At 39.8% G+C, this 144,179-nt stretch overlaps 2 protein-coding genes across 2 annotated transcripts in view; one reads left to right on the top strand and one right to left on the bottom strand.

The window, feature by feature from the left end:
• The first annotated feature begins 3,424 nt into the window (after positions 1 to 3,424).
• LOC132021758 (RING finger protein 24) lies at positions 3,425 to 108,053 on the top strand. Its single transcript, XM_059406605.1, has 6 exons — positions 3,425 to 3,640; positions 67,431 to 67,580; positions 85,477 to 85,519; positions 87,877 to 87,918; positions 101,157 to 101,236; positions 101,963 to 108,053. Exons 2-6 carry the CDS (start codon positions 67,438 to 67,440, stop codon positions 102,099 to 102,101), a joined length of 447 nt encoding a protein of 148 aa, XP_059262588.1. The 5' UTR covers positions 3,425 to 3,640; positions 67,431 to 67,437; the 3' UTR covers positions 102,102 to 108,053.
• A 3,086-nt stretch (positions 108,054 to 111,139) lies between these two features.
• Positions 111,140 to 144,179, bottom strand: part of PANK2 (pantothenate kinase 2) — a 38,040-nt gene continuing 5,000 nt past the window's right edge. Inside the window, exons 2-7 of the mRNA XM_059406604.1 lie at positions 124,787 to 125,139; positions 120,522 to 120,775; positions 119,137 to 119,313; positions 117,152 to 117,275; positions 115,450 to 115,575; positions 111,140 to 111,707 (exon numbers count right to left, since the gene is read on the bottom strand). Of these exons, the coding sequence (XP_059262587.1) occupies positions 111,657 to 111,707; positions 115,450 to 115,575; positions 117,152 to 117,275; positions 119,137 to 119,313; positions 120,522 to 120,775; positions 124,787 to 125,139 (1,085 nt within the window). The 3' untranslated portion in view covers positions 111,140 to 111,656. The remainder of the gene's footprint in view (positions 111,708 to 115,449; positions 115,576 to 117,151; positions 117,276 to 119,136; positions 119,314 to 120,521; positions 120,776 to 124,786; positions 125,140 to 144,179) is intronic.

Raw genomic sequence — 144,179 nt, forward strand, 5'->3', positions numbered from 1 at the left:
CACTGCAATTGTCTGAGTGGGCTGTACCACCCCTGGAAAATTGTGCCCCCCCCTCCATCTGCAGTTGGTCTCAGCTAATTCTCACATGGGATCCTGAGCACATTTATATTTTCGGGGCTCTGAGTTCTGTTTGGGTCATTTGGCTTGTGGGTGCCAGAAAGGCAGCATGGATTGTTGGTGGCTGAGGACAGAATCCCTGATTTCTGTGTCTGAGGGTGGACACAGTCTTGCCCAAAGCTACCATGCACATAGAAGCCTACACTTCCTCCCACACTTGCACTGTTTCATAGTTGTGTACACACATCCTGCATCAAGGAGCTATTGAGGCCTCTTTGAGCAGGGTCACACCCTATCTAGAGGTCCACGTGTGCTATCAGGACACTTCTTGTAGGAGGAGGCCCAGCAGGAGATTAGGATTATCAAATGAAGGAGTTCAGGGAACACAGGAACACACCTCTGGCTCTCACCGAAATGGTGAGACTCCTCTGCTGACCAGTCCAAAGAATCAAAGCACTGACTGGTCAACACTTGAAAGGGTCATCCAGAGATCTAGATAACCAAGCAGCCAAATCATTGGCCAATATGAGGATGTTTTTCTGGGATAAAGACCACCACTTAACAGATGGATAGTTCTCACTAGGAGGAGAGGATGGACAGAGGGGTTTGGCCAAGGACAACCTTTGAGTTCTAGCTTCTCTTTGAAACACTGATTTTTGCCTTTATTTGTTCACACAGTCATTCAATCAACTTGTATTGAACACCAGACCTAAGATGACAAAAAGCAACCCTTGCTCCCACTACAGTTACCATCCAGAAAGTTGCTGTTCCAAAATTGGTCACTAACATTTGATTTAAAATTACATGTCATTTATTTTCCAGAAGGTAGAAGAGTCTTGAAAGACTTCTGAACATGGAGGTAAGGATGGTTTTCTGAGTAATGGGTTGGAGTGAGGAAAATGCTTTAAAAGAAGTATAATGTAGGAAGAGGATAGAGAGGGCTAAGGGGAGAGGAAATGGAAAGAGGGATATCCTCTGAAGACTTAAGCAGTGAAGCTTTTCCCACTCCTCCATCACAAGCAACAAGAGCCCATATTAGCTGAGAAAGCCACTACTTGGGGCACCTGGGTGGCTCCATTGGTTGAGCAAATGCATTCAGCTCAGGTCATGATCCTGGAGTTCCAGGATCGAGTCTGGCATTGATCTCCCTGCTTAGCAGGGGTCTGCTTCTCCCTCTGACCTCTCCCCTCTCATGCTCTCTCTCCCTCTCAAATAAATATATAAAATTAGAAAGAAAGAAAGAAAGAAAGCCACTACTTCAAGCCCTGGATGCCTGCTGTTTGGGGTACTCACCTAAGCTGCCTAGATCTCTCTGAATACATCCACATTCTACCCCCACATGTATTTTGCCTAAGTGGGAGCAGTTGGGTACAGTGAGAGGGAAGTAGAACCTTCTGTATCACTAGAAAGATAGGATTGTGGATCTGCTTATGAAATCCAGCTGGAGATACCAGGAGACCAAAAAATCTGACTTCTCTCCCAAGAAGAACAAGGAACAGTCTACTACTCTCTCTCTCCTGAGTTTCACAAGGACAAAGGACATGGAAACTAAAGCCACTATACCCTCTACCCTACAACCAGCTTGGACTAGAGAATTTCTAACCAAGCTTTTTAAACAAACAAATAAAACAGGCTTCCTAACACACAGAGGGTAAAGGAAGCCACAAGAAGGGAGGAGAAAGAGAAGTGAGTTCAGCTTTTCTCACCCCTGTGGAACCTCCCTCGCCCACCAGGGAATATCACCTCTCCCATCAACCATTGCTTCCTAATCATTTTCCCAATCACCTGCTAGGTCTTGAGGAGACATTGCTCCCATTGTTGAAGGGCTCACATTCTGGTAATGCAGGAAAATACTAGCAAATGGATATGAATCCCAAGTACATCTGGAGCTGAGAGGGACTTGGGTACAGGACCCAGGAGGATTCCAAAAGAAAGTCTGTCAACAAGGTGGGGAAAGATAGGACAGCTTCATAAAACGGAGACTCTTGAGTGTTTCTAGATAGGTTTTGCTTTCCTAGTAAAGGGAACAACAAGAACATAGGCACTGAGGGTGAAACATTGTGGTGCTATGCTGGAAATGACTGGAAAAAAAAGGGTCAAGTGGGCCACTTTAGAAAAAGACTATGACATAGGCAGATCTGCATATCCTGAGAATCTATTCACATGGGAATCAACAGGCCAGGAGTCCTAGGTACCAGCAAATCAGAGTTGGGAAGGTCCTTCTGGTAACAACTCCCATTGAGAGCTAGCAGTGAGAGAAGAAAAGGTCCCCTGAGGCTCTTGGCCTGAAGGGCAAGGGGGTAGGTGTTGATAGGCAGCATTAGAGGAAGAATGGGTCTCCCCCATCCTTTTGTCACACTCTATAGAGCACATGCTTCCAACCATCTCTTACGGTGAGGGACTAGAACTACTAGGTGACTTCTTGAGATGTTCAATGATGTTTTTGCCTTTCCTTCCTCTTCCCTTGGAAGCTTATTTTTTGCAAAGCAGAAAGCATTTGTCTATAGGCACTTTCCATGATGGCTTTTGCTTCCTAAAGTTAAACCACTGAGTTGCTTGTGGTTTATGTGAGGGAAGCCTGGAAGATAGGAAAAGGAAGGAGAACCTCAGAAGGGAACCTGGGGACTGAGCTGTATTCACACACTCAGCCAAGGGACCTTAGAGGGGAAGGCTGTGAGGCCTCCTGCAGGCTCCCAGCATCCCCAAAGATTTCTGTGGCCCAGGAGTGGCAGAGCCAAGGGGCTAAGAACAGGAGGGTGTCTCCAAAGAATACACTGCCTACCAAAGAAGAGAGGCCTCCATAGATCCTTGGATCCTTGGAGCTACGACACCCTAAGCCTTGATTTTACAGAAAGGTCTGGGCCTTTTTCAAAACCATTATCAATTTCTTGCCTACTCTGTGCAAAGACATGTAGGGACTGAGGGGACCAGGTCAATGCAAATAAACAATGTAATGCACTCTTTCCTGCACATGCTTTCCACTACCTCGGCCGATTCTAGGTCTCATCTACCACTGTGGTCCCAGCATTCAGTGGAGAGGACCTGCTGGAGAGACAAATGGAGGAAAGGAGATGCGTACTGTCTTCCCATCAAACTAATGGGCATTCCTGTGCCCTCCGAGATTGGGAGGCTGGGTGCTAGGAAAGAGGTAGTGTCCCAAGCTTTCACCTAAAAAAATGTTTACAGAACATGCAAAAATACTAAACAGATGAGGGAATTGGTCTACCCGCTGCAGCAGCCCGTGTAATTGTACCACCACCCCAGGGGGCAGGGCGGAACGGGGCCAGCGCACCAAGTTCCGCGCCTGCGCACTGCAGACTCTGAAGCCAAGGCGCCCTCAGCGAGGTGGGCGGGAGCTGCCCGGGCATCCGGGTCCCTCACCCCGCCCCCGCTGCATGAATGAGAGGCGCGGCGACCGCCCCTCCCCCGCCGGGCCCGCCCCTTGTCGGGGGCCTCCGCGCGCAGTTGGCCGTCGCCACCTCAGCCGCGCTGGGTCCGGACAGACGCTCGCCGCCCTCAGCCTTCCTCCTGCCTCCCGGCGCTGACGGTCCCACACACCCGCCGCCGCAGCCGGCGCGCCCGAGTAAGTGAGGGACCGAGGGCAGGGCGCCGGAGGCTGGGGGCTGTCGCCCCGGGGCTGGGGTTTATGGGACCTGGCGGCTCCGGGCTCGGGATGCTGAAGAGACCGCGGGCCCGCGCCAGCCTCCCCTATTCACACTCCAGGGCGTTTCGGCGGGGACGGGGAGAGGTGGGACAGCGGCCCAGGCCGGGAGGGACGCGGGGCAGGCCGGGGGGGGGGGGCACCGGGGCCGGAGGCTGAGTCCCGCACAAAGGGCGGCGCGAGGCTGTCACCGGGAGGTCATAGAGGGAAGGTTCGCGGCGCCCCGCACGCCCCGCTAGCCGGTGCCGGGCCGTAGGTCCCCGGGCTGGGGAGGCGGCTTGGATGAGCGCGGGGGCGAGGACGAGGATGGCGAGGACCGCTGCCTCCGCGCTGGCGATGGGAACGCGCCTTGGGGGGCGCGGCGTGGCGGTGTTTTCCTGGTCCCCACCTGCCCCTCCCCTTTCTTTGTGGCGTTTGTCTCGTGCCCGTTTGTCACTGTGGGCATGACTGTGGGCTGGGGTGAGACCTATCGCCTCAGCGTACTCATTAATTAAAGTCAGGTGGTGGCCCTTATCTTTGGGTGGGGGGCGGGTGTTCTTCCACAGGCCGGAGAATTAAGGACCCTTCTTTGTTTCCCGAGACAAAATTTTGTGTGTGCCTGAGTGTGTGTGTGCGTGTGTGTGTGTGTCTCCCCGTCCTCGGTGTCCCCTACGAAATGGGTGTCCCCTACGAAATGAGAATCAGAGATTAAAAAGGGTATGAAGAAAAAGAGATTATTACTTCATCAGACCTTCAGGCAATTCTGTCTCTGGTATTCTTTCAAACAATATTGTATGTTTCTTACTGTAAAACCAGTGCGTTTTGTTCATTGAAAATGTTTTTACAATATTCGTTGAAAAATAAGATTCTCATATATCTATATACCTGGAACACTTTGCTTTTTGGGTTTAGGTAATGGATATATATATATACACATACATAAATACATAGGTACATATACATACTCCAGAACATATAGGACACTGCCTTCTGGGTTTAGTTCATTGGTAATCTTATTTACTCATATACATATCTACAGAAATACTCCAATATATCCAGGACACTGTCTTCTCAGCTCCTCAGTAGAAGCAGATTTTGTTTCTCCCTGTCTCCCTGTGTTAAGAAGGTGGTCCAGCAGGTTCTCTCCTCCTTGCTTTTTTCTTTTGAGTGCTTTGGCAAAGGATTTTATTGCATATTACCCTGGCATGCGTCCTTGCTTTGATCTGAATTTTCCTGTGCTCTGTTGTCTGGTTGTGTGGCCCAGCTCAATGGCTCCTCTTACAGGACTACTGGAAAACAGAACACCTTTTATCCTTGTCCTCATCCCCAGAGAGAGAAGGAAGTTCTGCAGGTTCCCACAGACTTTGGTTCCATGGGTTGGATTGCCTGACTTTGTTTTGGTAAAGTTACGAAGAGTTACAGTTGATGTAGACCATTAAAAGGAGGCATTTGTAGTAGTACCAGTTATTCTTTGGTCTTTCATTTGGACCTTTTTCTTTTTATACCAGATTTTGTAAGTTTTAAAATATTGTTGGTTGCATTTTCAGTTTCTTTTTTCCCTTATAATTTTGCAGAGTGATAGGAAATTAGCTAAACTTGTATGTAAGAAACACATTTCCAAAATAGAATTTTTTTTTTGAAGATTTTATTTATTTATTTGAGAGAGAGCATGGGAGGGAAGAAGGTCGGGGAAGAAGCAGACTCCCCTTGGAGCTGGGAGCTGGATGTGGGACTCTATCCCACGGCTCCGGGATCATGCCCTGAGCTGAAGGCAGTTGCTTAACTAACTGAGCCACCCAGGTGCCCCCAAAATGGATTTTTATTATGATCTTTTGGTTGAAATAGTGGTGATAAAAAAAATTAAGAGGATCTTATTGGGTGATCTGAATAATTGAATTGGTTAAGTTTTAAGATTCTCTTTAAGATTATTCTTTTTTTTTTAAAGATTTTATTTATTTATTTGACAGAGAGAGATCACAAGTAGGCAGAGAGGCAGGCAGAGAGAGAGAAAGAGAGGAGGAAGCAGGCTCCCTGCTGAGCAGAGAGCCCGATGCGGGACTCGATCCCAGGACCCTGAGATCATGACCTGAGCCGAAGGCAGCGGCTTAAACACTGAGCCACCCAGGCTCCCTAAGATTATTCTTTAATCATGTGTATTTTAATGCCTGGTAGTTTTTAGTGCAAAATGAAATCCAAGCTAAGCAGTCTTCCACAGCATCTGTTTATGAATATTCCCGCTATTAAAAACATTTGCTCTTAATTTGAAGGGGAAATTTGCCATTGGTTGGATAGGAATGTATTATTCTTGGTAAAAGTCTTAACTTATGTTAGCATGATCAAATTCTTCTTTTGTAGAAGTTAAAATTAGTAAAGGTTGGTTTTTCAATTTGGAGAACTTTTGGTTTTATGATGAAGAATTTAAATAAAATTTTAATGTCAGTGAACTTAACTCAAAATAAGTTAACTTAAAAACAAGGGCTTCATAAACTAGTGTGTGTGTGTGTAATACTGAAGCAACCCCAATAATTTATAACTGCCTGCGTGAGATTTTTTTTTTTTTGGGGGGGGGAATTCCCTTAAACCATAAGGGGAAGTCTTAGATAAACAGAGTAGTATAACCGGAATTATCACTGAAACAGGCTTGCGTAGTACCACAGTATTGTGGAACTTCATTTTGCAAGAGTGACTTAACTATTGTTTGTATCAAGAAAGGAACTTAAAAACATCCTGACCTTTTTTTTCAGCATTCTGTTAATAAAATTCTTCACCAACCCATACTTCAGCATTTCTGTAGTATGACGTTTGAAGAAAAAATCTGAAGTAATTTCTCTATCATGAAAATAGATTAAAGTATGCTAAGTGCTGTTTTAGTAGTAAATATATTCTTTATATTAGCAATACTAACTAATACTGTTACGTCAGTGATGGTGATAGCATGTATGGTAACTCTTTGTTACCCCAAACTGCAATATTTTATTCCCCCAACAATATCTGATAACAAAAAGTAGAGCTCTTTTTCCTTGGAGCGTTTTCTATCAATAATGGTTTTTTGTTCAAATAACAGCTTATTCTAAAATCAATTAATAGGGCACCTGGGTGGCTCAGTCGGTTGAGCATCTGCCTTTGGCCCAGGTCATGATCCCAGGGCTTTGGAAGTCGAGTCCCTTATTGAGGTCCCTGCTCAGCGGGGTGTCTCTGCTCTCCCACTGCTCCTCTCCCCTGCTTGTGCTGGCTTGCTCGCTCTGTCAGTGTGCATGCATGCAAAAATAAATAAAGTCTTTTTAAAAATAAAATGAAGTCAGTAATAAAGTAAAGTTATAATATATTAACTTATATGAAATTGCCATTTTTTAGATTGGGGAGTAGTGAAAAATCAGCAGTTTTAGAATGTTGAACTGCTTTCAACTCTCAACAGTTCCTTCTAGTATTTTCCTTTATATTTACTTCGTTCCTTTATATTTACTTCGTTTCCTTTATATTTACTTTACTTATTTATTGATTTTCCATCTTTGGACATCATCTGTGGACTTCTATTTTGGAAGTTGAGGACTTGGTTGTCCTTCATAACTACAGTTCCCAGTCAAGTCAGTACTCAGTATTTATATGACTATAATTGTGTACCTGTTATTCACAGATGAGCCATGTAGTGTACTAGTATTACATTTTCTATATTGTACTTTTGTTTCTCTAAATTAAATAATTTCCTCTCTTGTTTTTCACTTGATTTGTTTTCTCTGTCACTGACTCATCCTCAAATTCTGACAAAACTGATAATCTTTCAATATTTTCAGGTAATATGTTTCATTTATTTTTCATATCTGTCATCCAGGACTTCCCTTCGTCATCATCTTGGGAATTCTTTTTGCCTTCCTCCTGTGTTGGATTCTTTATTTCCTGAATCCTATGGCTTCCTTATTCTGTTGTACCTTCCAGAGAAAAGGAACATACAAACTGAAATTTTTCCTGAATTCATAAGTTGCATATCTGGAAATGTCTTCATTTAACCCTCACTTGAATAGTGGTTTAGCTGAATATTGAATTCTAGACTGAAAATTAGTGTCCCTCTTTTGAAGTCATTGTTCCATTAGCTTCTGGTGTTGCTGTTAAGAAGTCCAATCCAAGTCTAATCCCTATTCTTTTTTTCTCCCATTCTGGAAGATTTTAGGATCTTCTGTTTTAGGATCTTAGTTACCACATAGAAAGTTTCTTTAAGCAATGAAATGCAGTCACCTCAGATGTACAAGAAGAATATCAGGTTCATTTAAAAACATCTCCCTTAGGAAGTAGCAGAAACATTCATGACCAAATAGAAATAATCTTTAGGCTTCATGATTAAATATGTCATGACTAAATATGGCAAATACATTATTTACAAGAATTTCTGTTGTGAGGTGGAGACAAATGGAACTGTGTAGACCACAGCTTAATTGGACATCATTAGTGACTGTGGCATGGATACATATGCTCTTGGATACATTTTTTTTTTTTAATTTTTTAGCCAGGATTTTTTTTTTTTCTATTTATAGCTGTTTTATCTCTCATCTGGTTTTTCCGTGAGTGCACATAAGTGGTTGACTATTAGAGGACTTCAGATTCATGACCAGAAATCTGAAGTGGACTCTCAGCACTGCCCAGGAAAGCAATCAGACTCCTAATATTTTTGCCTATAACTATTTAATAATTTCTTCCCACTCTTTAAACTCATGAGCAGCCCACCCTTCCCCATTCAGATAAGTAAGTGGGCTTCATATTTCGTTGAGGTTTAGAAGTTAGAGAGATACCACTCAACTTCCACTCACCAAATCTAGAAATCCACCTTCCTTAGGGCCCATGTTTTATGTTCTCCTCCTATGAGAGGCCAGCTTCCCTCCCTTCTATATTCCCCCTCATACCTAATCAAGGACTTACTCCTGAATTTATGACTCATTTACATCATCACCAAGTCTCCAAGCACTATCCATGTGCTCTGATGTTGTCCATCTTTAAAAATAATTTTAAAATTATAACAAAATTAAAAACAACTTCCTCCTGGGAGTGCCTGAGTGGCTCAGTGGTTTAAGCCTCTGTCATCTGCTCAGGTCATAGTCTCAGGGTCCTAGGATCAAGCCCTGCATCGGGCTCTCTGCCCCGCGGGGAGCCTGCTCCCTTCCCCCTTCTCTCTGCCAAAAAAAATATTAAATAATCTTTAAAAAAAGTAAAAAAAAACTTCCCCCGACCTCCCATCCATCCTTTTCATTTACCTTCATAGTTAAATGTTTCAAAAGAGAAATATAGGGGCACCTGTGTGGCACAGTGTATTAAGCCTCTGCCTTCAGCTTAGGTCATGATCTCAGGGTCTTGGGATTGAGCCCCACATCAGGCTCTCTGCTCAGCGGGGTGCCTGCTTCCCCCTTGTTCTCTCCCTGCCTCTCTGCCTACTTGTGATCTTTCTCTCTGTGTTAAATAAATAAAATCTTTAAAAAAAAGGAACTATACATTTCCTTCCTACTGCCTTTAAAATGTATCACTCTGAAATTCTGTTGTTAACTGATTTTTTTTTAATTTAGCTCTTTTTAAAAATTTCTGATAAGAAAATCAGTGTTTGTTAATTTTCTTTGAATTACCACTTTTTAAAAAAGATTTCTTTATTTTAGAGAGAGAACATGAGCAAGCATGAATGGGGGAGGGGCAGTGGGAAAGAATATCAGGCTGACTCCCTGCTGAGCATGGAACCTGAGGTGCTTAATCCTAGGACCCTGAACTCATGACTTGAGCCAGAATCAAGAGGTAGACATTTAACTGACTGAGCCAACCAGGTGCCCTTAATTACCACCTTTGCTGTACTTAGTGTTGAAAAAATTACAAAGACTGTATTAATGATTGAATTTTTTTCCTACATTTCCTTCTTTTATAAGTATAACTTAATGTTGGCAGTTGTGCACCCAGATTCTTGGAGTAAGACAACTTGGAGTTGAATTCCAGCTCTTGCAGTTTAGCCATGTGACATTGGACAGGTTTCCTGATGACTCTGTTTCTCCATCTGCAAGATGGAAATAATAGTACCCACCTCATATGTTTGTTGTGTATATCAAATAATACGTAAAATGCTAAAGTCAGTACTTGGTATGGGGGTAGACACAATGAAAACTATAATTACAGTTATTATTTGTATAGCCTTCTCCATTTTCTAATATTTGATCTAATATTTTTGCTCAGAGTATTTCTATGTCATAAGGTTTACTGGCTATAAAAGCAACTCAGTTGTTGTTGTTGTTGTTGTTTTATTGTTTTAATTGCTTGTCTTTCTATTCCCATATTCATAATAGATTAGTGATAGATTAGTAAAATGATCTACAATGGCCAGATGAGCTCCCCCCTCCTTTTTTTAAGAGAGGGAAGGGGGGGAGGCAGAGGGAGAGGAAGTAAGAGAATCCCAAGCATGCTCCATGCCCAACGCAGGGCTCTATCTCCCAACCCTGAGATGACCTGAGCCAGAATCAAGAGTCCAACGCTTAACCAACTGAGTTACCCAGAGTTCTGACAGATGAGCACTCTATAGCACTTCCCAATAATTTGGTCACTTGATAAGTCCTTTTGACCACTTAATAAAATATTTTTATGTCAAGCCAAGTCCTGTTCTTTATTTGGCTTGCCTTGGAGGAGAGGTCCTTTCTTCATGTTACTCCAGATTAAGTTTACTTATTTCTAGAAATGGAACCTTTAAAACACCCAATATTATCACTAACAGATTTTTTTTTTTTTTAATTAGCTATAAGGGAAAAAAAGCAGCTGGAAGACACTGCTGTTTTCACTTACTAGTTGTCTGGGAAGATAAGTATATGTAGCAATAAAAAGTCTACTTTTAGGGCCACATGAACGATACAGACAGGCTCTGTAGAAGTTCAGAGTAGTGAGGGTCATGTTCAACAAGCCCTACAACTTTTCTATGTGTTAAATTGTCTGTGTAGCCTGTTTCCTTCTTATTTGGCCTGATGTTTATTTTGGAAGTTTGCTTAATAATCATGGGAATAGTTTAGATTTTAAGATAGATAATATACAAACTAAAATTGAGAGCAACTTTTAACTTTAGAAATTATTTCTTGAAGTAATTGACTTAACAGTTATTCTGCCTTTTTCTTTTCTTATCTAGGTAGGCAGTGGGGATCCCTCCAATTATCTGAGCATTTCAGACATTAGAGTGTAGTGCTGGGTAAAATGAGGGTTCAAAAAGAATGCCAGATGGTTTGAAAGGAATTGTGAGCACTCCAACTAGTGCAGCCCATCGAAAGCCAGCTGGCTGAGTTTCCTCTGCTTTGGAGGTAGGAACCAGACACGTTGTTCCATGCCAGCTGGCCCAGGAATAGCTGGCCATTGGCCTTACTTTGGGTTGGCCATTCCTGGGAAAACCAGCCTGGGCTCTCCATCTGCCCTGAGAACAGTCTGACACCAGAGAGTTGCTCTGTGCCTCCATGGTACTCCAGAGAGTTGGAGCAAGCCTGAGTGGCAAGGAAAGAAAGCCACTTTTTAGATACCATTACAGGTGACCTCACCTTAAGTTGTAAATTTGCTCTGAAAAAGTGAAATGCAACTTGAATTTTTATGCATTCAGTGCTGCTAGGTATACTAGAGTGCTTACTCTCAAAGTAACTGTAGTGAATGTTTTTATATTGTAAATAATTTCCAGTTTACCTGCTTATCAAGTTCCTTTTTTTTGTTGACTTTTCTTAAAGTGAGATTTGCCTGTTCTTTTCATTGTCATCTTCTAATGTTTTGGACATTCAAGTTAGTAAATTTTCATCTTGTCATAAAGCTTGCTTCTGTATAAATCATAGACTTCTATGGAAGTTTAATTATGTATGTTGCCTTAAATCTGTGTCTCATTTTGTTTGTTGTTTATGTTTTCCCAACTAAGCTAGTGTTCATATCAGATTTAGTTCTTCTATTAGCAAACTTAATGTCAGAATAATTTAACTGAGAAGGAAAGAAGTGCAGATATGGCACTACAAGTGTAAACATTCAATTCATTTGATGACAGTGCTTATTTAAGAATTCTAAAAATAATTTTGCCACAGTCTGTCAGTATGTTTTATGTTACCTTCAAAAAAATTTTTTTGAGTTTAGAGATTGAAAGGTGCTGCAGTATCTATGTTTGTTAGGTTCATCTAGATAAATAAAAAAATTATGATCTTCTTGTATCTCTTTATTGTTCTCTCCCAACTCTGGGCATGAAAAATTATACTCAGTCATATAAACTTCAGATAGAACCTAGGTGTTCTATCCAAATAGGCTCCTCATCTTGAACTGAAAGAAAAAGTTTGGCAGACAGTGAAACATCAAAGTATGAGCTAATGTAGTTTATAGGAAATGGGTGGGAAGGGAAATCAAAGGTGTGGGCTTTCATTTTTTTCCTTTATTGCGAAAGAAATTGCAAAGCTTCTTCAGAAATATGCTAGAAATCTCAGGGTTGGCTATACTTAAAGTTTTTACTTAAACTTATTTTTCCTGAAAACAGGCCAGAATGAATTTTTGTGGGAGTGAGAATGGTTTTTTTAAATCATAGAACAGCATATCAAAAGCCAGGGACAATATTATACCTGGAAAATCATCATTCATGTTAGCTGACCTTTACTAACGACCTTTTATGACAGTAGTTTTACGTGCATTGCTTATTTACTTCTTACAGCAACCCTCAAATAATTGTTTATGGATGATAAAAGGTCAAAGAAGTAACCTGTTCCAGTTTACAAAGTCAGGAGCCAGATTTAAAACCCAGGCTTTCATCCTCCACCTCACCACGTTACAGTTGGTGATATCAGCTTTCACAGGAATATAACTCTTTCCTATTCAAATGCTATCCTGTACTGGCACTTTCAGAAGACTATTGATAAAGGATATTCAGAGACTGTTGCAGAAAATAGCAGGATAATAAGGAGGGATTTGGGGAGCCTCTACATCTTTTTAATCTCTTCTGCTCTTGAAATAATTAACCATTGCAGAACTGCAATAAACAAAAAAATGAAGTAAGTAAAAATAACTAGGAGGGTCTCTATAGTTTCCTAGTATTGTCATAACAAATTACAACAAAATTTATGGCTACAACAGAAATTTATCCTCACAATTCTGGAAGCCAGTAGTCTGAAATCAAAGTGTCAGCAAAGCTGCTGCATCCTCTCCAAAGACTCTAGGAGACAATGTTTCCTTGCTTCTTCCAGCTTTTGGTGGTTCCACACATTCTTTGATTTGGTTACATAATTCTAATCTCTGTTTCTGTTTTCATATGGCCTTCTCTTCTTTCTCTCTTAAAGACACTATCATTAGAGTTTGGGTCCACCTGGAAAATCAAAATGATCCCATCTCCAGATTCTTGATTACATCTGCAAAGACCCTTTTTCCAAATATGATCATATACACAGGTTCCTCAGGTAAAAATGTGGACATATCTTTTGGGGGGCCACCATTCAGCCCACTACAGGGAGTAAGAACTTCTTTGGTAATACTTTAAATTTCCACTGTTAATATCATGCAGAATACCAGATTAGAGAAGCATTTGGTGTAGACCATGATACAAAATGGGGAAAGGTGGGCGCCTGGGTGGCTCAGTGGGTTAAACGTCTGCCTTCGGCTCAGGTCATGATCTCAGGGTCCTGGCATCGAGCCCCACATTGGGCTCTCTGCTCGGCAGGGAGCCTGCATCTCCCTCTCTGCCTGCCTCTCTGCCTACTTGTGATCTCTCTCTCTGTGAAATAAATAAATAAAATCTTTTTTAAAAAATGGGGAAAGGTATTGGAAGTATAGGATAGAAGACAAATTCAGAGGAAAGTTTAGGGAATCAAAGAAGATTTCATGGGAGTTGTATTGCTTATGACAGATCATGAAGAACAGATAGATGGTTGGTTGGGATAGCCTGGAATGTGCAGATAGTGGAAATACTCAGAACAAAGATAGCGAGTCATATTCAGGGAACCATAACTAATGCATTTGAGTAAAGTGTGGTGCTTAGAGAAATAGTGGCCAACAGGGTTGAAAAGTCTGAGCTAAATTATGGGAGGCAGTTAGTATTGAGTTGATGAATTTGTACTTTGTTAAGAGCTGCTTATCCATGAGAACACTGTATTACAAAGGTTTCTAACAGGGGCCTTCTGAGCTATGATAAAACCTTTGAAAAAAATCTACATTTTTCTTTCTATAAAAAGATTTTCAGAGGGATTCATAACTCTAAAAAGAGGTTAAGAACCTCTGCTCTGTTAGAAATGAAATGTTTTATGTTTTGAAGATGTTTCTGGAAGATTATTGATTTTCCATTTGGTTTACTTTGAACGACTTGGAAGATAAGAAAATGGAGTTCCAAAGAGCTTTAGTCAGCACTCTTATGTGGAATACCTTATGAATGTTGTATACTAAAAGTTAAAATACTGGGTCAGGAGGGATGTAAACTAGGTCCAGGGTTCTTAGGAAAGTGATCAAATGATTACACAAAAAGAAAAATTCATAATATTCAGTTCAAAATGCAGCTGTGACTTCTGTTTTCTGTATCTCAATTGTCTGTATTTCAATTCTCTACCATTTAGAATTCCAGAATTATATAAAAGCATGACACAGTTCTGAGGAGAGGAAACCGACAGCTGCGTTCTTAAGGGTTTTTTTGGTTTTGTTTTGTTTTTAATGTATTCTGTGAAACTGCTTGTTCTCTGCTGTGAGTTTTCTGTGGAATAATCTATTTCAGGAATAAAACAGTATATTACATAGCTGTTTGAATATCTTTGTCCATTCAGTTTGCTATAACAAAATACCCTAGCCTGAATGTCTTAGAAACAACAGAAATTTCTCACAGTCTTGAATACTGGAAATTCAACATCAAGGCACCAGCAGATTCAGTGTCTAGTAAGAATACACTTCCTCATGCATAAATTGTACTTTTTCATTGTCTTTTTGCTGTGGCATCAAGTGGTGGATAAGGTCTAGGGAGCTATCTGGGCTTCTTTTGTAATGGCACTAATTCCATTCATGAGGGCTTCATCCTCATAAGGTAATCACCTCCAGATACCATCACACTGGGGATGAGATTTCAATATATGAATTAGGGGTTAGGAGATACAAACATTCAGTGTATAGCACTGACCATATTATATAAGGAGAAAATCAGTGCTTTACCATATAACTCAATTTCTAAATAATCAATCAACTGCCATTGATTTTTGTTTTTATTAATCCATTTATTTTCTCTCTGAGATTAGTATTACTTAATAGGTTTACCTGTACTGTTGTTCGGGCTTCTCTGCTAATGAGGTTCTTCTTTTTCTTTTTTTTTTTATTATACAAATTGTAAATACACTCAGAAGTAGACAAATAGTACAACATACTTCCATATGCCCATCACTCAGATGTTCAACTGTTACCAAGGTTTTGCCACATCTGTTTCATTTATCCTTTTTTCTTTCACTTTCATTTGCTGAAGTATTAAGCAAATCTCCAGCATTTCAGTATATGTATCCTGACATATTTCTAAATGCATCTCTAAAAAAAAGTAAAGATGTTTTTATTATAGAACCAAAATGCCTTTTTCACATAAAATTAACATTTATTCCTGGTGTCATCTAATAGATGGACCCAGTTCACGTTTGCCTGATTGTCTCAAGAATACCTTTTTTAGCGATGTCTTGTTCATATCAGGATTCAAAGTCCCTGGACCATATTTGATTATTTTGTCTCTCATGTCTAATTTGATCTAGTGATGTTCCTATTCCCACCCTCTCTCCCTACCTTTTTTGGTGTATCATGGACTAGTTGTAGGAACTGGATCATTTGTCCTATGGAATTTCTCACATTTGGAATTTGTTTTATCATGGTGTCAATTTGTTGGTCTATTCCCTGTATTTTCTACAAATGGAAGTGACCTCTAGAGGCTTGACTAAAATCAGACCTCAGTGTTTTGGCAAGAATGTTTAGGAGGTCACTAATATTACATCACATCCAGAGGCCTGCTGTATCAGGCAACACCACTTGTAGTAATGCTACAATGCAAGACCCCACTGATGGTCATGTCAGTATTAGAGATTTCATCCATTGTGGTTGAATGGTGATTTTCTTATTCTTTTATCTCTTCCACATTTATTAACAGGAATTCTGTAAAGAAGACTACCTCATCAAGCAGGGTTATTTGGGGTTACCCTGATATATGCTTTGTATGAGAGACTGTCAGGTACTTTTATAATATCGTTTTCATGATAAAAGATAATGAGTTTGAATCAGAATAAAAAGAATTGCATTTATTTTCTGTTTTAATGAATTTACAATGAAATTCTAAGTACTATAGCAAAATGTGAATAAGTACTCTTACCAATTGAGAATGTGGACTCTAGTTGCTCTGAAAGTTAAAGGTGTATATGTGGAAGCCTGTTATAGACTAGACTTAAGCAGTGGAAAGAGTGTTAGATTAGGATTAAAAAATCAGGGGATTTCCAGAGTCTATTTGGCTCAGCCTCTGAATGTCAGATCATACATTCTTAGGCTGAGCATTTTGTGTATGTGTCCCTAAAATATTGTCAGTGTTTTCATGAAATTGGATATAGACTAAAGAAATCAAAGTTGTATATTATAGAATTAATGTGTAAGTAGCTTTAGAGACAGGGAGAATTCTTCATTGAATAGCTTTCTTTTTATTTAAATTGTGCTTTACAGGAGTCATTTGATCGCCGTTTCTCAGAATAACCTCTTGTTTAACTTCATGTCTTCATGTAAGAAGCAGCAAAACTACTGAATAAAGTCATGCTGAAAAGAGCCTTACTTATTTGTTCTGCTCTATTTTTCCTTAAGCCAAACGGTTTTTATTCAGCTTCTGAATCTGTTTGTTGTGGGGAAAGTAACCTTGATATCAAATAAAAATTAAAGAGATGCCTGGGTGGCTCAGTCAGTTAAGCATCTAACTTTGGCTCAGGTGATGATCTTAGGATCCTGGGATCCAGCCCAACGTTGAGCCCCACGTGGAGCCCTGCCTTGGGTTCCAGGGTCAGTGGGGAATCTGCTTCTCCCTCTTCCTCTGTCCCCTCCCCCGCCCCCACATTCATGCAATCTCGGTCTTTCTCAAATAAATAAAATCTTTTTTAAAAAATGAATAGTCTGGTGTTCTTAGCTCAGTGACCATCTCTAGAGAGCCTCTAAGGTTATTTGAGAAGGCCATTAAAAGTATGTGGTAGTATGATTTCTCCTAGGCAAACTCTGCTATGATTATGCTGTTTATTTTTAAGTAATAATACTGTGGGTTTTTTCTGAAAGATAAAGAATGCTATTACAAAAGGATACCTCAAAAGACCATAGATAAGATCAGTATACTTATTTTTAGTCAGTTGAGCTAAGCATCAAAGCTAATTTACTCCTCATCAGGTTTTTTAAATTGTTTTAGTACTGAAATTACATTTTCCCCAGGTTTCAGCACCAAAAAACAAAAACAAGAAAAACCCATTACATTTTCCTACCTGTAGAACAGATGCCTGTGGAATAACTATTCTCTCTAAGTCATTGCACTTGCTCTGTAGTACAGTTGATTTTACTGTTTGGATGAAGATAGTATTTTTTTTTTTTTTTTTTTAAAGAGCCCTCTAGGAAATTGTGTTTCAACAGTTGCCTCCTCACCCTCATTTAATGCAACCAGAAGCCTTGGGGCCTGGACCCAACCATGCATCCTTTGTCCTGTTCCCTTGTTTATTAAGTGCTACGTGGGCTGGAAAGTGGTGGACCACTGGGATTAGTGGGGTTAAAACTATGTTCTTTGGAGGCCACAAAACTTACACATTCTCCTTTCTATCCTCTGCTAGACACAAAGGTGGCTTTTGTCTTTTTCAGACTATTTCAATTATTTCATCCAGCATGCTGCTTGGATTTACCATCTTACCTTTATTCAGATCAATAAATGCTTATTGAGTATCTTTAAAGTACCAAATATTGTTCAGTCTGAATTTATAGAAATCTTACATCTTGTGGTAAGAGAAGCTCTTGTTGAATAATTCCAGTATAGTTAGTGAAGTTAAGGTATAGTTCTGAATTTATTAGATCTGAGGTTGTAATTCTAATATTCTTTTTCAGATTTTTAATATGATCTGACTGAAAAGTTCCCATAAAGCAAATGAAAACTGCCTCCTCATAAGGAATTTCAGTACTTTATGCAAGTTAAGATAACTTACCACAAGTGCAGTGAAATCAGTGGAACCTGCATTTAGTTTTTATTCAGACTAACTTTCCAACTCTTAAAAACCTAAGCATGTATTTTTTGCATACTTAGAAGTTTGTTCTCATAAAGGTAAAAAAGGCATGTGGTATTTAAGTTCTGGCCCTGCTATTTGTTAACTGTGTAGCTTTGGTGAATTGTACCTCTCTTAGCCCTGAAATTCTTCAGAGTTATTGAATTTATAATTGAGTTACTTCAGAGATATTGAGAATATAAGTCTGTCTTCTTTAATAAAGTTCTCTCCTAATAATTATTGTTGTTAGGCAAGGAACGGGACATGGAAAGAATGAACACAAGAACAGTCTTTGCTATATCTCAGTTCTCTCGTTTTCATATGGATGGAACCAGGTAATGCTGCATTTTAGCCTGCTACTGGGCTGTGGCTGGTTAGAGGTTCCACTCCAGTGGTGATTGGATGATATAAAAAAAAAAAAAATGTTATTTAACTGCCCTACATACTTTCTTAACTTTTTAGGAGATTCTGGGTACGTCATTTCTGTTGGTTGTCTAAAGTCCTCTTTCTGCCCCTCCTTTTTTTAAATAGCTTCTTTTGAGACATCATTTGTACCCCATATATTGAAAGTGTGTAATGCAGTGGCTTTGAGTATATTCAGAGTTAAGCATCCATTACCACAATCATTTTCAGAGTATTTTCATTATCCCAAAAAGAAACCCTGGATCCTAGCCATTACTCCTCAATCCCGCCACTGTCTCCTGCCCCCATTCTCCACCCTAACCAATCACTAATCTACTCTTTCTGTCTCTCTAGATTGGCCTATTCTGGGCTTTCATGTAAAAAGAATCAGACAATATGTGGTCCTTTGTGATTGGGTTCATTTTACCTGGCATGACATTTTCAAGGTCTGTGTTCTCTTTTATAACATAAAGCGATATTAAGTTTCCTAGAGGCACATTGACCTATCCTGTGGGAAGAAGAGATGAAATGATTTTTTTTAAGTACACAAATGATGAGAAAAGCCCTGTAAATAGTTACTGTAGCTGCAAACCAAAGAATGGCATTTTAACATTGAATGTGGAAAAGATTCATGTCTCAGCATTTTTTTTTTTAGCTCCATTTGTATATATGGGTAGTGTCATAATTATTGGTCCATCACTCAGTATGGATAATAAGATGTAACTCTGTGGGACTAATGTAACTAGAACTGTTACTATCCTTTTTATTTGTTATTTCCTTTTGTAACTAATTTTCCTGCTGCATATTCTGCATAACTCAAATATTATGATATAATCTGTGGTTACTTGCTACATGTTACATGCTAATATTTGTGGTTATATACTGCATTTTGAATTTTTATGTGAAGTTGATGAGCTAAAGCTTATATTTTATTTGGGGATAGCCAATGATTATATATATTGTATAAATTTTGGAAACAGGATGCACAGAAATAAAAATTTCAGAGCATATTCCACCCCCCCCCAAGTTTGTGGATGTAGTTTAAAAAGCTACAAAAGGGGAGGGGGGTGGACAGCCTTTTGACTTTAAAAAAACCAATTTCTCTGTGTCTCAGGTTCTTCCTCTATAGAAAGTGTGGAGCAATTGAACTATGATGGTCTTTAACTCTGTGGTTCTGTGAAGGTAATTGGTAAATATATTGTTGATGGTCCTAGACTACTTACTACATTACATGAAGGAAGTTAGCATTATAATGTCAGATTTCTTGTGTTCTAATTAGTTATCTAATGTGTTGTCATGACAGAAGGCTAATGATACATCTTAGCAAAATCATATTTTTCTGTAGAATTAGAAGCCATGGTCTGTTTTTCCAAATGGTCTGTTAATACAAAATAATTTAAACTAATACTTACCTAGGACGCCTATATATTAGATAAATGTATTCAGCTAAGAGTTGCAGAAAACCCAAAATAACAGCTGGCTTAAAACAACATTAAATTTTATTTCTCCCTCGTGTCCAAGTTGGCAAAAGTCTGGTATGGAACTTCATGGCATTGGGGATCTCTTACCAATTGTCCTTTTTTCTTTCTTGGCACTCTACAATCCCTCTTGGTTATAAACTGTATTCTTATTGAGCAAGATGGTGGCATCCATATTATAAGAAACAGGATGGAGAAAGGGATGAAGCAGAAAGTAGAATGTACCCTCTGTTTCCTGTTAAGCATAATTTCCAGATATTTCCACATGAATCCATGAGATATGTGGCCATGTTTAGCTGCAAGAAAGGCTGGGAAATACAGCCATGTACCCCAATAAAAATTCTACCTACAGTGGAAGAAAGGGAGAAAAGATATTAAGAGGTGGGGAATCTACTACAATCTGTTTAATGATAAACAAAAGGGAAAACTAAAGAGCTTTTGTCATTGTATCTTTTCCACCAGAGAAGGAGCATTTTATATTTCTCTAGATGATGGTGGTTCTCAAAATGGAAATGTCTTTTTACAGGTGAAGAGCTGAGAACGTAATGGGAACATCTCAAGAATATGTGATTTTCTTTTCTGTAATTGGGTTAGTGCACAGGATCTTCCAAGAGAGAATTGTTATACATTTCCTGGTTTGAATTCACGAGTTGATCTTATGATTAATGAGCTAGCCTATTGTGGGTTTAGTTAGTAGAATTTTTCCCCCTGAGCCCAGTGGCCTCCAAGAAAACTGATCAAACATAGAATAGACCCAACCCTAATATGTACAGTGACTTTACTGGGAACATATGCCCTGTAACGTTTCATCTGACCTTAGTCACCCATCTCTTACTCCTGATCTTGAAGGAGGAAAAAATTACACACTTGTAAATGGTCTTTACTATATCCATCTACAAAATCAAAATAATAGTGTTTCACATGATGAAGATTAGTAGTGGTCTTAAAAAGTATTTTTATAGGGGCGCCTGGGTGGCTCAGTGGGTTAAGCCGCTGCCTTCGGCTCAGGTCATGATCTCAGGGTTCTGGGATCGAGTCCCGCATCGGGCTCTCTGCTCAGCAGGGAGCCTGCTTCCTCCTTTCTCTCTGCCTGCCTCTCTGCCTACTTGTGATCTCTCTCTGTCAAATAAATAAATAAAATCTTAAAAAAAAATGTATTTTTATATAGGAAAGAGCTTCCAGGGCTAATGATATTGTAAGTCTTGACTCTTAAAAACCCGTTTAGAGAGAATTATTCACTGTTCTGGAATGATTGTGACCTTTTCAGAATTTAAAAAAAAAAAAAAAATCAGCAGAAACAGAAACACACTCACCCCCGGAATACTGAAATAACATGTTTCATCTGTGCCATTATCTCAGCTGTTCCATCGTCTGCCTGAAATCATCTTAAGGGTGAAGTCTCCCCATATCTTTCTTAAAAGAACAAAGTGATCCCAGTAGACAAAGAGACTTTGAGGCCATGCATAATATTGAGAAACTTAAGGTAATTATCACTAGTGTCACTAGTGTCAGAGTACCAAGCAGCCTGAATACTTTGCTGGTTTCATAACTATTTGAGGTTTGCTAAGTTAGTGGAGAGTATCTTAGATGCTGTTTTAGGGCTATAGAATTCTCCTACAAAATCAAGACCTAAAAACCGATAGGCTTTTGATTTATACAGATTAGCCATCTAGAAACTATTGTTGAAGAAGTGTAGCTAAACTAATTCCTGTTTCCCAGAATTTTCTACTCCAAGTCATTTCAGAATGCAGTTCACTCATGGCCCAGGCTCGAAGATTTGGATTAGAACAGAGTGGCCCAGGAAAATGTGGCCTAGGTTCAAATTATCCCTGACTCAAGAAAATTCAGACACCAACTCAATGCTAACCTCGCAGCAAAGAACCAGAAAAGACCTTGATATTGTTGATGAACACTTGCTGTATACAGATACATCCTCCAGAAATGGATGTAACTTACCACATGAGGAAATTGAGACTTGCCTGAAGGCCTAGTGAAGGGAGCAGCTAAGATTGAGTCTGCACTTAATGCTTCTGCTGTGGCATCTTCCAAAGAGCTCACGTATTGTGGTGGAGCCCTCTGATTTACCCTCATTTCCTGGCTGATGAATTTCTAAACCACAGATATATTGTTTTCTCTCATTTTTAAGGCTGTACAATAGCAGAATCTTCAATCACTAGAATCTTTTTCATTTGTTAGCTGGTTCTTGTTTTACCACTCTAGAAGTAACTTGTGGCTTACTTATCTTCCTTGTTTATGTTTTAATACATACAGTTTATGCCTCATCATCTTTCTTCTTCAGGGATTCTTAGCTCATTTAAGAATTCTGAAAAACCATTACCTTTTCTGGTAATTGAAAATTCACCAATAAAGTTCTGGAATTAATGTGCTCAACCCAGAACTTTTCAAGAATATGAGGTAACCTATAAAGGTTTATAGAGGACCTTCTTGCCATTTCTCCCAAAGTAACTTGGATAGGGTCTTGAGACTGTGCACTTTTCTTGTGGTTCAGGGTTTGAATTAGAGTCACCCACACCTCAGCTACTTTTAGGCTACAATTTACAAAAGGGGGTCCATATGAAAGGGAAATGTAGTGCCTTCTTTTTTTTTTTTTTTTTTTTAAGATTTTATTTATTTATTTGGCACAGAGAAAGAGATCACAAGTAGGTGGGGAAGCAGGCTCCCCACTGAGCAGAGAACCCAATGCAGGGCTCCATCCCATGACCTGAGCCAAAGGCAGAGGCTTATTAACCCACTGAGCCACCCAGGTGCCCCAATGTAGTGCCTTTTAATAATCTTTTGTATATTTGAATGTAATTATTAAGCTACCTATAGACTGAACAAACTCAAGTCCTTTAATTTAAAAACAAATTTATCTTTCGTGACTGCTCCATTGAACAGAGTTGTTTTGATTTCTGTCTGGTACTCTGTGTTTTTCCAGGGAGTTATAACTGATTGTTGATATGTTTTCTGTGGGCATGTCTTAAATACAACTGATTTCTCCATATTGTCACAGCCAACATTCCCCCTTTATTTAAGGAATGGCTCTTTTTCTGTCTTTAGAGCCACTCTGGCTCTTTATTTCAGGATGTTTTCTTGGCTATTGCATACACCCAGCAAGTCCCAAAACAGGTTTTCAGTATTCAGTGCTGTTTCCAGAAATGCCATGACACTTTCGGAATAAAATAAACTTTAATTTTAATTTAAAAGACACAGTTCTTTGTCACAGATTGAAGAAGACTAAAGAGACGTAAGTAAATGGGAGAAGACTAAAGAGACATAACTAAATGGGATCTTGGATTAGATCCTGGAAAAGAAAAAGAACATCAGTAGAAAAACTAGTGAAATTTGAATGAAGTCTGCACTTTAGTTAATAGTATTCTACCAGTGTTGATTTCCTGTCCTTATACAACATGGTTGTGTAAGATTTTAATATTAGGGGAAGCTAAGTGAAGGGTTTATGGTAACTTGTGCAACTTTTCTGTAAATCTAAAATAGTTTCAAAATTAGAAGTTTAAATATATTTAATAATTCCAAATTGTTTGGTATTATGGTGTTCACCTTTCTTGAGTCTCTCTCTAAGGCAGGGACAACAACCAAGGATCTATCAGCATGCTTACAGTCCACAGGAACTAGTCATAGAAATCATTTCATTTGTGTATCCATTCAGAGAGTAACAGTTGGATCTCTTCACATGAGATCATGGAAGAAAGCATGATCTCATGGGAAGAGTAAAAGATTTGGATTCAGATATGGGTTTCAGCCCCTCTTCTACCACTCATTGGTTTCAGTTGGGCAGCTAACTGGACCTTTCTCAGTTCCATCATCTGAATATAGAGTATGATACCCACCCCACAGTTATTTTAAGTATTAAATGAAATTTATATATGTGAATGCTAGTCATAAACTCTAAAACACTATAAAAATGTTCATTTTGGTTTGTATTCTAAAGGATTGTTTGAAGAAAAAAGATTATTCCGTTTCAGCAAGGTGAAATCAAGGTGATTTTTTCCTGGATTAATTATATTGCAGCACTGAGTACAATCAAAATCCATAGGTGATATATTTATAATTCTGCTTACAGTATTTTGAATCTTTTAACATTAACAATCAGTTTGAACCTGAATCTGTATGATCAGGAAACACAAAGCAGTAAGCAAAATGTTATATATATATATATATTCAACATAGAGATTTTAACTTGCACATTATTTTTACTTATTTAAGCCAATGTCTAGCCCTTTTACTTTAGAAGTCATAACACTAAGAAGAGAATTTTGGATACAAAAAGTCTAAATTTGCTTTCCTGAAATTTAAAGTGAAAGCCATCAGTAGAATCATTGGAGCTGTTTTCAAGACCCTACCAATTATATGGGACTTATTATGGTGTAGTTTGTGCAGTTTGTTTCCAAAAGTTATTCTATAACAAATTGGGGGGCGGGGAGGAGCTCAGTCAAAATATTATAGTAGTGCTGCCAACTGTCTGTGGTGAAATTTTATTTTTTAAAAATTTTACATTTGAGGGATGTAAAGTAGATTCAAAGTCTGTATTTCAGATGGATTATATGCTCTGATTCCTTGCCTGGTGCAGGGGGGCTGTGTGGCTTCAATCATATGTTAATTGTGTCTGTCCACTGATTTAGCTGCTTCACTAAAGCAGCCTCACAAAGATCAATCAGATTCTTTTTCAAAAGATCCCAATCTAAAGATTAAACAAATACAAGTTCTTCTAGTGAAGTCAGAGCTGCTCATCAGTAGTCCTCAAGTGCTTACCTTTGAATAAGAGGAATATTAAAAAGATTAATTGTTACCGAGTAGGTAAAATGAAATAGTATAATTCTCAAGGAATGCATTTTCCAATTCAATAAGAAGTAGTTTATTAGGAATAGATGGAGACTTCCTTAATATATATTTGTGTATATGTGTCTGTGTCTCATGGTATTCACATCCTATTTACTGATAAAACAATCTCATAAGATCATAAGTAAAACAAATCTTTACACACAGTACAAGGAACTTTTTCTATCCATTTGCAATTAAATTTCTGTTCTCTTTAATAAGTAGTATGTGCACATACTGTAAAATACAAAAGGTATTTTAAACAAGTACTCAATGAAAAGTCAGTCTTCTTCCAGCCCTGTCAGAGACAGTCATTGGTACCATTTTGTTGTTGTTTTTGTTTTTTTAAGGAATATCCTTCCAGAGACATGTTTGGCATATACAAAGCTAGCTTCTTTCTTAATATTTTTACATTTATGGTAATGTACCACATACATATTTTGTACCTTGTTTTTATTTTGTTTACTTAGTAATATTATCATGAAATTGTGACAGATCACCATAATCTACAACATTTTAATTTTTTTATCACCTGCTGCTTATCATGATAAGTACACTCTTTAATCCCCATCATTTATTTCACTCATGCCCCCACCCACCTCCCCACTGGTAGTCATCAGCTTGTTCTCTATAGTTCAGAGTCTGTTTCTTGGTTTGTCTCTTTTCCCCCCTTTGTTCTTTTGTTTCTTTAATTCCACATATGAATGAAATCATATGGTATTTGTTTTTCTCTGACTGATTTATTTTGCTTAGCATTATTCTTAGCTCCATACATGTTGTAAATGGCAAGATTTCATTCTTTTTATGACTAATATTCCATTATATATTTATACATCTTTATCCATTCATCAGTCATTGGACACTTGGGCTGCTTCCATATTTTGGCTATTGTAAATAATGCTGCAATAAACATAGGGGTGTATGTCTCCCTTTGAATTAGAGTTTTTATATTCTTTGGGTGAATATCAAGTAGTGTGATTGCTGGTTTGTAGGGTAGTTCTATTTTTAACTCTTGAGGAATCTCCAAATGGCTTTCCAGAGTGGCTGCCCCTGCTTGCATTCCCATCAGCAGTGCTATAGGGCTCCTTTTTCTCCACATCCTCCCCAACACCTTTTGTTTCCTGTGTTCTTGCTGTTAGCCATTCTGACAGGTGTGAGGTATATCTCATTGTAGTTTCGAATTGCATTTACCTAACAATAAGTGATGGTGAGCATCTTTTCATGTTGGCCATCTGTATGTCTTCTTTAGAGACATATCTGTTTGTGTCTTTTGCCCATTTTTTAATTGGGTTATTTGTTTTTTGAGTGTTAAGTTTTATAAGTTCTTTATATATTTTGGATACTAACCCTTTATTGGATATGTCATTTGCCAATACCTTCTCCCATTGTATTGGTTGCCTTTTAGTTTTGTTGATTGTTTCCTTCACTGTGCAGAAGCTTTTTATTTTGATGTAGTCCCAGTAGTTTACTTTTGCTTTTGTTTTCCTTGCCTCAGGAGACATATCTAGAAAAAAGTTGCTATGGCTGATATCAAAGAAGTTACTGTGTTCACTTCTAGGGTTTTTACAGTTTCCGGTCTCACATTTAGGTCTTTAATCCATTTTAATTTGATTTTTGTGCATGGTATAAGAAATTGATCCAGTTTTATTTTTCTACATGTTGCTGTCCAGTTTTCCCAACACCATTTGTTGAAGAGACTTTTCCCCATTGGATATTCTTTCCTGCTTTGCCGAAGATAAATTTTTTAAATTCCATTATTGGTTTTAATAGGTTTTTATAGAATCTTTTAGATTTTCTACAAACACAATAACATTGCCTGTGAATAATGACAACTTAATTTCTTAATTTTTTAAATTTTCTTTTTTTTCTCTCTCTTTTTTAAAGATTTTTTTTATTTTGACAGAGAAAGCAAGTAGGCAGAGAGGCAGGCGGAGAAAGATGGGGAAGCAGGATCCCCGCTGAGCAGAGAGCATGATGCGGGGCTTGATCCCAGGACCCTGAGACCACGACCCAAGCCAAAGGTAGAGGCCCCAACCCACTGAGCCACCTAGGTGCCCCATTTTTCAAACTTTTTTTTTTCATTAACGTCCCTCTCTTTTTTTAAAAAAATATTTTATTTATTTATTTGACAGAGATCACAAGTGGGCAGAGAGGCAAGCAGAGGGGGTAGGGGGAAGCAGGATCCCTGCTGAGCAGGGAGCACAATGCGGGTCTCGATCCCAGGACACTGAGATCATGACCTGAGTTGAAGGCAGAGGCTTAACCCACTGAGCTACCCAGGCACCCCTATTTTTAAATTTTCTTAATTTAATTCAATTAACATATAATGTATTATTGGTTTCAGAGGTAAAGGTCAGTGATTCATTAGTCTTACATAATACTTAGTGCATATTTTTTTTTATAATTTTTTTTTTTTAAGATTTTATTTATTTGACAGAGAGAAATCACAAGTAGATAGAGAGGCAGGCAGAGAGAGAGAGAGGGAAGCAGGCTCCCTGCTGAGCAGAGAGCCTGATGCGGGACTCGATCCCAGGACTCTGAGATCATGACCTGAGCCGAAGGCAGCAGCTTAACCCACTGAGCCACCCAGGCACCCAATACTTAGTGCATATTAAATCGTGTGCCCTCCTTAGTGTCTATCACCCGGTTACCCCATTCCCCAATTCCCTCCCCTTCAGAAATCCTCAGTTTGTTTCCTATGATTAAGAATCTCTTATGGTTTATCTTCTTCTCTGGTTTCATCTTGTTTTATTTTTTCCTCTCTTCCCCTATGATTCTCTGTTTTGTTTCTTAAATTCCAAATATCAGTGAGATCATATGATGATTGTCTTTCTCTGATTGGCTTATTTCACTTAGCATAATACCCTCTAGTTCCATCCATGTCATTGCAAATGGCAAGATTTCAGTTTTTTTGATGGCTGAGTAATATTTCATTGTGTGTGTACACACCACATTTTCTTTATCTATTCATCTGTCAGTACATATCTGGGCTTTTTCCATAGTTTGGCTATTGTGGACATTGCTGCTATAAATATTGGGGGATGAAGGTTTTATGTCACTACCTTTGTATTTTTTTTTTTTAAAGATTTTATTTATTTATTTGACAGAGAGAGATCACAAGTAGGCAGAGAGGCATGCAGAGAGAGAGGAAGGGAAACAGGCCCCCTGCTGAGCAGAGAGCCCGATGTGGGACTCGATCCCAGGACCCTGAGATCATGACCTGAGCCGAAGGCAGCGGCTTAACCCACTGAGCCACCCAGGTGCCCACTACCTTTGTATTTTTGAGGTAAATATCCAGTAGTGTAGTTGCTGGGTCATAAGGTGACTCTGTATTCAACTTTATGAGGAAGCTCCATACTCTTTTCTAAAGTGGCTACACCAGCTTGCATTCTTGCCAGTATTGTAAGGGGGTTCCCCTTTCTCTGCATCCTCACCAACATCTGTTGTTTCCTGACTTGTTAATTTTAGCCATTCTGACTTGTGTGAAGTGGTATCTCATTGTGCTTTTGATTTGTATTTCCCTGATGCTAAGTGATGTTGAGCATTTTTTCATAGGTCTGTTGGCCATTTTTATGTCTTCCTTGGAGAAATGTCTGCTCATGTCTTCTGCCCACTTATTGATTGGATTGTTTGTTCTTTGGGTGTCGAGTTTGATATGTTCTTTTATAGATTTTAGATACTAGCCCTTTCTTTGATATGTCATTTGCAAATATCTTCTCCCATTCTGTTGGTTGTCTTTTGGTTTTGTTGACTGTTTCCTTTGCTGTGCAAAAGCTTTTGATCTTGGTGAAGTCCTAATAGTTCATTTTTGCCTTGGTTTCCTTGCCTTTGGAGACATGTCTAGCAAGAAACTGCTGCAGTTGAGGTCAAAGAGGTTGCTACCTGTGTTCTCTAGGACTTTGGTGGGTTCCTATCTCATATTCAGGTCTTTCATACATTTTGAGTCTATTTTGTGTATTTTTGTGTATGGTGTAAATAGCCCAGTTTCAATTTTCTGTATGTAGCTGTCCAATTTTCCCAACACCATTTGTTGGAGAGACTGTCTTTTTTCCATTAGATATTCTTCCATGCTTTGTTAAAGATTAGTTGACCATAAAGTTGACAGTCCATTTCTAGGTTCTCTGTTCTGTTCCATTAATCTGTGTGTCTGTTTTGTGCCAGTACCATACTATCTTGATGATTATAGCTTTGTAGTAGAACTTGAAGTCTGGAATTGGGATGCCACCAGTTTTTGTTTTCCTTTTCAACTTTCCTTTGGCTATTTAGGATCTCTTCTGGTTCCAACAAATTTTACGATTGTTTGTTCCAACTGTGGAAAAAAGTTGATGGTATTTTGATAGGGATTGTATTAAATGTTTAGGTTGCTCTAGGTAGCATAGACATTTTAACAGTATTTGTTCTTCCAATCCATGAGCATGGGACATTTTTCCATTTCTTTGTGTCTTCCTCAATTTCTTTCATGAGTGTTCTATAGTTTTCTGAGTACAGATCCTTTGCCTCTTTGATTAGATTTATTCCTAGGGGTCTTATGGTTTGGGGGGCAATTGTAAATGGGATTGACTCCTTAATTTCTCTTTCTTCTGTCTCATTAGTTGTGAGTAGAAATGCAGCTGATTTCTATACATTGATTTTTATATCCCCCCACTTTGCTGAATTCCTGTGTGAGTTCTAGCAGTTTTGGGGTGGAGTCCTTTCTGTTTTCCATATAGAGTATCATGTTATTTGCAGAGAGTGAGAGTTCGACTTCTTTGCCAATTTGGATGCCTTTTATTTCTTTTTGTTGTCTGATTGCTGAGTCTGGAACTTCTGGTACTATGTTGAACAGCAGTGGTGATAGTGGACATCCCTGCAGTGTTCCTGACCTTAGGGGAAATACTTTCAATTTTTCCCCATTGAGAGTGATATTCACTGTGGGCTTTTCTTATATGGCCTTCATTATATTAAGGTATATTCCCTTTATCCCTATACTGTGAAGGGTTTTAATCAAGAAAGAATGTTGTACTTTGTCAAATGCTTTTTCTGTATCTGTGGAGACAATCATATGGTTCTTGTTTTTTCTTTTATTTATGTAGTGTATCACATTGATTTGCAGGTGTTGAACCACCCTTGCAGCCCAGGAATAAATCCTACTTGGTCATGGTGAATAATCCTTTTAATGTACTGTTGGATCCTATTGGCCAGTATTTTGGTGAGATTTTTGCATCCATGTTCATCAGGGATATTGGCCTATAATTCTCTGTTTTGGTGGGGCCTTTGCTTGATTTTTAGGATCAAGGTAATGCTGGCCTCATAGAGTTTGGAAGTTTTCCTGCCATTTCTGTCTTTTGAAACAGCTTCAGAAGAATAGATATTAATTTTCCATAAATGTTTGGTATGATTTCCCTGGGACGCCATCCAGCCCTGTGTTCTTGTTTGTTGGGAGATTTTTGATTATTGCTTCAATTTCCTCACCTATCGGTCTGTTCAGGTTTTCTCTTTTTTCCTGGTTCAGTTTTGCTAGTGTATACATCTCTAGGAATGCATCAATTTATTCTAGATTGCCTAATTTGCTGGTATATAGTTGTTCCTAATATGTTCTTACAGTTCGTTGTATTTCTTCAGTGTTGGTCATGATCTCTCCTCTTTCATTCATGACTTTTTTATTTGGTTCATTTTCTCTTTTTGATAAGTCTGGCCAGGGATTTATCAATTCTATTAATTCTTTTGAAGAATCAGCTCTAGTTTCATTGATCTGTTTTAGTGTTCTTTTGGTTTCTATTTCATTGATTTCTGCTATAATTTTTAGTATTTCTCTTTTGCTGGGTGTAGGCTTTATTTGCTGTTCTTTCTCCAGCTCCTTTAGGTGTAAGATTAGGTTGTATATTTGAGACCTTTCTTGTTACTTGAGAAGGGGTACTATTGCTTTATATTTCCCTCTTAGGACCACCTTTGCTGCATCCCAAAGGTTTTGAACAATTGTGTTTTCATTTTCGTTTGTTTCCATGAATTTTTTTAAATTCTTTAATTTCATTCTTTAGTAGGATGCTCTTTAGCCTCCATGTATTTGAGTTCTTTACTCATGTGATTGAGTTCCAGTTTCAAAGCATTGTGGTCCAAAAATATGCAGAGAAAGATCTCAGTCTTTTGATATCAGTTGAGACCTGATTTGTGATCCAGTGTATGATCTATTCTGGAGAAAGTTCCATGTGCACTTGAGAAAAATGTGTATTCTGTTGCTTTAGGAGGGAATGTTCTGAATATATCTATGAAGTCCAGCTGGTCTGGTGTGTCATTCAAAGCCCTTGTTTCCTTGTTGATCTTCTGCTTAGATGATCTGTCCATTGTAGTGAGTGGGGCGTTAAAGTCCCCTCGTATTATTGTACTATTATCAATGTGTTTCTTTAATTTTGTTATTAATTGGCTTATATAATTGGCTGCTCCCATGTTAAGGGCATGAATATTTACAATTGTTAGATCTTCTTGTTGGATAGATGCTCTAATTATGGTAGAGTGTCCTTCTTCATCTCTTATGACAGTCTTGGTAAAAATCTAATTTGTCTTTATTTTGTTTTGATGTCCCAACTTTGTTTTGATGTCCATTAGCATGATAAATGGTTTTCCATCCCCTCGCTTTAAATCTGGAAGTGTCTTTAGGTCTAAAATGAGTCTCTTGCAGACAGCATGTCATTGGGTCTTGCTTTTTTATCCAATTTTATACCCTGTGTCTTTTGATCAGGGCATTTAGCCCACTTACATGTGGGGTAACTTTTGAAAGATATGAATTTAGTGTATTACCTGTAAAGTCACTGTTTCTGTATATTGTCTCTGTTCTTTTCTGGTCTATGTTACTTTTGGACTCTCTCTTTGCTTAAAGGATCCCTTTTAATATTTTTTGTAGGGCTGGTTTGGTGATGATAAATTCTTTTAGTTTCTGTTTGTCCTGGAAGCTTTTTATTACTCCTATTTTGAATGACAGCCTTGCTGGATAAAGTATTCTTGGCTGCATATTTTTCCCATTTAGCACGTTGACTATATCATGCTAGTCCTTTCTGGCCTGCCAGGTCTCTGTGGATAGGCCTGCCAGTCTAATGCTTCTACTCTTGTAGGTTATGGACCTCTTCTCCTAAGCTACTTTTAGGATTTTTTCTTTGTCTCTGAGATTTGCAAGTTTCACAATTGTATTTTGTGGTGTTGTCCTAATTCTGTTGATTTTGAGGGGTGTTCCCTGTACCTTCTGGACTTTGATGCCTGCTTCCTTTCCTGATTAGAGTTCTCTGCTATAATTTGCTCCAATATACCTTCTGTCCTTCTCTCTCTTTCTTCTTCTGGGATCCCAATTATTCTAATATTGTTTCACTTTATGGTGTCACTTAATCTCTTGAATTCTCGCCCATGATCCATCTGTGTTTTTGAGTACATGTAAGCACATTTGAAAGTTAAATTACTAGGGTGCCTGGGTGGCTCAGTCATTAAGTGTCTGACTTCAGCTCAGGTCATGATCTTGGGGCCCTGGGAAGGACCCCTGTGTTGGGCTCCTCACTAAGTGGAGAGATTGCTTGTCTTTCTCCCTTTGCCCCTTCCCATCTTGTATGTGTGGGCGTATGTGCTCTTGCTGTTTCTCTCTCAAATAAATAAAATATTTATAAAAAAATAAAGTTAAATTACTAAATGTAGAATTATTGGATCAATGGGTAAATCCTTGTATAATTTTGCTAAGTCATTTTCATGGAGGCTGACATTTTCAGTAATTGATAGTTTCACTAATGTGTGAAAGTTCTTGCTAATGGGTAATATCAGCTACTCGGTAATATCAACTTTATAATATATTAGATTCCTATATAAATTTGGACTGCTCTTCAGCTTTCTTGTATCTACTAGGTTGGGCTAGATTATACCATAGTAACAAACAACCTCAAAATCTTAGTGGCTTATAACAAGAAATTTTCCTTTTGGTACATGGCCATCAAGGATTATGGAGGCTCTGTGCGATGACTTTCATTCAAAACCTTAGGCTAACAGGGTTGCTGTCATCTTGAACTTTGCTAGTTGTACACCATCAATACAGTCATACATGTGCCCAGAAGATGGAAAACTGAAGATATTTGGCACACAGCAGCTTTGATTAACTACCGTATCTCTATTCTGTTCCGTTAATCTATCACTTTATGTAATAGAAAGACAAGTTTTTCCTTTTTAGAATATGTCTGGCTGTTCTCTCATTTTCATTTTGTGTATTAAACTAGAATTAGCTTCTCTAACCACCTTTTGCCCTCCTGAAAAAGCTAAATTCTGTCAATATTTTTTGTCTGCATTAAATTTATAGATTTAAAGAAAATTGACATCTTCATTGTATTGAGTTTCCACAACCAAGAAGCAGATATATATTTTCAGTTATTTGTATCTTCTATATTTTCTTAATATAGATTATGTATATTTCTTAGTAAGTATTCTTTTTATCTTACTATCACCTGCAAATAATCATTTTAATTCCTTCTTTATAATTAGGCTGGTTTTCTTGAAGGAGTAGAAAAGATATAACCATTTCTGAAATAACATATTCATTACAAAATCAAAAATTTTTTCAAAGAAATTCATATGGAAGATTTTTCTTTTCAAGATCCATCTTTGTATTAACTCTAGTAAATAAGTAGATTACCATTATAAATACCCCAACAGTAACATATTTACTCTAGAAACTGGAAGCACTTGCCAGATTTTTAAGAATTATATTTGTTTTGTGCTCTGCAGGTGTCTTTTATGCCCACCTGTACAGTCCTGGAGGTGATGAGCCATTAATGTAGAGTAAGATCTGACTCTATAAAGAAAGAAGCTCACTAGCCCTTTCATCATACCTGAGAGATGTTGAAAATTAAACATCCCCAGGTACTTAGAGTGTGGTTTTGAGTGACATAGGCATTGCTCTCCTATTGCATTTTCAATTCTTTTGTTGTGAGAAAAAAACATGTTGTTTTCTTGGGGAAGAAAAAAAATCTGCTTATTTCTAAAAGTAAGCAGGTATTGTATTACACCTAGGGCTTGTTTTATGTTGAGAATGAGAACTTCTCATTGCATCTTATTTCTTTTCACTGCCTTTGTAATTAGGACGTGAAGTTCAACCTGAGAATATTTTCCTTCCTTACAACTTGTTTCTCCTTTCATACTCCTATCTCAGCATTACTCTGCTCTTTTTCTTTTTTATTTCATTTCTTTTCAGTGTTCCAGAATTCATTGTTTATGCACCACACCCAGTGCTCCATGCAATACATGCCCTCTATAATACTCACCACCAGGCTCACCCACCCCTCTACCTTACTCCCCTCCAGAACCCTCAGTCTGTTTCTGAGTCCACAGTCTCTTGTGGTTTGTCTCCCCCTCCATTTTCCCCCAACTCACTTCTCTCCATCTCCCAGTGTCTTCCGTGTTATTCCTTATACTCCACAAGTAAGTGAAATCATATAATAATTGACTCTCTCTGCTTGACTTATTTCACTCAGCATAATCTCTTCCCCAAGAAAACAACATGTTTTTTTCTCACAACAAAAGTTGGGTATTCATCTTTGTTCTCATGGAGGCATAATACTCCATTGTATATATGGACCATATCTTCTTTCTCCATTCGTGCATTAAAGGGCATGTTGGTTCTTTCCACAGTTTGGTGACTGTGGCCATTGCTGCTATGAACATTGGGGTACAGATGGCCCTTTTGCAGTGCAATTGCAGGGTCATAGGATAGGTCTGTTTTTAATTACTTAAGGTTATCTCCACACTGTTTTCCAAAGTGGCTGCACCAACTTGCATTCCCACCAACAGAGTAAGAGGGTTCCCCTTTCTCCACATCCTCTCCAACACATGTTGTTTACTGTCTTATTAATTTTGGCCATTCTAACTGGTGTGAGGTGGTATCTCAATGTGGTTTTAATTTGAATCTCCCTGATGGCTGGTGATGATAAACATTTTTTATGTGTCTGTTAGCCTTTTTTTTTTTTTAAAGATTTTATTTATTCATTTGACAGAGAGAGACAGCGAGAGAAGGGAACACAGGAAGGGGGAGTGGGAGAGGGAGAAGCAGACTTCCTGCTGAGCAAGGAACCCGATGTGGGGCTCAATCCTAGGACCCCGGGATCATGACCTGAGCTGAAGGCAGACGCTTAACAACTGAGCCACCCAGGCGCGCCTCTGTTAGCCATTTGTATGTCTTCTTTGGAGAATTGTCTGTTCATGTCTTCTGCCCATTTTTTGACATGATTATCTGTTTTGTGTGTGTTGAGTTTAAGGAGTTCTTTATAGATCTTGGATATCAGCCCTTTGTAGTGTCATTTGCGAATATCTTCTTCCATTCCATGGGTTGCCTCTTTGTTTTGTTGATTGTTTCCTTTGCTGTGCAGAAGCTTTTGATCTTGATGAAGTCCCAAAAGTTCATTTTCACTTTTGTTTCCTTTGCCTTTGGAGACATATCTTGAAAGAAGTTGCTGTGGCCAATGTCAATGTCCAATTTTCCCAGCACCATTTATAGAAGAGACTGTCTTTTTTCCCCTGTATATTTTTTTCTGCATTGTTGAAGATTATTTGCCCATAGAGTTAAGGGTCCATATCTGGGCTCTCTGCTCTGTTCCTCTGGTTTATGTTTCTGTTTTTGTGCCACTGCCATGCTGTCTTGGTGATCACTGCTTTGTAGTAAATCTTGAAATCAGGCAATGTGATGCCCCCTGTTTTGTTTTTCAACATTTCCTAAGTACAAATGATCCTAAAATTTGTATGGAACCAAAAGAGACCCTGAATTACTCTGCTCTTTTTCTAACAGTTCATCCTCTTAAGAGTTCCATTCTTAGTTAATCACAAGACTGTGAATTAAATAGAAGTGGTTATTAGGTGCTGGTAAGCAGATTTTTTGTGAAATTATAATGCATGTATGGTTGTGCTCAGGATAGAGGTCAGAGAGGAATACAGATCAAATTTGAATACCTCACCATCATCAAATGAAGTCTCATAAAAATCTGATGGAATGGTGTGCCTGGTTGGCTCAGTTGGTTAAGTGCCTGCCTTTGGCTCAGTTCATGATCTTGGAGTCCTGGAATTGAGCCCAGTGGTGGGCTCCCTACTCAATGGGGAGTCTGCTTTTCCCTCTCCCTCTGCCCTTGCCTCCACTTGCACACACATGCACTCTCTCTCAAATAAATAAAAACCATTTTTTAAAAATCTGATGGAGGGGCGCCTGGGTGGCTCAGTGGGTTAAAGCCTCTGCCTTCGGTTCAGGTCATGATCCCAGGATTCTGGGATCGAGCCCCGCATTGGGCTGTCTGCTCAGCAGGAATCCTGCTTCCTCCTCTCTCTCTGCCTGCCTCTCTGCCTACTTGTGATCTCCTTCTGTTAAATAAATAAAATCTCTTAAAAAATAAAATAAATAAATAAATAATCTGATGGAATGATTTAAACTGAAAATAGAGACTTTATCATTACACAAAAATGGAGGGAAAAGTCTTCATAAAGCTGATGCAGAATAAAGTACGGGGAATATGGCAGAGTAAAAAGAGACCCACCCAAAAAACAAACATCTGAAATATAAAGTGTTTAGAAGACAGAGTTGAGATGTGGTAGACAAAGATAGCACCACAGCCTTGATTTTAGAACTTGGGCAATACCAGGGTACCTGGGTGGCTCAGTCATTAAGTATCTGCCTTTGGCTCAGGTCATGATTCTGGGGTCCTGGAATTGAACCCCATATCAGGCTTCGTGCTCAGTAGGAAGCCTGCTTCTCCCTTTCTGCGTCCCCTCCTTGTGTTCCCCCTCTAGCTGTCTCTCTCTCTCTGTCAAATAAATGAATAAAATCTTAAAAAGCAAAACAAACAACAAAAAAACCAACTTGGGCAATACCAACAACAAAAAAAAAGTATGTACAAACCCAGAGGAAACAATGGTAATAGAAAAATGAAAACAACAACAACAACACTAAAATGCAGAAGGAATGGAATTGTCAATAATAGGGCTGAAAAGGATAAAGACTATTAAGAAGAACTAGTAAGAAATAAAAACCCACCCGGAAGCACAGTGATAAAAGTATGAAACAGTTTACATCCCTTGAGGGGAAAATGTCATCATAATAGTGGAGTAGTCAATAAAATTGAGGCTAAATGTAAAGATCCAGATTAAAATACAGCTGAAATAGACAAATAGGTTACAATAAATCCTGTATATCTAGTTTTTTGCTCCTGCGACTCTCCTCTAAATAATGGCAGAAGATGGAGAGTATTGCAAATAGGAAGAAACTGCAGTAAAGGAAAAATTGAAGTTACTGCATAGAAAAAGAGATCTTTGTCTACAGATTGAGAGTTCGATGTGTACTTATTTTCCAGATTTGACACTTACAGACAGTATACTCACATACCTACTTACCAGTTTTTTAACACTGGAAAGAACTGTCCTCTGGAGAATAAAAGTTGAGAATGACCTTGGACTTTGTAACTCAAATAACACAATATGCATTTCGAAAAATATTTATAGGATACCAACCAATTATCTTGCTTAGTTGCCTGCCTTTTAAAGATAAAGGGGTTTTGAGCCATGATATCTTAGACTCTCCAATAACTCTCCAGAAAATATTATAAAAGACTGGGAATGCAGAGGAAACTTCTAAAAGTGGTGGAGACTAGAGCACTTTGAAGGACGTGAGATGGTGGTACCATCCAGGAGTGGCAGCTTAGGTACTTGGCACAAAGCATCTTAGTGCAGGATCTCCACATGAGGTTCTGCATTCTGGGATCTGGGCCTCTGTACATGTGGAAATGCAACCTTACCTATACTCGGGGATAACCAGAGCCTAGGAAAATCTTGCTGACCAAAGTGCAGACTGCCGATTTACAGATTTATCATGAGAAATAGAATTTTCAGGTGAACTTGAATGTTAGGCCTGAGTAAAATTTTTGTACTCTTTCCTTTAAGTAAGTCACAGGAGAAAACAGAAGTAAAACCACTGTATAACTTCGGTGAATTAGAATAGATTTAGAAGAAAAGAGTGTAAGTGGTTTTAAGAAGTGTTTTTCTGCTAAACTTGAGGTATTCTTCCCTGATATAGGGATGCTTTCTGGGAGACCTAAATGTTGGACATTCACTGATAAGCTCTGAATATGGCAAGAAATGTATGCTTTTAATTGTATACATATAATCCGTGCTTCCATGGAGATGGACTTCTACTGACACTTTCTCCCTTTAAATCCTTTAATACCATTGGCTTTACCAGCTTTTATCTATAGAGATAGATAGGTAGATATTGGTCAAATACATCACTGATTTTTTTACTTTAAATTCAAAAGATGCAGAAGGTTTCTATATGTAAAGAAAAGACTGGATTCCTTAGATTCCTCATCCCCTCACCAAAAACAGCTCATATTATCAACTTCTTAGACCTCCTTCCAAAGATAGGCATATTCAAGCAAATTCCTATATTCTTTAGTAGTGAAATACACCAAATCCATCTCGTAATGAATGTGTTGTGGTTTTGTTGGCCTCTGACATGTTAGAGCTATGGATTGAGCTGCAGAGTTTCCACATCTGCCCCTGACTATTAATAAAGCCGTAGAACCTGCTATCTAATTCTCTCAGGCTCAGGTTATTGGAGTAGGGCCAGGTCCTTGGCTAGCCTAGTAAAGCCACAGTGTGGCTCATCAGCTGAATTCAGTCACAGGTCTGAGAGAATGATCTCTTCTGCTGTTGTTTCCTATCCTCTCGCTAAGTAAGACAGGGATGTATCTTGGTTTTCTTGTATTTATAATCCGTTCCTGAGACCATCTTTGGTTATGTTAGAAAACAAAATACTGCATCTTCTAAAACACAGACTAGGCACTGTTCCATTTGGGCAGGGTTTTGAGAGCCAACTTGTGAGTTTGCTATTTTGTTATCAAGAAGATGAGCTAGATATTGGACACATGAAAAAATGTTCATCATCATTAGCCCTCAGGGAGATTCAAATTAAAACCACATTGAGATATCACCTTACACCAGTTAGAATGGCCAAAATTAGCAAGACAGGAAACAACATGTGTTGGAGAGGATGTGGAGAAAGGGGAACCCTCTTACACTGTTGGTGGGAATGCAAGTTGGTGCAGCCTCTTTGGAGAACAGTGTGGAGATTCCTCAAGAAATTAAAAATAGAACTTCCCTATGACCCTGCAATTGCACTCCTGGGTATTTACCCCAAAGATACAGATGTTGTAAAAAGAAGGGCCACCTGTACCCCAATGTTTATAGCAGCAATGGCCACGGTCGCCAAACTATGGAAAGAACCAAGATGCCCTTCAACGGATGAATGGATAAGGAAGATGTGGTCCATATACACTATGGAGTATTATGCCTCCATCAGAAAGGATGAATACCCAACTTTTGTAGCAACATGGATGGGACTGGAAGAGATTATGCTGAGTGAAATAAGTCAAGCAGAGAGAGTCAATTATATGGTTTCACTTATTTGTGGAGCATAACAAATATCATGGAGGACAAGGGGTGTTAGGAGAAGGGAGTTGGGGTAAATTGGAAGGGGAGGTGAATCATGAGACTGTGGACTCTGAAAAACAATCTGAGGGGTTTGAAGTGGCGGGGGTGTGGGAGGTTGTGGTGCCAGGTGGTGGGTATTATAGAGGGCACGGATTGCATGGAACACTGGGTGCGGTGAAAAAATAATGAATACTGTTTTTCTGAAAATAAATAAATTGAAAAATAATAATAATAATAATAATAAATGAGCGGTAATGCCCACAGAGAACGCAGGGAAAAAAAAAAAAAAGAAGAAGAAGATGATCTAGAGATCAGCTAGTCCAAAACAAAGTTATATTTGGTGATACTATTTCTTTTTCTTTCTTTTTTTTTTTTTTAATTTCTTTTCAGCATAACAGAATTCATTGTTTTTGCACCATGTACCCAGTGCTCCATGCAATGCGTGCCCTCCATAATACCCACCACCTGGCTCCCCCAACCTCTCACCCCCCGTCCCTTCAAAACCCTCAGGTTGTTTTTCAGAGTCCATAGTCTCTCATGGTTCATCTCCCCCTCCATTACAATTATTTTAGGTGATATATGAGCAAAAAGCCCATTTGAAAGTCACTGTGTTCATTTGCTTTAGTGTATATTTTGCAACTAGTTGTTCTTGGAGTGCTCACTGCTCAGAGCTGTGAGTGCTTCATTAAGATTTATTTTTATGCAGGCAGTTAGTCACACCTACCCTAAAAAATGTTTCCATGTTAGGCTCTAAAATAAATATACAAAAAGCAGTAGCTTTTCTCTCTGCCAGGAATAACTAGTTTAGAAAATATAATGGAAGAAAAGATCCCATTCATAATGACAGCAAAAATACATATAATAACTGGGAATAAACTAAAGGAAAGTATAAAGCTTATATGAATAAAGCTATACAAATCTACTGAGAGCCATAAATTAAAACTAGAATAAATAAAAAGATCACTAAAATGAGCTATAAATATAATTTCAGTCAACTTCCTAACAGGATATATTTTTATTTATTTAAATTCAATTTAATAAACATACAGCATATGAATTTAATGATTCATCAGTTGTATTATATGCAACTGTGATTGCATATAATCAGTACTGCAAAGTGCTGACTTGCCCTCCTTAATGCCCATCACCCAGTTACATCATTCCCCTACCCATCTTCCCTCCAGCAACCCTCATTTTGTTTTGTATAGTTAAGAGTCACTTATGGTTCGTCTCCCAGCAATTAGACTGCTTATGTGAAAAAGATGTCATAAAAAAATAGCCTTGAAAATACTAAAAAAGAGTAATAATGGAAATATTATATGAATTGTTGGTATTCTAAAGCTATAATGTATGAATGAATTATTGGTGTTCATGTATGAATTGTTGGTATTCTAAAGCTATAAAACATAACATTGAGGGACGGGCGCCTGGGTGGTTCAGTGGATTAAGCCTCTGCCTTCGGCTCAGGTCATGATCTCAGGGTCCTGGGAACAAGCCCCACATCAGGTTCTCTGCTCTGCTTCCCCGTCTCTCTCACTGCCTGCCTCTCTGCCTGCTTGTGATCTATGTCTGTCAGATAAATAAATAAAATCTTAAAAAAACAAACAAAACATGGAGAGCTGATGCAGGCCATCATCACAGACAGAAAAAAGGGAAGGGACTACAAAATACAGGAACAGATTCAGACATAATGTAAAAAGTGACTTTGTGAGAAAGAATTTTAAGACCAAGGAGAAAGAACTTTATAAATGCCATTGGAGGGACGCCTGGGTGGCTCAGTTGGTTAAGCAGCTGCCTTCGGCTCAGGTCATGATCCCAGCGTCCTGGGATCGAGTCCCACATCGGGCTCCTTGCTGCGCAGGGAGCCTGCTTCTCCCTCTGACTCTGCCTTCCACTCTGTCTGCCTGTGCTCACTCTCACTCTCTCTCTCTTACAAATAAATAAATAAAATCTTTAAAAAAATAAAAAATAAAAAATAAATGCCATTAGAACAAATGACTAACCATTGGGAAAATCAATTTTAGGGTTTTTTTCCCCCATGTAATAGTTTCAAGATGGAATAAACATTTAAAATTAAGTTGCAGAACCACGTAGGTATTATAAAGAATATAGGTGAGAATGTCTAATCTGACATGGGGAAATCAAAGATAGAAACCATAAGGGAGGGGCACAGACTTGCAACAGGGCCATAAAGAAAATTGAATCATCCAAGTACACTTGTGTAGAAAACACAAAACCGTATAACCCTTGATTTCTTTTCTTTTATTTTTTTTGATAGAGGTAGAAATGTTTATCTTCTTTAGGAAGAATAACAGGATAAGTACAGTAAGTGACTACTGACATTTGTTTCAGAGTTAGGGAGTGGGAGGGTGTGGTGGAAATTGTAACAAATGAGAGCATACTGGGGCGCCTGGGTGGCTCAGTGGGTTAAAGCCTCTGCCTTCAGCTCAGGTCATGATCTCAGAGTCCTGAGATCGAGCCCCACATCAGGCTCTCTGCTCAGCGGGGAGCCTGCTTCCTCCTCTCTCTCTCTCTGCCTGCCTCTCTGCCTACTTGTTATCTCTGTCTGTCAAATAAATAAATAAAACCTTTAAAAAAAAAATGAGAGCATACTGACCTAGGCCCAAGGATGCATTCACCCTAGTATGTAAGACTGTCTCCTCCTCTCATCCCACTTGTACAACAACATGATAGCTTGGACATCCCAAGGACACTGAGTAGTTAGTGCCATACAAGATGAAGCCCAGAATCATCAGGTCTTCTGATCTTTTTCCATATAAAGCTAGGCTGCAAATTATATATTAAATCTCCCAAATTTAAACTGTTATCTTACAGTGCCTGGGTGGCTCAGTCCATTGAGTCCATTATGCATTAGCTCTGGTCATGATTCTGGGGTCCTGAGATTGAGTTCTACATCAGGCACAACAGGCTCCCTGATCAGGGAAGAGTCCGCTTGTCCCTCTCCCTCTGCTTGTGCTCTTTCTCACTGTTGGTTAACTCTGTCGCTGAAATAAATAAATAAAATATTTTAATAAATAAGTAAGTAAACTGTTATCTTAATTTTTAAAACTTTGTATAGGCCAAACAAACCATATTCACAAGGCCAGATTCATCATATAAGCCTCAAATTTGTGAACTCCACTGTATAGTTTTGGTTTTGGCTTCATAATTATGCTTACCTCTTTAAATGAGTTGGGATGCTCTCTATTTTTTTCTCTCTCTCTGTCTCTCTAAATCAGTTTATCTAGCAGAGGAATTATCTATACAAGTTTAGGTGGAGTTCCCTCTCCATTCTTATCTTAGCCCAGGCCTCTTTTGTGAAGACAGAGTTCTATATTTTCAGGATTTCTTCTTGAACCAGTTTTGGTTATTTATATCCCTATAAAATGGTACATTTAATCTAGGTTTAAATGAATTCTCTTGTGGATTTTTTAAAAAATGTCAGCATATCAGTAGTTTTTATCTCTTTCACATTCTTAATATTTTATTGGTTAGTTGGTTGATTTCAATTCCCCTATGAATTTTTTTGTTTTAATTCATCTATTTTTGTTTGACCTTTATTATTCCTTCATCTGGTTTATTTTGATTTGTTCTTTTTTAGCTTATAAAGTAAATTCTTATTTTTTGATTGATAATACAAGATTGAAGATTATTAATTTTTCTCTTAGTACAAAGGCTTTTTCCTCTGTGTGATTAATTTCTAAATGGTCTGTAACTTGTTTTGATTACCTCTTGGACCCAAGTCATTTCAAATATTATTTTTTGAATTTCCAAGTAGTTAGTTTTCTTTTGTTGAGTTAATTTTATTGCACTGTGAGCACAGTATGTGGTCTCTTTCTATCCTTTTAAATGTTCCTTATGGCATGATAAACAATCACCTATCTAAACATAGGTGTTCTGGAGTATTTGAAAAGAATGTGTTTTCTCTGTAAGAGAAAGTTCTAAATGTCTATTTATTATTTGTTAATGGTATTGTTTATATTCTGTCTTTTTAGGCCCTCGTGTTTTTAACCAAATCCTTGGTGTGCTTCTAATAACCTTTGCTTCTGTATTTTGATGCTATGTTAAGTAAAGGTTTGTGTCTGTTTGGTTTTTTTTTTTTTTAAAGATTTACTTACTAATTTGAGAGAGAGAGAGTGCACACGTGTGGGGAGGAACAGAGGGAGAGAAGACTCTTCAAGGAGACTCCCTGCTGAGGGCAGAGCCCAACTCAGGGCTTGATCTCACCACCCATGAGATCATAACCTGACAGAACCAATAGTTGGACACTCAACCAGATGAGCCACCCGGTGCCCCATGTCTTTTCTATCTTATTTGGTTATATATACCTCTAATTTTTTAATGACTATATAACATCACTATTCCATGTAACCTTTTTCTGTCTTCATTTCTACTTGTTTGAAATTGGCACTACAGTATTTACCCACAATATTTGTACTCATTTTCTTACTGTCATTTAGAAAATTCTTAGTATTGGTATAAATGTTTTCTTTTAAAGAAAACATCAGCATATAGCTGATGATTGCATTTATGTAGCCTTAGAGTCTTTTAATAAGGGAATTTAGACCATTTATTATCCTCATAATTAGCCTTAGATCTTATTCCTATCATTTTATTTTAATTTCTTTCATTTGCTTTCTTATGACTATCCCCTCCCCTTTTTGTTTGTTTTAGATTTTACTAAAGTAATCCAGCTTTCTTTGCTTCATTTTCCTCCCTCCTAGTCATGAATGTCATACATCCCATTCGTGGTTTACTACATTTTAACAAACTTATTTGTTGTATTGTTTGATTTTTGTTTTCTTTTTTAGATGCTTTTATCAAGTTGAGGAAGTTCTCTTCTGTTCCTTTATCTCTGGTAGTTTTTATATTGAGTGGATGTTGAATTTTGTCAAATGCTTTCTTTTGCATCAATTACTATGGTCGTGTGATTTTTTAATTCTTTTGCTATTTAATAGAGTCACCATTTAATATGGTGCTTACTTTGACTTTAAAAAAAAAAAAAAATATTAAGGCAACTGGGACACCTGGGTGGCTCAGTCAGTTAAGTGTCTGCCTTCAACTCAGGTTGTGATCCTAGGGTCCTAGAATCAAGCCTGTGTCAGGCCCCCTGCCCAGTGAGGAGACTGCTTCTCCATCTCCTTCTGCAGCTTCCCTTGCTTGTGCTCTATCTTGCTCTCTTTCTCTCAAATAAATAAGTAAAATTTTTAAAACATATATATAAAGACAGCTTTATCCATAGAATAACCTCCACTTAATTCTAGTGTAAAATTCTTTTTTTTATATTGCTGAATTCTACTTGCAAAATTTTGTTGAGAAGTTTTGTTTTATATTCATGAGACACTATCCTTATCTGCTTTGGCATCCAGAGTAATACTGGCTTTAAAAATTGAATGAGAGTGTTTCCTTTTACTTTCTGCACGAGATTGTCAATTGGTGTTAATTATTCTTTAAAAATTTGGTAGAATCCTCTGGTAAAATCATATGGGCCTAGAGCTTTCTTTTTTGTATATTTTTAAATGACACATTTGATTTCTTTCATAGTTACAAAACTGTTCAAATTATTTTATATTAGTTTGTGTTTTTTGAGGAATTGGTCTTTTTCGTCTAGGTTTTTAAATTTGTATGTGTACGCCCTAATCCTTTTGATGGCTGCAGGATCTGTAGTGATAGCTCCTGTTTAATTTTTGATATTGATAATTTGTGTCATCTCTTTTTTTCTAATTATTTTTGCTACGGGTTTGTCAATTTGATTTATTTTTTTTTAAGATTTTATTTATTTATCTGAGAGAGAGAATATGAGAGAGGGAGAGCATGAGGGGGGGAGGGTCAGAGGAAGAAGTAGACCCCCCTGCTGAGCAGGGAGCCCAGTATAGGACTCAGTCCTGGATCATGTCCTGAGCTGAAGGCAGTCATCTAACCAACTGAGCCACCCAGGTGCCCCCAGCTTTGTCAATTTAAAAAGAACAAGCTTAGCTTCCCTCCCCCCCATTTGTTTTCTCTATCATTTTCCTATTTTTCATTTCATTTATTTCTGATCATTATTATTTCCTCTTTTCCACTTAACTTGGGTTTATTTTGCTCATTTTCTAAAGTCTCGATGTGGAGCTTTGATTATTGACTTGAGATCCTCCTTTTCTAATGTGTGCATTTTTAGTGCTATGAATTTCCCTCTAGGTATTGCTTTACCTGTGTCCCACAAATGTTGATGTGTTGTATTTCCGTTTTCAATCAACTTACTATATTTTTTAAAATATAACCCTAGAGACCTCTTTTTGACCATTGGATTATTTAGAAGTGTGTTGTACCCATATGTTCATAGCAGCTTTTTTTGGTAGTGGCCCAAATTGGAAACAACCCTGATGTCCTTCAGCAGATGAATGGTTAAACTGTGGTACATACATAACCATTGAGTAAAAAGGAACAAACTACTGATACATGAAGCAACCTGGATGAATCTCCAGGGATTTATGCTGAGTGCAAAAAACCGCAAAAAGTTCCATACTTTGATTCCATTTATGTATCATTTTTCAAATGACAACATTTTAGACATGGAGAACATATTGGCCATTGCCAGAGATTAGGTACTAAAAGTGAAGGGCAAGAGTACCTTGTCATAAAAGGATCCTTCTGGTGTTGGAACTGTTCAGTATCTTCTCTGTGGTGGTAAATACACATACCTGCGTGCATACAGAAACAAGCGTAAGGAAAACTGGGGAAATTTGAATAGGATTGATTATATCAGTATCCCTCCCCTGTTTGTGATTTATAGTTAAAAAAATCACAACTATATATTAGTTATATTTATAAGATTTTATTTACTTACTTGAAAGGGAGTGTGAGCAAGGAGCATGGGTGGGTAGGGGGAGAGAGAAAAGCATACTGCCTGATAAGCAGGGAGCTCGACATGAGACTTGATCCCAGGACCCTGAGACCGTGACCTGAGCCAAAGGCAGACACTTAACCAACTCAGCCACTCAGGTACCCCAATATGGTTGTGATTTTATATGGTGAAATGTTAGCACTGTGGGAAACTTAGTAAAATATACAAAGGATCTATTATTTCTTAAACTGCCTATGACTCTACAATCATGTAAATAAAAGAGCAATTAGGGGAAAATGTTTTAAAATTCAAAAAAAGGGGGTGCCTGGGTGGCTTAGTGGGTTAAAGCCTCTGCCTTCAGCTCAGGTCATGATCCCAGGGTTCTGGGATTGAGCCCCACATCAGGCTCTCTGTTCAGCAGGGAGCCTGCTTCCTCCCTTCTCTCTCTCTGCCTCCCTCTCTGCCTACTTGTGATCTCTGTCTGTCAAATAAATAAATAAAATCTTAAAAAATAAAATAAAATTCAAAAAAGGGAGTGAGAGAACAAATCTGCAAGTCTACAAAAGTAAACCATGGAAAGTAGGAGCTGCAGAGAGTTGATTTGGGGGAGATAAGAATTGCAGGTGCTGTGGAGGGGAGGAGCCCTGCTTATGGAGACTACTGCAAGGTATTAGAAGCAGTGGAGTACAAAATCTGAAGTTTTAGAAGTCCACCACCACCGGGGTCATGTCTGGCTTAAATTTAAGGTGCTCCACTGGGGAAGGACGGTGGAGATACGAGACTGGACAGCATGGACAGAAGATCCCATGGGTTGCAAGAAGGAGTCGTGCCAATGTGCTGCACTGTTCCCAGGCATACGAGCAGGTGGCTGGCTGAGGGCAGTGATCCTGGGTGCTGGCTTTTTAGCTCTGCTTTTCCATAAACCCCAAACCAATGCACCTGGTGTGCGGGTGCTTTACCAGGACTGGCCAGCAAATGGCAAAAAACAACAACAACAAACAGCAAGACCCTCCTCCAGAAGATCAGCGTCCACATCTACAGGAGTCCCTAAAATTTTGAAATTGTGAAACCTAGCTGCACACCTGAGATAAAACACAGAAGCACGGTGCCATCTGGCAGGCAGACCACTACAACATAGGTTGAAGGCAAGGATCTGACAGAAACTGGGGACACAAGAAGGGTGATTGTTTGCTCTTCTTTGAAGGCTTCCTCAAGAGTGGCAGGCAGAAACTCTCAGCTCTGGAATGAGAGAGTGGGGTGACAACACCATTTTGCAGCCTGAACCCATCCATCAGCAAGGACTAACCTCACTGAGCTACACAGCAGCACCAAGTGGAGACCAGCACCACTTACACCAAGCCCCACCCCCACCCCGTACCCAATAGGTGTGTCTCCAATAGGGCAAGTCCACCTGAGAATTAGCACAAACCAAAATAATGGGGGATTACCCAAAGTAATCTATAGAGTCAGTGTAATCTCTATCAAAATTTCAATTTATTTTTTGCAAAAATGGAAAAGCCAGTTCTCAAATTCTTGTGGAATTATAAAGGGCCCCAAAAAGCCAAAACGGTTTTGAAAAAGAACAGAGTTGGAAGACCTACACTTCAAACCTACACAGTTCAAAACTTACTACAAAGCTATAGTAATCAAAACAATGTGGTATTGGCACAGACCATTGGAATAAATTTGAGAGTCCACAAATAACCCCAAGCATCTATGGCCAATTAGTTTTTGACAAGAGTGTGAAGATCATTCAATAAGTAAATAATAGTCTTACAAGTGATGCTAGGACAACTGGGTATTCACATGCAAAAGAATAAAGTTAGACCCCTTTCACATATCTTACACAAAAAATTAACTCAAAATGGACCAATGACCTAAAATTAAGAACTGAAACTAGAAAATCTTAGAAGGAAACATAGAGGTAAATCTACATGACCTTGGATTTAGCAATAGATTACAAGGTATGACACCAAAAGCATGAACCACCAAAAAAAAAAAAGCTTACAAGATAAATTTGACTTCATCAAAATTTAATTTTTTTTGTACTTTGAAGGACATTATCAAGAAAGTAAAAGGAAACTACACAGTGGGAGAAAATAATTGTAAATCATGTGTCTAATGAGGGTTTAGTATCTAGAATACAGAAAGAACTCTTAAAACTTAGCAAAGAAAGATAGCCCCATTTAAAAAATGGGCAAGGGACTTAAACAGACATTCTCCAAAGAAGATAGATAAATGAAATAACCACACAAAATGACATTCAACATCATTAGTCATTAGGGACATGCAAATCAAAACCTCAGTGAAATACCACTTTATAAACAAAAATTGCAGAAAATAAAAAATGTGGTATATACGTACAGTGGAATATTATTTAACCATAAAAAGAAATGAAGTACTGATACATGCTACAACATGGATAAAACCTCAAAAGCAGGCTGAGAAAGAAATCAGATACATTATAGAAGTAATATATCATGTGAATCTATGTATATGAAATATCCAGAACAGGTAATCCATAGAAGGAAAAAAATAGTTTGGTAGCTGCTAGGGCTAGGATGTGTAAGGAATGTTTCATAGATACAGAGTGTCTTTAAATTTAGAATGATGAAGTGTTTTAGACTTAGATAGAGGTGATAGTTGCACACCATTGTGAAGGCACTAAATACCAATGGAATTACTCACTTTAAAATGGTTAATTTTATGTTCGGTAAATTTCACCTCAAAATGCTTAAGCATATGCAGAGTATGTACTCTTAAGTTGTGACAAACTAAAATTTTGAAAGTTATATTCAAAGGAATCACTTTTGTAATAATCATTTGCTACTTGACTGATCTAGTAAAAAGAAAGATACAAATTTTAAAATCCAGAATAAAAGAGGACACACAATACCAATCTTACAAAAATTAAAAGAATTATAAAGGGATACTATGAGCAACTCTATGTCAATAAATTTTTAAATGTAGATGAAATGGACATATTCTTAGAAAGACCCAGATTACTGAACTGACTCAAGAAAAAAATCCTGAATAGGCCTGTAACAGGTAAACAAATTGAAAAACTTACCAAGCCTTCCCACAAAGGCCATATGGCCTTACTGAATTTTACTAAACATTTAAAGAAGGAATAATGCCAATTTTTCACAAATTCTTTCAGAAAACAGAGGAAGAGGGTCACTTCACAACTCATTCTATGAGACCAATATGTTTTCTAATGATAATACCCTGGTATCCTGGGTATTAGCCTGATACCAAAGCCAAACAAAACATCACAAGAAAAGAAAACACAAACCAGTATCTTTTATGACTATAGCTGTAAAAATCCTCCACAAAATATTACCAAACTTATTCCAGCAATATATAATAATGATTGTGACTGAGATTTACACCAGAAATGCAAGGTTAAACTCATTTGAACACGTACATATATCAATTAATAGACTGTTATGATTAAATACTCTCAACAAATTAGGAATAGCAGAAACTTACACAGAAAAATTGTACGTAAACTCCTGTAGCTACATCATAATTGTGAAAGACTAAATGTTTTTTTCCTCTAAGACTGGAAACAACGAAAGGATATCTGCATTCACTACTACTTTTCAACATTGTACTGGAGATTCTAGTCCATTCAGTCAGGAAAAAAAAATGAAATATAGTCAGATTAGAAAAAAGATGTAAAGCTGCTTTTATTCACAGACAAAGTGATGCTAGATATAGGGAATACTAAGGAATCTCAAAGTGAGGGGAACCCTAAAAAGTGAGATCAGTAAGGTCACAGGATATAAGATCATTATACAGAAAATTAGTATATTTCTATATATAAAGATTGGACAATCGGCAACAAATTTAAAAATTCCAATCACAATGGCATTAAAAAGAATAAATTACTTGGGAGTAAATTTAACAAAAGGAGTGCAAGATTTGTACACTGAAAACCACAAAATAAGGCTTAAAAAAATCAAAGACAATCTAAATAAATGGAGAGAAATTCCCATCTTCATGTATTTGAGGACATTATCATCATGGCAATTCTTTCCAAATTTATAAATTTAAAGCAATCTCCTTCAAAATCCCAGCTGGCTTTTTTGCAGAAATCCACAAGCTGATTGTAAATTTGAAATAATAGAGAATCAAATAGTCAAAACAATATTGAAAAAGAACAAAGTCAGAGGTGCCTGGGTGGCTCAGTCAGTTAAGCATCTTCCTTCAGCACAGATCATGATCCCAGGGTCCTGCGATCCATCCCCACGCTGAGCTCCCTGCTCAGTGGGGAGCGTGCTTCTTCCCCTCCGTCTGCCTGCTGCTCCCCCTACTAGGCTCTCTTTATCTCTCTCTGTCAAATAAAAAAAATCTTTAATTTAAAAAAAAAAAAAAGAAAAAGAACAGAGTTGGAGGACTTCACTTTTTGATTCTAAAACTTACATCAATCAAGACTGTGTAATGATACTGGAATAAAGGTAGACATACAGATCAATGAAATAATTCAGAGTCCAGAAGTAAATCCTTATATTTATGGTCAACTGATTTTCTATTAAGGTCCCAAGGCAATTCAATGGGACAAGGGTTGTCTTTTCAACAAATAGTGCTAGGACAATTAGATATCCAACTAGGACATGTAAAATGATTAATTTAGACCTTTGCCTTGTGCCATATATAAAATGAATTCAAAATAGATCATAGAGCTAAAAGATTATATAGCTAGAACTGTATACTTGTAAAAGAAAACGTAGAGATAAATCTTTATGACCCTGAGTCAAGCAAAGATTTCTTAGATAAAACACCAGAAGTGTAAGCAATAAAAGTCAAAATTGATAAAATAAACGTCAAAATTAAAACCGTTTATGCTTCAGAAGACACCATTTAAGGGAAAAGAAAAGCCCATAACTTGGAGACAAGTTTGACAGGCCATGTATCTGATAAAGCATTTGTATCCAAATATATAAAAAACTCATACAACTGAATAATAATAAAAACAGTATAAAATTGGGCAGAGGGTTTAAATAGGTAGTTCATAAAAGATGATATACAGTGGCCAAATGCACATGGAAAGATGGTCAGCATCACTAATCATTAAGGAAATGCAAATTAAAACCATTAGGAGATACCACTTCACATCCCCTAGGATGGCTAAAAGCACAAAGATAAGTTTGGAGAGGATGTGAAGAAATTTGAACCCTCATACATTACTACTAGGATTGTATAGCCTGGCAATTCCTTCAAAGATTAAACATAAAGCTATCATATTACCCAACATTCCACCCCAGGAATATACCCAAGAGAAGTGAAAACATGTCCACACAAAATTTTCACATTGATGTCCATAACAGCATTATTCATAATAGCTAGAAAGTAGAAACATTCCAAATGTCCATCAACTGGTAAGAGAATAAAGAAAATGTAGTTTATCCTTAAAATGAAAAACTACTTGTCAGTAAGAGTCTCATGCTCTACGACTGAGCTAGCCAGGCGCCTGCTATTTGTCAGTAAAAATCAGGAACAAAGTACTAATATACGCTATACCTGGAAGACATTAATAAAAGAAGCCAGCACAAATCATATGATTATACGGACATAAAATATTCAGAAAAGGGAAATGTTTAGAGACCGTATATTAGTAGTTCCCTCGGGGTGGGAAAAGGGAATGACAGCTAATGGGTACATTTTCTTTGGGGATGATAAAAATAATTTGAAATCAGGTTATCGTGTTCATTGAACAATTCTGTTTACTAAAAATTATTGTAAACTTAAAATCAGGTGCATTTAAATTGTATAGTACATAATTTTATCTCAAAGCTAATAAGGAGAAAAAGATTGGGAACTGAGTATTTTGAAAATTGAAACTTTTAGATTATTGCAAGAAGGCTTCTCGCATGCTGAAATGGCATTTGGTACGATATGAAAGACATTGAAATGTGTTTTCAAGAGTTTTCATTTGAACACGTACATATATCATTATTGTTATTTATTTATACCATTATTTAATCCTTTATTTAATAAGTATATCCTGGGCACATCCTAGATGCTAGGGATACCAAAATGATCAAAACACCAGATTCTGGTATCTGGGAGTTTCCAGTATAGTTGTGATGAAAAACATTAATAAAATCATGGCTAACTGTTTAATTACAACCTTTGGTAATAAAGGCTTTAATTTGATAAATCATTTTGTCTTCCTTTTTAATAGAGCTAATTAAGGGTAACTTTTTGAAACAAGTTGGACGTTAGAACGTCCCCAAATTTGTTAATGTGCCCCAGTTCCAACTATGTTTCCCAAGTTTACTTTTGGAAGCCCAAAATGTATCCCTCACTATTTAAAATGTTAGTTAAGTTCCTGGACCTAATAAAAAGCAGGCCCAAGAGCCTGCTTCTTATTCCATAGCTAGATTTTTTTTTTTTTTAAAGACTCCATTTGTTTATTTGACAGAGATCACAAGTAGGCAGAGAGGCAAGCAGAGAGACAGAGGAGGAAGCAGGCTCCCTGCCGAGCAGAGAGCCCATTGAGAGTTCCAATCCCAGGACCCTGGGATCAAGACCCAAGCCCAAGGCAGAGGCTTTAACCCACTAAGCCACCCAGGCACCCTCCATAGCTAGACTTTTTTAAAGGGCCATGCAGAAGATAGAAATGGAAATGGAAGAAAATAATTTTCTCTTGTTTTCTGGGAAAATTCCAAACTTAGGCAGAATTCTGAAGTGAACGACATTGTCATGTCAGATCTTTGAACACGTTTTTCTTACCTCCTTTCTTTACCACAGACCTGGCACTCAGTTCTTTGTTGAATTAGGCTAGAGTTTGGTGGTTTGGTCTTTTTTTTTTTTTTTTTTAATTCCAATTAGTCAACATATAGTGTAGTATTGGTTTCAGAAGAATTTAGTGATTCATCACATACTCATAGCACCCAGTGCTCACCCCAGCGAGTGTCCTCCTTAATGCCCATAATGCATTTAGTCCATCCCCCACCAACCTCCCCTCTAGCAACCCTCAGTCTGTTCTCTGTATTTGAGTCTCTTGGGGTGCCTGGGTGGTTCAACTTGTTGAGAATCCGACTCTTGATCTCAGGTCATGGTTTCAGGTCATGGGATTGAGCCCCATGTCAGGCTCCATGCTGGGTGGGGAGTTTACTAAAGAGTCTCTCTTTCCCTCTCCCTCTACCCCTTGCTGCCCCCTTTCTTTGATATAAATAAATAAATATTTTTTTAAAAGCCTCCCTCTTTTTAATCTTGTTTCCTTCCCTTCCTCATGCCCATCTGTTTTGTTTTTTAAATTCCACATATGAGTGAAATCATATATTTGTCTTTCTCTGACTTATTTCACTTAGTATAATACACTCAGTTCCATTCACATCATTGCAAATGACAAGATTTCATTCTTTCTGATTTCCAAGTAATATTCCACTTTGTATGTATACCACTCTTCTTTATCCATTCATCAGTCGATGGACATCTGGGCTCTAATCTGGTTATTGTTGATAATGCTGTTGTAAACATTGGGGTGCATCTACCCCTTCAATCTGTATTTTTGTATCCTTTGGATAAATGCCTTGTAGTGCAATTGCTAGGTCATAGGATAGTTCTATTTTTAACTTTCTGAGGAAGCTCCATACGGTTTTCCAGAGTGGCTGCCCCAGTAGTTGCCTTCCCACTAACAGTGCAAAAGGGCTCCCCTTTCTCTGCATCCTTGCCAATATCTGTTGTTTCCTATGTTGTTTATTTTAGCTGTTCTGACAGGTGTGAGGTGGTATCTCATCATGGTTTTGATTTGTATTTCCCTGATGGTGAGTGGTGTTCAGCATCTTTTCATGTGTCTGTTAGCCATCTGAATGTCTTCTCTGGAAAAGTGTCTATCCAAAAAAAAAAAAAGAGAGAATTGTCTAGTCATGTTTTCTGCCCATTTCTTAACTGGATTATTTGTGTCTTCGGTGTTGAGTTTGATGAGTTCTTTACAGGTTTTGGATACTAATCCTTTATCAGATATGTTATTTACAAATCTCTTCTGCCATTCTGTAGCCTGCCTTTAGTTCTATTGATTGTTTCCTTCACTATGCAGAAGCTTATCTTGATGAAGTCCCAATAGTTCATGTTTGCTTTCATTTCCCTTGCCTTGGGAGATGTGTCTAGTAGGAAGTTGCTGGGGCCAAGGTCAAGGAGGTTGCTTCCTGTTTTCTTCTCTAGGATTTTGATGGTTTCCTGTATTACATTCAAAATCCATTTTGAATTTATTTTTGTGTCTAGTGTAAGAAAGTGGTCCAGTTTCATTCTTCTGCATGTCACTGTCCAGTTTTCCCAACACCATTTGTTGAAGAGACTTTTTTCCATCATTTTTTTCTGCTTTGTCAAAGATTAGTTGACCATATAATTCTGGGTCCATTTCTGGGTTCTCTGTTCTGTTCCATTGATCTATGTGTCAGTTTTTGTGCTAGAACCAAACCATTTTGATGAGTACAGCTTTGTAATCAGCTTGAAATCAGGAATCATGATGCCTCCCTCTTTGATTTTCTTTTTCAGGATTGCCTTGGCTATTCAGTCTTTTATGGTTCCATACAAATTTTAGGATTGTTTGTTCTAGCTCTGTGAAAAATGCTGGTGGTATTTTAGTATATGTGCTGCCGAAGCGAGCACATTTCTGGTGGTATTTTGATAGGGATTGCATTGAATGTCTAGATTGCTTTGGGTAGTATAGACATTTTAATATTTGTTCTTCCAATCTATGAGCATGGCATGTTTTTCCATTTCTTTTTGTCCTCTTTCATTTCTTTCATAAATGTTCTATAGTTTTCAGAGTACAGATCTTTTATCACTTTGACTGGGTTTATTCCTAGGTATCTTATGGTTTTTGGTGCAATTGTAAATGTGGTTAATTCCTTGATTTCTTTTTTGCTACTTCATGATTGGTGTAAGAAATGCAACAGATGTCTGTATGTTGATTTTATATCCTGTGCCTTTGCTGAATTCATGAATTAGTTCTAGCAAATTTTTGGTGGAATCTTTCTGGCTGGCTTTCTTTCTTTCTTCCTTTCTGGTTTTATTTATTTGAGAGAGAGAGTATGAGCTGGGGGAAAGGCAGATGGAGAGGAAAAGGCAGATAGAAAGGGAGAGGCAGACTCCCCGCTGAGCAAGGAACCCAACAAGGGACTCAATTCCAGGACCCTGGGATCATGACCTGAGCCAAAGGCAGATGCTTAACCAACTGAGACACCCAGGCACCCCTTTTGGGTGTTCTACGTAAAGTATCATGTTGTCTAAAATAGTGAAAGTTAAACTTCTTCCTTGCCGGGCGCCTGGCTGGCTCAGTGGGTTAAGCCGCTGCCTTCGGCTCAGGTCATGATCTCAGGGTCCTGGGATCGAGTCCCGCATCGGGCTCTCTGCTCGGCAGGGAGCCTGCTTCCTTCTCTCTCTCTCTGCCTGCCTCTCCATCTACTTGTGATTTCTCTCTGTCAAATAAATAAATAAAATCTTTAAAAAAAAAAATAAAAAAATAAAAAAATAAAAAAAAAAACTTCTTCCTTGCCAATTTGGATGCTTTTTCTTTCTTTTTGTTGTCTGATTGCTAAGGCTAAGACTTTTGGTACTGTGTTAAGTAATAATGGTGAGAGTGGACATCCTTGTCTTGTTCCTGAGCATAGAGAAAAGCTCTCAGTTTTTCCCAATTGAGGATAGTATGAGCTGTGGGTCTTTCACATATGGCCATTAAGATGTTAAACTATGTTCCATCTATCCCTCCTTTCTTGAGGGTTTTTATCACACATGGGTGCTGTATTTGTCAAATGCTTTTTCTGCATCTATTGAGACAATCATATGGTTCTTATCCTTTCTTTTATTAATGTTGTATATCACATTGATTGATTTGGGACTATTGAACCAGCTCTGCAGCCCAGTGTTAAATCCCATTGGATCATAATGAATAATTCTTTTAATGTATTGTTGGATTTGATTTGCTAGAATCTTGTTGAGAATTTTTGCATCCATGTTCCTCAGGATATTGGCCTATAAATCTCCTTTTTGGTAGGGTCTTTGTCTGGTTTTGGAATCAAGGTAATGCTGGCCTCATAGAATGAGTATGGAACTTTTCCTTCCCTTTCTATTTTTTTGGGACAATTTGAGAAGGATAGGTATTAACTGTTCATTAAATAGCTGGTAGAATTCTCCTGGAAAACCACCAGACCGTGGACTTTTGTTACTTGGGAGATTTTTGATTACTGACTCAATTTCTTTGCTGATTACGTCTGTTCAAATTTTCTTTTTCTTTCTGTTTCAGTTTCGGTAGTTTGTATGTTTCTAGGAATTTCTCCATTTCATCCAGATTGCCCAATTTGTTGGCATATAATTGCTAATAATATTGTTATGATTATTTGTATTTCTGTGGTGTTGGTTGTGATCTCTCCTCTTTCATTCATGATTTTATTTACTTGGGCCCTTTTTTTTCTGTAAGTCTGGCTGGGGGGTTATCAGTTTTATTAATTCTTTCAGAGAGCCAGCTCCTAGTATCACTGATCTGTTCTACTGGGTTTTTTTGTTTGTTTGTTCCTATGTTGTTTATTTCTGCTCTAATCTCTATTATTTCCCTTCTTCTGCTGGCTGTAGGCTTTATTTGCTGTTCCTTACCTAGCTCCAGTCCATGTAAGGTTACGTTGTGTATTTGAGAATTTTCTTGCTTCATGATGAAGGCCTGTATTGGTATCTTTTCCTCTTATAATTGCCTCTTCTGCATCCCAAAGATCTTGAACTGTCGTGTTTTCATTTTCATTTGCTTCCATTTATTTTTTTATTTTTTCTTTAATTCCTGGTTAACCCATTCATTCTTTAGTAGGATGTTCTTTAACCTCTTTGTGTTTATGGTCTTTCTAAATTTTTTCTTGTGGATGACTTCAAGTTTCATTAGTGTTGTGGTCTGAAAATATGCTTGGTATATTCTCAATCTTTCTGTTCTTGTTGCAGGCTGATTTATGACCCAGTATGTGATCTGTTCTGGAGAGTGTTCCATGTTCACTCAAAGAGACTGTGCATTCTGCTGCTTTAGGATGAAATGTTCTGAATATATCTGTTAAATCTATCTGATCTAGTGTATCATTCAAAGCCATTATTTCTTAGTGATTTTCTGCTTAGATGATCTGTCCATTGCTGTAAGTGGAATGTTAAAAGACCCCTACTATTACTGTATTATTATCAATGAGTTTATGTTTGTTTTTAATTGATATAAATATTTATGCCCCTAATATGGGAGCAGCTAAATATATATAATTGTTAGATTTTCTTGTTGGATAGACCCCTTGATTATAGTACCCTTCTTCATTTCTTGTTACAGTTACTGTTTTACAGTCTAGTTTGCCTGATATATAAGTATGGTATTCTGGCTTTCTTTTGTCATTCATTAGCATGATAGATGGTTCTCCACCCCCCTCACTTCCAATGTGCAGATGTCTTTGGGTCTAAATTGAGTCCCTTGTGAGCAGCATATTGATGGGTCTTGTGTTCTTTTCCATTCTGTTACACTGTGTCTTTTGACTGGAGCACTGACTCCATTTACATTCAGAGCGATAATTGAAAGATAGGATTTTAGGGCCATAGTGTTACCTGTAAAGTTGGTGTTTCTGGTGATGTTCTCTGTTCCTTTGTAGTCTTTGTTGCTTTTGGTCTTTTTTTCCCCAAAGATTTCCCCATTAATACTTCTTGCAGGACTGGTTTAGTGGTCACAAACTCCTTTAGTTTTTGCTTGTCCTGGAAACTCTTTATCTCTCCTCCTATTCTGAATGACAGCCTTGCCAAATAAAGTATTCTTGACTGCATATTTTTCCCATTTAGCATTTAGCACATTGAATATATCATGTCACCGCTTTCTGTCCTGTCAAGTTTCTGTGGACATGTCTGCTGCCAACCTTATGTGTCTACCCTTGTAGGTTAAGGATATTTGTCTCTAGCTGCTATCAGAATTCTCTTTAACTTTGTATTTTGCAAGTTTCACTATGATATGTCTTGGAGTTGACCTGTTTTTATTGATTTCAAGAGTTCTCTGTGCCTCTTGGACTTGAATGCCTGTGTCCTTCCCTAGATTAGGGAGGTTCTCAGCTAATATTTGTTCAAATAAACCTGCCCCCTTTCCTGCTCTCTTTTCTGGGACTCCTGTAATACAGGTTTTATTATGCTTTGCAGAATTGTTGAGTTCACAGAGTCTACATTTGTGATCTCATAATTTTCTTTCCCTCTTTTCAGCTTTGTTATTTTCTATATAATTTTATCTTCTATATCACCTATTCAGTCCTCTCCTTCTTTCATCCTTGTTGTGATTACATTCAGTCGGTTTTGCATCTCAGTTATAGCATTTTTCATTTTGCCCTGAATACTTTTTAGGTCTTTTATCTCAGCAGTCTCCTTGCTTGCTGGGGGCAGGGTGGTGGGGTAGGGGTATTTGGACCTTTAACTAGATGTACTTTGATTTGTTTATTAATATAAGCCTGAAAAAGGAAAAAAGCCCTAATCCAAGCATAGGAAAAGGAGCAAAACAGCAAACAAACAATAAAGTATAAGCTTGATTCCAAAGAATAATAAAGAAGGAAAAAAGAAAAGAAGAAGAAGAAAAAAAAACCTGATCCAAAAAAAGGAAATAATCCAACAAATGAACAAAAACCTATAAGACTGATGCCAAAGAAAAAGAAGGGGGGGGGGACCCAAAGTAAAAATATTTTAAAAAATTTAAAAAGCTTGGTTCTATTTCCACCAGAACTGAGGCTGATGCTTTTGAGCACTCTATGATGGGTAGAACTGCTACATGCAAGGGGCGTGTGTTGGTCTGAGAGAGAGGTCCTCTGTGCTGGCTCACAATCAGACCCGTCCTTATAAAGATGCCCCTGTGGGCTGTAGGGAGCAGAGTTTGCTGTAAGCAACTCCAGCCTCCACTGGAGGCTCTGTTTCTCTCTAAAGTCTAACTGTGCTGGGCTGTGGGGAGTGGTGGAAGATGACATCATCACCCCCTCCCTCTCCTCCCAGAGAGTGAAGGGGAATTCCCACTCCCCACTATTCAGGAGGCCCTCACAGAAAAGCAGTCTCCTCTCCTGTGTCCCAGGCTTTTGTCAGATCCCTGCCCTTCCTCTTTGTATCTGGCCACCGGCCTACCCAGCACCACAGTTCTGTTTTATCTCTGGCCAGTGGCTGGGATTCAAAACTCCAAATCTGGAGCACCTGGGTGGCTCAGTCATTTAAGTGTCTGACTCTTAATCTTGGTTCAGATCTTGATTTCGGGGTCATGAGTTCAAGCCCCACCTTGGGCTGCAGGCTACATTAAAAAGAAGAAGAGGAAGATGAAAAAGAGGAAGAGGAGGAAGAAGAAAAGACAAGAAAGGGAGGGAGGAGGAAGGAAGGAAAAGAAGGAAAGGAAAGGAGGGAAGGAAAGAAAAGAAAGGAAGGAAGAACGAAAGAAGAAAAAAGAAAACCTCCAAATCCTAAAGGGCCCAGCAAAGCATGGATTCCATCTCTCCCCCCCCCCCCACCCCAGGAGGGCTTTGCTGTGTACCAGGCACTGTTGTGTCCCAGAAAAGCACTCGCAAGGCTGCACTTGGTGGCTGGAGTCTGTTTTGACACACAGAGGAAAAACTGCAAGCAGGTTGTCTGCCCTCTGCCTGCGCCTGTTTTATGCTGTTGAACAGTCACTCAGTGGCTCCCAGCAGTCCTTTTGTCCTTGGAGAGGCAAATACCCTCTTCCAAATGTACTCGAAGAAGGGGAGTAATCTCTCCCAGTATGACCCAAGGGATCCCCTCATCACAGTGTATTGTACGAACCCTATGCGCTGCTCTCTTTCCTGCTCTTTTTCCCTGACTTTTCTCTGCAAAAAGGACTCCCTCCATTTCATGGCACTGCAGCTTTTCTGTCCCCCAGTTCACAGCTCTGAATCTCACATCTGCCATACTCTCTCTCCAATTGTGCAGATTGTTTTCTTAATCCTCAGATTGATTTCCTAGTTGGAGAATGAGTTGATGAGAATTCTCAGAATGTATTTGAGAAGAAAATATACTTTTTAAATAGGGAATGAAATAAAACAGCAAAATAAATGAAAAAAAAAATTCTGTTTAAGCAGTCCCAGGTGTTGATCATGTTATGTGTTCATTAGTCGTACTCTTTCCCACCAACAGATGTATAGGTCTATAGATGCAAAGGTGGTTTGTTTTTTTTTTTAATGGTTCTATGGAAATAAAAGGTGAAAATAATCAAAGAACAACAGCAGTGAAATAAAGAATTCTACGCATGTCCACTTCCTTTGTATTCCCTCCTGGCTTAATGAAGGAGCCCACCTGGGCTGGATTCTGAGTAGGACTTCTTTTCTCCTAGCCCCTGGAGACTTTCCCGTATCAGCAGATGCCTCACCATAAAAGGGGCTTCACTGTTTCATTCCTGAGCACCTCAGAGTTCTTATTTTCTCATAGAATTTGATTAGGACAAAAACATGATAAATGGATCACATTTTATGTTTCTTCTGCTGAAGACTTAAAAAATAATAGGTGGAAGGAATGTGCTCCACTGAAGACTTAAAAAATGGAAAGGAACACCTGTATAAAGGATGTGATAAAAATTTCTTCCATGAAATCAATTACAACTTAAAGGGATAACCAGGAGTTCTATAGAAAGAAATATCAAGGGGTTAATCATAAAATTGATATATTCAAAGACAAAGTTCAGCTTTAAGACACTATAATTGTATGGGGTGCCTGGGTGGCTCAGTTGATTAAAGCCTCTGCCTTCGCCTTGGGTAATGATCCCAGGGTCCTAGGATCGAGACCTGCATTAGGCTCTCTGCTCAGCAGGATGCCTGCTTCCCTTCTTCTCTCTCTCTGCCTACCTGTGATCTCTGTCTGTCAAATAAATAAATAAAATCTTTTAAAAAAATTTTTAAAAAGAGACTATAATTGTAGATAATATAAGTAGAGCAAACTAGGAATATAATGTGAAGTATTTTTTGTAACTGTTTGTTACTAGTCTTTCAGGGGCACTTGGGTGGCTCAGTCTGTTGAACATCTGACTCTTGGTTTCAGCTCAAGTCGTGATCCCAGGGTTGTGAGGTTAGGCCCCATGTCAGGCTCCACGCTCGACATGGAGTCTGTTCAAGCTTCTCTCACTTCCTTTTCCCCTTCTCCAACTTGTGCTCATTCTCTCCAAAATAAATCTTTTTTTTAAAAAAAAAGAGTCTTTCAAGGACCTACTGAGTGACTAGAAGCTGAATATAAAGGAGTACATACTGTGTGATTCCATTTAACTATGAAATTCTAGAATAAGGAAAATTAATCTGTAATGATAGCAATCAGATCGGTAGTTGGGAGTGGTGGTTAACTGCACAAGGGTACAAGGGAACTTTCTGGGTAAATGGAAATGTTCTGTGTCTTGATTAGGGTTGTGGTAACATGGGTGTATTCATTTGTCCAACTCTTTGACCTGTACACACAATATGAGTGCATTTTTTAAAGTGAATTATGTCTCATTAAAAAAAAGATTTTAAAAGTCTAAAATAATTTTTAAGTTTTTCTTGGACTTCTGTGCTATAAGACAAAAAAAGTTTGTGGAGGTTTTTTTAATGGTTTGTGAACCATAAATTGTAAAATACAGCAGTCAAATTATTGGTGTCTCTTTTTCTGAGCATTTTTAAAAATTTAAATTCAATTAGCCTACATATAGTACATTATTAGTTTCATATGTAGTGTTCAGTAATTCATCAGTTGCATATAATACCCAATGCTCATCACATCACATGCCCTCCTTAATGCCCATCACCCAATTACCCCATCCCCCTACCTACCTCCCCTCCAACAACCCTAGTTTGTTTCCTATAGTTAAGAGTGTCTTGTGGTTCTTTTCCCTCTCTGATGACTTCCCATTCAGTTTCCCTCCCTTCCCCTATGATCCTCTGTGGTGTCTCTCATGTAACACATGAGTGAAACCATATGATAGTTGTCTTTCTCTGATTGGCTTATTTTGCTCAGCAAAACACCCTCCAGTTCTATCCACATTGGTGTAGATGGTAAGTATTCATCCTTTCTGATGGCTGAGTTATATTCCATTGTATATATGTATACACCATATCTTCTTTATCCATTCATCTGCTGATGGACATCTCAGCTCTTTCCACAGTTTGGCTATTATGGACATTTCTGCTATGAACATTGGGGTACTGGTGCTCCTTCAGAATCTTTGAGGTAAATACCTAGTAGTACAATTGCTGGGTCATAGGGTAGCTCTATTTTTAACTTCATGAGGAACCACCATCCCATTTTTTCTGAGCATTTTTAAAGCAAAAATAGAATACTAACTTCTGGGAAGGTGATGTGGTATTATCTAGGGAACAGGAACTGGCCTGGGAAGAATGTGGCTACCAAACACACTTGAAGAAACACTGTTGTTATAACCTTTCTGGCTGTGTGGTGCATTGTGTTAAGTTCAGGTCATCTATGCAGCCAAATCTTGTACTCTGTCCCTTTTGTATATTGGTGAGAAATCCCACTGTGTATAAAATACTCAGATCTTCCCGCCTCTTTCTTTTCTTTTTTTAATTTTTTTATTTATTTGACAGACCAAGATCACAAGTAGGCAGAGAGTTAGGCAGAGAGAGAGAGGGAGGAGGGAGCAGGCTCCCTGCTGAGCAAAGAGTGGGATGTGGGGCTCGATCCCAGGACCCTGGGATCATGACCTGAGCCGAAGGCAGAGGCTTAAGCACAGAGCCACCCAGGCGCCCCTTCTTTTCTTTTTTAATTTTTAATTTTTTAAAAAAGATTTTATTTGTTCGACAGAGAGGGAGTACATGCACTGGTAGGGGGAGCAGGACAGGGAGAAGCAGGCTCCCTGCTGAAAAGGAAACCCAATGCAGGGTTCAATCCCAGGACCCTGGGGTCATGACCTGAGCCAGAGGCCAATACTTAACCAAATGAGCCGCCCAGGTGCCCCTCTTTTCTCTTTTTAAATAACCTGATTAGATTATTTGAAATTGAGACCGAGACTAGAGATATCAGGAGCAATGAATTTCATAAGGAGGGAAAGGCTTTTATGCAAATGAAATCAGAAATGCCAAGATCCAGCAGTTCTGTTTCTCTTTAAAGATTTATTCATTTATTTTAGAGAGCACACAGGTGAGGCAGAGGGGCAGGGGGAGAGGGAGAGAATCTTAAGCAGACTCCCTGCTGCTTGCAGAGCCTTACATGGGACTTGATCTCCCCAACCCTAAGATCATGACCTGAGCCAAAATCAAGAGTCCGCTGCTTCACCAACTGAGTCACCCAGACTCAGATGTGTTTCTCTTTTTTAAAAAATGACCTTATTTTAAAAGATTAACGCTCATGCTGAAAAGATATTATGATGAAAATACTATAAAACTGAAGTGTCACTAGACTAGGATTAACATCTTGAAACAAGACACCATCTATTTAGACTATTGGGCCAAAATTTCAATTGTAGCTAAGCAATTAAATTATCAAAAGAATGGGAGAAAATTCCTAAAATGTATTCTGCATCAGCTATCCTCTACCAACCCCACCCCTCTGGTAATAGGTTGTAAGGCACTGCTAAGAAGGGAAAACTTAGACAAATCTCAGCAGCCAGGTCTCAGGAACACTGAGATAGACATCTGTTCCCTCTTCTAATGACAGTGCTACCTTTCATACTCTACATGTCTATGTACCTGTTCAGAATTCCTCAGGTTTGTTGGTGATGCCACCCAGTGCAAGGACTCCTGCAGAGCAACATTCTCACACCATTGACACACTCCCTGCTGGCCTATATTGATGGCTGCCTTTAGCCAGAGTAAGTTTCCAGTTCCTGCCTCTGGGGACCAGGCTGGCAGGCCACTTGACACAAAGCTTGGCAGCATGTGCAGAGGAGCTCCCTGAGAAAGGAGCTCTTGGTTTGGTGAAATCCTTCCCAGAGACTTGATCTTGGTCAAGGCTTCTTTTATGTTCTTTAATTTTTTTTTTAAGATTTTATTTATTTATTTGACAGAGATCACAAGTAGGCAGAGAGGCAGGGAGAGAGAGGGAGAGGCAGGCTCCCCACTGAGCAGAGAGCCTGATGCGAGGCTCGATCCCAGGACCCTGAGATCATGATCTGAGCCAAAGGCAGAGGCTTAACCCACTGAGCACCCACGTGCCCCACGTGCCCCTTATGTTCTTTTACTTAAAGTCACCCCTCCTTGTTATCCCTGCCAAAATGTGCTCTCACACACACAAATGCACTAAAACCTTAGTATTTTGTACTAACTCTTTCAGATACTTCAGTATCTGTGGTCTTATTTTATCCTTCCAGGAATCCCTTGAAGTTGATAGAATAGGCATTTTTCCACTTGAAAGATGAGAAAATGAAGATATAGATGGACCTAATACTGATATCTAGTTAGTAATATCCTGGGAACAACATCCAGAGTTGCTGACTGCAAACCTGTTCCTTTTTCTACAATACACACTTTCTGTTTCCCTGTTTCCTCTCTATTAAACCTTCCAGCATGGGTGTTTAATCTCTTATTTCCTAAGGTGAGAGTTCTTTTACCAAGCCTTGTTTGTCTGGTGAGGGATATTTCTAAGGGACTGAAGGACTGCCATCCAAGTCTTGACTATAACAAGGGTCATCAAGTGAGGCCTCTCAATGATGTGGAGATTAAGAGTTAAGTTTAGTGCAGCTATAATTTTCTTACAACACTCTAATGTATGTGCTAGATATATTCAATAAAATACTCCTTAACTCTTTCCTTCCCTTCCAAGATGATCTGAGTGTAGGAAAAGGAAAATTATGTATCTGAGTAAAAAAGCAACTTGCAAAAAATTGCTAAAAGTTCAAAATTAAATATTACCCATTATTTTTGCATGGACGTTCTCAGAGAAGAGTTTCCTTGGGATGAAGTTGTCCTTTGCAGCTGTTGACTTCCTGGTATAAGTTATTAGAAGCTGGAAATTAGTAAGTAATAAATAAAAGTAATAAGTTGTGGGGCACCTGGGTGGCTTAGTCTGTTGAGTGCCGACTCTTGACTTCAGCTCAGGTCATGGTCTCAGGGTCATGGGACCAAGCCTTGCCTTGAGCTCCATGCTCAGTGGGGAGTCTGCTCCCTCTCCTTCTGCCCCTCCCCACGCCTGTGTGCATATGCACTCTCTCAAAATAAATTTTTTTAAAGTAATAACTCATTAGATATTGCATATAGCCAGTTAGTATCTCAGTAGTATCTATAAGTATATTCTTCTAGGAACCAAAAAAGACATAAAAAATCTGTAAACACTTTTTAAATTTACATTATATAAAAGATAGCAGTGTTTGGTAGGTCTTTGTTTTGTTTCGATTTTGGCAGTAGTCACTGTTATAATTCAGTTATCAGTATGTAATCTTGATAATCAGGCCTGGCAGTTGCTCTTTCTTTTGTAATGAATCACAATGAGGAGAAAAGTTCTAGTGAAAAGGTGTGATGAGCCACTTTATCACTAAAACTCATCATCCAATGGAGAGGTCAGCCTCCACTCATGGAATTTGAACTGTGTGGTGATCCATTAAGTATTACCAAATTGACAGAAGTAGCCCCTTTTTAAATGTGTGGACAATATTTGCTGTTTTCTGATTATAAAATCAATACAAGAGAGACCATAGAGCATATAGGCTATGGGTTCACTGGCTTTGGAGTTGGAGAAGGCTTGGCTGCCATACATACTTGGTCACTCATGACTATGTGATCAAAACTCTCTAAGCTTTGGTGTCCTTATCTATAAAATGGGAGATACTACTTATCTGTAGGTATATATCTATAGAGGTATTATGTGAAGATAAAATAAAGCCAGTAAGATGCTTAGAACAGGGCCTAACCTAATAAAGGAAGTTAAAAAAAGAAGAAAATCAAAATGACTAGTAAACCACAAGCCACTGTTAACATGTTGACATGTTGGCTCTCAGGCTTTTTTCTGCTATACACACATATACACCAGTATGTACACATTTCTTTCAACCTTTTCCAAAATTGGGATTTTTGTTTTGTTTTGTTTATTTTATTTTATTTATTTATTTGACAGATTACAAGTAGGCAGAGAGGCAGGCAGAGAGAGGGGGGGAAGCAGGCTCCCTGCGGCAGAGAGCACGGATGTGGGGCTCGATCCTAGGACCCTGAGATCATGACCTGAGCCGAAGGCAGAGGTGAATTGGGATATTTTATATATAATCTATAACCTGCTTAAATTTTTCCCATGTATTTTTTTTTTCCAAGCTGTGTTTATTTGGGGCACCTGGTGGCTCAGTAGGTTAAAGCCTCTGCCTTTAGCTCAGGTCATGATCCCAGGGTCCTGGGATCGAGTCCTGAGTTGGGCTCTCTGCTCAGCAGGGAGCCTGCTTCCCTGCCTCTCTGCCTACTTGTGATCTGTCTGTCAAATAAATAAATAAATAAATAAATAAAATCTTAAAAGAAAAATATGTGTTTATTTAGGGATACCTGGGTGGCTCAGTTGGTTAAGCATCTGCGTTTAGCTCAGGTCATGATCCCAGGACCCTGGGATCAAGTTCCACATCAGGCTCCTTGCTCAGCAGGGAGCCTGCTTCCCCCTGCTTGTTCTCTCTCTCTCTCTGACAAATTAATAAATAAATCTTTTTTTTTTTTTAAGATTTATTTGGGAGAGAGTGCATATGTGAGCAGGGAGGGGTGGGGGAGAGAATCTCCAGCAGATTCCCCCCTCATCATCCCCCCGCTCCCGTAGAGCCCAATACAGGGCTCAATCCCATGACACTGGTATTACAACCTGAGCCACAATCAAAAGCCAGGCATTTAACCCATTGAGCCACCTGGGCTCCTCTCCCATATATCTTTATATTGCCCTTGACATTAAAATTTACTAAAACAGATTTTCATGATCTCATAATACTGTAACATGATTAAACATATTTAATCACTGCCTCCTTATGAGATTTGTTATTTCCAATATTTTACTATTATTAATGCTGCTATTTTTTTTAAGAGTTTATTTATTTATGTGAGAGAGAGCACAGAGGAAGAGTAAGATGGAGAAGCAGACTTCCAGCTGAGCTGAGAGCCTGAGCAGTTTGAGTTTGAACTTTTTCATATGTTTATTAATTCCTGGCATTACTTCAGCAAAATACTTTTTTTTTTCTTTGAGAAGTTGTTTATTTATTTGTCAGAGAGCACAAGAAGGGGGAGTGGCAGGCAGAGGTAGAAGCAGGCTCCTTGCTCAGCAGTGCCAGACTCAATCCCATGACCAGAGCCAAAGGCAAACACTTAACAGACTGAACCACTCAGGTGTCCCAGTGAAAATACCTTTTAATGAATGAATATAACCTGTAAAAGTTTTTTAGGTAGGATCTCAAGCTTATAGAATAGTGCCAGGTACATAATAAGTACTCAGAAAATATTTTTGGCATGAAAATTAGATGAATGGCAAGAATATTAACTATCATATTTGTTTCAGATGGTGTCAAGTCTTAATATCATTGCCTTGTATACATACAAAGATAATGCTATCTTGATTCTTAGTCTTATACCCTAATTTTTTTCCATTCTTTTCTACCCCTACAGTTCATCCATGAGCTCGGATTTCCCACATTACAACTTCAGGATGCCTAATATTGGATTCCAGAATCTGCCTCTCAACATATATATTGTGGTTTTTGGCACTGCTATATTTGTCTTCATCCTCAGTTTACTCTTCTGTTGCTACTTGATTAGGTAATCAATTTTCATTCTTTGTTACTTCAGACTATGTTAAACAATCAATTGTAAATCAGTTCTTTGCCCTTATGTTAAAAAATTATGTAAGTGTGATAATGAGCAAATTTTCTTTCTTTTTTTTTTTTTTTAAGTTTGCTTATTTAAGCAATCTCTACACCCAGTGTGGGGCTCAAACTCACGAACCCAAGATCAAGAGCTGCACACTCCTCTAACTGAGCCAGCCAAGCACCCCAATAATTAGCAAAGTTTCTAAAATTAAGGTTGCTTAATATTTTAACCTTCTGCGTGTTAGTTACTTATCAGTAAACACCTTTATAAAGTCTTCAATCCTTCCTGCTGATGAAATGTTTTACACTAGAGAAGAAAATTGTCATTTATTTTTCTAACGTATTAGTACCTGGTCTAGGTACACTTACGTCATTTTCTGTTCCCAAGATTTAATCTACATTCACAGATTTCAGGGCATTTTTTCAAGAAGGGTATTACATCATTGTCAGCTAAAGTTATTAGGGATCAGAAAACATTGTCCAAGACAAGATCTGAGCCTTTAAACAGGTTCTTGTGATCTCTTAAGATTTCAAGCTCCTTTGGTCAGGTGTTCAGGTGATTGATTATCTACATAAAACACTAAATATTCAGGGCACCTGGGTGTCTCAGTTGGTTGGGTCTGCCTTTGATTTGGGTCATGATCCCAGGGTCCTGGGATCCCATGGGTCCTGCGTTGGGCTCCCTGCTCAGCAGGGAGTCTACCTCTCCCTCTCCTGCCCCTCCCCCTACTGCTCATGCCTCTCCCTCTTTCTCACAAATAAATAAAAACTTTAAAAAAAAGCCACTAAATACTCCACAAGCTCTACAGCACATATACAGATAAGTGACACCTCACTTGAAAAGGAGTAATGGATTTGGCCAGTAAAGATTCACAGTTCACTTACTTATAATTATTTAATGAAGTATCTTCTTCTTATAAGTTTTTAGATAGGATCTAATTTTCAAACCCAAAACTCAGACTACAAAAATTCGTAAACTATATTGTTCAAAGAGTGTTATAAGAAAGAGTAGAAAAACTGGGTTTTACTAAACAACTATACTTCTAACAATTTTTAGTATTTGCATAATATGTGATTATGGTCAAGGTAAATACCATCAACAGATATCTTTCAGCAATAATTAATTGTTTCCACCAGTGGTCACTCACTGATGGTAAAATTCAAACACTTCTAGTGTGTATTTCCAGTATTCTGACAAGTGAATTTATATTCTTCATAAAAAGTGAATCTTTTCTGAAGCTCTCACAAAATATAGTCACCTCTTATCTCATAGATATGCTGGTTAGTTATGATTTTTAGGTCTTTATCAGAGTAATGAACACTTTAGCTCATGTAATTATAGCATTAGGAAAAGAGTTTTTAAAAAATCTATTTCCATAAATGCCTTCTTTCTAACATTTCTTTAATAATAGTTTGATAGGGGCCTCTGAGTGGCTCAGTCCCTTAGGCATCTGCCTTCCACTCAGGTCATGATCCCAGGGTAGTAGGATCAAGTCCCACATCAGGCTCCCTGCTCATCGGGAGTCTGCTTCTCCCTCTGCCCCTCATCCCATTCATATGCTCTCATGTACGCTCTCTCGCTCGCTCTCAAATAAATAAAATCTTTAAAAATAATAATAGTTTGATAAATTTTATATAAATATTCAGCTTATTTTTTTAAATTAAGGAATTACCCATAGCAAAAATAGGTCTTTGTAACTTTAAAATAATTATCTCTGGGGAAGATGGCAGAAGACTGCTGATTTTTTTGTTGTTGTTCCTTTTCTCAGACCTACTAAATTTTTTGGTAATTCCCCTACAGATAGTGGTTTTTAACTAAGAAATTTGTTAACTTAATATTTGAAACCAAATTATATTTTAAAAGAAGATAAAAATAATAAAACATAACAAAATATCTTTAAAGGCTTATTAAAGAAGGGGTTTTATATATATAAAATATTCTAAAGTATTGTAAACAAGCTCATAGTATAATTTTTATTACTATGTCAAAGAATTAATTAAGCCTTTAACCTTCCTGTTTTAAGAAAAACACTAATATACCAATTGTGATTCTGTGTAAATCTTTTGAGAAATCAGTTGTGAAACACCATTTTACCTCATTGTATTCCTTTTTTTTTTTTTTAAAGATTTTATTTATTTGACAGACAGAGATCACAAGTAGGCAGAGAGGCAGGCAGAGAGGAAGTAGAAAGAAGGCGCCCCGCTGAGCAGAGAGCCGGATGCGGGGCTCAATCCCGGGACCCCGAGATCATGACCTGAGCCAAAGGCAGAGGCTTTAATCCAATGAGCCACCCAGGCGCCCCATACCTCATTGTATTCCTTCTAATAACCAGGCAAATAGGTAAAGAGAAAGGGAAAAAATGATAGCGTTGTTTTTACATTATTATTACACTTCTTTTTATCCTTTCTGTATGCTTATTATTCAGCTAACAAAGCAAGTGGGGATCTGCGACACTAAAATAAAATTACCTTGTCTAATCAAAGAAGCCAGTCAAGTTTAAACATTTCTAAATTTCATTTCCAAGTCAGTGGTACCATTTTGGAAATTAAATAATGATCTAAGGACCTTTTCCTGATGATCCCAGTTTGTTACTTTTAACCTTTCGTATGTTAAATTTGGATTTAACAAGTCTTGCAGTTAATCTGGAAATTCATGGATTCGGCTCTTTTAAAATGATCCAAGCCCATTTTTGAACATAACTTAAGGTCTCTAACACCTTTCCAGGAGGCTCTTCTGTTCTCACGCAGAGAGATCCCTCTAGTCACACCAGACTCATCAGAACCTTAGGAGGAACATAAGAGTACAATCACAGTCTTATACAGTACTGTAGTATAGAATATTCTGCCCATGATAGCGTTAGGAATAGATCACTACTGGAACACAAAAAGAGGACATCTTACCTTGCTAGCAATGATACTGCTTTATAATGAATAATATAATATTCTGTTATAATATAATATTCTGTTATTTATCTCTGCCCAGATAGATATTTGTTTTGCTTACTGTATCCCAAACACTCATAGCAGTGCCTGGCAGAATACTGGCATTTAATAAATGTTTGTTGGGTAAATGAAAGAATGGTGCCCCTAGTAGGAAGTCATTAGATATGCATAAAAGTAAAAAATCAAGAAGCAGCAACATAAGGAAGGTATTTAAAGACATGGAAAGAAACATCAAAATAGTAAGCTAAAAGGGAGAGGGCAGAGGGCTGATTTTCTTTTTATTACTAACCTTGTAGAACTATATATGACTTTGAAACTTGGGCATATATAATTTTGATAAAGTCAAAAACTGAAATTACAGGGGAGATTGTGAGTTATCTAATAGAAATCATAAGGTATTGAGCCAAGATAATGAATAGATCACTACTGGAACACAAAAAGAGGACATCTTACCTTGCTAGCAATGATAATGATAGTAGAGCCAGAGAGGTTGTTATGGATGGTTGTAAGTAATATTTGTCAGGAGAAAATGAACAGAATTTGGTGACCAGACATTAATGATGGGCAGTTCAGAATTTTTCCTGGACTTCTGGTTGGCAGCCAGGTAGATAGCAGTCTAGAGACAGAAAATGGATAGGCAAGTTTGGGGTGGAAGTATAATAGATTCCGTTTTAGACATGGGAGGACTGTGTTTCCAGTGTAATAGTCAAACTGTTTAGTACACAATTGGATATATAGGTCTAAAGCTTATATATATACATCTGGTCTTAAAATAGGAGGTCATGTAATAATAGGTAGAGGCTAAGGCCAGGAGTGTCCCCTAGAGAGAATGTGTATAGTGAAATAAAATAGGTACAGGACCAAATCCTAGGAAAATTTTGATATTTAAGAGGAGCCCATAGAAGACACTTGGAGGGGATAACAGAAGATAGGCAGAAAATCATGAGACCAGTACCCCATAAGTAGGGTTTCCATGGATTGAGTCAGTTGTGTCAGCTGCTTTCGTGGATGTCCAGTAAAAGAAGAACTGAAATGTTCTCATTACATTTGATAATTAGGTTTGCATCTATAATTTTAGTTAGGAAAGTTTTAGTAGCGTGGATACAGGGGTGATGAAAGGTGAGCTGTAATTGGGCAAAGCCTAACCAGCAGGTGAAAATGGGTACAAGAAATATGATCTCCTCTCTGAAGAATCTTGGCTGAGAAAACATTAGGTTGGGGTGGGATGGGGGAGGGGTGTGGTTTGCTGTAGAATCAAGGGACTATTTTGGTGTTTGTTTAAGAGATTTGAGCATATTTGTAAATATATATATAATATAAATAATATTAAGGAGAATGAGCTAGATGTGGAGGATTTTTAAGAAAGAAGGAACCATGGAGGTAAGAAGAGACTCACATAAAAGTTCAAGTGGCATTTGTTCTAAGCAGGAGATCCTTCTTAAGACAGAGATGAAAGTAACTGTGGAAAATGATACACATGTATAGAGCTTCCTCAACTTGTAATGGGATTTTGTCTCAACAAACCCATGGTAAATTGAGAATATCTTAAGTCAGAAATGCATTTAATACACCTAACCTGCTGCACATCATAGCTTAGCCTAGCCTACCTTTATGGGCTCAAAACACTTAGGTTAGATTACAGTTAGGCAAAATCATCTAACACAAAGCCTATTTTATAATAAAGTGTTGAATATCTAGTGTAATTTATTGACTACTGTACTGAAAGGGAAAAACTGAAAGGGTTGTATTGGTACAGAATCGTTGTAAGTGTACAGCTTGTTTACCCTCATGATTGTGTGGCTGACTTGGGAGCTGCAGCTACTACCATTGCCCAGCATCACAAAAGAGTATCAGACAGCATATTGCTAGCCTGAAAAAAGATCAAAATCCAAAGTAAGGTTTGGATTTTGATCTCTTTCCAGGCTAGCAATATGCTGTCTGATACTCTCTTGTAGGACTTTACAAGATACAAGATACTCTCTTGTAGGACTTTAGCACCATCTTAAAGTTGAAAAGCACAAAGTCAAGCCATGTTTAGTCCGGGACTTGTAAGTATGTGAAACCAGAGAGCTTTCATATCTGATAATCTCTTTCTTTCACTTTAAAGTAGTTGAAAATGATGTGGAAGGGAATGGTAGGATAAAGCTTGAAGAGAGTGGCAAGAATTTGAATTACCACTGTATGGAAGCTTAGTATACCGAGAATGAATAGGTAGAATTAGAAAACAAGTGGAGAGTCTAAACTGAGAATGGAGACCACAGATTTATTGTGGCCATCAGCTATACAGTTTTATAATTTTCTCCAGCACTATGCAGCTTTTTTTTTTTTTTTTCTTTTTTTTTTTTTAGATTTTATTGATTTATTTGAGAGAGAAACAGTGAGAGAGAGCATGAAAGAGGAAAAGGTCAGAGGGAGAAGCAGACTCCCGGTAGAGCTGGGAGCCTGATGCGGGGCTCTATCCCGGGACTCCGGGATCATGACTTGGGCCAAAGGCAGTTGCTTAACCAGCTGAATCACCCAGGTGCCCTACTATTCAGCATTGTTAATCACACCCTCTTAGATACTTCTTTAGGAATCAGTATTTATTCAGCACTTACTGTCTTTCAGCCCCTGTGCTGTGCACTGCAGTTGAACTAGGTAATTTTATTATCTTTATTTTACAGAAGTTAAATAATTATCTTACAGTCACACAGATAAAAATTGGTTAGAGCTGAGACTCAAACCCATTTGTATCTGACCCCAGAACATGTGCTCTTAACCTTAAACAATAATCAGTTGTGTTTATTAGGCTTCATTTCAAAATAACAATTTTAGAATTTCATAATCACTCTTAAAAGACAGATTTGCATTTGAACCTGGAATTTTTTAATGAAGACAGTACCTATTTTGCTTTTCTTTTAAATAGTGGATAACAAACTATATAAGAAAAAGGAAATAAAAGTATTATTCCCCATTCTCACCTCTCTTCACCAAGTAAGTCACAATCTATATTACTAGTATGTTTCCTGGAAGGAATAGCAAAAAGGTAACTGTTAAATGTGTAGCAAATGGAAAATAAAACAGTTTAATGTAAAATATTAGGTAATTAATGGAACTTAGAGTAAAGGAATGATCAGAAAGGTGAAGTTAATTTAAGGAGGAGTTCCTAGAAGCGATGAATTATGAAGCTTGGATTAAAGAAAAAGGTGAGCACAAATTGGTTTATGCTGTGGTTGGATATAATGATGCTTTGGAAAAATATGTAGATCCAACTAAAAGAGTCAAACAAATATGCAGATCTAGCCTCATTTTAATGAACTCTAATGGAATTCATTTTATTCTTTACATGAAAATGTACTGAACACTTTTCTTGTAAAACAAGCAGACAAAAAGAAGCAGTAAGGATATAGATGATTTGAACTACGTGAGTAATAAATTAGACCTAAGAAAGAGAAATTTATAGTTTTAAAAATATATTTTACAGACAGGCTGAAAACCAGTTATATGTTTTCCTTTAATAAAGCCTAAAAAAAAAAAAAAGCCAATTAAACCCAAAAGAAAGTAGAAGAAGAAAATTAAAAACCCAGGCACCGAAATCAATGAAATAGAAAACAAATGTATAATAAAATCACTGAAGCCAAAAGCTGATTCTTTGGAAAGATTAACAAAATTAATGAATCTCCAGAAAGAATTGATCAGGAAAAAGAGGAGAAAAAACATAAATTACTAATATCAGAAATGTGGGGCCCCTGGCTAGCTCAGTCAGTAGAGCGTGTGACTCTGGATCTCAGAGTACTTAGTTCAGTCCCCTTATTGAGTGCAGAGATTACTTAAAAATAAAATCTTTTTTAAAAAATTGAAAAAGAGGACAGTACTATAAATCCTACAAATATTATAAGATCAAAATGTATATTATGAACAACTTTATGCCAATAAATTTGAAATTTTAGTTGAATTGGATATTTTCCTAGAAAAAAATGTAGTGCATCAAAACTGACACAAGAAATGGCATTTAAGAAAACCCACAATTAACATCACACCCAGTGGTGAAAGACTGAAAGCTTTCCCCCTAAGATCAGGAACAACACAAAGGTACCTGTTTTCACCAAGGCTGTTTAGCATTATATTAGCAGTTCTGGCCAGAGTAGTTAAGCAAGAAAGGGAAATAGAAGGCATCCAATTGGAAAGAAGCAAAACTATCTTATTGCAGATGACATGATTCTGTATAGTATTGGCAATCCCACAGAATACACACACACACACACACACACACACACACACACACAAAACTCTAGACCTAACATATTAAGCAAAGTTTCAGGGTACAAAATCAATACACAAAAATTGGTTGTGTTTCTATACATCAGCAAGGAATGATCTGAAAAGAAAATAAACAATCCATTTACAATAGCATCCAAAAGAATAAACTTCCTAGGAATAAAATTAACCAAGGAGGTAGAAGACTTGTACATTGAAAACTACAGAAACTGCTGAAAGAAATTAAAGAAGACTTAAATAAATGGAAAGGCATTCTGTATGTTTATGGATTAGAAGACTTAATATTATTAAGTTGGCAGTACTTCTCAAAGCAACCTACAGATTCATTGCACTCCCTAACAAAATTCCAGTAGCCTTTTATATGGAAAAACTGACCCTCAGCTGATCTGGAAATGCAGGGGGCCCTGAATAGCCAAAACAGTGTTGAAAAGGAAATGATTTCTTAGATTTGACATCAAAAGCACAAGCAACAAAAGAAAGAATAGATAAGACTCACAAATATTAAAAACATTTGTGCATCAGAGAACATTATCAAGAAAGTAAAAATAAAGGAGGAGCCTGTGTGGTTCAGTCAGTTAAGCGTCTGACTCTTAATTTCAGCTCAGGTCATGATCTCGGGGTCATGAGATTGAGCCCCATTTCAGACTCTGTGCATGGAGTCTGCTGGAGATTCTCTTCTCCCTTTGCCCTCACTTGCATATATTCTTTCTCTCTCTCTCTCTAATAAATAAATCTTTTATTTTTTTTAAAAAAAGGTAAAAAGATAATCTATAGAATGGAAGAGAAATATTTCCCGTTCATATATCATTTTTTCAAGATTTTATTTATTTATTTGACAGAGATCACAAACAGGGAGAGCAGGAAAGGGAGAAGCAGGCATCCCACTGAGCAGGGATCCTGATGCAGGACCCTGGGATCATGACTTGAGCTGAAGGCAGACACTTAACCAACTAAGCCACCCAGGCATCCCTCCAATTCATATATCTGATAAGGATTTAATAACCAGAGTATATTTTTTAAAATTTCTAACAACTCAATGATGAAAGACAACTGAATTTTAAAATAGACAAAAGACTTAAATAAATAGCCATTTTCCCAAAAAGGATATATGAATGGCCAAGAAATACATGAAAAGATGTTCAAATAGAACATCTGGATCTCACCTTTATGATCATTGATCATAAAGGAAGTGAAAATTAAAACCACTATGAGATCCACTTCACAAGTACTAGAATGTTATAATCAAAAATATAGAAAATTACAAGTGCCCTACCTAGAAACGTGTAAAAAGAAAGAAGATGTAACAAACAGAGGAATATATTGTGTTCATAGTTTGGAAACTTAGACTTGCAAGATGTCAGTTATTCCCACAGTTGATCTATAAATTCTATGTACAACCTCAGTTAAAATCCCAGCAGATTTTTTTTGGAAATTGACTACCTCATAAAATTTATATGGAAGTGCAGAGGATCAAGAATAGCCAAGACAGTAGTCAAAAGCAGAGCTTGAGGACTTAACACTATCAGACCCGAAACTTGTTTCAAAGCCCCAGTATTTAAAACAAAGTGCTATTCATCTAGCACTCAGAATTTGGTTTCTAAATACTATTCTTTAATAAAAGGAACCAAGACTCTTTTGAAGAAGTGTTAACCACTTCTACAACTGGGGCATGGGAAATACAAGATGAGTTTGGAACACCTTTTCGTACAAGTAAGCAAGGACATGCATGGAAAAGGGTAAGGGCAAGCTGAAAGGACACGAGTCAGCCTGGTGGAGCTCCTAAAGGCCAAACCCAAATCAGTTTGAGCAACAAAATAAATAATGATCTTACTGAATTATAACCCATAGACTAAAACAAATATCCACAAGTTACTACAGATATAAATAAATAAGGAAGATGGGACATCTTTTCCATACAGAAGAATTCCAGTTAATATACTAGGAATTAGAAAACTATAAAACTATCACCATGCAGCCACTATAGTAATTGTTGCAAGATGGGTGCTAAAATCAGTGGGCAAAAGTTTGAGGGGAAAAAATAGGGTATTTGCATAGTTTCAACATCTCTCCTGCAAGATAATGATTGATCAGTCACAAAGAGGGAAATAGTAACTTTTTTCTTTTTAAGATTTTATTTATTTATTTGACAGATCACAAGTAGGCACAGAGGTGGCAGCGGGGGTGGGGGCTGGGGCGGGGGGGCGGGGGTGGCAGGAAGCAGGCTCCCTGCTGAGCAGAGAGCCTGGATGTGGGGCTTGATCCTAGGACCCTGAGATCATGGCCTGAGCCAAAAGCAGAGGCTTAACCCACTGAGCCACCCAGGCTCCCCAAGGGAAATAGTAACTTTTACAGTGGAGAGACCCAGTAGACACTGCCATAACTAAATGATCATGGCTAATGTGTCAAAAGCTTGCAAGTCAAGGGAAAACTAAAGAATTTTCAGGGATTGGAGGAGACTAAGGAGACCTAAATAGATGCAAGGTAGGATCTTAGATTGGATAAAAGAACAGGAAAAGGAGGTTAATGAAAAAAAAAGTTTGAAAAACGGGGCGCCTGGGTGGCTCAGTGGGTTAAAGCCTCTGCCTTCGGCTCAGGTCATGATCCCAGGGTCCTGGGATCTAGCCCCACATCGGGCTCTCTGCTCAGCAGTGAGCCTGCTTCCTCCTCTCTCTCTCTCTCTGCCTGCTTCTCTGCCTACTTGTGATCTCCGTCTGTCAAATAAATAAATAAAATCTTTTTTAAAAAAAAGTTTGAAATTGAAACGGTTTGTTTAATTTTATGATAATATTATAGTAATAATAAATAAGTAATAAATAATATAATAGTAATAAAATAATAGTAATATCAGTGTTAATTTCCTAGTTTTGATTATTGTACAATGATTGTGTAAGTTGTGAACATTGGAAAATCTGGGAGGAAAGTCTATGTGAACTCTATTTTTTGAAGCTTTTCTATAAGTCCGAAATTATTTCAGAATAGAAGCTAAAAGGAACAAAAAAAGCTAATGTGGGGATACCTGGGTGGCTCAGTGACAACATGTCTGCCTTTGGCTCATGTGGTGATCCCAGAGTCCTGGGATTGAGTCACACGTCCAGCTTCTTTCTCAGCGAGGAGTCTGCTTCTCCCTCTCTGCCAGCCACTCCCCCTCCTGTGCTCGCTCCCTCTGACAAATAAATAAAATCTTCAAAAACAAAACAAAACAAAAACTAATGTAATGACACTAGGTGCATCATTTCCCAGGATTGCTATAACAATGTACCACAAACCCAAGTGGCTTAAAAATAACAGAACTCTAGTCTCACAGTTCTGGAGGTTAGAAGTTTGAAATCAAGATGTCATCAGGTCCATGCTCCCTCTGAAGGCTCTAGGGGAGAATCCTTCCTGGCCTCTTACCTAGTTTCTGGTAGTTACCAGAAATCTCTGATGTTCTTTGGCTTGTACCTGCCTGATTTCAGTCTGTTTCTCTCTTTACCTGGCCTTCTTACCTGTGTCTCTGTATGTCCTCTCCTCTTCTTCTACACCAGTCGTATTGGATTTAATGTGGCCTCATTTTAACTAAATAATCGACAAAGACTCTATTTGCAAATAGAATTGTGTTCTGAGGTTCTAGCAGACATGAATTTTTGACACTTTCAACCCAGTATGCAGGAATAGGCAAACAGACTAATGGAATAGATAGAACTCTAGAAACAGACCTACATACTGGATCTGACTTATGACAGATATGCCACTGCTATGCAGTAGGAAAAATAGGGTCTTTTAAATAACCCCACATATAATAAATAAATGAATCAATATATGAATGAATCGGGTGCCTGGGTGGCTCAGTGGGTTAAGCCGCTGCCTTCGGCTCAGGTCATGATCTCAGGGTCCTGGGATCGAGTCCTGCATCAGGCTCTCTGCTCAGCAGGGAGCCTGCTTCCCTTTCTCTCTGCCTGCCTCTCTGCCTACTTGTGATCTCTCTCTGTCAAATAAATAAATAAAATCTTTAAAAAATATGTATATGAATGAATCAAATGAATCAACTGAAAATCTGCATGTGGATAAAAAGAATCTTGACCCCTACATCACATCATATATAAAGACTAATTTCAGATGGATCATAAGTAATTTTGGATGGATACCTAAATGTGACAGGTAAAATAACAAATTGTTTGCACATACACACAAGAGAATATCTTCCTGATCTGGGGGTAGGCAAGGATTCTTTATCTGGATGCAAAAAGGACTGACATTATTGGGACGAGTTTATACTTGGACTTAAATTAAAAGCTTCTGTTCATCGAAAGATACCATCAAAAGAATGAAAACACAAGCCATAGAGTAGGAGATAATTGCAGTACATAGACCCAAAAGAGGACTTGCATCTGAAATATATAAATAACTCCTACAAATCAATAAGGAAAAGGTAGCTCGTTTTTTAAAGACTCAAACAGGCATTTTATAAAGGAAGTTATCCAATAAGCTTAACAATAAGCTTTTTATAAAAGGTTCTGAACATCAATTGGGAAATGCAAATTAAAGCTGAAATGAGATACCACTGAATACCTACCAGATTGGCTAAAATTTTTTTAACTGATCCTACTAAGTAGTGGCAAAGATGTGAAAGAGCAAGCACTCTAGTGCATTATATCTAGGAATAGCAATTGGTACAAGCATTTTGACTAGCAGATCTACTCCTCAGTGTATACTTAACAGAATTGAGTCTATATGTCCACTAAGAGATGTAGAATTTATGTAGTAGCTTTATTTACAATAGCCCCAAACTGGAAGTAACCTCAGTATTCATCAGCAGTGGTGGGGAATGCAAGCTGGTGCAGCCACTCTGGAAAACAGCTTGGAGGTTCCTCAGAAAGTTGAAAATAGAACTACCCTATGACCCAGCAATTGCACTACTGGGTATTTACCATAAAGATACAAATGTAGTGCTCCAAAGGGGCATGTGCACCCGAATGTTTATCGCAGCAATGTCCACAACAGCCAAACTATGGAAAGAACCTAGATGTCCATCAACAGATGAATGGATAAAGAAGATGTGGTATATATATACAATGGAATACTATGCAGCCATCAAAAGAAATGAAATCTTGCCATTTGCAACAACATGGATGGAACTATTATGCTGAGCGAAATAAGTCAGTCAGAGAAAGACAATTATCATATGATCTCCCTGATATGAGGAATTTGAGAGGCAATGTGGGAACTTTGGGGGATAGGGAAGGAAAAAATGAAACAAGATGGGATTGGGATGGGGAGGAGTCAAGATAGCAGAGGAGTAGCAGGCTGAGATGACATCAGGTAGCAGGAGATCAACTAGATAGTTTATCAAACCATTCCGAACACATACAAATCCAACAGGAGATCGAAGAGAAGAAGAGCAGCAATTCTAGAAAACAGAAAATCACCCACTTTCTGAAAGGTAGGACCTGCGGAGAAGTGACTCCAAAGCAATGGGAAGATAGACTGCAGGGGGAGGGGCAGGCTCCCAGCAAGTGGCGGAGCAACGGAGCACAAAATCAGAACTTTTAAAAGTCTGCTCTACTGAGGGACATTGCTCCAGAGGCTAAGCCAGGGTGAAGCCCACGTGGGGACAGCATGGTCTCAGGTCCCGCGGGGTCACAGAAGGATTGGGGGTGTCTGAGTGTCACAGTTCACAAGTATTAGAGCGGGGAAGCCAGCTACAGAGACGGAGTTGAGGAGTGAGCTCTCAACTAGGGGTTACCTTAAGCTGTGATCCATGGCACAGTTAGGCCACTGCTCTTTGAGCAGGCACCCCATAAGATCCAGGGAGACCTCCCTGGAGGAGTGCAGGGATCTTCTGGGTTTGGAGACTCCAGGCAGGGCTGTGTGCCAAAGACAGAGACGCTTGGTCACAGGCTGGGTGAGATCGGAGCACAGCCAGAGGCCAGGGAGACGGGCGTGATCACTTTTCTCCAAGGGCACACTGAGGAGTGGGGCCCCTAGCTCTCAGCTCCTCTGAGCCTGAGATTAGGAAACTACCATTTTATTCCTGACCTCTAGAACTCTATGGAAGGCGTTCAGGGAAAACAAGCTCCTGAAAGTGAACCCAAGCGGATTACTTAGCCCGGGCCCTGGTAAGGGCTGTGCAATTCTGCCTCGGGCAAAAACACTTGAGAATTACTACAACAAGACTCTCCCCCAGAAGATCAGCAAGAAATCCAGCCAAGACCAAGTTCGCTTACTAAGGAGAACAGTGGAATTCCAGAGGAGGAGAAAGCAAAGCATGGAATTCATTGCTTTTTCCCCATGATTCTTTAGTCTTGCAAAGTTAATTAAGTTTTTTTATTTTTTTTTCTTATGCTAAAATTTTTTTAACTTTTGCTCTTTCCTCTCTTAATTTTTTTTAAGATTTTATTTATTTATTTGACACAGAGAGAGAAAGAGACAGTGAGAGAGGAACTACAAGTAGGGGGGAGTGGGAGAGGGAGAAGCAGGCCTCCTGCTGAGCAGGGAGCCCAATGTGGGGCTCAATCCCAGAACCCTGGGACCATGTCCCGAGCTGAAGGCAGACGCCCGACAACTGAGCCACCCAGGCACCCCTCTCTTAATGTTTTTTAATTAGTTTATCTTAACGATACCTTTCATTTAAAAAAAAAATCTTTTTGAACCTTCATTATTATTGTTATATTTTATCCTTCATTGTATCTAACTTTATTTTTTGTATACACATAGGGTTTTTTCTTCTAAAAAAGTTTGATATACAGCTTCTCCTAATAGATCAAAATATACCTTAAATCTAGCACAGGGCTTTGTTTAGTCTCCAGCCTGAGCAAATTCTCTCCACTTTCTTTTTCTTTATTCTCCTAACCAACTTACCAACTCCTTTTTTAGAAAAAAGTTTTTTTTTAATTTTTCATCTTTATAGTCATATTTCATCCCTTCATCATGTTTACCCTTATGTTGTGTATGTATGTGTGTGTGTGTGTGTATATATATATGTGTGTATGTATATATATATATATATATATATGTTTTTCATTCTTAAAATTTGGGGATGTAGTTTCTTCTAGGAGACCAAAATACTCCCAAAATTAAGTGGGTGATTCTGTTCTATTCACCAGTCTAAATATATATTTTCTTTTTTATAGATTTTTTTTAACATTTTTTTTCTGAACTTCTTTTTGCCCCCTTTCTTCCCCCCATTATTTGGGGACTCTTCTGATTTGATTAAAGCACATTTTTCTGGGGTCTTTGCCACCCTTTTAGTATTTTATTCTCTCCTTCATATATTTTTATCTGGATAAAATGACAAAGCGGGAAAAACTCACCACAAAAAAAAGAACAAGAGGCAATACTGAAGGCTAGGGACCTAATCAAAATGGACTTTGGTAATATGTCAGATCTAGAATCCAGAATGACTATTCTCAAGGTGCTAGCTGGGCTCGAAAAAGGCATGGAAGATATTAGAGAAATGCTGTCTGGAGAAATAAAAGCCCTTTCTGGAGAAATAAAAGAACTAAAATCTAACCAAGTTGAAATAAGAAAAATCTGTTAATGAGGTACAATAAAGAAATGGAGGCTCTTACTGCTAGGATAAATGAGGCAGAAGAGAGAATTAGTGATGTAGAAGACCAAATGACAGAGAATAAGAAGCTGAGCAAAAGAGAGACAAATAACTACTGGACCACGAGGGGAGAATTTGAGAGATAAGTGATACCATAAGACGAAACAACATTAGAATAATTGGGATTCCAGAAGAAGAAAGAGGGGAGCAGAAGGTATATTAGAAAGAATTATTGTAGAGAATTTCCCTAATATGGCAAAGGGAACAAGCATCAAAATCCAGGAGGCACAGAAAACCCCCCTCAAAATCAGTAAGAATAGGTCCACACCCCGTCATCTAATAGTAAAATTTATAAGTCTTAGTGACAAAGAGAAAATGCTGAAAGCAGCTCAGGACAAGAAGTCTGTAATATACAATGCTAAAAATATTAGATTGGCAGCAGACTTATCCACAGAGACCTGACATGCCAGAAAGAACTAGCATGATATATTCAGAGCACTAAATGAGGAAAAACATGCAGCCAAGAATACTATATCCAGCTAGGCTACCATTGAAAATAGAAGGAGAGGTAAAAAGCTTCTAGGACAAACAAAAACTAAAAGAATTTGTAAACACCAAACCAGCTCTACAGGAAATATTGAAAGGGTTCCTCTAAGCAAAGAGAGAGCCTAAAAGTAGTAGACCAGAAAGCAACAGAGACAATATACAGTAATAGTCACCTTACAGGCAATACAATGGCACTAAATTCATATCTCTCAATAGTTACCCTGAATGTAAATGGGCTAAATGCCCCAATCAAAAGTCACTGGGTATCCGAATGGATTAAAAAAAAAACAAAACCGTCAATATGCTGTCTACAGGAAACTCATTTTAGACCCAAAGAGGTCTAGACCTCCAGATTTAACATGAGGGGATGGAAAACAATTTATCATGCTAACAGACATCAAAAGAAAGCTGGGGTGGCAATCCTTATATCAGATCAATTAGATTTTAAGCCAAAGACTATAATAAGAGATGAGGAAGGACACTATATCATACTCAAAGGGTCTTTCCAACAAGAAGATCTAACAATTTTAAGTATCTATGCCCCTAAAGTGGGAGCAGCCAACTATATAAACCAATTAATAACAAAATCAAAGAAACACATCGACAATAATACAATAATAGTAGCGGGCTTTAACACTCCCCTCACTGAAATGGACAGATCATCCAAGCAAAAGATCAACAAGAAAATAAAGGCCTTACATTACACACTGGACCAGATGGACATCACAGATATAATTAGAACATCCCATCCCAAAGCAACAGAATACACATTCTTCTCTAGTCCACATGGAACATTCTCCAGAATAGATCCTGGGTCATAAATCAGGTCTCAACCAGTATCAAAAGATTGGGTCATTCCCTGCATATTTTCAGACCACAATGCTCTGAAGCTAGAACTCAATCACAAGAGGAAATTTGGAAAGAACCCAAATGCATGGAGACTAAAGAACATCCTTCTAAAGAATGAATGGGTCAACCAGGAAATTAAAGAAGAATTGAAAAAAATAATGGAAGCAAATGATAATGAAAACACAATGGTTCAAAATCTGTGGGACACAGCAAAGGCAGCCCTGAGATACAAGCCTTTCCCAAGAAACAAGAAAGGTCTCAAGTATACGACCTAACCTCACATCTAAAGGAGCTGGAGAAAGAACAACGAAGAAAGCCTAAACCCAGCAGGAGAAGAGAAATCATAAAGATTAGAGCAGAAATCAATGAAATAGAAACCAAAAAACCAATAGAACAAATCAACAAAACTAGGAGCTGGTTCTTTGAAAGAATTAACAAGATTGATAAACCCCTGGCCAGACTTACCAAAAAGAAAAGATAAAGGACCCAAATTAATAAAATCATGAATGAAAGAGGAGAGATCACAACCAACACCAAAGAAATACAATTATAAGAACATATTATGAGCAACTATACACCAGCAAATTTGACAATCTGGAAGAAATTGATGCATTCCTAGAGACATATAAACTACCACAACTGAACCAGGAAAAAATGGAAAACCTGAACAGACCTATAACCAGTAAGGAGATTGAAGCAGTCATCAAAAATCTCCAAACAAACAAGAGCCCAGGGCCAGACGGCTTCCCAGGGGAATTCTATTAAACATTTAAAGAAGAATTAATTCCTGTTCTCCTGAAACTGTTCCCAAAACAGAAATGGAAGGAAAACTTCCAAACTCATTTTATGAAGCCAGCATTACCTTGATCCCAAAACCAGACAAATATCCCATCAAAAAAATAGAATTACAGACTAATATCCTTGTTTGAACACAGATGCAAAAATTCTCACCAAAATACTAGCTAATAGGATCCAACAGTACATTAAAAGTATTATTCACTACGACCAAGTGGTATTAATTCCAGGGCTGCAAGGTTGGTTCAACATTCACAAATCAATCAATGTGACACAACACAGTAATAAAAGAAAGAATAAGAACCATATGATACTCTCAATAGATGCTGAAAAAAGCATTTGACAAAGTACAGCATCCATTCCTGATCAAAACTCTTCTCAGTGTAGGGATAGAGGGTACATATCTCAATATCATCAAAGTCATCTATTAAAAACCCACTGCGAATATCATTCTTAATGGAGAAAAACAGAGCTTTTCCACTAAAGTCAGGAACATGGCAGGGATGTCCATTATCACCATTGCTATTCAACATAGTACTAGAAGTCCCAGCCTTAGCAATCAGACAACAAAAAGAAATTAAAGGCATCCAAATCGGCAAAGAAGAAGTGATACAATAAATATTATTAGAACAAATGGACTGTTATCCAATATAAGTAAAATTGAGCCTTCTTCATTAAAGTGTATATTGTGCTAAGATGTGTTTTAATGAGATTTCACTTGAATTTAACATTTGGATAACAACATTTTATGGTTCTTTGGCTACTTTCTCATAACATGGTAACAGATATGACATTTGCGTGTTTTTCAGGACAAAGATTTGGGATTTTAAACCATAAATTATTTGAATTAATATCAAAAATCTGTTTAAGATCTTTATCAAATTGTTCTATTAAAAACCTTACCATCGCATTGCTCATTTCTGTCTTTTAGGCTAAGACATCAAGCACACAAAGAATTTTATGCCTACAAACAGGTAAGAAATTTACTTCAGATTGGCCTTGATTTTTTTTTTTTTTTTTTTTTTTGGTACCAAAAAATAAGAATTTCAGTTTCCACTCCTAGTTTAGCTGGGACTGGATTTACTTTTGTTCATTTTAGCATTTCACTTCCAGACTGCAGTACAAAAATAGATCAACTTCACTTTAAGTAATTTCTTTCAGATTATTTGAAGTTCAGATAATACAATAATATAACGGGAACTTTAGCCAACACTGCTAAAGGGAAATGCTGTGGTTTATAATCCTTGAAGTCACTGTTAATCTAGTGGAGTTAAGAGATTCCATTAAATGAATTTTTTACCTCTTCCATTAGCAGACGTATCCGTTCCTCAGAGGTGAACAGTTGCATTATAGTGATCTCATCTCCTCCTTCTCATGTCACACAACCAGAAGTCTAAATACTTGGGTCACTGCTGTTAATCCCTACCCTTTGTACTTTCATTCCTTTATTGATTTGTTCTTTGAGGGAATAAACTTAGCTTTTCTTGATGGCCAAGTAAAATTTGTTTTTTCTTCTATGTGTCATCTATTAATATTCTACCATTGACACCAAACAGTAGGCCTAGGTGCTCCTTAATTTTGTTTTGGTCCAAAGTGTGAAATTATTTTTATTGTCCTTAGTTTTTTTTGCTTTCTGGTTTTAGGATACTTTTGTTTTGTTTTGTTTTTTGTTTGTTTTTGTGGAGTGGTAGGGTAAGCTTTAGTTTGCTTGGGCCTTTAACCTTGCTAACACTGATGCTGCAGGACCATGTCACCATTTTAGGATTATGTATCTCTTTGTCCATCTTTTGTTTATGACTCTAGAAAATCTGAGCTCCTTGTCGAGTTCCCTAGAATGTCCACACTGATGTTCATAGGTAACCCAGTGCTCTTCTGCATAGGTCTCATGTGAGATTCAGAGTTGAATGTTCTACTTTTCTAAATTAATGAATCCTTTCGTCTCAATATTATTATAAAATTTTTTCAGTATTATCATAAATTTGACAACCTATAGGATATTTGTATGTAAGCTAATTAGAAAGTAAAATTGGCCTTAGTGGTCATTTAACAAGTAAAATTGACTGATAGAATTAATAGAGTAACAGGAGAGACAGTAAAGTGGTCTCTAAAACATACTGAATTAGAAATTTAGTATATCCCCGCATAGCTGATGGTAGCTTTAGGTTGTGATTTCTGAAAATGTGATTTTCCCTGAAAACGATTTTTGGTTCAAGAATGTAAGATACTCAAAACTGGGAGATTTTCCCCCAAATTTCACTTGCCTATTTTTTCACTTTAAGATAGCATATAATCCTAATAATCTGTTTATTCTCCAAAATTTTCTATTTTTTTTTATTTTTTAAGGATATTATTTTTTTAAGAAGTCACTATACCCAATGTGGGGCTTGAATTCACAACCCCAAGATCAAGAGTCACATGCTCTACCAACAACCAGTCAGGAACCCCTGGAAATTTTCTTTTTAAATAGTGATCTGCTGCCCTCTTGCCACTTGTCATTTTTTTTAAACTGGTATCCAATCACCATAAAATCAGGTTAGGGATAGCACCTGGGTGAATTTTAAGTTCATTTACATGACTTTGGGCCGAGCTAAAATTTTCTGAGGATAATGATGTATAAAAGTAAGCAAAACTTGGAAATTAAGCTTGATTGGATTTTTTAATCTTTTATAAAATAATAATCAGTTCCATCAGTTAATACTGTGTTTTAGTGAATCACGAGAGTCAACTCCATTTATTTTCCTCCTAAGTTAGCACTTGGTCCAGATGAGCATGTATTTATGTCTTTTCCTGAAATTTAATCTATACTCAAGGGGATTTTAAAATTGCTTTTCAGGAGAACATTGCATTGCTGCTCAAGTTAAAAATTTTGCTAACAGCCCGAATGGACTAAGACAGGGATGTATCAGAATTTGTTTCTGCCTCTGCTTAGAAAGTCATCTTTTTCTTCTGGGGGCAGGCTGGAGTGATGGTGGTTCTAGCACCTGTTTGAGGAAAGCAAATGGCCTGTTTGATACTGTCACTCTACCACCACCACATGAAGTCACTGACAACTGTCAACAGGCTTCCTACAGCAGCCTTGTATTAACATGAGGGTTCACTGTAACGTTTTGATTATAATAGATAAACCACCTAAGAATTCTGTTAAAAAAAAATTTTTTTTTGCTAAAAAAATTATGGCTAAAATGTTCTGTCTCAGTAAAAGAGGTTTTCTCCAATATTGTACAGAAGGAGAAATGAGCTACATATACAAAAGAAAAATATGTTTGAGTAAAATGAGAAATTTTTTAAATTATAGATTTAAATGGGCATAACATATTTTCTTATCTTACAGGTTATATTAAAAGAGAAAGTAAAAGAACTGAATTTACATGAGGTAAGTTGCCTATAAGTATTTTAATCTTTTCTCAAGCTGTTATCTAATAGAAATAATATGCTGTGGTATGCTTAACCATCTTTATTTTCAGAAGTTAACAAAAGTTAAGCTTATCTTGATCTGCTTAATAGAATATTTGAGGGTGAGGTCACATAAAAATCAATCATGAGATGACTTTAAGAGAGAAGATTAATTAATTGTGAGAAGATTTTTAATAGAGATGGTGGTGTCATAAGATTTCATAGCAGTAGGAATGCTCTGTGCTATCCCTGATATGAGGAGGTAGGTATAAATTAGTTTTTCTACTCAAGATGAATTGGCACTAATTTCATTCTTGAAAATGTTCCTAGTAATCCCTTCAAATAAACAGCACAAAAGAGGCAATGATTACTTCATGGGGGTGGGAGTTTGGGGAGGTGAGGCAAGAGGATACAATAGAGAAGAATTTAAGGGGAGATATGATTCCTTGGGATTAGCTGCATGGTTGGTTCCCAGGTGTTCATTATGCTACCACGCTTTGTAACGTGAATACAAAAGTGTGTGTGTATCCTGCTGTAAACCTTCAGGCACATCGCCTATAATAATTCTTTTTCATTTTACTCCTTAGGTCATCTCTTACTACAGTATTTCAGAATTTTTAATTTTAGGGCCCTTTTCTCTTCCTTCCTTTCCAAGTTTTTGTTTTTTGTTTTTCTTTCAAAGATTTTATTTATTTATTTGACAGAGAGAGATCATAAGTAGGCATAGAGGCAGACAGAGAGAGAGAGAGGAGGAAGCAGGCTCCCTGCTGAGCAGAGAGCCCGATGCGGGACTCGATCCCAGGACCCTGAGATCATGACCTGAGCCGAAGACAGTGGCTTAACCCACTGAGCCACCCAGGCGCCCCTTTCCAAGTTTTTGAATTGGTTTGTAAAACAAGGACTTGGAAAGCTGAACATTATATCTGTCTTATGTAATCTAATTGTGGGACAATCATTACTAGTCTCTTCAAAGAGAGTTGATTTGAAAATTATTTGAATAATAATAAAATAATGATTTAGGGGTGCCTGGGTGGCTCAGTCAGTTAAGTGTCTGCCTTTGGCTCAGGTCATGATCTCAGGGTCCTGAGATCAAGCCTGCTTCTCCCTCTCCCTCTGCCTACTACTCCCCCTTCTTGTGCGCTCTCTCCCTTTATCAAATAAGTGAATAAGATCTCTGGGAAAAAAAAAAAAGAATGATTTATATTATTGTCAAACACTTTGCAAATGTCTTCTGCTCCTTTGCTCTTTTTGCATATTTTTTTATCAAAGAGTTGCTGTATTACAGCATTTTAGACCTAACCTTGGATTAAACCCAAAGCATCAATTACTGTTTGATTTTTTAATTAATTAATTTGTTTATTTAATTATTTATTTATTTTTACTGTTTGATTTTTAAATTTTCCAGAATTAACATGAATAGAAGATGATCTCTTTTCTATTTGAGGTCTCTTTGAGGACCATAAATGTAAAGGTTATATTCTGACACATTTTACCAGTATTAAACAACCAGGTTCCTCAGGAGCAGAAATCTTCCTCATTGGTGTGACCCACTAGATTAGAATGAGTCTTTATCTTGAATGAGGACATTGCATCGCATCACTATGCATTGGAATTAGTATCCCATTTGCACCCACCCATTCCAGTTTCTCCAAGACTGACCAGCTACTCATCCCTTCTCCCCATTATTTGGGGAGAAGTATGCAGAGGGTGCTGTGTGTTGAAACTGGTAGCTAGGATAACCTAACCTTGCTCTACAGCTTGTTTCTAGAAGCAATCAGGCATTTTTTGCAATTCATTTGGTCCTTTCAAGTTACATTTCTTGGTGATGAAACTATTTTGTCAGACTTTTGTGTTGTGTATGTGTGCATTCCTGTACCCTAATTATACAGTGGTAAGAGTTGGTCCTGTGTTAGCATGTGGAATTTCAATATGGATACTGTTACTAGTGAATAATTACAATAGTGAAATATCAAAGACAAGCTAAATGTCCGTCAGTGGTGAGTAAGTAAGTAAAACATGATATACTGGAAGATTATCCAAAAGAGAGGGAGGGAAGGAAGGAAACCTGTTAGAGTACAATGAGGGTACTATAAAGGAGGCAAAATTAAGGACTGAACTCTACCCGTAAATGTGTCAACTGGGACAGATCTCTAGTGGGATCCAAAACAAAGCAAGTCACAAAGTGATATAAATGTTTATTTGACATATAAACTGAACTAAATACCATATTGTTCATGGATATATATGCATACTACAAGGTGTTTTATTGGATTTGAGGATGACACATAGTTACATGGAGGAAGAGAAGAGAAAAAAGATTAGGGGAAGTTGGTCAAAAAAGATGTTAGTTTTATATGTAATAGTTCTTAAGGAAGGAAAATAGGTTAATATGTTACTTTTTAAATAATTTTAGAGTTGGGGCACCTGGGTGGCTCAGTTGGTTAGGTGTCCAGCTCTTAGTTTTGGCTCAGGTCATGCATGGTATTAGGGTTGTGCGATCGAGCCCCAAGTCAGGCTCTGCATTGGGTGTGGAGCATCTTTGGGATTCTCTCTCTCCCTCTTCTCTCCCTCTCTGAAATAATAATAATTTTAGAGTTACTGGATACATAAAACATGTCAATGCTGTACTAAACTAGAGAAATGCAAATAAACATAAAATACTAATTTCTGCTCTTAAGCAGTTAACAGTCTGCTAGAGGGGACTATAAATGAGAAAGTCACACTGAAGTATGCAGTGGGTGCTGTGTGTTATCTGGAATATATGCTGAGAAGTTCTTGGAGGTACTGGTGTAGCACAGACAGCTTCTCCTTGGCTTTTGCTCCCCTAAGGGAGACTTCCTGGGACCTTGTAGACTGGGATGCCCAGGTACCACCACCACCCCAGCTTCTTAGACAGTTGGCTCTATAGCTATGACTATATCATTTTTGCTTAATTTTTCCTACCAGTATAGGAGTCAAACAACACTTACACTAACTGAAGCTAAGGAGATACATGTACATAATCAAAACACGAGAATATATTGTCCTTCTGTGAAGAAAATGTCCTCTCAGTACCCATAGTCTTTCCTATTTTTGTTTATTTCTCCATCTTTTCATAGAGACACAGATATACAGAAGGGGATCTGAGAGAAACAACAAACTGTCATGCAAGTGGGTTAATATATGGCATCTAATAAAGTCTTGGTATCAAAAACAGAAGGGTGATATGACACACTGGGACATGTAAGTCCTGTTAAAGGAGTTGCCAGCACTCAGCTCTAGCTGATTGTTGCAATGTGGAAATAAAGGCTAGTTGTTGCTAGATCTGGGGTTCTTCAAGAGAAGCCTGATGAGAGGCTTGGCATTAGTTTATGATCTGCCCCTGTTTGCACTTAGTCTTTGATTTGTTCACCACAGTGTCCCCAGCTCTAGTTTGGTGAGTGGTAGCTTTCTCCATTAAATTTCCTTTGTCAAAAATCAAATGGTCATATTTTGTGACTATTTCTGGATTCTCCATTCTGTTCCTTTGATTTATACACTCATCCCTTCTCCAATACCACAGTTTTAATGTACCTTTACTATAGCTTGATAAATCTTAAAATCAGGCAGTATGATCCTCCAACTTTATTCTTTTCCAAAACTGTTTTAGCTAGTCTAATTCCTCACTCTTCCACATAAATTGAGGCATCAGCTAGTCTATATCTACAAAAAAGAAGAAATCCTGCTGGGATTTTTGATTAGTACTGTATTAAGTCTATAAACCAGGGGAAAATTGGCATCTTTACCATGAGTCTTCTAATCTATAAACATATTATGTCTTTCTACCTATTTATTTATTTATATAAGGCTCTGTTGTTAGCCGAATACACATTTAGGATTTTTAGGATTGTGTCTTCTTGGTGAATTGATACTTATATTGAAATTATAATACCCTCTTCATCTCTGGTAGTTTTCTTTGCTTTGAAATCTATGCCTAGTATTAATATAGCACCTCTAGCTGGGGTGTCTGGGCAGCTCAGTCAGTTAAGTATCCAACTCTTAGTTTTAGCTCAGGTCTTGATCTCATGGGTGGTGAGATCAAGCCCTGCATCAGGCTCCGCACTCAGTGGAGAGTCTGCTTGAAGATCCTCTCCCCCATTTGTGCTCACAAGCTCGCTCTTTCTCTCTCTCTCTCTAATAAATAAAAAGAATTAACTCCTTTTTTAAAAAAAAAATGTAGCACCTCTAGCTTTCTTTTGATTGTTTGCATAGCATGTCTTTTTCCATCTTTTTATTTTCAGTCTACCTATATAATTATACTTGAAGTGAGTTTTCTTATAGATAGCATAAGTTTGGGTTATGGTCTTTTTTTCTTTTTTTTTCCTTTAACCCACTCTGCCAATCTTTGTTTTAATTGGTATGTTTAGACCATTTACATTAGAGGCAATTATTGATGTTTGGAATTAGGTCTAATATTGTATTCTTTGTCTTCTGCTTTTCCCTCTCTTTGTCATTCCTTTTCCTTATTCCTGCCTTCTTAGGGGTATTGAACATTTTTAGCAGTCCATTTTAGTAATTCACTTTTCTTTTTTTAAACATTTTTTTCACTTATTCAAGAGAGCACAAGAGAGAGCATGAGCGGGGGTAGGGGCAAAGGGAGAGAGAGAAGCAGTCTCCTCACCAAGTAGGAAGCCCAATGCAGGGCTCAGTCCCAGGACCACAGAACCACGACCTGAGCCAAAGGCAATTGCTTAACCAACTGAGTGACCCAGACACCCCTAGTAATCCATTTTTAGTATCTATTATGATTTTGACTTAATATTTTAGTGGAGTATAAAATAAATAATTAGAATCAACGTTTTAGCACTTCAGTTGGAATGTAGAAACCTTCCATCATATAGATCCCTTTATCTTTTTCCCTTTATGCAATAGCTATCATATTACATCTATATGCATTGAAAATCCCATCAGACAGTGTTGTATTTTTTTACTTAAAACTGTCAAATGTATTTTAAAGAATTCAGGAGAGGAAGAATAGTGATAAATATTTATTATTTCTGTTGTTCTTCATTCCTAATATTCCAGTTTCCTTCTTAATTCCATTTTCCTTCTATCTGATGATCTTCCTTTAGCATTTCTTTTAGAGCAGATCTGCTGGCTGTGAATTCTACTAGTTGGCCTTCATCTGAGAATGTCTATATTTCACCTTCATTCCTAAAGGATATTTTTATTTGGTATAGAACTCTGGGTTGACACGTATTTTCTTTCAGCACTTTTTTTTTTTTTTTTAAGATTTTATTTACTCATTAGAGAACAAGACAGCACAAGCAGGGAGTGGAGAGAGAGGGGGAAGCAGACTCCCCACTGATCAGGGAGTGCAGTGCAGGGCTTGATCCCAGGACCCCAGGATCATGAGCTGAGCCATAGGCAGGCGCTTAACTGAGCCAGCCAGGCACCATCTTTCAGCACTTTTAAAATGTGCCGCTTCCTTCTGGCCTTTATGATTTCCAGTGAGAAATTCATAGTTATTCAAATCCTTAATCCTCTATCAGTAATATGTCCTTTTTCTCCAGCTGCTTTCAAGATTTTTTTCTTTGTCTAGTTTTCAGCAATTAATTATGATATATGTGAGCATGGATTTCTTTGGATTTATCCTGTTTGGGGTTTAGTCAGCTTTCATAAATATGTAGGTTTGTCTTTCACCAAGGTTGGTAAATTTTCAGCCAATCATCCAGATTTTGTTTCTGCATTGTACTTTTTCTGTCCTGCCACCACATCAGAGGTGGCCTCCTCCACCCGTTGTGGCCGTATGAACAGAATACACATAGCCTTGTAGAACCCTGAGTTTACATTCACAGTACAGTGGTAGAGCCATCCACGTAGCTTCCGGATTTGAATTAGCCCATCCCCTGTTCCATCACATATTTCCTGTATCTACAGAAGGGTAGGAGACCCTGTTCCCCTCTGCATCTCAGCAGCAGCTGGGATCCTAGCTGCACAAGGACTAGGAAGAGCTATCTTTAGGTCAGTTTTCCCAAGTCAGGTAGGGAGTGGGTGAAGAGTGGTATAACAGACATGCTGTGGCTCTGCTCTGCCCTGCTTTCCACAAGAAGAGACTACAAAAAGGTTGGACCCATTGGAGTTGCCCCCTATAGAAAGAACATCTTTTCCTTCTTCTCCTCCCTCCCCATGGGTTCATCCCCTTCCCTCTGCTCCAGTGAGGAAGTGGCTCTGGCAGTGCAGATTTTGTCACAACCTTTTGTTATGTAAGAGGAGATTGAAACCTTTTCAATCTTTCTAGAACTATTGATAAGTCTTCTTATAAATCACTTTTAAATTAGTGTACAAACTTTGCTTTTAAATTAGTATACAAATATTTGGAGCCCAATTGAGGTTTGTCCCAAGTTTGTTTGGATTGTAAAAACAGAAAAAAAAACCTACAAAAGTCGAAAGCATGTATAAGGAACTGACAGGATACAGGACCCTAAAGATTGAGTGGGTAGAATATAGTCCACCAGTTTGACCAAGGAACAGTGATCCTATGGGAGAGAAGGTCATAAGTCAATGAGGCATGTATAGTAATGGACCAAGGATGTGAACAAATGAGGGCCATGGAAGGGACTGCCTACTATATTTCAGTTTGGAACAGGAAAGTTGGATCTTTCCTGAATAGCACAACCATCTCTAGGTTCTTTTGTAGCTTTCAAAGATTCCAACTTTAAATGATACTTCTGAACTAGAAATGCTACCTTTGCAGAAGATGTGATATCCTCATAACCATTCAAGGAATGTATAATGATAATGAGTGCCCACCATAGAATCTATTTAAAAGAAAACCATTTTGGCTGAATCACCTGAGCTGTATAATTTTTTGGGTGTGACATTGTCTTCCCCACATGACTCTCTATTCCCCAGCTTCTGGCAGGGCTGACATTATCATAGGATGCATTCTTTGACTTCAGAAAATGAAAAGTGATAAGGAACCTTTCCTCTCTCATTCTGTCAGGTCCTAATGTCAAGACCAGATGAAGGCATCACAAAAAAAAAGAACTCCAAACCAATATCCCATATGTATATGAGGTGAAAAAATCCTCAACAAAATACTAGCAAACCAAATCTACCAGCATATAAAAAGGATTATGTATTGTAACCAAGTGGAATTTATCCCAGGAATACAAGGTTGGTTCGACAAAGGAAAATCAGTCAATATTAACAGATAAAGGGAGGGAAAACCCCACATGATCACTTCAATAGATGCAGAAAAAGCATTTGATAAAATTTAACATTCTTTCATGATAAAAACACTCAACAAACTAGGAATAGAAGGGAACTTCCTCAACTTGATAAAGGGCATCTATGAAAAACACAGAGCTAACATCCTAATGGTGAAAGGCTGACCGCTTTTCCCCTAAGGTCAGAATAAGACAAGGATGCCTGCTCTTACCCCTTTAATTCAATATTGTACTGCAGGGTCTAGCCAGAGCAGTTAGGCAAGAAAAAGTAATAAAAGGTATCCAGATTAGAAAGGAAGAAGTAAAACTGTATTTGCAGATGACATGGATTTATAAAAACTGAAAATTCTAAAGAATCCACCAAAAATCATGAGTGCAACAGATGTCCAGGATACAAGATCAATATACAAAAACCAGCTGTATTTCTATGCATTGGCAATGAATAATTCAAAAGTGAAATTAAGAAAACTATTCCATTTATAACAGCATCAAAAAGATTAAGGTAACTGGGAATAAATTTAATAAAGAAGCTCAGACTTCTACACTAAAAACTACAAAATATCCTTGAAGGATATCTGGGACGCCTGGGTGGCTCAGTCAGCTAAATGTCTGCCTTCGGCTTGGGTCATGATCCCAGAGTCCTGGGACAGAGTCCCACATCAGGCCTCTTACACAGCAGGAAGCCTGCTTCTCCCTCTGCCCGCTGCTCCTCCTGCTTGCGCACGTGTGTGCATGCTCTATCTCTCTCTCTGACAAATAAATAAATGAAATCCTCAAAAAAAAAAAAAAAATCCTTGAAGGATATTAAGGAAAATCTATGTAAGTGGAAAGACCTACTGTGTTCATGGTTTTGAAGACCTACTATTGATAGGATGGCAATATTCCCCATAATATTTACAGAATCAACACTATCCCTATCAAAATCATAGCTGTCTTTTTTGGGGGGCGGGAAGAAATTGACAAGCAGACTTGAAAATTCATGTGGAAATGCAAGGAACCTAGAATATCCAAAAAACAATCTTGAAAAAGAACAGAGTTGGAGGATTCACACCTCCCAGTTTTGGAACTTAAAGCTTCAATATTTAAGACAGTGTGATACTAGCAGTTGGAAAAACATGCAGATCAACAGAACAGAATTGAGAGTTCAAGTTCAAAAACAAACTTACACATTTATGGTCAATTGATTTTTTTTTTTTTTTTTTTTTTTTTTTTTTTTTTTTTTTTTTACAGAGATCACAAGTAGGCAGAGAGAAGGGGTGGGGGAGAAGCAGACTGCCTGCTGAGCAGAGAGCCCGATTCCGGGCTCGATCCCAGGACCCTGGGATCATGACCTGAGCTGAAGGCAGAGGCTTTAACCCACTGAACACCCAGGTGCCCCTGTCAATTGATTTTCAATAAGTGTGTCAAGGCAATCCAATAGGAAAAGAATAGTTGATTCAATAAATAGTGCTGTGGTAACTAGATGACCAAATTATATGCAAAAGAATGAAGTTGGAAACCTGCTTCACACCATATACAAAAATTATCTAAAAAATGGACCATGGGCGCCTGGGTGGCTCAGTGGGTTAAGCCGCTGCCTTCGGCTAAGGTCATGATCTCGGGGTCCTGGGATCGAGTCCCGCATCAGGCTCTCTGCTCAGCAGGAGCCTGCTTCCTCCTCTCTCTCTCTCTGCCTGCCTCTCTGCCTACTCGTGATCTCTCTGTCAAATAAATAAATAAAATCTTTAAAAAAAAAAAATGGACCAAAGACCTAAATGTAACAACTGAAATTATAAAACTCTTAGAAATAAGCATAGAATCACATTTTGTGACTTTGGGTTCAATAACCCAAATAGTTTCTTAAATATGACACCTAAAGCACAAGCAACCAAAGGGGAAAAAAAAAAAAAAAACATAAATTGAACTTCATCAAAATTTAAAAACCTCGTACTTCAAATAACATTATCAAGAAAGTAAAAAGACAACCCACAGGGAGAAAAGATTTGCAGATCTTATATCTGTTAAGAGTCTAGTATCCACAATATATAAAAAACTGTTATAACTCAATAATAAAAAGCCTACAAAATTAAAAAAAAAAACTGTAAATATTTTATATCAGTCCTTTCATCCTAGCAAGTCTTCTGCAGAACAGAATCTTTTTAGTTTGATGAAGTCCAGTTTATTGATTTTTTTTCCTTTGGTTGTTTATGCTTTAGGGATGATATAATGCTTTTGATGCCTATGCATGTCCAATTACTCCAGTACCATTTGTTGAAAAAGTTGTCCTGTCATTGAAATGTTTTTGCTTCTTTGTCAAAATCAGTTGGCTATCTGATAAGGGATTTTTATCTAGAAAATTTATAAATAAATTGTACATGTCAATAATAAAAAGAAAAATAACGCTACTAAAAAAAAATGGGGCAAAGACATTTCTCCAAAGAAGATATGTAACAGACCAATAAGCACAAAATCATTAGTCAAAAAATGCACATCAAAACCACAATGAGATACCACTTCATACCACCTAGGATAGCTATAATCAAAAAGACAATAATAATAACCTGATGATAAGGAGAAATTGGACCCTTCATACACAGCTGGTGGGAATATGAAATTATGTAGCCACTCTGGAAAACAGTTTAGTAATTTCTCAGAAAGTTAAATACAGGGACGCCTGGGTGGTTCAGTTGGTTAAGCAACTGCCTTCAGCTTTGGTAGTGATCCCAGGGTTCTGGGATTGAGCCCCATGTCAGGCTCCCTGTTGAGTAGAGAGCCTGCTTCTCCCTCTCCACCCTGTTCATGCTCTTTTGCTATCTCTCTCTCTCAAATAAATAAAATCTTTAAAAAAAAAAAAAGTTAGAATTACCATAACAATTACTCCTAGATAAATACCCAGAGAATTGAAAAGTCAATTACGAAACACCTGGGTGGCCCAGTTGGTTAAGCCGCTGCCTTCAGTTTAGGTCATGATCCCAAGGTCCTGGGATCCAGTCCTACATCAGGCTCCTCGATTTGCAGGGAGCCTGCTTCTCTCTCTGCCTCTGTCTGCCACTCTGCCTACTTGTGTTCTCTCTCTCTCTCTCTGACAAAAAAATAAATAAATAAAATCTTTAAAAATAAAAAATTTTAAAAACTCAATTACTTGTCTGGTTTGTTGTTGTGGGGTTTTTTTAAGATTTTGTTTTTAAAAAATTTTTATTTATTTATTTAAGAGAGAGAGAGAGATCACAAGTAGGCAGAAAGGCCGGCAGATAGAGAGCGGGAAGCAGGCTCCCCATTGAGCAGAGAGCGCAGTGCGGGGCTCGATCCCAGGACTCTGAGATCATGACCTGAGCTGAAGGCAGAGGTTTAACCCACTGAGCCACCCAAGCACCCCCTTTTTTAAAAATTTATTTTTTTGTCAGAGAGAGTGTGTGTGTGTCCGCAAGCACAAGCAGAAGGAGCAGCAGGCAGAGGGAGAAACAGACTCCCCATAGGAGGGAGCCCAATGTGAGACTCCATCCCAGGGCACTGGGATCATGATCTGAGCTAAAGGCAAACACTTGACAGACCTGGCCACCGAGGCGTCCTTCAGTTATTTGTTCAGAGCAACATTATTCTCAATAGCCAAAAGGTAGAAATAATCCAAGCTGCTGTCAACATATGAATGGGTAAACAAATATGGTATATCCATAATACTATTTAGCCATAAAAGTGAATAAACGTGGATGAACTTTGAAGGCATTGTGCTAAGTAAAAGAAGGCAGACAAAAAATACCACATATTGTAAGATACCATTTCATGATTCCATTTCATTCTGGAAATGACCAGAATAGACAAATCCATCCAGACAGAAAGCTGATTAGTGGTTGCCAGGGACTGGGAAGAAGGGGGAATAAGGGAGTGACTGCTTATGGATGTGTGCTTTGGGGGCAGGGAATGAAATGTCCTGGAATTGGGTAGTGATGATGGTTGCACAATTCTGTGAATATATTAAAAACTGCTGAATTGTATACTTTAAAGTGGTGAATATTAATGTGAATTACATCTCCATTTTTAAAAAGGTTTGGGAAGTTACACTGGAGAAGCAATCTTGTTGAAATACTGGGAAGTAAAGCTGATTTGCAAAATATGATCTGTAAAGTTATAAAATTAGTTTGGCACTTCATGAAACTTTTGAGAAGTCAGATCTGAGGCTTTTCTCTTTGTGACTACCCTTGGCTTCTAGTCACCTATGGCACTTAACATGTCAGAATTTATCTTTCTTTTTTTTTTTTCTGGGTGACTATGGTTTCAGAATTTGTTTAAAAATATAATAGCACATTATAACCATCAGTCATAACTCTGTTTTAAAAATGCTACAAATCTAATCTTGGATCCTAGAAAAATAAGCAAATTAAAATGAGTGGCTTACCAACTTCTTGCCCTTTGGTAAGATCAGCATTGAATCTTCAGAAGCAGAGCCAGTAGTCCTAACCCTCTTTACCTCCTGTGCTGGGAGGGAAGCTTCGTGTTTAAAGGCAGAAGGGCCTGTTCATATAGTCTGTGAGGTGGGAACATCATCCCCCTTTACAGGTGGAAAGCTAAAGCCCAAAAAGATGGCCCCAAAGGCTGGAAGTGCTAGTTTCTCACTTTTCCTCATAGCTTATTCTCAGCCTTCCTCCAGAAGTGCGCCTGGCATGAAATTTAAATGAAAATAAAATGTAAATGAAATTTAAATGTAAATAAAAACCACTAGTATTGATAGACTGCCTGCCTTACTTCCTCCTCAGCCCTGCCCCTTGTCTGAACTGATGACAGTGGGGCAAGTAGTGTCCCCAGTTTACAGATGAAGAAACAGAGCTTGAGAGGCATCATGATGGCTGAGGTCCCACATCTAGTGGGTATTTGAGCCAAGGCTATCTGTCCTGGCTTCTCCCATGCTGTCTTCACAGTAATGCTGAACCTAAGACAGTTATTCATTTTCCTCCTCCTCTTGTGAAGATCCTATCTGCTGTGTACACGACCCCCCCCCCCCCGAGAGCTCCCCCAAAGAAGGGTGTTGGAAACCAACATTAAGAGCACTGACCACAGGGCACGAAGAGCCATGTGTCCTGCCACATAACTTAAGAAGACTGGGTTACATATTACAGGTGAATGAAGATACAGGCAACAGGGGGTCATGTCGATGGGATGGACAAGAAATAGTGGTGGTTGAACCAGGATCCCTGGAGGTGGACAGGGAAGCAAGCAGGGAGGAGTTCAACCTTTGGGCAGGAGACAAGTAGTACAGCAAGACATCTGTGCAGTGGACCTGGATCCCCAGCCAGGCATGGTTACCCAACAAGGTGGTCACTCTGAGCCTGTTTTCTCATCTGTAAAGTGGGTATATACAATGATACTTGATGTCCCTGGGTGCTAGAATGTGCCCAAATAGTAGTGGTTAGAACCCAGCATCTGGCTGTGAAGGAGGTGGTCTTTTTCCATGCAGTAGAGCCTGGCCACCTGTCAGAGGATGATCCTCTCTACAGCTCCATCTGTATATTTTCATAAGTTTAACTTTAGTGACTCTTGAATAACTCTCTATAAGACACTGATAGAACTGTGCCAAAGTGAAGGGCCCCAGGAACTATAAAAAGCATGTTATCGCAGGCTGTGCCATGGTTTATAATTTCTACATTATGAAAAACAAAAGGAGACCCCCCAGGGCATGAGCCGTCCCCCTTAGGGGCTGTGCTGCTGAGCAGGCATTCCCTGGGAGTCAGCCCCACATCCACCACAGGAAAATTGTATTTTATTCAGTCTGTCTACTAAGAATAAACCTAAGTGAGACTCTGCCAGTGCACTGAAGTAAAGGAAGCTGCCTTTGCTGTGTCCTCCTGTCTGCCCTCTATCTTGAAGACAGGTGACAGGAAAAGCAGAAGACTCTTCTTCAGAAGACCTGGCGCATTCCAGCCCGTTTATTTCACTTAAGGAGTCATGGGACCTTGTAAGTCCCTTCAAATGGCTGGCCTCAGGGGTCTGTACTTTACTTCGGGGCTGCGAGTGTACTTAGCAGACATGTTGCCTCACCTGTGAATTTGTCTTTCAGCTCTGTGCAGTGTGTCTAGAAGACTTCAAGCCTCGAGATGAGTTGGGCATTTGTCCATGTAAGCATGCCTTCCACAGAAAGTGAGTATTGGTGTGGAATTACTTAAAGGGATCTGTGTTTGAGGTGTATTGAGCAAGTTGTGGGCTTGGGACAGTGCCAGACAAGCTTGACAGCTTTATGACTGGTCTGCAATGCAGAAAGCAGAATGTAGCCAACAGGGTGAGAGTGTGTGTGTGTGTGTGTGTGTGTGTGTACACGTGACATTAGGAGAGATTATGGTGATGGAACATGACTACCAGGCAGGACTTTAAGCAGAGGGCCAGATAAGCCACCTCCTTAGAACCAGGGCTATAAGCAGCTACTTAACTGGAACTTTCCAAGAGAACTTCTATTCTTAAAAACTTACTTTAATCAAAACCATGGTTATTTTAAATCAAAATAATAAAGTATGAATGTAAATGGTAGAGGAGGCCATCTCCCATGAAGACATTAATATTCCCCCTTCTCTGACAATTTTGTTATTTCTATTAAAAACTTTTATTTCTCCTACTTCCCACCACCATCCTCAGTGTACTTCATTAACAAGTCGGGATAATTTGAGAATATAGCATGCTGTGGTTTCTTAGTATCACCTTTTGGAAGACTAGAGGCTCTGGTGTGCCTGCTGGTGGACCTATTTGGGACCCGACTGTTCACACCGACCCCTGGCTATAAGGGACAGAGGTGTTCAACCCATGATGGAGGTGGGCAGGAGGCACCACAAGCATGGGACTGACCTCACCCTCCTGTGTTGTCTCACCTTGCAGGTGCCTTATTAAGTGGCTGGAGGTTCGGAAGGTGTGTCCACTGTGCAACATGCCAGTTCTGCAGCTGGCCCAGCTGCACAGTAAGCAGGACCGTGGACCCCCACAGGGGCCCCTGCCCGGGGCAGAGAACATTGTATAGCTCCCCCAAGGATCAAACTGCTGCGGGATCCAACGTCCATGTGGAGCCAGGAGGAACACAGGTGGTCTCTGTGTTGGCTGCTCTACCTGGGGCACCAGCTACCACTTCCTTTGCCTCGTGAAGAACTCGGGCCAGCTAAGCTGGAAACCCAGACTTCTGGGTCTTGTGACAACCAAAGCACGCTGACACTACCCCATGCCAAGAGAAGAGGAGTGGATGAAGGATGAGCCCTCCAGTTATTTTCAAGAAATGTCATGAGGGTCTCTTGCTGACGCCATTACTCTGTCTCCCAGATACTTATCTCCATGTCAAGGTGAATCTTTATCAAGCAGAAGGGAAGATAAACAGAACTGTTAGAGAAGGGAACTGAGGGCAGGTCTTTAAAGCCACCCCCGCCCCCTACCCTGTGGACAGATGAGCTTCTATGCAGACCGTGCATGCCTTTGCAGCAGCAGACCCTCCCGGCAGCCCCTGAGCCAAGTAAAACCAGCGGTTACCTCTGCGGTTACCTCAGCTGAAGCACGACTGGTTGCCAGTGATTGGTGAGGCAGTGCCAACAAGGCTTTTCACATTATGTTCCTTTGATAAGGTCATCTTGGAACCCAAGGGCTTTGGTTATCACAGAGCAGCAGTGCTCCTCACCACCCCCTTCTCCCTCAAGTTCACGACACTTGCTTATCAAACCATCTGGAAACATTAGATGCGCTTGAAAAGGCCTGGTCAGAAGCCATTTCCTCTTATTTCCCCGACTCTCCAGTGAGGCCTGGCCAAGGTGCCCATCAGGAGCCCCAGCTGGGTGTGGACCTCTGAGCCAATGCCATCCCTGTGTGACCCAGAGGGCCTCAGGGTGCTGCCCACACCACCACAGGCACAGTATGGCTCCAGCACAGCTGCTAGTCTCAGCCCACTGCCTTGGTAAAGAGCTGCTGTGAGCCCCTCAGACGGCTCCTAAAGGGAGCTCCCTCCTGAGAATGGCCGGTCGTCCCAGCCCTGCTGTGATGAGGATGCTGACCCCCTTGCCTCTCCCCTCTCCTTCCCTCTATTCTCCTTTCTAGATACCGTTTCTACTTGAGAAAATGCCGGTCATTGATGTTTTAACAATTTGAAGCATCCCAAATAAGATCCTTATGTAATTCCGAAGCTGGGGATCCACTTGAAATTGTAAATAGTGTCAGGAAGCGCCTATGGGACACTGTTCCCCTGCTGGTGTGTGCCTCACTATTCAGACTTTGCGATAAGTAACTGAAAGTGTCTTTACAGGAGAGAAATGCATGCTGCTCTTTAGCCCTTTCTGTCCAACTTTTCTAGAAATGATTCCCCATCTGTTCAGATTTACGAATACTGTACAAATCAGCTATCTGAAATGGCTTTGGGTCAGATAGAAAGTTCTTTTCTTCTTTCTACGTCCTTCTGTCATGGGGTAGACTCCTTGTCAACAGCTTTGCTCCATCCCACAGGTGTGAGGAGGACAGTTTCTCGTTGGAAATGTGGTCTGCATGGTATAGAGAGTGGATGGAGGAAGCTTTGCTACTCTATTCGTGGCAGGTCTCTAGGGATTTTTTTCTCTGCGGTCTTAGAATGGAAGAGGGAACCTGTCCTTGGCTCAGGTGGCTGGGGCCAGAGGAGGAGGAAAATTCCCACTAGCCTAGGAAAGTTCTGGGCAGAATCCAGCTTGGAAAATTACAAATCCAGTTGGTCAGAATTGGCTGTTTGCTCCGTGTGACCTATTCATGGCACGCCAACTGGCTGCTGGTTAAACGGAGCAAGGAAGTGTGGGATCTTTTTATATGAAAGAAAGCCTTAGCCTGTTGGGCGTCCTTGAAAAGAACTTTTCATGCGTTCCTACTTCCATCGCTTCTGCGTTGTTTCCATAGCATAATGGAGCTGAATGCTGCAAAGCACCCAGTTTACAGTGCAAGGTTTCCAGTGACCATTTCAGAAATAAGCCTGCTTCTGGACTAGCCTCATTAGTGGCCAACACCCACCATTTCCCATGGAATGGCCTTGGGATGAATCTCACCTTGTCATTAATGGGGTTAGAACAGGAAAGAATTTTTCTCCTCAAAGGAGGAATTCTTGTGTTCTAAACTGCAAATGATCTCCGCTCACAGCTTCACCATGATTATAACCCATCAGTTGCAGCCTTTTTCTTCGGTGTAAGGAGACCGCCCCAAAGCCCCTATATGTGTAGGGAAGTAGATGAGTTCATTTCCTGTTACCACAGGAAGCACAAGTTGACATGGTGCGGAGTTCCAGCCGGTGGAGGAAAGTTCAGGAACACTGTGCACTCTCCGCTGGGCACAAACCCCCATGAGGTACCACCCGCGTGACCTCAACACCCATGAATGCGGAGCGCTTTGTAAATGCAGCTCTTCCCCCAGGGTGGGGCTGGACATGGAGCGCCGCTCGTGGTCATCTCCTTTCTTGGCTTCTTCGTCTCCCTGCAGCATATGGCCAGTGCCACGCACAGTAGTTCCTGCAACTGTTAGCAACACAGCCTGAATGCACTTGCTCCCCACATCTGGGTCCTCCAGGACTCTCTGCTGCACTGCTGTAACTGCCAGTGGCCAGCACTTCACTTTTACGTCTATCTTTAATTCTGATTAAAATACAGCCTTCTGTGGTAATGTCCATTTGGACACTAACAAGTTAAGAATCCCCTAATATTCTTGGCACAAGCTTATACCTTAGAGGCCAGCCTTGCCACATCTGTCTTGTTGGTGAGTTGATGGTGGCCTTTTGTTAATCTCTAGACACATGGGGCCTTTGGTCTGTCTGCTCTTGGGCCACTGGCTGGTGACATGGTAGTTTTTTACTTTCTCTTAATGAGTCTTAAGCAGCTCAAAGATCGGATGTTACTTGTGTGTTGTGGGTTTAAAGAACGTAACTCAGCCCTAACAGAACTCCATGGGTGGCTGCATCATTCTCTACTTATTGCTAGGGGTATAGTTGAATTTAGCTGGCTTTAGAAACGGAACAAAACCAGCCTGACTTGATAACTGAATGAGTAGGTGTTAAGATACTGTCCTCAGCCGCTTTTATTTGCCACAGTGTGTTTGGTTGGGCCTGTCCCTAGCAGGTAAGGTACTTGTAGTCTGCACCCACCCAGGCAGGGAACAGGACAAGACAGAAATGGCCAGATGGGAGCAGATAGCCCATGGGAAGTTTGGGGTGAGGAGTACAGGGAACATCCCATCATTGCCAGAAAGCTTGTTCTTGACATGTCTTGACAAATGAAGAACCTTTCCTCCAATGCCAAATCTCTTGGGCCCATCAGGGGAATGATTTGCCCTTTTCCACAGACCCACTTCAAAGCCTGTCACCTCCATGGCCTGCTCCTGCTCTGCTAAGCTATTCTGAACAACTATAGTAATTTTCTGAAAGGCTGAGAATTACAAAATGAACACAGGGAGGCATCCCTAGAGCTCTGGACAGAAAAAGTGCGCAGTGACTTGAAATCCTCCCTGGCCATTCACCAGCCAAGCGTCTTTATGCAAGTTAGCCTCTCAAAGCTGGTTTCCTTATTCATCACCTAAGAATTGTAGTAATGTCTTTGCTGGTTCTTGTGTGGACCAGCCACGTCCAAAGCCTGGTGGGAAGTTGGGCTGGGGTTGTGGAAGCTTCTGAGTAGGGGACATCATAATGCATGCCACGCAGGGCTCTTCTGTAGTTCAGGTAGCAATAAAACCTCAGCAGGAGCCTCCTGAGGGACAGGGGGCTGCCCCTGGGGTCTAGTTTTGCCTGGGCCCCTTCCTTTGCCTCTCCAGATCTTCCCTAGTCACCTCCATGTAACTTTGCCCATAGTGCTCCCTAAGTGCTATTCCTTAAGTTTTTGAGTAGGTAATCCCTTCACATAGTTCACAAATCATAAAGTCTTCCTTGCATCCCTGACCTGACAAGCCCAACTTTAACACCCCTTGAACTCCCCCTTTTAGTTTGTTCCATGTAGATCCTTCCAGTGACGGTTTATGCATATACAGGTAAATACACACGTGTATGTATACACGAGTGCTTGTGTGTGTATATATAATGTTTCTTTTTTTTTTTTCTAACTTATGTGATACCAGACAAGTATATCCAAGGAGCATTCCTATTCATGGGGGAAGAGCCACCCAGAAGGCAGAGTATCTGTAAAAGGTGAGCCCATAATTGGGGGATGTCTTCGCAATCACATTCCTTTTTGAATAAGGCATTTTTTATTGATTGCAGCATACTGGAATTCTTGTTTTCCATACAAAGCAGAAACAGCAATCCCTCCATGGCCCTTACCAAACATGCTCAGATAGTACATGAGCACAACCAATTTCTAGACTGTCTTCCTGGTCTGTGACGGGACACTCAAAAGCAGGTTCCACTCTCTTGCTGACAGCAGCAGTGCAGATCTCTGGTCCTGGTCCAGCAGTCTTTGCAGGGCCTGGACAAGCTGTCCCCACCCCCACCAAACCCTATCTGATGGGGTGATATCCGGCTACAACAGCCATGATTTCTTAGGTGAGATCCTGTGTTTTTGAGGCAGGGGATGTGAGAAGCAGCAGCAACTAAAGCCTCCGGCAGCCTTCCTTTTTTTGGGTGGGTGGGTGGGTGGGAGGTCTCAGATGCTGCTAAGCAGGTAGGTGGGCAGTCTCCAAATTAACCATAGATACACACCATTCAGGGTCCATATTGAAGGTCATGTGCTCTGCTCCCTTTCCCACCCCAACCTTTATGCACACATTAAAAAGAAAATGCTTCCCACAGAATTTTCTCCATTCAAAAATAGAAATTACTCCATCAGTCATCTTTTCCTTTAAAGAAAAAAAATGTCTTAAGTCCATCTTTGCCCCTGTAGAAGATAGAGCTGCTGCTTCCAGGCAGCTCTGCAGGGAGGGACATGGACTCCTGCCTCTTGGTCCTCACCAACCTCCCTGGCATCCTGCCTTCCCTTGGATTAAAAGTGCAACTTGGGCCCCTAACTGAAACTTGAAAGGAACTGTATGTGAAATGCCACCTGTTAGTGAGTATCTCGTCCTGGCTAGAATGTCTTCCGCACAAGCTATTATGAATTTTAAGTAAAAGAGATGAACATGTCTCAATTCGCAATGTTTAAGTTCTGGTAAAATCTGCAGCTGAAAACCAGAAATGGTTCTTTCATAGATAAGATGAACAAAAGATCCCACGTGCCATGGAATGTGCTTCCATTTGAGAATAGCAGGAGAAAAACGGGGCTTATTCAGTTTGTTCACCTTCAGAGCCCAACTTGTTGTAAGATGCAAAGAGTTTCATTCCACTTTTTAGACCAAGCATCGCACCCTTGGCTTACCAACCCAGAGCTCACTCCTGTGGCTCTGGGGTCAGGGAGAACACCCACACTGCTTCAGGGACATGAACCTCGAATGTGGTCCCCACCAGCCAAGGGACCTGTCTGTAGTTTGAGGAAGCTCCTCTCTGCTCCCTGTGCCAGTACCAGCCTGGTGGTCCTAAGTCTAGGGCCAGGTGCACACTATCCTTCCATATGCCCCTTCCCTCACAGGCCCTGCTAGAGAGAGCAGGTGGGGCCAGGATTAGAGAAGTCCCTCCTGGCGAGGGCCTGGTCTTCCGAGAGTGCTCCTGATACTGTTGTCTCTGCATTTCTTGATGCCATTGCCACAAAGGGAATAGTTTAGGTCCTGTAGTTTCTTTAGCCCACTGGATTTTATTCACTAGATCTTGTATAACTCCCTCAAAAAAAAAAAAAAAAAAAAAAAAGTTTATGAAATGCTGATTCTCAGGTTTCATAGACGTATTTGTACACTAAGAATTCTGCAGCAGAATATTTTTAAACATTCGCAGTTTTTTGTAAGCTATATTTTTGTATATTTAAGTGCTATTTTAAAATTTTAATGCATTTTTGGCTAATTACTCCTGTTTTAAAAACAAAACTTGCATGTAATTGACTTAAAACAAATGTAAATAAAAAACATGTTTTGAAAATACTTTGTGTTGCATTTGTACCCTGTAACTCAGAGGGACCTGAGGTCACCTATACCCCACTTCAGCCTGTGTAGCAGGAGTTGGAAAGCCAAGGTCAGTGGCTCTGGTCAAAAAGAGCTGGTCACCAGCAACATGGACTGTGATCAAGGCGAGCTTTCAGCCTGCACCCCATACCTCCTGGATACAGGGCCAGGGGTTAGGGTCAAGGGTAAAGACTGGAGCACCAGGTCACGGTGAGGGAGAAAGAGGCCAGGGCCCCACCTGCCTCCCTCCCTGGCCTTGGTACTGCAGATGCAGCTGGACATACCAGTGGTCTCACCAATGCAGATAACAGTACTCAGGGGAGTTGAGGTGGTGGAATTAGCCCACACCCACCTCTCTAGCTACATCACAGGCTTGGAAATACCAACTATTCTGTTAGAAGAAAAAAACCTCTCCTGGTCCAAAGTCACCCTGTGGCAACTGCCATTTCTCCTCACCGCCCCTCACTAGGACCCCTGAAGGTCAGCTTTGGCCCCACAGCTTGGGGAAAAAGGCCATCCATGAGCCTGCCACAAATCTGGACCACTTCTTAAACCTCCCCTGAATACAGGTGCCTAGAGAGCTCCTCTTCCCCAGCGGCCTGGGCAGCCGGCCCCACCACCGCCTTACTGAACCACTTTCTTCACAGCCTTTTCCTTCTCTGCCCATCTTGTAATTGCTATTCTCATTCTACCTTCATAGTCACTAAATTCCCACCTAGATACACATCATTCTCAGGTCTGAAATCTCCAATTAAAATATCCAGCTGCCTTTTTGGTATCAAAATCACAGTCCAAAACCAAGCCTCCCCAAGAAGCCTGGGTACCCTCACAGAGACTCCCTCCCCCCTTGCCAGTCACCACATCCCAGCACTCAGCCCTGTGAGCCTTCACCTCCAATCCTGGTTTAGGCAACCCCTGCCTGTACCCCCCACACGGTCTCTAGTTGCAGGGGGTGTGGGGACCCTCAGGCTACCTCATGATGGGCAGACTGGGAGGGACACTGCTGACAGAATGCAGTGGTACCTGGAGATGGGAGCTGATTTACGTTAATCTCGCAAGCCAGAGGTAGTGAAGTGGCAGTAAACTGGGATCAGGCTCAGGGAAGAGAATGTACAGCGATGGCCTTAGGAACACCCAGTGGTGAGAGGGGAAGGCGGTCACTGCCTTGGGGCTACCGGTCAGAGGCAAGGGCTAGGAGGGGCCGCCACCTTAGAGATCAGCGTCCATGGCTGCGGACTGCTGAGGGAGGTCCGGACCTGCACCTGTGGCCTATAAGGAGCAGCAGCTGGCACAGGCAGCCGTGGCCTGGGAGGCCGAAGGAAAAGCCAGAGGGGCCTGCTGTGTTAGAACTGAAGATGTGGACCTGAAACGTCCACCAGACTTAGAAACCACTCACTGCGGGCGCCTGGGTGGCTCAGTGGGTTAAGCCGCTGCCTTCGGCTCAGGTCATGATCTCGGGGTCCTGGGATCGAGGCCCACGTCGGGCTCTCTGCTCAGCAGGGAGCCTGCTTCCCTCTCTCTCTCTCTGCCTGCCTCTCTGCCTACTTGTGATCTCTCTCTGTCAAATAAATAAATAAAATCTTTAAAAAAAAAAAAAAAAAAGAAACCACTCACTGGTGACGGATCCGGCACCCTCCCAGCTAGTGACAGCGTGGGCTGAGCACAAAGCACAGGGAAGTCACGGAGACAGCTTCTCAAGAGCAGGGAAGTGTGGCTCCACGGAAGCAGAAGGTCAGCGCTCCGCAGAAGAGGAGGCTCTGCCAGCTCGAGCCTGGGACCTCAGGCAGGTTTGTTCCTGCTCAGCTGCAGGGTTCACAAAGGCTGCGAAGAGGCCAGCCACGTAAAGCACTGGTCACAGCCTCGTGAGCACAGTACACGTAGGGGGAAAGCAGGGCACCCCCAGCACAGGGGCCAGAGTCTCTGTGGGAAGCCGGCTCCCTCCTTCCCTCCACTACCATCTCTGGAGGGAAGCAAACGAAGAGGGCCTGGGGCACATGGGGCTCCAGAAGCATGACTGTGTATCAGCAAACGGGTAATGACACTGTCTCTGGAGGCCATGGGGAATGTGGGGTCATCAAGCCTAAGGAAGATTAGAGGTGGCCTGGGCTGAGGCCCCCACATGAGGGGCAGCAAAAGCGGAGATGATTGCCACCCAAGGGTCATGAGCGTCCCTCCAGCCCACCAGGCTGGCAGCACTTACAACCCACAGGCGCCCAACTGCATGAAGGGGCGTCCCCTGGGAAATGGCCGCTGGGCAGCTGCCCTTGGCAGGCACGTGCCTCTGCTGCCCTCATGCGGCCAACATGAGAGGTGCCAAGGGATCCAGCCCTCCTCCCTTGGCAACCCAGGGACCCTTCCCTCCAGGTGCCTCCTGCCCAGGTGCCAGGAAGGCTGCAGAGCCCTGGGGTTTCCTTCTGGTTCGAAAGCTGATTTACACAGACTCTTCATTGCTATCAACAGCGATGAAGCAGGCACAAAAATACACAGAATAAAATGTTACTCCATCTCCAAAGGGAAGCATTTTTTAAATGATTCTGCACAGCAGAAAGAAATCATTCTTAAGTCAATCTACCAAGACTCCATCTTAAAACCTCACTCTAATCACGCTACCTTTTAAGCCTGAACGTGCAGCCCTCATGCAGTCCCACCAGCCAGCCTGCCTGGCAATTTCTGGCAGGTAAAGACCCCGAGTGGGAGGGGAAGGCGGAAGTACCACACCCTGCTTCCTATGAGCTAATCAATGGACTTCAATTCCTCACTTTCTACAGTCCGAAACCACCAGATTCTCCCGATTCCCTGAAAAGATGTCAATTCGAGAGGCCCACTTTGTCTGGTTTTTAGTCTTCCGGATGGTGGTGTTTTTCCTACTAGCTTAACTCGCTTCAGACAAAATTATCTCCCACCCACCCCTGCCCCCCAGGAAATTCTGCCCAGGGTAGACTAAGCCCCATCTTTCCAAACAGACCTTCCCAGGACTTGCAGTGTAGAGTAACCATAACTGCCCTTCCAGAAATTGCTTAATTGCCAGCCAGAGTTACAAATACAGAATTACTCTGCCCAATCAAATTTGCAGATCCTTGAAATAAAACATGTTGAAATTATGTTCACACAAAAAGCTAAATGCACACCAGAGTTAATGCACAGATGATGATCTCCAAGGCCATACTGACAACACTGTGATTAGATTACAACATACAGTGCCTGCCTTACATCTAGAAAGTGCAACAAGACACAAAATCACAGCTGAACACCGAACAGCTCTCCCCTGAAGTGGCTCCAGTGACACTGAATTTCAAAAATACATGGCAGGTGTAACAAAGCTATACTGAAGAGCAACTTCAACACAGCAGACCCTCACTGCCATGGACATGGTCCACATTTTTATGTATGTATCTTTCCTTACTGGTTACTAGTTTAGACTGGATTTTTAAGGATTTATCTTGATGACTTAGAAAAATACATTTGTCCTTTCTTGCTTTGATTCGGGTAGTACACAATCATAAAATTGAGTAAGTCTCTTAAAAAACAAAAGTTCACAAGATCCCATTGTGGAATGTTCCAGGAACCCCTCCCCAGGTAATGATCAGGGGATCTTCAACAGCTCAAGAAGTGCTCCAACGGCTCCAAAATAACCCTGAAAAAAAAAAAAAAGTACACCAAAAATGAGAGCAATTTTCCTCAAACTTATTTAAATCACCATAAACATGATCACTAGTATTAAAGCCAACAGTGCCCTTTATTCCTGACACCCATTTCTTGAGCACCCATTTTGCTGAGCCCAAGGCCAGCCTGGGTGCAGAGAAGCTCTGAAGAGATCCCAGGCTGGGGAGGAGGGTTGGATGTCCAAGACCGCCCCACAGGTCACTATGGGAGGTGAAGGCAGCAGGAGCTTGGGGCCCATGGCTGCCCAGGGCCCTCTGTAAGAGCCCAGAGCGGGGCTGCCTCCTGCAGAAGGATGGGAGAAGCAGCAGAGGCCCAGAGCCTCTCCAAACAACTAAGGAATGAAGCGAAGATGGGACACGAAGTGCAGTGGAGCAGGAAGGGCTGGGTGGGGGTGGTCACAGAGGGTGAGGGCCTAACTGGGCTGGGGATAGAAGGGAGAATGAGAAAAGCGTGGGATGGATTCAAGACCTGCCTGAAGAAGGGGATGAGGGCAGCAGGTCTTTCCCTTGGGAATCCTTGCTTGCATCTGGTGACAGCACCCTGAGAACAGGAACACAGGAGCAAGAGAGGTGGCAAGCAAGGAAGGGCTTCCATGTGGCCTGTGCACGGCTGAGGCTGACGTGCCCCCGGCAGCCAAGCAGCCACACCCAGGAAGCAACTGGATGTCTGGATCCTGAACAAGACAGTGGGCAGAGGAATAGACAAGAGTGCGCTACTGCCACGTGGAGAGAGGGGCGCAGATGGAAAAGCGCCGTCTGGAGAACAGAAGAGCCCCACAGGGAGGGCAGAGGCATGGGAAAGACAAGCAGCAGCGGAAGGACAATGCCAGACCACCTCCAGAAGTAGTCAAAGTCAAATACAACCAAGAACCAAGACATTAAAGCCCAAAAACAGAAAGAAAAGAATAAAGGATTGAATGTAACAGAAAATGAGACAAAACCCACTCGGGAAGAAAGAGCACGCCAGCAGCGATCAGCAGAGGGCAGTCCTCCAGCGGTCTAGAGTCCATCAAGGTTGCCAAAGGATAACCAGTCAAGCACTTTCAGAGAGAAAGGACCAAAAAAGGACAGTGGGAAGATCCTGAAAGACCCACCCCTGGACTAAAAAGAATGTGCTAAGAGTCTCTATCATAAGTCACGAAAGTCCAGTGTGGTTCCCAGGGAAAACTATTCCAAGAGAAGTCGCCTCACTCGAGAGGAGCTGCAGCCTCTCCTCTCACTGTTTCCTAGCCTTGAGCACAGGCAGCCGCACGATGTGTACGATGCGAGGTCGCCAGTATCGGCGGGGGCCGCCCCGCTGCAGAGGAGGAGGGGTCACTGAGGGACCCCACCACTGCCAGAGGACGGACCCCTGGGCGCTCCCTGTGAGACCTGGCGGTACACTTTGCTCTCCGTGGCATTCGGAATAGCAAAAGAGGAGACGAAGTGAACCATTGGAATGAGCTCCCCTGAAGACCCAGAACCTCCCACCAAGTAGAAGGCATCCGCTAACACGAGCTACCAGACACTGTAATGAGAATGGGACATAAGGCGGACAGAGAGGCGGACAGAGAGGCTGACCGGAGCCACACACAGCTTTCACAGGAGTTTGACTGCGGAGTGAGGACGGGAGAAGATTTCAAGCCGTGAGCAGCCGTGGGCAGCCAGTTTCCAGGGGCAAAGCAGTGGGCGCTCGAGGCAGAGGCCCAGGCGCCATGGGAAGGACACGGCAAGACGTTCAACCAAGACCCTAAACAGAAGTGCTTTAATCCTAGCTGTCCTGGGGTGAAGACTAACCTAAGAATCCCCACATTCCACTTGGGCAAAGGTTTTCAAGAGGGTGAAATGGAGCAGGAGGAAAATTATACTACGATGTTGACAAGAAAGAGGGTTTCTTTTTATTCTAACATAAAGCGAAATGAAACAGGTCAAAGATCACAAAAAGGAAGATACATATAAAAGGTATAAAAAACGTAATGAGGGGCACCTGGGTGGCTCAGTGGGTTAAGCCTCTGCCTTTGGTTCGGGTCATGTTCTCGGGGTCCTGGGACCAAGCCCCACATAGGGCTCTCTGCTCAGTGGGGAGCCTGCTTCTCCCTCTCTCTCTGCCTGCCTCTCTGCCTACTTGTGACCTCTGTCAGATAAATAAATAAAATCTTTAAAAAAACAAAAAAACTTAATGATAGGGGTGCCTGGGTGGCTCAGTTGGTTAAAGCAACTGCCTTCAGCTCAGATCATGATCCCAGGGTCCTGGGATCAAGTCCCGCATTAAACTCCCTGCTCAGTGGGGAGGATGCTTGTCCCTCTTCCTCTGCTGCTCTGCCTGCTGTGCTCTCTTGCTCTCTGTCAAATAAATAAATAAAATCTTAAAAAAAAAAAATCTAGCAGAAAAGTCTCTTCAATATAAAAATAATAATTTGGTACCAATTTATTAATAACATCAAAAGTAAAAAAAGCATTCAGGGTAAAAATTAAAACGAGCAGCATAGACGCTGGAGAGACGGCAAGCCCAGCCCAGCTCCCACGCTGGGGAGTAAGGCGCTCGGCTCACCCTGGGCTGTGGGACTGGTGGTGCCCGCTGAGTACAGCCCTATCAGAGGAACATGCTGCTGCCTCAGAAGTACACGGTCTTGGGGCACCTGGGTGGCTCAGTGGGTTAAGCCGCTGCCTTTGGCTCGGGTCATGATCTCAGGGTCCTGGGATCGAGTCCCGCATCGGGCTCTCTGCTCAGCAGGGAGCCTGCTTCCCTCTCTCTCTCTCTCTCTGCCTGCCTCTCCATCTACTTATGATTTCTCTCTGTCAAATAAATAAATAAAATCTTTAAAAAAAAGAAGAAGAAGAAGTACACGGTCTTACACATCAGATTTATTCAGTAAAAAACTTTTTAATAAAATAAAGTTAAAATATTTGATGACTAAACTTTCTGAAAAGAGGAACTTGTACACTTGGAATTTTAACTATGAACTTAAGCCACTTCAAAAGGAAAAAAAAGCAAATTTAAGGGAAAAAGCCACCTCTGTAGCAGTTCAAATCTTACTCTGTCAATTCCTGTAAATACTGTTAAACAGGCACTAACAATTCTGAAAAATGTTCCTGATAACACTTTAAAATCCAACAACACTGGAAACTGTTCAACTACCCCACAACCAAGGGGACAGAAGAGAGGTCCCCTCCACAGTTACGGTTCTGTTTTCCCCAAGCCGGAAAAACAGTAAGGCACTTTCCCATAGCGGGTATCAGGCAGAGCGATTCAAGGATTCTCGTCCATTTTGTCATTTCTAGCTTGTGTAGGTGTTAAGTTCCATAACGGTGTGGTTCTAATCTTGGAATAGACTTTCGTTTGTTTTTAGAACATACATCTTAAATAAGTGGCACATGAACTGCATCAATACATAAAAACGGACATCCAAATGAAAAAAGCAGAACCCAGAGTAAGTACATTTACAAAATAAGTGTAATGGGAGAAAGATAAAGGGTGGTTCAGAACAGAAGAGAACCTTAAAAATAGAGGGGTTCAAGATTTCTTAAAAGTTGCTGAAGCTCACAATTAACCAAAAACTTCCCTTGCAGTAAATCAGGTAAGAAACAGCTCTTGAACATTACAAAGTTAAACCCTGTATCATACTTTCACAAAAAAATAACTGAAGTCCATTTCAATGTTTACTTCGTTCCAACGCGGTGGGGATTGCATGCCTTTATGTCTGTAACATTATCGCAAGAAAGAAGTCGGCTTACCTCGTGTTCCGAAAAAAGTGCTTTCAACTGCCCCTTGGACCAATAATCCAAAGCATATGCCAAAAGTCGCATGGCGATCGTATTAATTCTCAAGAAATTTCCAACAAATACCACCTGGTTAATGTTCTGAGCACATCAAAAAAAGGCAATTAGTTTTCATCTTAACTTCTGTTCTCTCGTAAAAGCTACCCCAAACAGAGCACCATGTACATGGTTTTTAGCAGCAACTTGACTGCTGAGCAAAAAATAAAAAAGTATTTACATTTAAACCAGTTGGTCCAAGGCTACTTAAATTTGAACCCAGACAAACTCTGGACCGACCTGCTTCAAACCATGCCAGAAAATGTCACAAGAGAAAACAAATTAGAAAAACCATTTGTATTAAATATGACAGACAATAACTGCTATTAAAGTTTTAAACAGAAAAGTAAAAAAAATTAAGACCCCAAAGAAGGAAAGTGACACAAATAAGCAAATTATACAAGAAATATAATGGGAAAAAATTCAACCCCACCAGTAGTCGAAGAAAGGAGCATTTTAAACCTATTAAAAGCAGAACTGAAATCCCACTCCCAACCATCAGCCTAGTTAGGGTAGCATTGACGCACTCATTCAGTGCTAAAGACACCTGAATTCATAAGCCTTTGTGAAAAGCACCCTGGCAAGATCTACCAAAACTCCTGAGCAGGGTCATATCTTTAGAGAAACCTCACTCCAGAGTAAGGCCCTGATCAGAATAAAATGCAACCAGTGAAAAGCTTCGCACTTAAAAATGCATTCCTGTGGAGCCAACAGGGCAAGCAACCAGATACCCAGCTCCACATGATTGATGATGCAAAACCAAATCAAATACACAGCGGGGAAATTATGAGTACTTAAGTAAAAAATGTAACATGGTATGTACACCCACACCAACAGATCTTAAAACACCTAAGTACAGGAAAAGGAACATGCAATAAAGGAAACAGTAACTTTAACATATTCAAACGAAGAATGTTTTTAATTACTTGATGCTGATACAGTATCTTTTTAATTAAAAATGAGACAGTCTTTTTGTACCTTTCAAAGTCTCCTTTTTAAGCCACATGCCTCCATCATCTCTTTCACAGACTAACTGTAAACCAAACTGTGTAAGTGGGGACACGCGGTAGAGCTGCGCCCTCTGGGCCCCCCAGGGAAGGCCGTTCTCGGTTCTTTCATAGCCCTGTACAATGCTGCTTGACCTGAATGCTACAAGGCAGCACTGTAAAGAAGCTGAAAGCACAAAGACAGCTCGGCGGGGGCGGCAGGGAGGGCGGGCACTCCGGGGCCACCCCATCTTCTCTGGCTCCAGCAGCTTCCTCCAGAGGCCTTCCCGGGGACCGCAGGGCTCCGCAGGGAGCACAGGACCTCCAGCCAGCTGGCAATCCATCACCACCACCCACAGTCCCCATTACCGGAGTCCTGCCTGCCTTCCTACCCTCTCCCCAAAAGATATACTTTTACTTCTCGACAGTGCCAATACTCATCTTCACTGAGTAAAAAACCGATCAGTGAAGAGGAGTCTACATGTGAAGAGCTTTAACTTCCCCAATAAACAACTCCACCCCGTACGACTACACTGAGGCACCATCTGGACAAGACAGACATTGTACACAGCTGAGGCCCCTTAGCACGTTCCGTATTTTGCTCAGAGCACCTAAAGAAATCCACGTCCCCTTACTTCATTAAGGGCACACATTCTTGCTATTGAGCCAATGTTGTTGGTGATGGTGATCAACGTCGCTCTGGCGAGGTCCTCTTTACTGACTGCCTCTCGCTTCTCCTTGCTCATCATGTTTCCAAAGCTGTGAAGGGGGAGAAGAACACCCAGCAGCTGAACCAAAGGCAACTGGCCCAACAGAACTTAGAATAACATTTAAGATAAATGTGACTTTAAGAAGCTACATTGTTTTAATCTTCAAATTTTCTATTATGAAATAACAGAGCATCTGTTCAAAGAGAAACACAACTCAGAAGAAAGCTCTCAAGCATTCCGAATAAGAAAATGCCTCTCCCTGCAGCTTCTGCTGAAACCGAGCTTTGATAACAGGTCTTTGCACATCCAGTTACGATCTCCTCAGATCCACCGTAAGCCACTGGTGGCTCCTTCTGCAGCCAGAGACAGTTCCAGAAAGACACCTCTACTAGCAATCCATTCCCACCAGCACAGCCATTCCACTCAGCTGAATGGTCACATTCTGTCTGGGAAACGGCTTTGTCAGAGCGAAGCAAAAGCACAGACAGTGGAGTCCCAGAGTAAACTCCTTAAGCGTTTCAGATTCCCCTAGAACATGAAGTACTTCAAAGTACCTAAGCAGCAGAACTGCTACATTAATAACGGCTAGCAGAACACAAACCCGATCAAAAACGGAAGTGATTAACAATGCGCAAATGCCGCAAACTCAGAATGTGACATCAACAGCATTTACAAAGACCCGAAATTACCCTGCAAGCATGTCTATGTGTGATCCTTTCTCTATGACTAAAAATCATGTGTCCTGAGGGGCACATGGACGGCTCAGTGGGTTAAGCCTCTGCCTTTGGCTCAGGTCAGGATTCTAGGATCCTGAGATCGAACCCTGCATCAGGCTCTCTGCTCAGCAGGGAGCCTGCTTCCCCCCTCCCTCTCTGCCTACTTGTGATCTCTCTGTTAAGTAAATAAATAAATAAAATCTTTTTTTAAGACATCACCTGTCCCAATACACAGAAAACAACTCTTTATCTAAACGATCTGGAAATGAAATTTAAAAAACAATTCCTGGGGTGCCTGGGTGGCTCAGTCTGCCTTCGGCTCAGGGATGGCTCAGGTCCCGATCCAGGGTCCTGTTATCAGCCCTACAGCAGGCTCCCTGCTCCGCAGAGTGTCTGCTTCTCCCTCTTCCTCTGCCCCGACCCCATGCGTGCTCTTTCTCAAATGAGTAAAATCTCAAAACTAAAAAACAAACAAACAAACAAACAAAAAAACCCAATTCCCTTTATAATAGCATCAAAGAGAATAAAATACTTGGAAATATATTTAACAGAAGAAAGTATAACACTCTATACTGAAAACCACTACCATAAAACATCGGTAAAAGAAAAACAAAACTCTAAATAAATGGAAGGACATTACATCTTAGATCAGAAGACTTGATAATGTTAAGATACCAATATTCCCCAAAGTGAGCTACAAATTCAACACAATCCCTATCGAAATCCCAGCTGCCTTTCTTTGCAACTACTGACAAGGTGATTCTAAAATTCACCTGGAGATTCAAAGTACTGTTTCATGCGACCACATAGCTGAACCTTGAAAACATGCTAAGTGGAAGGAAGGCAATCACCAAAAACTCATATTCTAGGACATCATTTATATGAAGTGTCCAGAATAGGCAAATCTATAAATAGAAAATATATTAGCATTTACCAAGGACTGAGGTGGGGAAATGAGAAGTGACAGCTAATGGACAGAAGGTTTCTTTCTGGGATAGTGAAAATGGACTGAAAGTAGATTATGGTAATGACTCCACAGTTTAGTAAACATACTGAAAACCACTACATTTTATACTTTAAACAGGTGGCTTTATAGTATATACATTATAGCTCAATAAAAGCTGTTTAAAAGGAAAAAGACACACCCAATATTATCTTATTCCTGTCTTTCTTAGAACACACACACACCCTTACCTTGATGCCACAGCCCAGCCCGGCAGTCCAAACCTCTCATAGTCCCCTCCATAAATGTCTCGAACTAGTTTATCCACTTTGGTGCTATCTCCACGAGATGCCATTTCAAGAGCTTCTTCAAAAGTGGTACAGCCAGTAAGAAGACAGCAGAGACCAAAAAAAGTTCCTCCTCCAAGACTGATTAAAAACAAACAACACAGTATTACAACATTTTAAAAATAAGAACAAGAAGGTAATATTTATGAACCCAAAACCACATTCATACATCAACCCACTCTTGCGCCAACCCAGTCACGCTGATGCCTCTGGCAGGCAAGTCTGTGGGAAGACAGAAAACAAGGCGCCTGATATATACCATGACACATATTCACGTGCGCCAACAAGCGAAATGTCAAACACAGGCCTCCTGGCCCAGCCCCGTCCCCAGTGCAGTCCTAGCATCTGCTGTGTGAGGAGTCTGTGGGCAGATCCGCCCGCCACACCTGGGCCACATGGCCTTCCTTTGTCTCTCTAAACCCTGAGTCGCCGTGGCTTATCAGCACCCTACCCGGAAAAGAACTCTCCCATTAATGTGTTTCTCCCCCAAAATTACTTTTTAAAATTCACACCTGTTAAACTGTCTATCCCAATCCCCAGCTCCTTGTTCTACTTCAAGTCATCCCTAATCCTTAAACCACCAACATACTCATTCCTGCCTGCCACCTCTCCTCCCTGTTCAGCCTGCCCTCTCCCCCCGTCAGTACCTCACCTTTCTAGATCTCAGACCATCCCGTGGCTGGGTAAGTGTGCACACATACGCCTGTATGTATAAAATCGAGGCCAGGAGAGCCTGGGGGGCTCAGTGGGTGAAGCATCTGCCTTCAGCTCAGGTCATGACCTCTGGGTCCTGAGACTGAGCCCCACATTGGGCTCCCTGCTCAGCTGAGACTCTGCTTCTCTCTCTCCCTCAGGCTCTCCCCACCACTTGTTCTTCCTCCCTCAAGTAAATAATTAAAATCTTAAAAAAAAAAAAAAAAATCTAGGCTGGTTTCAAAGCTGGGATCTTGCCTTGCCTTCTCCTTACAGATGCTCAGCTTTGACTTATGGTATACGCACACCATACACTAGCTGAGGGCAAGGACTATGGGCTCAATGAGTCTGACAATAAGATATTTTACAGAACTCTGATAATGAAATCCTGAGCAGTACAGATTAAAGAAAAGTAGGTCATGATACCAGAATTTTCATAGAAAAACTATCTGTTGGCCTAATCCCAGAAAAAAAAAATGTTTTCCACATAATTTAAACAGATCCTTAAAAGTGTACTTATACACAATACCTGAAAACTCACTTTTAACCCATTACGATATCAAAAACAAGTAATAACCTTTATATAAAAGACCTACCTGGTACCCGTGACCCGCTTGTAATTATCTTTGGAATATACTGCTAAAATGCTAACCCCAGAGCCAATGTTCACCAGAAGCAGAGGGTATGGATTTTTCAAATCAAACGGTAACTTCTGACATTTTTCAGCATCGGCGGGGTTTTCAAAGTAATAGCACTGTGACCGTCCATTGAATCCAACTGAGTCAATGTATAAAATTCCTTTTACTAAGCAATCTAGTTCATCAAGTTTGCAAAGCTGAAGGTCACCTATCTGTAATGAAATAAAAATGTATTCAGACAAGCAAATACAACTCCACTTAATAAGGCACCCCTCTCCATTACACAAAGCACAGAAGTGCTCACAGATGTGGATTATTTATGCATAATTCACAGAACAGACCTGGGGACAGCACACACCTGGACAGACCCAACAAGACAGACCCACCCCCACACCCTCTACAAACAGCCTTCTCGGTGGAGACTTATGCTGAGACCCAAGCACAGGGACCAGGAGTCAGGAGCACAGGTCAGATCACAGCCCAAGCAGAAAGCTGACTCCAAGAAATTCAAGTGACTCAAACACCTGGTGACACATGGCAGGAGACATAAGAACTCTCATGTCTCTCTTCTGAAAGACCATCTTCAAGACTGGAGCAATACCAAAGCAGGCCACACTTTATTATTAATAAACTGATGCCAGAGGCAGAAAAATGTTGAAGTAGAAGGTGAGATTTTTCACTACCTAAACCGATTACAACCCCTGGAAGATGGGAAAATTTTAACAGTATCAAAATTTACAACAGTGTTATCAACTTCATTCCATTTAAATAAACGACTGATTGTTATTCATATTAGGGAGCACTGTACAGCAATGGAGAGTGAAGGGGATCTTTAGTCAATTAAGAACTGAAGTGGGAAGAACTCCAGGGTATGTTGTCAGTCAAAAAAGCAACTGGAGTAACATTTCATAAAGACCCTATCTGCCTGTTACTAACGCCAAGTTTATATGCACACGTATGTGTCATACATAGTCATGCCCAGATAATTAGGAAGATACATCAACTTCTGACAGCGGTAACTCTGGAAAGATGGCAGAAACCCCACTTCACTCCCTGGACTACTAACCCATGTGAACGTTTAGGGACGTTTATAGGCACGGAGACTCCGTATATGCGCAAAGGGAAAATGGCCTCCACTTGCTGAAAGCACTGATTTCTACCTAGAACTAGGTCTAGCCCCCAAATTCTCCCCCTTTATTCTACTCTCACTTGATTACATTTACCCTCGACTTATTCAGATCCGCCGCAGAGAGGGAAGTTAATAGGTACCTTCATATTAATCTTTAATTAAAACACCTACCTGGTACCCCTGACTCGGGTAAACCACTGAAAACCATCCCTAAGTAGGATCTGCAATTCCTCCTCAGACCAGACGCAAGCTCCTGGAGGATGCATCACCGTCCCTGCTGTAGACCTGCTTGTGCCCTCCCTGGCTGTCATGAATTCAAAACCGATTTCCTGACACGTGATCTCAAGTGCCAGCATTTCCACTTTGAACTTTCCATCACTTTCATCACTTTCCACTGGCCCAATCAGCTGGTCTTTTTCGTCCTAGAATTTCTTCCTCCTCCTTCCTCTAACTCCTGTCATCCTGCAGTGTCCTGCTAGCTCCTATCAAATCCCCACCTCTAAATGAAAAAGGACTCAATGCACAGCTAACCTCACTAATGCCAGGTATACAGAATGTGGGTACTGTACCAACAAGCAAACCCATTATGTGCCCCTGAAATCTGCATTTTTAAAAAAATTTCCATTAAAATGGCAACAGGGTAGGGGCGCCTGGGTGGCTCTGTTATTAAGCATCTGCCTTTGGCTCAGGTCCTGAGATTCTGGAACTGAGCCCCTCATCAGGTTCCCTGCTCAGCAGGAAGCCTGCTTCTCCCTCTCCCCCTGCTTGTAAAAATCTTAAAAAAAAAAAAAAAAAATTTAAAAGGCACCACGGTAAACTCAGTATTTTAAAAAATATTTCACTGTGGCTTATTAAATACTAGTCACCCCTAATGCAGAACAAACAGCATTTGGCGGCCATTCCATTTTCCTAGTTTTTAAGGACAGCACTGGTGCAGAGATGAGAAACCCCAACCGCCTAAGAACCAATTCCTGAGGTCCAAAATCCACTCTGCACCCTCCCCTTAAATTACCACACAATGCTGTACCTCTGGTAGCAACCTGAATGATTTTCAAATATATTCCAAAGGGCATCTCTACAGGGTCCCAGAAAAAGATTTTCTCCGTTACCTATCAATGATCCAGAGTCCACTATGAAGCTTCCGCAAAGGAGGGGACCGTCTCTCCTCCAGCTACACTTCCCCTTTACTCACGGGTGGAAGACAAACCACTGAAAACCAACAACCAAAAGAAATTCAAGCAAAGAATACAGAAACTTGTTAAAAAAAATCATGCCAATTCTATATTATGATTAAAGTCAGGAGACAGAAGACAACAAAAAAGAATAAGATCACAAACCAAACAATGACACGTGTAGAAAAAAGAGGTAGAATGACAAAGGAAAAAGCAGTTCTCTAAAATAACATTCTCATTAGTGGCATTAAAAACATGGCCACTGAAGATATTTTCAATCTATACTGCACCCAGAAGGTCCAGGTCTCGGCCAACTCACTTGTCCTCTCTCCCTCCTAACCCACCCCCACATCCACCTCAAAGGACCCAGCCTCAAGACTTTGCAGTGTTCACTAAAAAGAAACAAAAGCAGGTACCCACTGGCGCTCCCGCAGTGTCACACATGATTCAGACTCCTGCAACATGAGCACAGCACAATACGCATCAGAAGGCATTTGGGGAGAGGAGGCTCCACTGCTAACCATTTCCAACTACCCCTGAGACCGAATAGCCACTGCTTGGGACCAGAGTTCTTGTTGTTTATAAATAGTAAGCCTGCCAGGAAACAACTGAGCGGACAGGAGAAATTATGTGGTAGATGAGACGGGATACAACACTTGAAACGACATTTGAAGAAATGAAACAACATTTTTAAAAATTATTTTTCTTAATTTTTTATTTTTTTAAAAGATTTATTTACTTATGTATTTTTATTTGAGAGAGATAGCGAGAGAAAGAACACGAGCATGGGATAGAGAGAAGGAGAAGCAGACCCTACTGAGCAGGGAGGCCAACTCCCAGGGCTCGCTCCCAAAACCCCAGGATCATGACCTCAGCCAAAAGCAGAAGCTTACCCAACTGAGCCACCCAGGTACCCTAGTTTATTGTTTTTAAAGTAAGCTCCATGCCCAACATGGGGCTTGAATTCACAACTCTGAAACCAAGAGTCACATGTTCTACTGAGCCAGCCAAGCTCCCCAAAATTATTTTTCAATCTCATTGTTCAAGAGGGGTTTTTTTGGTTTGTTTGTTTTTTTAAGTTTTTATTTATTTGACACAGAGAGAGATCACAAGTAGGCAGAGAGAGAGGGAGAAGCAGGCTCCGCTGAGCAGAGAGCCCGATACGGGGCTCGATCCCAGGATCCTGGGATCATGACCTGAGCCAAAGGCAGAGGCTTTAACCCACTGAGCCACCCAAGCGCCCCGAGGTTTTTTTTTTTTTAACAGTAATCTCTACATCCAACATGGGGCTCAAACTCATAACCCCAAGTTCAAGAGGTGCATGTTATTCCAACTGAGCCAGCCAGACGCTCCTCACTGCTCAAGATTTAATTTAACATGTTCCTCAGAGGTAGTTCTTCAGTCTGCTTATCACAGCTTTGCTATTTCTGCAACACTACAAGAACAACAAAATGCCATGCTTTAGGTGGTTGATCCTTATCTATCAACTTATCTGAACTGGGCAAAAAGTAAACGCTACAACAATCTCTAGACAGCTAACTCCTGACTACCACTCATTTTCATCTATCTAATCTTAATCGGACTCAAGAAAATTCAAGTTCTATCAGAAATGATTCCACCACTTGCTATTGGTATTACTTTTAACAATCAGATTACTAGCGCACCTGGGTGGCTCAGCTGGTTGAGCGCCCGACTCTTGGTTCCTGCTTGGGTCATGATCTCATGGGTCATGGGTCGTGGGATCCAGCCCTGTGTCAGGCTTTGTGCTCAGCAGGCAGTCTGCCTGAAGATTCTCTCTCCCTCTCCCTCTGCCCCTCCTCTGCACACACTCACACACCCATTTGCTCTCTCTCAGCTAAATAAGTCTTTTTTTAAAAAATCAGATTACCATAAGTTGTATATAAGCCAAAAAAAATACATACTGTGAGAAAATCCTTCTCAAATTTGTATGCTCCACCTCCAGTGGCACAAAAGACAGTGTGGAGACTCGAGAAGTTTTTATCTCTGCCCATCTGAATGAAAGCAGGCATGTCGTGAGTGGGAAAGCGTATGAAGTGCAGATTGCCCTTGCGTCCACACAGAGTCAGGTCCTTCAGCTCCAGGTGCACGTCCCGAATACCTGTGGACCCATATGCCACGTTGGAGGTCAGGTACTTCCGAATGCTTTTAAGACTTTCCACCTCTTCCTCTTCTTCTTCAGCAGTGATGTCTTTGGGTTCAAAATAAACCAGCTTGACCAAGGTTCCACCAATATCCAAGCCAAACCATGGAAAAACTAAAGGGAGAAGGAAAAAAAAAGTCAGAACAAATTTTTTCTTGAAAACTAAACATATATGTACTAGATTAGCAACTTATTCATACCTTGAGGTTTCCAAGGACTATAAATACAAAAAGGGGTTGGGGGGGGGGGGTAGGATTCTGATTTGGAAATCTTAAAGAAAGAATAAAAAATCAGAACAGTGGTCCAACCCAACCCAACCCTCTTGTAGAGGAAGCCCAAACTACACTTTGAAATATTAAAAAACATCAAAGTGACTACCCATGACCCTCAACTCGGGGGGGCAGGGGGGGTAGAAAAAGAAAAAAGATTGAGAATGAAAATCTATATCCTTCCCCTTTGCTTAAATAAAAAAATGCTGAGGGGTGCCTGGGTGGCTCAGTTGGTTAAGCATCTGCCTTTGGCTCTGGTCATCTCAGAGTCCTGGGATCAAGTCCCGCATCGGGTTCTCTGCTCAACGGGTAGCCTACTTTCTCTCTCTCCCTCTGCGCACCCGCTCTCTCTGTCAAATAAATAAAACCTTTAAAAAAAAAAAGAAAGAAAAAGAAAAAGAAACAAAGTAAATGAAACGCTGAGGGATGCCTGGGGGCTCACACAGTTAAGTGTCTGCTTTCAGCTCAGTTCCTGATCCCAGATTCCTGGAATCGATCCCTGTCAGCAGGGAATCTGCTTCTCCCACTTCCTCCGCCCTTCCCCTCCGAGCATGCGCTCTCTCCTGCTCTCTCCAGTAAATAAAATCTTTGCTTTAAGATTTTACTTATCTATTTGACAGAAAGAGAGCACAAGTAGGCAGAGCTGCAGACAGAAGAAGAGGGAGAACCAGACTCTCCACCGAGCAGGGAGCCCAACATGGGGTTCGATCTCAGGACCCTGGGATCATGACTTGATTCGAAGGCAGCTGTTCAACAAACTGAGACACCCAGGCGCCCCCCCAAATAAATAAAATCTTTAAAGATAAATACATAAATTAAGAAATTAATTAATTAATTATTTTTTTTAAAAAGAAGAAAAAATGCTGAAACTTTTTTCAGAGCTCCAGTTTACTATGCAAACTAGGGGTGGAGGAAATTCCCAACCCATGTAACATGTAACCTTCAGTGGTCAATTTGTCCCTCAAAACCTGATGTAAAAATAAAAGGTTTAATTTTTTTTTAAGATTTTATTTATTTATTTGGCAGAAAGAGAGGCAGGGAGAGAGGGAACATAAGCAAGGGGAGTGGAAGAGAGAGAAGCAGACTTCCCACTGAGCAGGGAGCCCAATCCAGGGCTCAATTCCAGGATCCCGGGATCGTGACCTGAGCAGAAGGCAGACGCTTAATGACTGAGCCACCAAGGCACCCCAAAATAAAAGGCTTCAAAGGACTTTAATGGAATAGGCATTTCAGAGTTATATCTGTTCCCACACAAATCCTTCCCAAAAAATGGCTTTGGGAGATCAAATGAAGATGGACTGCACAGACATGCATGCCTTGCCCTCCCAGCTTAGATCACAGAAATTACTAAAGATAGAGGTATACGCATATATTATTTTCCAAAATAGTTCTGGGAAACAAAAAATGATATGATCAACAGAACCAGGTTGACAGAGACAGTAACTGTTCAGAACCCTCAAAACAAGAATGCTGTAAAAACTGGGAGTAGCTATGAATACTGGGGGAGCACAAGGGTGCTCCATAAGCTCTACAGAGGGCTAGCTGCCTGGGGAAACAGGAGCAGGCTCTGGGGGTCAAGGGTGATCTGGTGGGGTCATCTGGTGCAACTGGACAGACTAACCATTTCCTCACCTCCACCCTCCCTGGCCGCCCCCACCAGAGGCAAAGTCTTCACTAAACACAGGCATTTAACCCAAAGACTCAGGATGGCACCCAAGTAGCCACTATCACTCAAAAGAAATGAGGAGCTCCCACACCTGGCCACATATCCCTACAGTCCATCCTGAGAGTCTGGCAAAGAGACACTACATCCACTGACAGAACAACAATCCTCAAAACAGAGATGCCCATTTTACAAATTAGAATCACCAAAAGGGAAATCTACACCACAAAAATGAGAAACATCTGAGGAAAGAGTTGTAGGAACAAACAAGAGACTTAAAAATAATCATAAATATCCTCAGAGGTAAAATGAGATCTCATCCATGAAAAATGAATAAGCGGGACGCCTGGGTGGCTCAGTCAGTTGCACAGCTGCCTTCAGCTCGGGTGGTGATCCCAGTGTCCTGGGATGGAGTCCCATATTGGGCTCCTTGCTCGGCAGGGAGCCTGCTTTTCCCTCTGCCTCTGCTGCCACTTGGCCTGCCTGAGCTCACTCTCTCTCTCTCTGGCAAATAAATAAATAAGATCTTTAAAAAAAAAAAAAAGAAAGAAAGAAAGAAAAATGAATAAGCTACCACAAGGAAAAATCAGAAATTAAGAAATGATTTGCCACCTGTGGTTTTGACTACAAGAATGTATATGTGACAGAATTATACAGAACTAAATATGCATATGCAAAAGAGTTTATGTAAAACTGGTGAAATCTAAGTAAAGTCTGTGAACTGTATCAATGTTAATTTCCTAGTCGCTGGGGTTGGGGGGGAGGGTGTGAAGCTTCTAAATCCAAAAAAGATGAATCTCAAAAACAGGCCGAGTAAAAAGCCTCATACAACAGGCTACATACTATATGATTCCATTTCTATGAAACCCTGAGAGATGCAAAGCAATCATTTCTGCATCTGATAGAAAGTATATATATTGTAGGCTGGGAGAGGAGGGGAAGGAAGAACTATACAGGGGAAGGAGGAAACTTTCTGTAGTAACCCAAATCTTGATTGCTGGAGATGAGGAGAAAGCTTCATGGGTGTATGTATCTGTCAAAATGCATGGAAGTGTACACTTTTTTTTTTTTTTTAAGATTTTATTTATTTATCGGGGGGGGGGGGGGGGCGCAAGCACAGGCAGACAGAATGGCTGGCAGAGGCAGAGGGAGAAGCAGGCTCCCTGCTAAGCAAGGAGCCCGATGTGGGACTCGATCCCAGGACGCCGGGATCATGATCTGAGCCGGAGACAGCTGCTTAACCAACTGAGCCACCCAGGCGTCCCGGAAGTGTACACTTTAAATGGGTATAGTTGCTTGTGTGTAGATTACACCTCAACAAAAAGTTTTATAGAACAAAAAAAGGAACAAATCTATTTCCAAAATAAAGCTCAACCAATATATTTAACAGCAAAATGGGCACAGAAAAAAACAATGGAAAACAAAAGTAAGAAATTCTCTCAAAATGCCTGTCAAGTATGAAAGAAAGGTAGATATATATATATAGAACTAGGAAGTCCAATATTTACCTTCTCTGAGTCCCAGAAATTTCCTGGAGGAGGAAGGGAAGGAAAGACATAAATCATCAGGTTCACTAAGTGTTAAAGTGGAACCAAGTACTGGAGGCAGGACAGGCTTGGACATATGCTATTGAAATTTCAAGAAATCCAAGGCGCCTGGGTGGCAGAGTTGGCTAAGTGGTTGCCTTCAGCTCAGGTCATGATCTCGGGTATCCGGAATTAAGCCCCATGTCGGGGTCCCCACTCAACAGGGAGTCTACCTGTCCCTCTCCCTCCACCCCTCCCCAGCTCATTCTCTTGCTCTCTCAAAAAAAATTCAATAAATCCTTTAAAAAAAATTTTTTTTTTTAAGTAAATGTCAAGAAATCTAAAAACTTCTAAAGACTGCATCGACATGGTTGGAACTGGAAGGGATTAGGCTAAGTGAAATAAGTCAAGCAGAGAAAGACAATTATCAGATGGTTTTACCCATATGTGAAACACAAGGAATAGCACAAGACCACAGGGTAAGGGAGGGAAAACTGAATGGGATGAAATCAGAGAGGGAGACAAACCATGAGAGACTCTGGATGCTTGAACCAAACTGAGGGTTACAGAAAGTGGGGGGAGGGTGGGGGAGGGTAACCAGTGATGGGTATTAAGGAGGGCATGTGTGGTGATGGGCACTGGATGTTATATACAACTAATGAATCGCTGAACACTATCATCAAAAACTAATGATGGACTATATATATGCTGGCTAACTGAACACTAAAAAACAAATTTCCATACGATCTCCGATATGAGGAAGGTGAGAGGCAAAGTGGGGGATTTGGAGAGTTGGGAAGGAAAAAATGAAACAAGATGGGATCAGGAGGGAGACAAACCATAAAAGACTCTTAATCTCGCAAGACAAACTGAGGGTTGCTTGGGGGGTGAGGGGGGTTAGGGTGGTTGGGTTACGGACATTGGGGAAGTTATGGTGAGTGCTGTGAATTGTGTAAGCCTGATGATTCACAGACCTGTGCACCTGGGGCAAATAATACATCATATATTAATTTTAAAAAATTTCCAAAGGGAAAAAACTGAATTCCTAGAAAGATACATAAATCACATAAATGTGGAATTAAATTTTTCATCAGCAACATAGATGCTAAAAGACAATGGAATAACTGGCTTCAAAGTCATAAGGAAAATGATTTTGAAACATATCCAGCCAAATCAGCTTTCAAGAAAGAATGAAAAGAAATGTTCACACATGAAAGAACTCAATGTTTACTACTTAAAAACCTTCTCTGAAATAATTAGTAAATGCATTCCAATATAATTTAAAAAGCATCCAAGAAGGTATGAGCTTTAAGAAATGATAAGCAAAGGAAGCAGCAATACATGTGACTTTAAAAAAATCAGCAATCTGGAGTTAAAATACATGATTTCAACACCGGAAGTTGAAGAGGGAAGAGAATGGAAAGGGAAGTGAAGCAAACTGCAGTTCTGTCTTGATGCGGGAGAGACCATACATGTCCTGATTAATTCTAAATAAGCAGAATGAAGTGATGGTTTAAACCCATCAAAATTTACAAGTAACTCCAGAAGGAAAAACAAAAACAAAACACAACAAAAAAAAAAAACCACAACGAACATATAACCTTCAAACTATGGAAAAAAATCATTTCAAAAACAAAGGAAAAATATGGCAAGCCCAAAATAAAAAAATAGGAATGGGGGTGCCCAACTGGCTCAGTCAGTTAAGTGTCTGCCTTCAGCTCATGTCATGATCTCTGGGCCCTGGGATCAAGCCCCACCTCCAGCTCCCAGCTCAGCATCAGGATCCCAGCTCAGCAGGGAGTCTCCTTCTCCCTCTGCTGTACCCCCATGCTCTTTTTCTCTCTCAAATAAATAAATAAAATCTTTTTAAAAATTAACATAAAAGTATCAGTAATCACAAATCAGTCAAATTTTCCTTGTAGACTAAAGAGGAAATGTGATTATATGCTTATATAAAAAGATACACTTAAGATAACAAGTAGACTGGGGGGAGGAGCAAGTTGTCAGAGGAGTAGGAGACCTATCATCAGGTCCCATGAGTTCAGCTGCATAGTTAAGAAACCATTCTGAATACCGACAAACTCAGCAGAAGATCGAAGAGAAGAGCAGCAAATCTATGAACAGAAAAGTGACCACTTTTGGAAGGCAGAACCAGTGCAGAAGTGAATCTGAGGAGACATTCAGGAACACAGACATGGGGGAGAGGGGCCGGCTCCCAGCAAGCAGCAGAACAGCAGAGAACAAAATCGGAACTTTTAGAAGTCTGCTCCACTGAGGGACATCACTCCAGAAGCTTAAGCAGGGGGTGAAGCCCTCACAGGAAACTGTGGTCTCAGGATCCGTGGGGTCACAGAAAGACCCGGGGTACCTGAGTGTGGTAGAGCTCCTAGGTATTGGAGCCGGGAAGCCGACTACAGAGCTGGAGCCAAGGAGGGGGGCTCTCAGCTCCAAGTTACCTTAAACCATGATCCAAGGAACAGATGGGCCACTGCTCTTCGAGCAGGGACCCCACAGGTGGCAGATCCAGAGAGACTCCCTCCTTCCTCCTCCGGGAGGAGCGGCGCGGGAGCGCAGTGCAGGAATATGCTGGGTTTGGAGACTCCAAACGGGGCTGTGCACCAGAGACAGAGATGCTTGGTCACAGGCTGGGTGAGCTCGGAATGCAACTGGAGACCAGAGAGATGGGAGGGACTGACCACTTTTCTCTGAGGGCACACTGAGGAGTGGGGGCCCTGAGCTCTTGGCTCCTCCTGGTGGGAGATTGGGAGGCAGCCATCTTCATTCCCGGCCTCCAGAGCTCTACGGAAAGCATTTAGGGAACAAAAGTTCCAGAGAGTGAACCGGAGCAGATTGCTTAGTCCGGCCCCTGGCAGGGGCGGTGCAATTCCACCTCAGGCAAAGACATCTCAGAATCAGTGCAACAGACCCCCTCCCCCAGAAGATTAGCAATGACATCCAGCGAAGACCAAGTTCATTTATCAATGAGAACTGCAGAACTCCAGAGCTAGGGGAAAGCCACACACAGGATTCATGACTTTTTCCCCATGATTCTTTAGTCCTTCAAAGTTAAATTTTATAAACTTTACTTTTTTCTTATTCTACTTTTTAAAATTTTCCTTTCTTTTTTAACTATTTTATCTCATTGGTACCTTCTTAAAAATCTTTTTTCAGGGGCACCTGGGTGGCTTAGTCATTAAGCATCTGCCTCCAGCTCAGGTCATGATCCCAGGGTCCTGGGATTTAGCCCCACATCAGGCTCCATGCTTAGTGGGGAGCCTGCTTCTCCCTCTCCCACTCCCTCTAACTTGTGTTCCCTCTCTTGCTGTCTCTGTCAAATAAATAAAATCTTTTTAAAAAAATCTTTTTTCAGGGGCACTTGGGTGGCTCAGTGAGTTAAAGATGCTCAGTGAGCATCTGACTTTGCTCGGGTCATGATCCCAGGGTCCTGGGATCAAGCCCCAAATTGGGCTCTCTGCTTGGCGGGAGGCCTGCTTCCCCACCCCCCTCTGCCTACTTGTGACCTTTGTCTGTCAAATAAATTAATTAAAAATAAATGAATAAATAAATATTTTTAAAAATCTATTTTCATTTTCATTTTTATAGTCATATTCTATCCCTTCATTGTATTCAACCTTATTTTTTGTATACATACAGGTTTTTTCTTTAAAATTTTGGGATGCAGATTCTTCTAATAGATCAAAACATACCCTAAATCTAGCACATGGCTTTGTTGTAGTCTCCAGCCTGATCACATACTTTTCCCTTTTTTTGCCTTCTTTTTTCAACCAACTTATCAATTTCTTTTTTAGAATTTTTAAAAAATTTTCATCTTTACAATCATATTCCATCCCATCATGTTTACCCTTTTTCGTGTGTGTGTATACATATATATGTGTGTGTATAGAAAAAATTTTCATCTTTACAGTCATATTCCATCCCATCATGTTTACCCTTTTTCGTGTATGTGTATACATATATATACATACATACATATGTATATATATGTATGTATATGTATGTATACATATGTATATACATACATATGTATGTATGTGTATATATATGTGTATATATATATATATGTATGTATATGTATGTATATATTTTTCTTTGTTTAAAATTTGGGGAGGTAGTTTCTTCTAACAGACCAAAATACACCCCAAATCAAGTGTGTGGCTCTGTTCTATTCATCAGTCTAGTGTGTGTGTGTGTGTGTGTGTGTGTGTGTATTTTTCCCCCCTTTTTTCCTCCTTTCTTCTCCCCCCAGTTTCAGGTCTCTTCTGATTTGGCTAGTGAATATCTTTCAGGGGTCATTGCTACCCTTTTAGTATTTTGTTCTCTCATGCATCTATTCTTCTCTGGATAAAATGAAAAGGCAGAAAAATTCACCACAAAAAAAGAAGAAGATGGCTAAGGACCTAATCAATATGATATCGGTAATATGTTAGAACTACAGTTCAGAATGACGATTCTCAAGGTGTTATCTGGGTTCAAAAAAAGCATGGAAGATACCATAGAACCTCTTTCTGGAGAAATAAAAGAAATAAAATCCAAAAAAGTTGAAATCAAAAAAGCTATGAAGGAGGTGCAATCAAAAATGGAGGTTCTTACTGCTAGGATAAATGAGGCAGAAGAGAGAATCAGTGATATAGAAGACCATAATGATATAAAATAAAGAAGTTGAGAAAAAGAAAGACAAACAACTACTGGACCACGAGGGGAGAATCTGAGAGATAAATGATACCATAAGACAAGACAATATAAGTTGGGATCCCAGAAGAAGAGAATTAGGGAAATTCTCTGCTGTAATTTGCATAGATAGATATATAGATATAGATATAGATATAAACACCAAAGTATACACTTTATATTGGAGCAAATTACAGCAGAGAATTTCCCTAATTTGGTGAAGGAACAAGCATCAAAATCCAGGAGGTGTAGGGAATCCCCGCTCAAAATTAATAAAAATAGGTGCACACCCCATCATCTAATAGTAGAACTTACAAGTCTCAGTGACAAAGAGAAAATCCCAAAAGCAACTTGGGACAAGAGGTTTGTAAAATACAATGGCAGAAATATTAGATTGGCAGCAGACCTATCCACAGAGACCTCTCAGGCCAGAAAGGGCTGGCATGATATATTCAGAGCACTAAGCAAGAAAAATATGCAGCCAAGAATACATATCCAGCTAGGCTGTCACTGAAAATAGGAGAGATAAAAAGCTTCCAGAACAAACAAAAACTAAGAGAATTTGCAAACATCAAACCAGTCAACAGGAAATTTTGAAAAGGGTCCTCTAAACAAAGACAGTGTCTAAAAGTAACAGACCAGAAAGGAACAGAGACAATATACAGTAATAATCAATGCAATGGCACTAAATTCATATCTTTCAATAGTTACACTGAATGTAAATGGGCTAAATATCCCAATCAATAGACACAGGTTATCAGAATGAATAAAAAAACAGACCCATCAATATGATGTCTGCAATAAATTCATTTTACACCCAAAGACACCTCCAGATTTAAAGTGAGGGGGTGGAAAACAATTTACCATGCTAATGGACATCAAAAGAAAGCTTGGCTCAGGCCATGATCCCAGGCTCCTGGGATCCGATCCTGCATCGAGCTCCCTGCTTGGCAGGAAGCCTACTTCTCCCTCTCTTACCCCCTCTGCTTGTGTTCCCTCTCTCATTGTGTCTCTGTCGAATAAATAAAATTTTTTAAAAAAAGAAAGAAAAGAAAAGAAAGCTTGGGTAGCAATCCTTCTATCAGATAAATTAGATTTTAAGCCAAAGACTATAATAAGAGATAAAGAAGGACACTATATCATACTCAAAGGGTCTGTCCAACAAGAAGATCTAGCAATTTTAAATATCTATGCCCCTATCATGGGAGCAGTCAATTATATAAACCAATTAGTAACAAAATCAAATAAACACATCAAAAATAATACAGTAACAGTAGGGGACTTTAACAACCCCCTCACTGAAATGCACAGATCATCTAAGCAAAAGATCAACAAGGAAATAAAGGCTTTAAATGACACACTGGACTAGATGGACATAACAGATATATTTAGAACACTCCATCCTAAAGCAACAGAATATACATTCTTCTCTAGTGCACATGGAACATTCTCCAGAACAGATCACACCCAGGGTCACAAATCAGGTTTCAATCAGTACCAAAAGACTGGGATCATTCCCTGCATATTTTCAAACCACAATGCTTTGAAACTAGAACTGAGCCACAAGAGGAAAGTTGGAAAGAACTCAAATACATGGAGGCTAAAGAGCATCCTACTAAAGAATGAAAAAATCTTTGGGATACAGCAAAGGTGGTCCTGAGAGGAAGGTATACAGGAATACAAGCCTTTCTCAAAAAACAAGAAAGGTCTCAAGTACACAACCTACTCCTACACCTAAAGGAGCTGGAGAAAGAATAGCAAAGAAAGCCTAAACCCAACAGAAGAGAAATACTAAATAGAGACCAGAGTAGAAATCAATGAAATAGAAACCAAAGAACAGCAGAACAAATCAATGAAAATAGGAGCTGGTTTTTGAAAGAACTAGTAAAACTCACCTGGCCAGTCTTATAAAAAAGAAAAAAGACCCAAATTAATAAAATCATGAATGAAAGAGGAGAAATCACAACCAACACCAAAGAAATACAAAGAACAATTATAAGAACATATTATGAGCAACTATACGCCAGCAAATTTGACAATCTGGAAGAAATAGATGCATTCCTGGAGACATATACACTACCATAATGAACCAGAAAGAAACAGAAAACCTCAACTGACCCATAACCAGTAAGGAGATTGAAGTAGTCATCAAAAATCTCCCAATAAACAAGAGCCCAGGGCCAGATGGTTTCCCAGGGAAATTCTACCAAACATTTAAGGAAGAATTAATACCTATTCTCCTGAAACTATTCCAAAAAGTTGAAGTGGAAGGAAAACTTCCAAACTCCTTTCATGAGGCCAGCATTACCTTGATACCACAACCAGACAAAGACCCTTGTCAAAAAGGAGAATTACAGACCAATATCCTTGAGGACCATGGATGCAGAAATTCTCACCAAAATACTAGTCAGTAGGATCCAACAGTACATTAAAAGGGTTATTCACTACGACCAAGTGGGCTGCAAGGCTGGTTCAACATCCACAGATCAATGTGATACAATACATTAATAAAAGAAAGAACAAGAACCAAATGATATTCTCAATAGATGCTGAAAAAGCATTTGACAAAGTACAGCTTCCTTTCTTGACCAAAACTCTTCACAGTGTAGGGATACAGAGTCCATACCTCAATATCATCAAAGCCATCTATGAAAAACCCACAGCGAATATCATTCTCAATGGGGAAAACTGAGCGCTTTCCCCTAAGGTCAGCAACATGGTAGGGCTGTCCACTATCACCACTACTATTCAACATAGTACTAGCCTCAGCATTAAGACAACAAAAAGAAATAAAAGGCATCTGAATCAGCACAGAATAAGTCAAACTCTCACTCCAAAGATGATACGGTACTTTATGTGGAAAACCCAAAAAGATTCCATTCCAAAACTGCTAGACCTCATACAGGAATTCAGTAAAGTGTCTGGATATAAAATCAATGTACAGAAATTAGTTGCATTTCTATACACCAACAGCAAGACAGAAGAAAGAGAAATTAAGGAGTTGATCCCATTTACAAATGCACCCAAAACCTAGGAATACCTAGGAATAAACCTAACCCAAACAGACAAAACACTATAAAGCACTCATGAAAGAAACTGGGGAAGACACAAAGAAATGGGAAAACATTCCATGCTCGTGGATTGGAAGAACAAATATTATGAAAATGTGGGGCGCCCGGGTGGCTCAGTGGGTTAAGCCTCTGACTTCAGGTCAGGTCATAGTCTCAGGGTCCTGGGATCGATCTCTACATCGAGCTCTCTGTTCAGCAGGGAGCCTGCTTCCCCCACCGCTTGCCTCTCTGCCTACTTGTGATCTCTCTCTGTGTCAAATAAATAAAATCTTGTAAAAAAAAAAAATACTATGAAAATGTCTATGCTACCTTTATAAATCTACACATTTAATGCAATCCCTATCGAAATAAAAGAAATGGAACAAATAATCCTAAAAATTATATGAAACCAGAAAAGACCTCGAAAAGCCAGAGGAAAAAAAAAGAAAGCCAAAGTTGGTGGCATCACAATTTCAGACTTCAAGCTCTATTACAATGCTGTCATCATCAAGACAGTATGGTACTAGCACAAAAACAGACACATAGATCAATGGAACAGAACAGAGAGCCCAAATATGGACCCTCGACTCTACGGTCAACTAATCTTCAACAAAGCAGGAAAGAATGCCCAAGGGAAAAAAGTCTCTTCAACAAATGGTGTTGGGAAAATTGGACAGCCACATGCAGAAGAATGAAACTGGACCATTTCCTTACACCACACACAAAAATGGACTCCAAATGGATGAACAACCTCAGTGTGAAACAAGAATCCATCAAAATCCTTGAGAAGAACACAGGCAGCGACCTCCTCGACCTCAGCTGCAGCAACTTCTTCCTAGAAACATCGCCAAAGGCAAGGGAAGCAAGGGCAAAAATGAACTATTCATCAATGAACTTCATCAAGATCAAAAGCTTTTGCCCAGCAAAAGAAACAGTCAACAAAACCAAAAGACAACTGACATAATAGGAAAAAATAACTGCAAATGACATATCAGATGAAGGGTTAGTATCCAAAATCTATAAAGAACTTATCAAACTCAACACCCAAAGAACAAATAATCCAATCAAGAAATGGGCAGAAGCCATGAACAGACATTTCTGCAAAGAAGATATCCAGATGGCCAACAAACACATGAAAAAGTGCTCAACGTCACTCACCATCAGAGAAATACAAATCAAATCCACAGTGAGGTACAACCTCACACCAGTCTGAATGGCTGATATCAACAAGGCAGGAAATGACAGATGTTGGTGAGGATGCAGAGAAAGGCAAACCCTCCTACACTGTTGATGGTAATGCAAGCTGGCGCAGCCACTCTGAAAAACAGTACGGAGCTTCCTCCAAAAGTTCAAAATAGAGCTACCCTACAACCCAGCAATCATACTACTGGGTATTTACCCTAAAGATACAAACATAGTGATCCAAAGGGGCATGTGGACCCAAATGTTTATAGCACCAATCTCCACAATAGCCAAACTATAGAAAAAACCTATACAATAGCCAAATTATAAAAAGAACCTATATGTCCATGAGCAGATGAATGGATAAAGATGTTTTATACACACACACACACTAGAATACTATGCAGCCATTAAAAAAAAAATCTTGCCATTTGCAACATGGATGGAACTAGAGAGTAATATGCTAAGCAAAATAAGTCACTAAAAGAAAGCCAATTATCATACGATCTCTCTGATATGAGGAACTTGAGAGGCAGGGCCGGAGGGTCATGGCAGGTAGGGAGGGATAAAATGACAAAAGATGGGATGAGGAGGGAGACAAACCTAAGAAACTCTTAATTTCAGGAAACAAACTGAGGGTTGCTGGTGGTGTGGGAGGGCTGGGGTGGCTGGGTTATGGAACTGGGGAGGGTATGTGCTATGGTGAGTGCTGTGAATTATGTAAGACTGATGAATCACAGACGTGTAACCCTGAAACAAATAATACATTATATGTTAATTTACAAAAATAATACAATTTTTTTAATTTGTTAATATTTTATACTATTTATTAACCAAATGGGACTCATGTATTAGAAATATTCTCTCATTTAAACTCTAAAAGACATCAGGCATAGTTTGTAATTATGGTAAAAAAAAAAACTAATCAAATTTCTATTAAAGTTTAAAAAAAAAAAAGATGACAAGTAGACTGAAGGTAAATAAATGGCAAACCACCCACAACAGAGTCCATTGTGCTTTAAGATGAAAAAGAGCATTCAATCAAAAGTGCTCATATCAGGGCACCTGGCTGGCTCAGTCGTTAGGCAAGGTGCCTTCAGCTCAGATCCTGATATCCTGGAATCAAACCACACCTCAGGCTTCCTGCTTTGTGGGAAGCCTGCTTCTCCCTCTCCCACTCCCTCGCTTGTGTTTGCTCTCTCGCGCTCTCTCCCTCTGTCAAATAGATAAATAAAAATTTTTAAAAACAAAAGTGTTCATATCAAAATATTAAGCACCTCACTGGAGACTGATATACCAGGTGAATTACATTTAGGAACCATGGTATAGTTCAAGTCAAACCTTATGTTTCAAGACCAGCACTGCATTTAACGCTCACATGAGATGTGCCCCTCCAAACAGCAATCTACCAAGGAAACAGGATTCACCACTCCCATCCTATACTCACTTGAAATTATATATTCACTGACCAATTTGTTGGGTAGAATCACTGGCACCATTTATTAAACTGACTTCTAACATTTATATACTTCAATGTGGATAACCAAAATGATGCCTGAACAATGCTACTCTGCTGTATTAAGCAAATGTTAACAGAAAGTAAATATAATACATGCACACTAAAAAGAAATCAAGCAAACAAAAGGCATTAAAAGAGAACAAAATGAAATTATATCATGTACATAAAAGAAGCAGAATTGACAGGGTCCTAACAAATGCATCAAAAACACTAACAAGAAGAAATTGATAAATCTACACTATAACTTGAGAATGACACAGAAATTTGTACACACACACACACAAAAAAAATAAAGGTATAGAGGATCTGACTATCAAACTAATAAGGTGGATCTATGAAACATAAATAACTCTGTATCAAAAAATATATATATTTTCTTTTCAAACACCCATAAACCATACAAAAAACTAAAGGCACAATCTTAAAGGACCTCAAATTCCAAAGAACATTTGCTTTCCACAATACTTCAACATTATAAATTAATCCGACAAACATAAAATTAAATCTCTCCGCCTGGGAGAGATTTCTTTTAACTCTGAAATTCTTTTAACTTCTTTTAACTCTGAAATTAAAGAGGAAATCAAAACAAACTTTTAAACAAATGACAATAAGAACAGTATGTATCAAAATCAATAGGATATACCCAAGGTGGCATCCAAAGGGAAATTTCTAGGTTTAAATGTTTATCAAATGGATTAAAAAAAGAAGAAACCTGAATAAAAGCCAATGTCACATACAATGAAATGTTAGATAAAGAATAAAACAGACCCAAAATAAGCAGAAGGGAATTATTTTTTTTAAAGATTTATTCACTTATTTAGGACAGTGAAAGAGAACAAGTTCACGCATGAGTGGGAAAAGGGAGAGGGAGAGAGACTCTCAAGCAGACTCCATGCTGAACACAGAGCCCAACACAGGGCTCAATCTCATGACCCTGAGATCAGGATACAAGCTGAAACCAAGAGTCGGGCACTCAACCGACTACACCAACCAAGCACCCAAAGCAAAAGGACATTATTAAAAATAAAAGCAAGATGTAAATGAAATGAGAAAAACATCATCAAGAGCAAAGCCACAGGAGAGCTGATGAATGAAAATCAAGCTTTGGAAAAGTCATTAAAACAAACAAATTTCTGTTAGGTATATCTAGATGCAACTTTTCCTAGGAAGGAAGGAAGGAAGGAGAAAGGTAAAGGAAAAGTATATAGTCATGGGGCACCTGGGTGGCTCAGAGTTAAGAGACCAACTCTTGATTTCAGCTCAGGTCATGATTTCAGGGTCATGAAACTGAGCCCCCTGTTGGGCTCTGCACACAGTGGTGAGTCCACTTCTCTCCCTGTCTCTCCTCCTCTCCCTCTGTCTCTGCCCCCGTCAAGTTCCCCACTCATAGCACTCACTCCAGCCCACTTTCTCTCAAATCTTTAAGTATATAACCAGAGACTGTGCAAGCATACTATTTTGTACAAATGGACAATATACAATTTTAATGTTTGAAATGTACACTAAACAGGGGCACCTGAGTGAATCAGTTGGTTAAGCGTCTGCCTTCAGTTCAGGTCATGATCTCAGGGTCTGGGACCAAGCCTCACATCGGGCTCCCTGCTCAGCTCCCTCTCTCCCTGCCCCTTCCCCCCTTTTGTGTTTTCCCTCTCTCTCAAATAAAAAAATGTTTTAAAAAGTACACTAAACAGAAAATTAGCAATAAAAATGGAATACAAAAAGTGGCTCAAAATAAGATCAAAATCACAAATCAAAAGTACTGGAAAATTTTAAAAGGGTATCGAAGATCTACCACCCAAACAAGAGCAAGAAAGTCTGAGTCCCTAATAGTTTCCAGCCAAACCTCTAAGAGCTTCTAGAGTACAGAAAAAAATCTAAAAAGATTCCCAAGTTATTCTAACCTCATTTCAAAAATAGAAAGAAGTATCTCACAATAAAATGCATTAAATTATTAAACAGAATCCACTTATGCACTAAGAGTAATACACAATGGTCAACAAAGATTCTTCTCAGTAACGCAAAAGATGGTTTTCACATTAGAAATTACCTCAATATATTCCAAAGAAATAAAAATTAAAAGACTCAATTAAAATAAAAGAATAAAAAAATTTTAAGTACATGGATTAAAAAAACATAAATACCAATAGCTGTTCCTATGTAAGAAAAACCCAACAAGAAAATGACATGGAAAATGTCACATATAATAATATTTAGAAATAAATCATAATACTAAATATGTACTATCACTATTAAAATAGTATACTGAAAATCATAGCAGTGAAAGAGGATTATTCTGTTCCAGAAGAGAATATTGAGTATTACTAAAATGTCAATTCTCCCCAAGTTAATCTAACCATGTCAGTGCAGTTCTAAAGAGAACACTGTAGTTGACTCCCCAGCAGCCATTCCACCTCAGTCCCAGGGATAGTCCTGAACTTTTTTTACACCTCCAAAAATTCCACTGCCAGTGACAGGCCTAAACCAACCTGGCACAAGTCATGCAAAGTCTGTCCCTGGCATCTAGAGGAAAAGTTTCTTCGCCCAAGCACACAACAGCACTGGATATGATGGAAGCGAGGAGATTTGATTCCTGTTTTCCTATCTGCAGCACCATTCCTTTAACCATCACCACCACCATCGCACTTAGCAGAGACACAGCACGCCATCAACAAACGTATCACATCAACAATATTGGAATCCGAAGGTGTGGACATCTAAGACCTATGGAAGATTAGTCCTTAAATTAAGCTTTACTTGGGCGCCTGGGTGGCTCAGTGGGTTAAGCCGCTGCCTTCAGCTCAGGTCATGATCTCAGGGTCCTGGGATCGAGTCCCACATCGGGCTCTCTGCTCAGCAGGGAGCCTGCTTCCTCCTCTCTCTCTGCCTGCCTCTCTGCCTACTTGTGATCTCTGTCTGTCAAATAAATAAATAAAATCTTTAAAAAAAAAAAATTAAGCTTTACTCCCATTTCCTTAGATTAAAAAACCAAAGCATTAATATATGGCTATTATATTTTAAATGATCAATTGTTAACAGCCAAGTACTTGACTGTATAGCTTATTTAATGCTTGCAACAACCATATAAGGCAAATATTATAATCATCCCACTTCACAGATAAAGAGAAGTGTAGGGGTGCCTGGGTGGCTCAGTCAGTTAGGTGACCAACTCTTGATTTGGTTCAGGCCATGATTTTGGGGTGCTGGGAGTGAGTCCCATGTCCAGCTCTGCACAGGGTGTGGAACCTGCTTAAGATTCTCTCTCTTTGGGGCGCCTGGGTGGCTCAGTGGGTTAAGCCGCTGCCTTCGGCTCAGGTCATGATCTCGGGGTCCTGGGATCGAGTCCCGCATCGGGCTCTCTGCTCAGCAGGGAGCCTGCTTCCCTCTCTCTCTCTCTCTGCCTGCCTCTCCATCTACTTGTGATTTCTCTCTGTCAAATAAATAAATAAAATCTTTAAAAAAAAAAAAAAAAAAAAAAAGATGTTAAGATTCTCTCTCTTAGAGTGCCTGGGTGGCTCAGTGGGTTAAGCCACTACCTTCCGCTCAGGTCATGGTCTCGGGGTCCCGGGATTGAGTCCCGCATCGGCCTCTCTGCTCAGCGGGGGGCTTGCTTCCCCCACCTCTTCCCCCACCTCCACCTGCCTCTCTGCATACTTGTGAGCTCTCTCTCTGTCAAATAAATAAAATCTTAAAAAAAAAGAAAAAAGGGCGCCTGGGTGGCTCAGTGGGTTAAGCCGCTGCCTTCGGCTCGGGTCATGATCTCAGGGTCCTGGGATCGAGGCCCGCATCGGGCTCTCTGCGCGGCGGGGAGCCTGTTTCCTCCTTTCTCTCTCTCTCTCTCTCTCTCTCTCTGCCTCTCTGCCTACTTGTGATCTCTCTGCCCCTCCTCACCCACCCCCTCAAAAAACCAAAACAACAAGAAGAAAACAGAAGTGCAAAAGGGCCCAAGGTCCAGTCAAGAAAAGGCAGAGGTGGGACTCAAATCCAGACTTCCTAAAACCTTCAACAAGCCTCTTTCCACAAGTATCTATACAAACCTAAGAGCAAAGAACACATATTCTTGAGTTAACATGAAAATAAAGTTAAAAAGAAGTTTAATAAAAATAATATTTTAAATAATCAGGAAGGAGGCACCTAGGTGGCTCACATGGTTGGACGCCTGCCTTCGGCTCTACTCATGATCTCCAGGTCCTGGGATCCAGCCCTGCATCAGGGCTCCCTGCTCAGCAGGGAGTCTGCTTCTCCCTCTCCCTCTCTCCCCTGCTCAAGCTGTCTCACATGAATTAAAAAAAAAAAAAAAAAATCAGGAAGATCAACAATATATAAAGAAAAATAAGGAATCTTAAGCAAAGCTCAGTTCATATGTTTATTATAACCTCTAATGGCTTCAGGATTTTTCTGTGTACTCATTGAACCATTTACATATCCAAGAACACAGAAACACTGAGAAGCATGGGAGGTTCATTAGACACGTGCTCTTTGATAATGGCTGAGAGAACTGCGTCGGGCCACAGAATTCACCCTGTCCAAAGGGGTTTAGATTCCTATCACTGACTGCAAGACTGCCCCAGATGCCCTAATAAAATGAAAACTGGAATAAGCTTTCCAATCCTTGTTCAGAACACTGTGCTTCTGCTGGGAAAAGTCACGGAAAAATGAACTTTTGCTATACCATCAGTCTTTGTATCTCACCAACAGAACACCTATTTATCACTTCTAATTCATGAGTCATTCCATTAATTTTCACAGATATTTTAGTGGGTTTGCAACCCTTAGCCTATTTCTTGATATTAAAGGCCTCAAGGTACTCAGTCTAGACAATTCACACTTGCCTTAGGACAAGCTTCCAGAAAGAATTTAAGCGCTCCCTCACAGGTTGCAGCACCATGTCTGTGTCATAATGAGTTTCAACAACTGAAATGCTTTCCAATAGGAAATAAACGGTTTATAGAAGTGTGCTCAATTTCCACCATTATGAATGACATCTTTACCAGACCACATCTAGTTAAGAATTGCAAACCCAAACCTCTAGGCTGGTCTAGGCAGCAATCCTTGGCCTCACCTTAAAAGACATACTTTAATAATAATTATTCTTTTTTTTTAAGATTTTATTTATTTATTTGACAGACAGAGATCACAAGTAGGCAGAGAGGCAGGCTGAAAGAGAGAGGAAGAAGCAGGCTCCCTGCCAAGCAGAGAGCCCGATGTGGGACTCGATCCCAGGACCCTGGGATCATGACCTGAGCCAAAGGCAGCAGC

This window comes from Mustela nigripes, chromosome 7 (genome assembly GCF_022355385.1).
Source record: "Mustela nigripes isolate SB6536 chromosome 7, MUSNIG.SB6536, whole genome shotgun sequence".
In the NCBI taxonomy this organism is placed as follows: domain Eukaryota; kingdom Metazoa; phylum Chordata; class Mammalia; order Carnivora; family Mustelidae; genus Mustela; species Mustela nigripes.

Coding starts and splice junctions, on each gene's coding strand:
- LOC132021758 (XM_059406605.1), top strand. CDS start 67,438: ATGAGCTCGGATTTCCCACATTACAACTTCAGGATGCCTAATATTGGA. Junction 85,520..87,876: donor AATTTTATGCCTACAAACAG/GTAAGAAATTTA, acceptor CTTATCTTACAG/GTTATATTAAAAGAGAAAGT. Junction 87,919..101,156: donor AAGAACTGAATTTACATGAG/GTAAGTTGCCTA, acceptor TTTGTCTTTCAG/CTCTGTGCAGTGTGTCTAGA.